The sequence below is a fragment of the Schistocerca cancellata genome, chromosome 1 (genome assembly GCF_023864275.1).
Source record: "Schistocerca cancellata isolate TAMUIC-IGC-003103 chromosome 1, iqSchCanc2.1, whole genome shotgun sequence".
Lineage (NCBI taxonomy): Eukaryota > Metazoa > Arthropoda > Insecta > Orthoptera > Acrididae > Schistocerca > Schistocerca cancellata.
The window spans coordinates 654,259,068-654,403,246 of record NC_064626.1 but is presented as its reverse complement, the minus strand read 5'-3'; the positions used below and the strand labels follow the sequence as shown (position 1 = coordinate 654,403,246).

Sequence of the window (144,179 nt, the reverse complement as noted above, 5' to 3'; positions counted from 1 at the left end):
TAAGGAAAACCCATTCTGAAAAGTGAATCCTTTGCTCATTGTGAAAAGATCTCTGTGTACAGTCTAAAATTAACATATCGTTTCACTGAGTATGCTGTTCTTGGGGTTGTGCTTCATATTGCTGCAGAGTAATGTTACATTGGATATGAATGGCACCAGAAAGTACTGTTCAGACAATTAAATACTTCTAATCCTGTATAAAAGTAACAGTGAGGGTATTTGTGTAATATAAGCTATGTTCATTATTGAAGACTCTGCTGTCAACTTTCTCGTCGTAGTGTAAAATATCACATAATAAATCAGTTTCTCTGCCGTAAAATGTCCAAAACCTGATATTTCTTTAAGCTATAGGCTGGCAGTCTGCTCATAGGCCTGGATTTTCTGTTGCAGAAAGTAATGACTGCGTAGTTTCTATTAGTTTTTCCTAATTCTTGATAAGTTCTGCCACATGTTTTTTCCCAATTATTATATGATTTGTTTTCCTTTTGTTTCTTGTTCTTGCAACATAAAAAGAATGGCTAGAAATAAAGTAAGTATTTTGAAAACTTGTGGCAGTTCAACAGCACATGTTTTGAATGGCAAACATGTTAAAAAAGACACCAAGCATTGGACCACTGGTTTTACAGCTACAAATGAGTATTCACTGTCATATTTGATATCATGAGAGCTGATGGTGAATCCACTTATATTCAGTCAGATGTGATTGAAAGTATTTTTGATTACTGAGTTCTGAAACAGACATAAGTTTCATGTACAGCTACCTCACCTGTCTTTCAAAATCATCTTTGCCTCTGTACTTCCGCCTCGACTGACATCTCTGCCCAAACTCTTTGTCTTTACAAATGTCTGCTTGTGTCTGTGCATATGCGGATGGATATGTGTGTGTGTGTGTGTGTGCGCGAGTGTATACCTGTCCTTTTTTCCCCCTAAGGTAAGTTTTTCCGCTCCCGGGATTGGAATGATTCCTTACCCTCTCCCTTAAAACCCACATCCTTTCGTCTTTCCCTCTCCTTCCCTCTTTCCTGACGAAGCAACCGTTTGTTGCAAAAGCTTGAATTTCATGTGTATGTTTGTGTTTGTTTGTGTGTCTATCGACCTGCCAGCGCTTTTGTTTGGTAAGTCTCATCATCTTTCTTTTTAGATATATTTTTTCCACATGGAATATTTCCCTTTATTATATTCAAATATTAATAATTGTGTAGGCTATGAAGATACCAATGGTGGAACATTCTGGGAAGGAGACTTGTGGCAGCAGAATCCATTGTTAGATCTTTATTGAAGTAGCCAATGCAACAAATGACGGCTGAAAAAATTGACAAATACCTCTACTGAATGTCTCATTAACATGATCAGAGTGGTTTTTCAAGCAAAAAATGATAAATTTTTTGGGTCAGCTTCAAAGGCAGAGCATGAGATAGGGCTGAAATACGTCATCATTTCATCGTAACTGCTCGTAGTGCATTCTAATTCAAAGTACAATATCTTTTTCATCTGAAAATTTTAAATGTTTCTAGTGCCAGCTCCAAAGTGTTTAATTTGTAATGCCTGACATGAAAACTCATATAGCATTTACAATTATTATATGAATATTATTTCTGCTAATAAGTGTTTATCTTACTCAGTGGTTCATTCATTTACTTTTCTCCACTGTCCTTGGATGGAAACCTCACATTTTGAATTTTTTTTTCTGTGAGATTCTCTTTTGTTGCTTTCAATTTGTCTGCAAGTGTTTCAGTTGCCTTTTCCCTGGCATCATTATTACAATAAACATGAGACCGATTGTACAAGCATGGGAAGTCTTCAGAGTTTTCTAAGAAGTGTGTAACCACATCACACCCTACTACAACAATTACCATTATTAAGTGCTTGTGAATTTCATGCAGCAAGGTTGACAGATGACTGATAAGCTATCTATCCTCACAGAAGTACAGATGGTACTACACCTGACTGAACCAGATATCTGTTCTGTCATTGTATCTTACCCGACAAAATTAGATTATCTGAAGCACCCTTTACAATGTGAGGATTCAGAAATGAATAACTAAAAAGTTGAAACAAGGCCATTTCACCATGTTACCAGCTCCCTTAAAAGAAAATATTAGGGAAAAGGGCGATTGTAGTGTGATTACACAACTCTCTTAATTTTAGGACTGGCATTGTAATACGTTAAGATCTGTTGCAAATCTCAATATCAGAACTCTAGGAAGAGTGGAAGGAGTGGGTGTTTCCAAAACGTATCCAACAATATGAAAAGAAGAAACAAAGGTGTCATTCTTACCTTTGGCACTCCAAATTGGCTGATTACATTAAAAGTGGGTTGTATCTGTCAAGGTGCAATTGTAAGTGTTGCTGTATTTGTTTGGAGTTTGAACACATTATGATTTAATGTAAAGGCAAAGCAATCTGTACCAGCTGAACATGAAGCAGAGATACCATGTTCCATCTTCTCTTGTTGGCATCAATTACTCGTGACACTTGGAGTGGAATAAGAGCAATCTTTTATTTATTTCAAAGTTGGAAAAACGAGTTGGTCACTAAACAAAAATATCGTGGTGAGGCAAGGAAGGAATTTAAAGCAATACAGATCCCAGTTTTTTTCCTCAACCCGGAAAACCTGTCACAGAAGTACTTGGCACATCCCAAAGCATAACTGCTGCAAATACCTTCTACACAAGCAAATATTCCTGAAAAGATTACTTTTCAGGAATATTTCGAAGACCACCACTGCTCAGTTCAAAGGCAGTTAAAAGAACATCTGTCCAGGAGTATGCATCAAATGGAAGCAGAGTGTCTTCACTTCAACCCACTCTCTCTCATCCAAGAAAAGACAGGAGCATAGACACAACAAAAACCTCAGTAAGGACAATGCTCCAGAACATCAGGTAGACAAAAAACAACTACTGTAATCCTGTAGGATATTCATGCAGGACTCATGAAATAAATGAAGCTCTTAGTGCAGGGATGACTTTTGTACCATTCAGAAGGAATTTTTCACTCTGCAGTGGAGAGTGTGCTGATATGAAACTTACTGGCATATTAAAGTTCTGTCAGACTGTGACTCTAACCCAGGACCATTGCTCTTCCTTGGCAAGTGCTCTACTGACAGCTACCCAAGCATGAGCATGACCCTTTCTCACAGCTTTACTGGGTTTGAGTCCTGGTCCAGGACACAGTTTTAATCTGCTAGGAAGTTTCACTTTTATACCTCGTCCCCAGGATGCTCATTTTTAAGGAAAGTATGCACATGTGTTAAGGAGTAAACACCTCCTCTATATGGTGAGTAGCAATCTAGTCTAAAATTCACACTGTTATATACAGGGTAGATCAAAAAATGTATACACATTTTCAAACTGGCTATACAAGCCACACTCTTTGAAATCACAGTGGATGTGTGTTAAATGGGTAGTATAATGGTTGAGCAACAGATAGCAGCAGTGTTGTGATGTGTTGATGTCAGTGTTCAAAGTGAGGACATGGCACAAACATGACTGATATTCAAGCAGCAAAAAGGATTGTCAAATAGTAATGGAGGTTTAAGAACATCAGTGAAATGCAACAACATAGGAGGCAGGAGTACAGAAGTGAACCACTAATGTACATAGGCATTGCTCACCTTCAAGATCAGTTCGCAACAGCTGGAACAGTTATGGATATGCGTAAGGGAAGATCAGTCCGGCTATGCACAGCAACAGGTGAAGAGTTTTCTGCTCAAGTGTTAGCTGTATTCTTATGCTCACCACAGAAATCAATACAATGATTTGCACATGAAACAGGTGTAAGCAGGACAAGCTTAAGTTGTATTTTGCACAGAGTAAAATGGAAAGTTCAGGTTCTGAAATTGTTATACACATTGAATAAGGATGAGTAAGACAGAAGAAGGCAGTTTGTACGGTGTAAATTAAATGGTACAGTAAACAGGCATAACTGTGTCTGCTGGGCCCTGTGTAATCCATATTTTTATCTCAAGCAAATGATCAATGACTCAAAAGAGAATAAGCAAATGATGACAGAAAAGGCTATCAGAGATTTGTGCATCTGTGAAAAGATCTATGCACGAGACATGCAAGAGTTATGCCTTAGCAGATCTGACTGAAAACCCGGCAAAATTCTGGTCCTATTTAAAATCACTAAGAGGGTTCTAAGGCTTCTATCCAGTCACCCACTGACTAGTTTGGTGAGGCAACTGAAGATACCAAAAGAAAAGACAAAGTTTTGAATTTCACATTTAAGAAATCATTTGTTCAGAAGAATCTTACAAACATACCATTGTTTGGCCATCAAACAAACTACCATATGGAAAACATATTAGTAAGCATCCCTTGCATAGAGAAACAAGTGAAAGAGTTGAAAATAAAAAAAAATCGCCAGGTCCGAAAGGAATCCCAGGTTATTTTTACAGAGAGTACTCTACAGCATTGACCCCTTACTTAGCTTACATTTATCGCATATCTCTCACTCATAGCAAAGTCCCCAAGTGACTGGAAAAAAGTGGAGTGACTCCTGTGTATAAGAAGGGTAAAAGAATGGATCTGCGAAATTACATATCAACATCTGTAACATTGGTTTGCTGTAGAATCCTGGAACATATATATTCTCAGTTTGAGTATAATAAATTTTCTTGAAACCAAGAAGCTTATTCCATGAATCAGCAAGGTTTTAGAAAGCAGCACTCGTTCAAAACTCACCTTGTCTTTTCCCCACATGATATGCTGTGAATTATGGATGAAGGGCAACGGGTAGATTCCATATTTCTAGATTTCTGGAAAGCATTTGACATAGTGCCCCACTGAAAACTGTTAATGAAGGTACAAGCATATGGAATAGGTTCCTAGATGTGCGAGTAACTCAGAGACTTCCTAAGTCCTTCAACTGTGTTTGTTGTCCTTAAAGGTAAGTGTTCATCAGAGACAAGGGTATCATAAGGAGTGCCCTAGGGATGTGTGATAGGACCGCTGGGGCTTATCCACATGGCAGAAAATTCACAAAGTAATTAAAGACAATTGGACAAAAAGAATCATACCCCGTGACTGGAAACAAGCATTGATCCACCCTCTACATAAAAAAGGAGATGAAACAGACACCAACAACTACAGGGGCATATCCTTGTTACCAGTGACATACAATATACTTTCTAAAGCACTTTTAAATAGAATAGAGGAACAAGCAGGACCTAATATAAGAGATTATCAAGTAGGATTTAGAAAAGGTAGAACACGTGCAGAACAGAGTCTTAATTTAAAAACAATTTTGAGAGTGAAAGCTATACAAAATAAAAATACAGTACTTACTTTCATAGACTTCAAGAAGGCCTATGACTCAGTTGACAGACGAACACTATTCCAGATACTTAATGAATCGGGGATAGATGAAAACAACAGAAGACTTGCTGAACAAACTCTCACATATACAACATCAAGAATTAAGTTTCAAGGCGAAATTTCTGAACCATTCAAAATCAAAACAGGAGTTCGACAAGGAGACGGACCGTCCCCAATTCTCTTAAACTTGGTTTTAGAGAAAATAGTAAAAACATGGGCAAGAACATTAAAAAACAGAGGCACAAATGGTATAAGCATGGGCCAAAGAAAGAACAAATTTGAAGTGAAATGTTTAGCCTTTGTGGGTGATATGGCATTGATAACTGAAAACCAAACAGACGCAACAGTTATGCTTGATCTCTTACACGAGATTGCTGAAAAGACTGGACTAAAACGATCCTATGAAAAAACCGAGTATATAGGACACAAACAGAATACAGAAAAGTTTATGAAAACAAAGTATGGAAAAATTAAAAGAGTTGATAGATTCAAATGACTGGGGGAGTGGATCCAAGCCAATAGACTGAATAACACAGCAAATAAAGAGAAAATAAAAAAGTTAGAATTTGCATATAAATTAACAAAAAACTACTACAATAAGAAATTAATATCCATACATGTGAAGATTAAACATTATAATTCAGCTATTAGGACACAAGCAACGTATGGATCAGAGTGCCGAACATTGAATAAGAAAGACGTATTAAGAGAACTAGAAAAAAGAGAGAGAGAAATACTAAGAAAAATTCTAGGTCCTGAGAAAAACAAGGAAAATAGATGGATTAAAAGGAGAAATAAAGACCTATACAAAAATACAGAAAAGATCGCAGATACAATGAGGAAGAGATGGCTAAAATTTTATGGACATTTAAAAAGAATGGAAGAAACACGGATTACAAAGAAAATTTTTAATTACGTTAGTAAGCTGAAAAAAACTGTAGGATGGATAGAAGCAGTAAAGAAAGATGCCAACAAAATAGGTGTTGCAGAAGAAATAATACATCACAGGAATCACTTTAGGCTACTTATAGAAAACACAAACTATGAAGAAGATGAGCCAAAACCTTGAGCCAAGAGGGTGTGGACAGATGAGCAGTTGGCGAGAAAATGAAGTAGTACTGGGAAGAATGGAAGAAAAAGACACATCAAAAGTCTTAAGTTGTATGCGGTCTATAGCTGGCCGATTTCATAATTTAAATATCTGGGCATAATGTTGCAAAGCGATATGAAATGGAAAGAGCATATGAGGATCGTGGTAGAGAAAGGGAATAGTTGACTTTGGTTTATTGGAAGAATTTTGAGAAAGTGTGGTTCATCTGTAAAAGAGACTATGTGTAGGATGTTAGTGTGGCCTATTCCTAAGTTCTTTGGACAGGCTGGTTTAAAGGAAGACATTGAAACAATTCAGCGGGAGGCTGCTAGATTTGTTATTGGTAGATTCGAACCACACACAAGTGTTACAGAACTGCTTCGGGAACTCAAGCAGGAGTCCCTGGAGGGAAGGTGATATTTTTTTTAAGGAACACTACTGAGAAAATTTAGACAACCGGCATCTGAAGCTGACTGCAGAACAATTCTTTTGCTGTCAACAAACATTCTGCGTAAGGACCACAAAGATAGGATACGAGAAAATAGGGCTCATACAGTGGCTCACAGACAGCAAATTTTCCATCACTCTATTTGCGAGTGGAACAGGAAAGGAAATTACAGAAATGGCACAGGGTACCCTCCACCATGCACCGTATGATGGCATGCATAGTATGTGTGGAAATGTAGATTTAACATCTGGTTCAGCCTATCGTCTAGGGTATTGACTGGATCTTTATTTTTTGAAAGTATGATTACTGGCAGGAGTTACCTGAAGATGCTGGAATCATTGATTTTACCAGCCATGTGTGCTTTGTTAAGTGATGTACTTTTTTCTTTCGACATGATGGCACACCAGCCCGGTTTCATAGGGTTACAATACACCGGATCGTTGGATTGGATGAAGGGGTACCACAGAGTACCCTGCATGCTCTCCTAATTTGACCTCACGGCATCATGCTCAGAAGTGTTTTGAGGTGGGTAGTTAGCAGTCTGAACACTTATTGTAATTGTTTCTCATTAAGTCACTATAAATAATGATGATGATATATAAGCTTAGCTTTACTAATTCCCCCCCCCCCCCCCCCCCCCCCCGGACCCCTGTTGTATGCAGGTGTTCATCACCAATTCCAAGTCCTGTGGATGTTCCCAAGAAGACATAAGCATTTCTCCACGCCTTGCAAAAAATATAAAAACACTCTTCCCTTTTAACCTGAACATGAAACCGGTACAAACACTTGTGTACTTTTGGTACTTGATTACAGCAATTTTATCCGGCATGATCTTTCTCAGAACATGCTGGATAAAATCACTGTAATCAAGTACTGAAAGTACACAAGTGTTTGTACCGGTTTCATGTTCAGGTTAAAAGGGAAGAGTGTTTTTTATATGTTTTGCAAAGTGTGGAGAAATGCTTATGTCTTCTTGAACATTTAAACTATACACTAAGCCCTGTTTACACCTATTATTACTCTTAGACTCTATGCTGAGGAAGAGAAATTTATAATTGTCTTATTTAATATTAAATATGGTAGGGAATCCCAATAGTTGGCTCTAAAGAGACTGGAACCACCAACCAGGACACTTTCATTTTGGATGGACTGAGCTTTAACCCTATATTCTGTGTCCATTTTGATAAAACACAAAGGTCAGCATTGACATTCTTGATAGCTGTTTCCAAATTGATTGGTTTTGCACTTGCATGTAACTGGAGATCAACAACAAACATATGGTGTTTACAGTGGAACAGAACTAATGATGTATCAATGATGTACAATGAGAGAAGCAGTGGACTTAATAAACTGGGGGACATTTGATAGTACATGTCTCCATTGTGACATTGTGTTTTCAGTTATGACACATTGTTAGCAAGACATATGATACAAGCAAAACCATTGCACTGCCAGTCGAGAGAAATTTTGGCTGCTTAGTTTGACAAGTAAAGTACAACAGTTGACAGTGTCAGAGGATTTGCTAAAATCCCTTGTCTGTAAATGGCTAACTTCAGGTCATCTGTTACCTTTATTAAAGCAGATGTGTGTGTAAACCTTATTAGAATTAATCTAGGAGGTTGTTTGTAGTTAAGTAGTTGGTTAGGTGGTCATGGTCTACTTATTTTAAGGCTTTGAACAGTGTTGGAAATATATAAATGGGGCAGCACTTTGACTGCATCCTTGTTGGGAGAGCAGCTTGTAAGGTCCTTGTTTCTAGGCTACAGAGAAAGTGCTTGCAATCAAGAAATGAATGAATATATCTTTTGTGGGTACTAGTTGATCAGTTACAATCTTGATCATTTGGACTGTGATGCTGTCATGACCAGTATATGTTGATATGATGTGCACAACCGATTTTTGCACGGTATTGGCAGTATAATGCTTCAGACAGAATTTTAAGTGGTTACCATCAGTATCCTTGTGAAATAATCAGTAAGTCTTTTTTTGTTTGCAATTAAATTGTGTGAAGTTCCATTTTTTGTATCTGACCAGGACAGTGTCATGAAAATAGGCTCAGCTGCAGCTTTTTCTTTGACTATACCAAAACCATGCAGGTTTTTCCATAGAATAGCTGGTCTGTGTCTGTAGTCAGTTAATGTATGGTACGTTTTTGTTTAGCATTACCCACAAATCAGCTGCTGTTCCACTCTGCTTACATTATTTTCAGAGGGGGGATATAGTTTGTGCACCTAATGTGCAGCATCTCTGAGAGTCATAAGCTTTTTTTTTTTATTTGATCTATTATCCAAGGAGCTCACTTTTCCAATCTTTGGGGTCCATATTTGCCACATAGTCAAGTATGTTTAATAATAATAATGTAAATGGATGGATAATATTATACTTGTTAGCAAACCCATTAAGTTTGTCATATATGTCCAGGAACGGAATGGAATTCATCTCCCTATCTCTTATGCCACAGTTATACTTTCAGATACAATGATGACTTTAAAGTCCATGTATGTAGTCAGTTCCTGTTTCTTTTGTGGACTTTCTACTGAAAACACCATCAAAATTATGTCAGGGACAGGTGTATAAGATGCAGATGTTTGAGTGGTACAAATTACTCTTTTTGGGTATTCTGTTACAAATATATCTATGAGAGCAAGCTGCAGTAGTATCACATATGAAGAAGGAAGCATATGTGTGAATTTAACCGTGGAGGGACAGTTGTACAGAAAATTATGTGCTTGTATTTGAAATGTATGACGATCATCGATATTTACAAAATATCGATGCCTTAGATTTAAACATTGATGTTTCACTGTCAATACTGAAGTCTTTAAAAGATCATAATGTTGATGTTTAAGACAAAATATTAATCTCTGTGGCTGGCAAAAAAAAGTCCAAACTACTTCTTACCACTGTAGGGCAGACATGCTTAGAATGGGGCACTAAACTCCAAGGCATTAGCAGATGCTGTACATTCCCTTGCACAGCAGAGGGTTATGCTAAGTCTTATGTGAAGAGCCTCATACAAGACAGATTGGTCCAAGATGTGTTTATCATCAATTTATCAGGTCCTACCTCAGAAGAAGTCTTAGCCATCACATGGTCAATTGAAATAACAGAGGTAGCGTAGTGTCCAACATCAAATGTGGCAGACTTCATCTTCACAGCTTCACTCAACAGCTGGCCTCATATAAATAATAGTCAATTTTAGCAGAGGTATTTCTCTGCTAAAATTGATGGTTATTTATACAGGTTAGAAGCTCATTTGTTGTGCTGATGCACTGCTTCCAGCCTTATGAAGTCCATGGTTCAGTGGTATAGAAACTGCTCAACCTGTCCTGCTGCATTGTCAGGACTGAGATGCTCAGCCAGGCCTGCCTTGAAATGCATAAATAACCCTGTTGCTGCAGCTGGCAAGTTGACACCTTTGTGTTTGCTGACTGCCTATGACTTCTTCAGTTACAGTGGCTGAGGTGCTTTTTTCCACAGGGGAAAAAAAGGAAAAAAAAGGGTGACTGCATTTCATTACTATTAGTGGTTTTATTTTTCTGTGCATATTATTCCAGAAAATGCAAATAAATTGAAAATTCTGATTGTAGCTGTATTTTGGTGCAGTAAACTTAGACAATCTCATTGTTCTTTTTCTTTCCAGCAATTTATTTAAAGTGTATCTCCTTATTATTTAGGGACACCCCATTGTGGCCGGTTACTGTGCCCCCACTGAGAGAATCTCTGCTCTCATAGACCAACACCTTCAACCTATTACCTGGAACCTATCCTCCTATATAAAAGATACCAACCATTTCCTTGACCGACTCTCCACAGTTCCTCTCCCTTTACCACACGGTGCCCTGTTCGTCACTATTGATGCCACCTCCCTGTACACAAACATTCCTAATGCCCATGGCCTTACTGCTATCGAACACTACTTTTCCAGATGCCCTATGGATTCCAAACCAACAACCTCCTTCCTAGTCTCCATGACCAACTATAACCTCACCCACAATTACTTCTTTGAAGGCTTTACCTACAAACAAATCCACAGTACGGCTATAGGCACCCGCATGGCACCATCCTATGCTCCTATGCTAACCTATTCATGGACCATCTAGAGGAATCCTTCCTAAAAACACAGAATCCTAAACCCGTCACCTGGTTCAGATTTATTGACGACATCTTTGCTATCTGGATTGAAGGTGAGGACACCTTATTCACATTCCTCCATAACCTCAACAACTTCTCCCCCATTTGCTTCACCTGGTCCTACTCAACCCAACAAGCCACCTTCCTAGAAGTTGACCCCCACCTCAGAAATGGCTACATCAGTACCTCCGTCCAGATCAAACCTACTAACCACCAGCAATACCTCCACTTCGACAGCTGCCACCCGTTTCATATCAAGAAGTCCTTTCTGTACAGCCTAGCTACGCATGGTCATCGCATCTGCAGTGATGAGCAGTCCCTCTCTAAATATACTGAGGATCTCACTGAAGCCTTCACTGACCGTAATTATCCTCCCATCCTTGTACAAAAACAAATCTCCCATGCCTTATCTTTCCAGTCTCCCACCACCCCCCAAAGTCCCACAGTCCAGCCACAGAGGAGCATTCCCCTTGTAACTCGGTACCATCCGGCACTGGAGCAACTGAATTACATTCTCCGTCAGGGTTTCGACTACCTCTCGTTGTGCCCTGAAATGAGAAGTGTCCTACCCACTATCCTTCCCACCCTTCCTACCGTGGTATTCCGCCGTCCACCAAACCTACAAAATATACTCGTCCATCCTTACACAACCCCTGCTCCCAATCCCTTACCTCATGGGTCATACCCCTGCAATAGACCTAGATGCAAGACCTGTCCCATACATCCTCCTACCAGCACCTAATCCAGTCCAGTCACTAACATTACCTATCACATCAAAGGTAGGGCTACCTGTGAAACCAGTCATGTGATCTACAAGCTAAGTTGCAACCACTGTGCTGCATTCTATGTAGGCATGACAACCAACAAGCTGTCTGTCCACATGAATGGCCACCGACAAACTGTGGCCAAGAAACAAGTGGACCACCCTGTAGTTGAACACGCTGCCAAACATGATACCCCTCTTCTAATAATTTCCGGGTATGCAGCCGGATCCCGTCGACATTCTGCCACGATTCGACGGGATCCGGCTGCATACCCGGAAATTATTAGAAGAAGAAATACGCCGGGAAAATTTCAGAAGTCACATGATACCCCTCATCTCAATGACTGCTTCACAGCCTGTGCCATATGGATCCTTCCCACCAACACCAGCTTTTCTGAATTGCGTAGTTGGGAACTTTCCCTGCAATACATCCTACATTCCCATAACCTTCCTGGCCTCAACCTTCATTAGTCACTGTCCTCACCCATCCAGCCCCCTCCCTGTTCCCATTCCAACACTACACAGCTGTCATTTCACCACCACACCCAGTCTTTTAATTTCTTTTATTTTTATTTCTCTCCTTTCCGCTACTTATCCCCTCCCCCCTCTGCACCTTGTTTCCTACCCTCCGTCTAAACTGCAACACTTCACTGTCCCCCACTCCCACCATACTATCCCTCCCCCTCCCCGCCCCAGCCACCTCCTTACCCCCATCCAGTCACCACTCCCATCATGCAGTGGTGCTGCTGATCGCAGCGTAGTTTCAGCTCTCTAAGACTGCAGATGTGTGTGCAAGTTGCGCTTGCGTGAGAGTGTGTGTGTGTGTGCATATGTGTATGTTTGTCTACTGCTGACAAAGGCCTTAATGGCCAAAAGCTATGATTGTGTGAATCTTTTTATTGTGCCTATCGCGGATCAGCATCTCCGCTATATGGTGAGTAGCAACTTTCCTTCTCTCATATTGTTACATTCCATCACAGATGGGAATTACCTTTACAAGATATTCTCTGCTCACTAAATTATCCTGGCCTCAACCTACGGTAACCTATTTTCCCCACATCCACCACCAACAATTTCTGCCCCCTGTGACCTGTCACCTACTCTTTTTTCAAGGCCTCTCACCCTCATTGTGTGCTGCCCTCTGCCAATATGCCCACCCATGCTTTACCCTTCCCTGCTCCTCTCTATTTCCACTCCTCATTTTTGTCCCCCACACCCCACCTCCTGAAGCTGCACATGGCACACTCGTCAGGGTATCATCTAGCCCCTGCACAACCTGCCAGACAGTGTTCTTCTCTTCCCCATCCCCCCCCCCCTCCTCCACTGTAACCTATTATTCCTCCTCTTTCCCACCCACCCCAAATTGTTGTTCACATGACAGTCACATTTTGATTGGAGCTGCCGGTGGTAACAGTTCTATGCATGGGGTGTGCTTCCTTGTGTGAAGGTGTGTGTGGGTTTTCTTTGCTGAAGAAGGCATTGCCCAAAAGCTGTAATGTGTAACATTCTTCTTGTGTTTTTTTGCAAATTGTTGATGCAGCATCTCATGCTCTAATAATAATATTTATAATTATTCCTATTGATCATATTTCCTCCCTCATTTCCAGAGTTCTATTTTTCACACCTGCCCACGCCACGTGAATTCCCATACCTCATCTGTTCCTTTTTTCCCATGTTTTTTATGGTTTTTACATATTTGTGCATGTTTCTATGTTTTTTCACCTCTTTGTGCGTATTTATGTGTTTTTTTGGGCCTGTGGATACTCTTATGCATCTTTTTCTGTTCTCCGGCTCTCCTCACAACCACCCAAGACCTTCATTTGCCCATTTCCTACTTTATTTCGCATTTCCCAACACCATCCCTGCCACAACAGACACCTGCTCCATTTAATGCACCAGTTCAAAAAACTATCCGTTTCCCTGGCTAAACCCCAGCCTCACATAGTGTTCCTTAAATGCTGCCTAACCATGAAACCCCTCCCCACCCCCTCCCCCAATGTCATAGCCATAAAATTCTTATATCTAGATCCCACTCCTCCTTTCATAATGTCCTTCACCTTCTCAGATTGCACCAGTCCCTGCCCCTCACCTACTTGATACTGCCTGACACAGGCATCACAGTACCACTCCCACTCCCTCTGTAAGATACTACCACGGTGCAATCCCTACTACGTATGACACTCATCACTCAAATTGAATCCTGTGCTCTCCAGCACCTGGAAGAGCATTACAGACACCACCACTGGAAGATATCCAACCTGCAGACATCCTACTTCCACTCTGGGGCACCATTATCTAATCCTTATCCTACCCACAGTGTTCCTCCTTGTCAACCACTCATAACAACCAGATCCTGCCTAGTGGACCTTCTCAACTTACTACACCCCCCAAAACTCCCTACCAACATTCCAAATCCAAACCCAGAGCCTACACAATCCCAGAACACTGTTGCTAACTTTTCCACCAAAACCCTCAGCTCTACAGAAGTTTCAGTTCTATCCAAATACCTCACCTTTAGCCCTACACCAAAATTTAACCATTTTGGAATTGTCAAAGGCATACTCTCCTTCTCCTGAGCCCTGGAATGGAAACACTTCTTTGCCACCAATCCCTTCAACCAATTTAATCCCAACGCTGAACCCTTCCTCTTCCGGTTCATACCACCATCCAACTGTGATGTTGCCCCCCCCTCCCCCCCCCCCTCCCTCCTATCTAACCAACCCCTGGTCACCTTCCAGGAATTCCTTACTTCCAGCTTTGCCTCACCATCCTTCCCCAGGTCACTTCTTAAGAACGACACACTTTCAACAAAGAAAAGGACAACCACACACAGTCTCAAAACAGATCCTAATCTAATCATCTTCTCTGCAGAGAAAGACTCCACTACTGTTGTGATGAGTCGCAGTGACTACCTGGCAGAAGGCCTCTGCCAGTTGCTTGACTTGTTCACCTGTAAAATCTGCCGGCATTATCCAACCCAGGAGCCCAGCATAACCTCCCCTTTGTGCCTAAAGTCTTGGGCCCTTCTCAGAACCTCCATTATTGTCGTCATCACTGTGACAACCCACACACCCACCTTCTACATGCTCATTAAAATTCACTAATTCAACAATCCTGGATGCCCCATTGTAGCTGGTTATTGTGCCCCCACTGAAAGGATTGTGGCCTTCATTGACCAATGTCTCCAATCAGTTGCCCATAATCTGGCCTCCCATGTCAAAGATAAGAACTGCTTCCTCCATCATCTCTCCAACACCTCCACCCCTTTACCTCCTAGTCACGTTAGTGCATCTTCCCTATACACCAGCATCCCTCCTGCCTGTGGTCTTGCTTCATCGAACACTATCTTCCCAACATCCTTCATACTCCAAACCCACTAACTCATTCCTCATTCACCTAACTAACTGTATCCCATTTCTCATTTGAATTGAAGGTATAAGAACAAATCCATGGCACAGACATGGGCACCCACATGGGACCCTCCTATGCTAACTTGTTTATGGGCCACCTAGAGGAAATCTTCCTAGCCTCCTCAAGCCCCTGGTGTGGTTCAGGTTCATTGACAATATCTTCATAATCTGGACTCATGGCCAAGACACCCTATGATCATTCCTTCACAACCTCAGCAACTTCTTTCCCGTCCATTTGCGATGGTCTTCCTCAACCCAGCATACTGCCTTCCTTGATGTTGACCTCCTCCTCTCTGATGGCTCCATTCACATTCCTGTCTATATGAAACCCATCAACCACCAACTGTACCTGCATTTTGACAGCTACTATACGTCCCACACCAAAAACTCTCTCCAATACAGCCTGGCTACCCTTGGACGCTGTATCTGCAATGACAGTATGCTGAAAGTCTCACCAAAGTCTCCACCGACAGGCACCATCCTCTGGATCTAGCCTTCAAACAGATTTTCCCTACCATTTCCCCACAAACCCCCAAACTTGCCACCACCCCCAACTGCCAGCTACAAAGGAATGCCCCCTTTGTCACTGAATATCATCCCATATGGGAACAACTTAACTACATCCTTTGTCAGGGCTTTGATTATCCATCATCATGCCCTGAAATGAGGGAGATCCTACCCAAGATCCTTGGCACCCCTCTTATATTGGTGTTCCATTGCCTAAGCAACCTACACAACATCCTAAGTCTATCCACATTCCACTCCCAATCCCAACCTCTTGCCACAAGGATCAGTCCCTGTGGAAGACCCAGATGGAAGATCTGTCTAATCCAACCACACAGCACTTCCTATTCAGTCTTTTCACGGGTTTATCTTACCCCATAAAGGCCATGCCACCCATGAAAGCACCCATGTCATATACCAGCTCTGTTGCAACCATTGCACAACTTTTTATATTGGTATGACTACCAATCAGGTGCCCACCAGGATGAGCAGCCACTGTGGGCAAGAGCAGTATGCAGCTGACCATAACATGCTTGATCTCAAAGGCTGCTTCAAAATGCAGGCCATCTGGATCCTCCCTCCCCCCCCCCCCCCCCTCCATCATCGCCACTAGCTTTTCTGACTTGCACAGATGCGAGTTATCCTTACAGCACATTTTCTACTCCCAAAATTATCCCAGCCACAACCTATGGTAACATGCTGTCTCCACATCCACCACCCAACAGTTTCCACTCCATCTGTTCTATCAGCTCCTCCCTTTTCATGGCCCCTCACCCTCATTGAGTGGTGCCCTCTGCCAATGCACACACCCATCCCTTCCCCTTCCATGGTCCTATTTCCGCTCCCTATATTTTCTACCACACTCTGCCTCCCAATGCTGTGCCTGCCAGTCTCATCAGGCTGTCATCTAATTCCTGCATGAGCCAACAGACAGCACTCTTGTCTCCCCTACCCATATCCTGCTGTCCCTCCCCCTTCCCCACTCACTCCAGATTGCTATTCACATGGCGGTCACATTCTGGTTGAAGCTGCCAGTGGTAGCAGTTCTGAGCATGAGGTGTGCTTCCTTGTGTGAATGTGTGTGTGTTTTCTTTGCTGAAGAAGGAATTGGCTGAAAGCTGTAATGAGTAACATTCCTGTTGTTGTGCCTGTTTGCTACTCAGTGGGTCAGTTCTACAGTGAATAGCAATCTATCCTTTTCCCATTAATTTTATATTCCAATCAGAAGTTTCAACTGTTTGATTTAGCTTAATGCCTTTTCTTCCATCCATGTCTGTGCATTGTTTTCCTTTGTTACTATTCTCTAAAGCATTATTATCCTCAGTGCCCCTTCCTTATCTTCCGTTCTGTGTTTTTTCATCAGCTGCTGAACTGCACATGGTCTGATTTCTGAGCAGCACTTTATCAACAATCTGTGCACAATACACAGTTATGTGACCACACAAATTGTTGGTGCAGCATCTCATGCTCCAAATTGTTCCCACTGAGCTAATATAACAACGAAAACAAACAATTATTGATAAAATTATTTAACTGGATGATAAAAAATCTACTCACCGAGGGATAAAAGAACGCATACACATAAAAGACTGTTGTGTCTGGCAAGCTTTCAGAGCCAGTGGTTCCTTCTTTAGGTATAAGGGCTGAAGGGGAAGGAAGAAGGGTGAAGGAAAGGGACTGGAGAGGTCTAGGAAAAGGGGTAGATTTTGGGAAAGTCACCCAGGACTGTGGGTCAGGGGAGACTTACCATACGGAATGAGCTCAGGTTTCCAAATCTTATCCAATGCAGTGCCCAACAGTCAATCTTTCCTTCTCATCATGTATGGTAAGCCTCCCCTGACCCAAAGTTCTGGGTGACTTTCCTTTTCCTTCACCCTTCTTCCTTCTCCTTCTGCCATTCTGCCTGAAGAAGGAACCACTGGCTCCAAAAGCTCACCAATCACAACAGTCTTTTTATTTTTTGAAAGGTTTCTTGAAGCCTTCAGCTGCCATTTTCTTTATTTTGGTCTTAGGTCATGTTCAAGTATCTAAAACGGAAGTATCATACATTGGATACATTAGTGGCACTTGTGATTTGGATGTAGGAACAAGTTATATCTGAGGATATACTAGGTGCATTATAACTTGTTCCTACATCTAGATCACAAGTGTCACTAAATTATCCAATGTATTATACTTCCATTTTAGATACTTGATAATGGCCTAAGGCTGAAATTGTACAATTGCACAAGAAATAAAGAGAGTGGCAACTCAAGGCTTCAAGAAATACTTCAAAAAATTCCTCCCCCCCCCCCCCCCCCACAGCTGCGGACCCTATCATAATGAAAATTATACAGTCTTTTATGTGTGTGTTCTGCTGCTGCTGCTTGGTGAGTAGATTTTTTATCTATCCAATTATATAAATTGTTCCCTCTGATATTTATAATTATTCCTATTGACTCCATTTCCTCTCTCATCCTCACGTGTATTTCCTCTCTCATCCTCACGTGTTTTGACATTCTGTTTTTCACACATTGCCTGCAGCAAACAAACTCCCATACCTCATCTGTTCCTTTTTTCTCACATTTTTGTATGGTTTTTACATGTTTGTACTTGTTTTCACATCTTTATGCGTATTTTCACATATTTATGTGTGTTTTTGTATAAAACACACATAAACACTCATAAATGTGTCTTTTTTCTGTTATCTAGCTCTCCTCACAAACACATAATACCTTTTCCTACTTTTGTTTGGGTTTCCCAACACCATCCCTGCCACAACGGACACCTGCTCCATTTTTTGAACCAGTTCAAAAAACTGTCCCTTTACCTGGCTAAAACCCAGCCTTACATTGTGTTCCTTAAATGCTGCCTAAACCACAAAATCCTTAACCCCCTCCCCCCGAACATCATGGCCACAAAATTCTTTTATCTGGATCCCACTCCTCATTGCTATTCACATGACAGCCACATTCTGGTTGGAGCTGCTGGTATAAATATATTAAAAAAGATGCTATGACTTACCAAACGGGAAAGTGCTGGTAGATAGGCACAATAAAAACCACACAAACACACACACACACACACACAAATATCAAGCTTTTGCAACCCATGGTTGCTTCATCAGGAAAGAGGGAAGGAGAGGGAAAGACGAAAGGATGTAGGTTTTAAGGGAGAGGGTAAGGAGTCATTCCAATCCCGGGAACGGAAAGACTTACCTTAGGGGGAAAAAGGGACAGGTATACACTCGCACACACACACATATCCATCCGCACATATACAGACACAAGCAGTCATATGTAAAGGCCTGTGTGTGTGTGTGTGTGTGTGTGTGTGTGTGTGTGTTTGTTTTCTTTGCTGAAGAAGGCAGTGGCCAAAAGCTGTAATGTGTAACATTCTTCTTATTGTGTGTGTTCGCAACTTTACGGTGAGTGGGGATCTATCCTTTTCCTAACAAAGTAAATTCCAATGTTGATTAAGTAAATTCCAGTCTAGCATCTGAAATTAGGAATGTACAAACTCACATCCCTACATAAATTTTTAAATTGAAATCCAAGTTGAAGCAAGACAATGAAAAACAGTTTGCCCTATACAGAGTACATTTGGAGGACCATTTTGATTCATAGCTGATAACAACTACTTAAAAGGTCCCCGTGAAATGCAGTACTGTCCACAAAAGCTTTGAAACACGCAGAAGAATCTGAACTACAGGTAACGAAAAGGTTAGAAGCAAATGAAAACATCTATGGACTTTCATTGAACAGATAGAGTTACTGCAAGCTATAGATGAGGAGGCTGTGTGTAAAGAATTATCTAATATAAGTGATACTATAATGCTTGATCACCATAATTTTAGTAATTATGTAACAGAGACGTACCGCACACTGGATGTGAAGTGAAAATCACATCAGTCATTTCAACAGGGACTATTGCAGTATAATAACATTGTTGACGAGAAATTTTTCACAACTGAGCAAGCAGTTTTAAAGTTGTCTTAAAGTGTTACACAGCATTTGCCTGTTATTTCAACAGAAGCAGCCTTTATTAAATATATCAAGTTTAATTGTTTTGATTCACAAACACCCAAAATTTTTCATCCAAGAGTATATGGATGTGCTGCTGGTATCTTGATCAGTCAGGAACAGATTTCTTTTATGGGAGGACATCTAGAAGGGGATGCAGTTTTCTGAGCAAATTAAACTGCAAATACTTGTTCAAGTTTAAAAAAGTTTTGTAATGAATTTCTGAAGGAATATTGGTCATCAGAAAATTGGAGGAAGTGGTTGTTGTGAGTACTGGCAGAAATGTATTAAGTATATCAGTGTGGGAATGGCTCCAGAGTTGTTTACTGTGGGTATTGAGCACAAGTTGCCATTCTGTAGTTGTAGAGAGTTGACTGCAGCACTGACAGACCATTATAACAATTACATAACGTTCCTGGTAAGGGTGTGATGTTTACAAGGCCATAAGGTAGATATAAGAATGTACAGCTGAGACAAGAAGGCAGTAGGCTGGTAGGTATGATGTGAGGACACTGCGAGTGACCAAACTCATGAAATGCACAACACATTGGGAGCCACTGCAAAGTGGTGGAATATAGCAATCAACATTTTCCCCGTGACATATTAAACTACATAGTGTCTTGGTGTGGGATTTGCTAGAGACAATGAGGTTGAGGTCTCAATACTTGTGGTAAATTTATAATTACAAAACACAGGGGTGCCAGGAGACAAATAATCTGCCAGCTGCCCAGGTAGATGGGACAGCCAGGTAGATGGGACATTATAATGACACTGGTCTTGTGAGTGATGCATTTGACCTTGACAAATATAGGTGGGGGATGAGTGTGATGAAAGACTTGGGCACAGTGTCAAGTTGATTCCATTTTGGCAGTTAGATAACCCTATCATTTTAGACGAGCTTTGAATGGATGACACATCCTGTATTGCAAGGTTATATAATGACCAAGAACATAATGCAGTAGGAAAAGAAGGAATTAAAAAACTATGTGGTTGGCAAGTATGGGATTTTTGGACTCCAAAACAGAACTAGAGAGTATGCAAGGTTGTGAATCTTTCCAAAGTGCAAACCATGGAATTTGATAAAGCACAATAATTACAAACTGTGTAAGTACCCTTGGAAGAAAATGATATTGTCTACAGTTTGTATCTGACTGAAAATCCAGATACAAACTGTCCTTCAGTGCTTATAATAATGTCATTGTTTTTTATATGCAAGTAGAATGGTGCAAAGTACAATGCTTATGTGACCTGTCACTACATGACAGGATGCTGGAAGAGTTCCTACATTTGCATTTCTGGAGAGCACAACCTGTAATTTCACTGGTTAAGCCAGTTTTGAGAAAACAAAAGAAAAGAAAAAGTGGTATTCAAGATTTATTACATGACAAGGAGTCACTGAAAACTAGAGATAACATTAGTCCTGTTTTAGTTGTAGTAGTATGTGGGATTAGAGTTGGTGCTACTCATAGACAGTGGTTCTGAAATTTCTGGATTTTACTAGAGTATTGTTCTCTTGGTTATTTTTGTGAATATCATCTTTTACTTTTACATTGATTGCCTTTAAATATTCTTTGTTTAAAGGGTGAATATTTTTTTGTTTAGGTTGCTTAAGTATTTTAATTAAAAATGTTGTTTTGTGGAATCAATGATATGAATCTTTTTCATCTTAGGCCGTGAATTTATTTTCTATTTGTTCTTTGAGTTTTTTTTTTTCTTTATTTTTTTCTAGAACTATAATTTTTATTTTGGGTATTTATTATTTAATAATTGATTATAGAGTTTTTGTTGAATGAGAACTTTTTAATTTAAATAGTTCTATGGTTGTTATGACTTTAATTTTTGATTGAATGTCTCTTTTTTTTATGTCTTTTGTTATATATATTTCTTCTTTGGTTATTTATTATATCAGGAGAAAAGACTATAAATCGTTTTATTATTATTGTTTTAATATTTATTCTTTCTATAGGGTTTTTAATTATTAGCCCTAATTTGATTAGAATTTTATTAGGATGAGATGGTTTGGGTTTAGTTTCTTATTGTTTAGTTATTTATTACCAAAATGTGAAATCTTATAGTGCAGGTATGTTAACTGCACTTTCTAATCGTATTGGTGATGTTGCTATTTTAATTTCTATTGCTTGAATATTAAATTTTGGTGGTTGAAATTATATTTATTATTATGATTTTATTTCTAATTCTTTTGAAATAAAGCTTATTACTATATATATTGTTTTAGCGGCAATAACAGACATGGTAGTTAAGCCATTGTTTAAGTGTCAAGATTTTCAGCAACAGGGAAATTGTTTAAAGCTATTAGGTAAAATGCCACACTGTTTTTGCACATTCAGAATGTTGTCACAGCACATATATTTTTAATTATTCTGCAGCTTAGTGTAAATATGATTATAGGTATTGATTTTCTATATACTTATTGTTGTAAGCTGCATTTTGTGAAGTCAATTGACACTGCTGGTAGAAGAAAATACTGTAGCAGATCATTTTATAAAACAACAGGAGAAATGTGTTTACCTTAGAAGCTAAGTAAGCAGAAGAATTGGATGGAAAGCAAGGAGTGAAATTATGACTAGTTATTGTACAAGGACTTAGAGTTGAGGGAAAGGGAGATTTTGATGAAAAGAGCAACCCTATGGTCGAGGAGCTAAAACAGGGATGAAACAGATGTGAGAATCAAAGATGTAATGCCAGTCAGCATGGACTTTGAATCAAAGACGCCATACCAACCAGCATGGATTTCAAAAACATTGATCAAGTGAAATCCAGCTTGCACTTTTCTCATGTGAAAAACTGCAAGCTTTGGATCAAGGCAGTCAGGTAGATGCTGTATTTCTTGATTTCTGGTTAGCATTTGACTCCAAGCCACTCCTACACTTATTGTCAAAAGTACAATCATACTGGGTATCAAGTAATATTTGTGAGTGGATTGAGCACTTTTTGTTACGGAGAATGCAGCACATTATCTTGGATGGAGAGTCATCATCATATGTAGAAGTAACTTCAGGCATGACCCAGGGAAGTGTGTTGGAACCCTTGCTGTTCATGTTGTGTGTTAATGACCATGCAGACAATATTAAGAATAAAATCTTTTTGTAGGTGATGCTGTTATCTGTAATGAAGTACTATCTGAGAGAAGCTGCATAAATATTCAGTCAGATCTTGATAAGATTTCAAAGTGGAACAGAGATTAGCAACTTGCTTTAAATGTCCAGAAATATAAGATTTTGTACTTCACAAAACAGAAAATGTAGAATCCTATGACTAGAATATCAAAGAGTCAGTGTTGGAATTGGCCAACTCACAAACACATGGCTGTAACACTTTGTAGGGATTTGAAATAGGTTCAGCCATGGGTAAAGCAGGTGGTAGAAACCAGTTTATTGGTAGAATACTGAGAAAGTGCAATTAAGCCACAAAGGAGATTGCTTACAAATCATTTGCGCAATCAGTTCTAGAATATTGCTCTAGTGTGTGGGACCCGTACCAGACAGGACTAATGGATGATATCGAATGTATACAGAGAAGGGCAACATGAATGGTCATGGGTTTGTTTAATCTGTGAGAGAGTGTTGCAGAGATACTGAAGAAACTGAGCTGGAAGCCCCTTGAAGATAGACATAAACTATCCCAAGAAAGTCTGTTAACAAAGTTATAAGAACCAGCTTTATATGATTACCCCCTTATGTATAGTTAACATATAATTTCTGCATGCAGGATGCACCCTGTGCCATGTACCTCCATGTGGTTTGCAGAGTATAGATGTAGGTACCCCGCCATGAACCATGGACCTTGCCATTAGTGGGGAGGCTTGCATGCCTCAACGACACAGATAGCCGTACCGTAGGTGCAACCACAATGGAGGGGTATCTGTTGAGAGTCCAGACAAACGTGTGATTCCTGAAGAGGGGCAGCAGCCTTTTCAGTAGTTGCAGTGGCAACAGTCTGGATGATTGACTGATCTGGCCCTGTAACACTAACCAAAATGGCCTTGCTGTTGTGGTACTGCAAACGGCTGAAAGCAAGGGGAAACTACAGCCGTAATTTTTCCCGAGGGCATGTAGCTTTACGGTATGATTAAATGATGATGATGTCCTCTTGGGTAAAATATTCTGGAGGTAAAATAGTCCCCCATTTGGATCTCTGGGCAGGGACTACTCAGGAGGACATTGTTATCAGGAGAAAGAAAACTGGCGTTCTACAGATCGGAGCGTGGAATGTCAGATCCCTTAATCGGGCAGGTAGGTTGGAAAATTTAAAAAGGGAAATGGATAGGTTAAAGTTAGATATAGTGGGAATTAGTGAAGTTTGATGGCAGGAGGAACAAGACTTTTGATCAGGTGGATACAGGTTTATAAATACAAAATCAAATAGGGGTAAAGCAGAAGTAGGTTTAATAATGAATACAAAAATAGGAGTGCGAGTAAGCTACTAGAAACAGCATAGTGAACGTATTACTGTGGCCAAGATAGACACGAAGCCCACGCCTACTACAGTAGTACAGGTTTATATGCCAACTAGCTCTGCAGATGATGAAGAAATTGAAGAAATGTATGATGAGATAAAAGAAATTATTCAGGTAGTGAAGGGAGACAAAAATTTAATAGTCATGGGTGACTGGAATTCGACAGTAGGAAAAGGGAGAGAAGGAAACGTAGTAGGTGAATATGGATTGGGGCTAAGAAATGAAAGAGGAAGCCTCCTGGTAGAATTTTGCACAGAGCATAACTTAATCATAGCTAACCCTTAGTTCAAGAATCATGAAAGAAGGTTGAATACATGGAAAAACCCTGGAGATACTAGAAGGTTTCAGATAGATTATATAATGGTAAGACAGAGATTTAGGAACCAGGTTCTAAATTGTAAGACATTTCCAGGGGCAGATGTGTACTCTGACCACAATCTATTGGTTATGAACTGTAGATTAAAACTGAAGAAACTGCAAAAAGGTGGGAATTTAAGGAGATGGGACCTGGATAAACTGAAAGAACCAGAGGTTGTACAGAGTTTCAGAGGGAGCATAAGGGAACAATTGACAGGAATGGGGGAAAGAAATACAGTAGAAGAAGAATGGGTAGCCTTAAGGAATGAAATAGTGAAGGTAGCAGAGGATCAAGTTGGTAAAAAGATGAGGGCCAGTAGAAATCCATGGGTAACAGAAGAGATACTGAATTTAATTGATGAAAGGAGAAAATACAAAAATGCAGTAAGTGAAGCAGGCAAAAAGGAATACAAACGTCTCAAAAATGAGATCGACAGGAAGTGCAAAATGGCTAAGCAGGGATGGCTAGAGGACAAATGTAAGGATGTAGAGGCTTATATCACTAGGGGTAAGATAGATACTGTCTACAGGAAAATTAAAGGGACCTTTGGACAAAAGAGAACCACTTGCATGAATATCAAGAGCTCAGATGGAAAACCAGTTCTAAGCAAAGAAGGGAAAGCAGGAAGGTGGAAGGAGTATATAGAGGGTCTATACAGGGGCAATGTTCTTGAGAACAATATTATGGAAATGGAAGAGGACTCTAGTAACAAAATTAATTGTAGTAGGTACCTAATTTTAATTGCTAATACTATGTATTATTGTATCTTATCTTTGACCTGTCCAATATCAATTGTACAGTTTGTGCTATATGATAAAACTGGACCAATAAAAAATCAAATCAAATCAAACCAAAGGGAAGCAGAGGTTGGGAAGGGAGTGAGACAGGGTTTTAGCCTCTCCCCGATGCCATTCAATCTGTATATTGAGCAAGCAGTAAAGGAAACATAAGAAAAGTTTGGAATGAGTATTAAAATCCATGGAGAAGAAATAAAAACTTTGAGGTTTGCCATTGACATTGTAATTCTGTCAGAGACAGCAAAGGACTTGGAAGAGCAGTTGAACAGAATGGACAGTGTCTTGAAAGGAGGGTATAAGATGAACATCAACAAAAGCAAAAAGAGGATAATGGAATGTAGTCGAATTAAGTCGGGTGATGCTGAGGGAATTAGATTAGGAAATTAGACACTTAAAGTAGTAAAGGAGTTTTGCTATTTGGGGAGCAAAATAATTGATGATGGTTGAAGTAGAGAGGATATAAAATGTAGACTGGTAATGGCAAGGAAAGCGTTTCTGAAGAAGAGAAATTTGTTAACATCGAGTATTGATTTAAGTGTCAGGAAGTCGCTTCTGAAAGTATTTGTATGGTGTGTAACCATGTATGGAAGTGAAACATGGACAATAAATAGTTTAGACAAGAAGAGAATAGAAGCTTTCAAAATGTGATGCTACAAAAGAATGCTGAAGATTAGATGGGTAGATCACATAACTAATGAGGAGGTACTGAACAGAACTGGAGAGAAGAAGAGTTTGTGGCACAACTTGACAAAAAGAAGGGATGTTCTGAGGCATCAAGGGATCACCAATTTAGTACTGGAGTGCAGCGTGGAGGGTAAAAATCATAGAGGGAGACCATGAGATGAATACACTAAGCAGATTCAGAAGGATGTAGGCTGCAGTAGGTACTGGGAGATGAAGAAGCTTGCACAGGATAGAGTAGCATGGAGAGCTGCATCAAACCAGTCTCAGGACTGAAGACCACAACAACAACAACAGATGTAGGTGTAGATGTAACAATATTAAAATGTTACCAGGGACACAATTTTAAACTTTAAAGATAGTCTTGTTGAGGAACAGTATTGTACTCGCTGATTTCACAGGAGGTGTGAAATATTTTGAGTGTACATTAACTATAAAGCCACCTGACAAATATAAATAAAGACCTACCACAGAAACACTGTTTCAAAAAGATGTGGAGGCATGTAAAAAAGATAATTACAATTTGTGAACTGTGCAAAAAGAGAAGACAGCTTCTATATTGATTCAAATGCTTAGACAGAATACACAATTTGAGGTGCCAAGAAATTAGTGTCATGGATTCATTTGGTCTGTTGCCAGTGTCCAGAGATGGGTGGACCTACATTTTCATCATATGAAACTTTTCTCCAAACACATGGGTTATGTCCAGTTGCTGAGCAAATGCTAAAGTAGTGGTGGAGAAAATGGAAAACAAATAAATTTCAAAAACTTCTGGAAAGAAATAACATTAGATATATCAAAATTTCACTGTATTTTCCACAAGGCAACATGAATGAGCAAGTGATGAGAGAGTTGAATCGGTTATGGTGTTCCTTTTTTCCTTGGAGAAGTGTGACCTGGGCAAACTTTATTCTGTGATTTGAAGCCATCATAAACGATCTTTGACATAAGGCCATTGGTTTTGCACGATGTGAATTAATGTTTGGCAGAAAGTGAAGAAGTTACTTTTGTTGTGAGACAACTAAGGTTGAAATAGAGGAACTGGCAAAGGAGCAATTGTTGGAGAAAGCAAAGTGGAGAAAGAAAAGGCGTGATGAGAGGGCAAAGCCTACTTTATTTAAACTTGATTATTTGGTGCTAGTAAAAACAAGAGAGTAACAAGCAAGGCACCACAGGAAATTTAGAAGTTTTTGCTAGTTGAACATGATCTGTTCCTAATCAAGAATCCGCCACCTACCATTGCCCATCATGTAGTATATCCCAGATCAAAAAGTGTTTTCGGATTAAGAAATGTGTTAGACTTAAAGAGGTATATTCAGTAAATGCAGAAAGAAGCATAGCCAGGTTCCTTGTCTTTGGAGACCAAGGTTGAGCGACTGTGCGCACTCGAGATGTGTAGAACAATTCTTCCTTTCCTTGTTCTTCTGTCTCCCTTAGAATAATCTTTTTCTTTTTATTTATTCAATGCGCAGTTGTTATTTTTTGTGTTTTGATGTTACAGGTACAAGGGGAGGCAAGATCATTTTGAGGTTTAAGTCATGTTTTTAGAATGTAGTTGTGGGCATATAAGATGAAACATAAAAGTCATAAATCTGAATTGGTTGTTAGCTTTGATTTTAATATATGAGTGGAAAAGACAACTTAAGGATAATTAGAGAGAGCACTGACGATTCTAGGATGACAGCAAATTGGCAAGAGATCACTGGTGTTAACAATGATGGAAATTTACTGGATGGAAAGCTGTGGAAAAATTTTAGTTGGAAATGATATAAGGCAGGAAACTGAGGCAACAGACAGACTGTTAGATGTGTCAATACATATAGTCTTCAATAGCGTAAAGCTATCATTAATGAGCAACTTTATAAATGATAAATATCACTATGGACTCTACGAAAAGAGACTAAGCAGCCTTGGACACTAGAAATATAGGTACAGTAGAGTTTAATCTTATGTATGTTAGAAAATGGACAAAGCAGTCATAATGCTAGTTTTTTGTGTTGTTGTGAAATTAAATGATCTGAGTGAACACGAGCACCAGTGTAGGATAGTGAAGTTCTGATTTACTTACATTTAAGGACTAAAGTAAGATGGATGTAAGAATCTAGAAAGTGTAAGCTGTTCCGCCCTAATGTCAAGTGCCGGCACATTGACCTGAAATGGAACAGCAGAGAGGGCTGTGAGACGACATCAGCCAGTAGTATGCTGACAGGCTCTTCTCTAGGATGACACCAGGACAGGACCGGCCTCTACACAAAGAGAATATAAGCGCCGCGCCACCTAGCCGCAGCCCAAGTTGAAGATGAGCCATCCTTCAACCCTACAGCAGTGACTTATGAACTGTATTGTTTTGCTTGTATTGGAATTGTATATACTGAAGGACATTGATTATTTGCATGTCGCCAGTTGCTTGCAACACACCTTTTTACTGTAATAAACTTCATTAATATGATTTGGTGAATTGTTGTCTAGCGATCTGGGAAAACAGCTTTCCTAGTCACCCTATATGAGACGAGTGGGCAGAATACAAATTGATAACAAGGATTCAAAAGAAAAAGAACCCTGCACCTCGCTGCCACAGGATTTTCTTTTGTGTTTTGCTGGCTCCTTAATTCTCTTGTCTTTTCTTTGCAGGGGTGTTTACTTTCTTTAACAGTCTTTTATCATGTTTTTCTGGTCAGTGTTTTCAGGTGGGCGTTGCAGGATTTTTTTTTTATTTTTTTTTTATTTATTTATTTATTTATTTATTTATTTATTTTTTTGCTTGCATTGTCTGTTTATTGCATTTGTCTCTTTCCACATGCCCACCCCACCTATCCCACCCCCTGCTCAGCCACCACAGCTGCAAGCATTAGATGCAACACAGCTAATGCAGATGTTTCAGTTTCAGAGCCAGCAAATATCCTTGCTGCTAAACACGTTACAGCAGCTCCTGGCGAACCAGACTACTAATGCAGCACAAGCAACACCTACAGCAGCTGCAAGTGCTGTACTGCCTTTTCGCCAGTTTCATGAACAAGAAGAGGAATGGCTCAAGTGGTTGCAACAGTTTGAAGCCTGTGTACTTGCTCACAATGTTCAAGGTACGGTGAAATTGTTTTATTTATTGACCACGGTAGGAAATGCAGTGTTCTACCTCATTCAAAAACATTTTCCTAATGCCACTCTGAGTGAACTTTTGTATGATTAGGCTGCGGATCCGCTAACTAACTATTATGACTAACAAATGAATGTGGTAGTAACTAGGTACCAATTCTTTAATTGCAAGAAACAGTCAGAACAAACTTATCATGAGTGAGTAACAGATTTGAGGGATATGATGAGGAAATGCAAATTCAAATGTACTTGTGGCACTTTATATTCATATATTATGTTGCATGAGGTGATGGTGTGCAATGTTATTGATGTCAAACTCAGGGAACAGATTTTGAAACAGTCCAATCCATCATTTCAGCAAGTAGTGGAAATACTCAATCAGTACGATTTAGGTGCTCTGTCGGATGACAAAATTGAGCAGCCATTTGTCGGGTAGAGTCGTACCTGGCTAGTGACTGGCCCATTAAGCAACAGCTTGTGCATGCCACACCGCATAAACAGTTTTCCATGCCACGTAAGCAGCTCGCTAAACAGGCAGCTACACAAGTGAACAGATTTAAGCCATGCCCTCCGAGTTATTCACAGCACAAACAACAAGACTGCCCTTCCCGATAAGCACAGTGTTACACTTGTGGCAAGAAAGGACCTGTACAATCCGTATGTTTCAGTGGAACAACCATAAGACTTCTGCCTGCTCACAATAATCTAGGCACAAGGCTCATGTAATTAATGCCATGTAGTCAACGCCTGCAACAGATATTAGCAAAACTAGGAAGCGAGCAGTTTCTTCAGAGCTTTGCCAGTCCAACAAACTTTTTGTTCATTTACTTCTTTAAGGAAAATGTGTGAAATTTCAGTTGGACATGGGTACCTCTGTTACATTGCTAAATCGTCACACATATGAACCGTTAGGCTCCCTGTGCCTGTATAAAACTAGCATGCACCTGATGGCTTATGATGGACAAGACATTCACGTTCTCTGAAAATGTACTTTGCCTGCCATGTATTGCTCGCATATGTGAATGGTACTACAATCATGCGATTGTGAGAACATATTTGGCCTTGATTCATTTGAGTTGTTTGGCTTTAACATTCAGGTCAATGTGTTGTCAGTGTCTGCATTCCATGCAAAAGACAGTGTAGTTAGCTTGCTGAAAGAATTCCCTGAAATCTTTTATGAAGGTTTAGGCAAGGCTAATGTTTTTTTTTCTGGCACATATTACCATGAAAGGCAACGCTCAGCTGAAATTTTGCTGGGCCAGAACTGTTTCCATTGGATTATGGGGCACCCACTTGCAGGTCCAGGGGTTAGAATAGGTCCGAAGTATTCCTGCCTGTCGTAAGAGGTGACTAAAAGGGGTCTCACACATTTCGGCATATATGTGATGGTCCCCTGTCGGGTGTGACCTTTATCTTACTAAATTTTCCCAAAAAACGAGCCAATTGGGGAAGGGCACCTTACATGGTGCATTGTGTCCATCATGCATTGAGATCTTTAGCCCACTTTCTCGTCATCGCATTGCAGTCCTGCTCATTCTCCATCTCTTGGGCGAGGACACCTTCCTGGGTGCATTTTCCACCATCCACTATGCAGTGTCGCTTTCTGCGCTGATGATGACCATGGATTTCTTAGCACTTCATATCCAGCATGGTAGCCAGTCTGTTGTGGCGGGGCCACCATGTACCCCGTTGTTTGTAGCCACCTGACAACACAGGGATTGTTCTGCTGATGCCTGCGCCGTTGACTCTCCACGTATGCCATGGAGTAGATGCCCATCTCCCTGGGGCATCAGGACTCCTGGCAATGGCCATCCTGCCAGGTGGCCCTTGCTGACGCTGGACGGCGCCCATGGGGAGGGCCCCTGGTCGGAGTGGGTGGCATCAGGGTGGATGACACGTCATTAAGTGTAGTACATCATCGCTTGCTGGTGGTCTGCCACCAGCAGTCTCTAAGCGAGCAAAGTCTAACTTCAGTGCTAAGAAATATGAACCCAAATTGTTCCCCTCCATGGCCACACCATGGGAGGAACGCCAGGCTAAGGATGGCAGTGAAGCTTATTCATCCCGGTACCTCATATGTATGAGAGTTGATGGGGAATCTTTCATGTCCATGAAGCCTCAGTTTTTCATGCAGCATTTGGAGAACAGGTTTAGGGAGGTGGAGGGCTTGTCCAAAATGCACTCTGGGTCAGTCCTGATAAAAACAACATCCTCTGCCCAGTCACGGGCGTTATTCACTTGTGACAAGTTGGGAGATGTTTCTGTTACCATCATGCCCCATATGAGCTTAAATATGGTCCAGGGTATTATATTCCACAGGGACCTGACAACAAGCTGCATGCCATATTAGAGTGGTGAGGTGTTTATTTCATCCAGCACGTCCATCAGGGTCTGAGGGATAATGAGGTTGCCACCGGTGCCTTCATCTTGGGCTTCGAGGGTGACACGTTGCCCAAGAAGATCAAGATGATGGTCTACCGCTGTGCCATTAAGCCATATATCCCTCCTGCGATGTGGTGCTTTAAGTGCTGGAAGTTCAGCCATATGTCTTCCCGCTGTACTTCCAGCGTCACATGTCAAGATTGTGGATGTCCATCACATCCCAATACTCCATGTCCCCTGCCTCCCATCTATGTCAACTTCAGAGAGCATCATTCACCTTGCTCGCCAGACTGCCAGATTTTACAGAAAGAGAGGAAAATCATGGAATCTAAGACCCTGGAATGACTGACCTACACTGAGGCTAAGAAGAAATTTGAGCACCTCCATCCTGTGGCTATGACCTCCTCTTACACTGCCGCTATGAGAACAGTTGTCACCCCATCAGTTCCTCACATTCCTGTCACCTCTCAGAACCAAAAGACTACACCTGCCCCCTTAAAGGTGGGGCGGGGGGGGGGGGTGCACTTCCCTCCCTGTTGCTCCCGCACCACCTACTTCGGGAGCAACACCCACCCCAACCACTGGGGATATCAGTCCCTACTTCTGAGTCGGAGAAGCGACTCCCCTAGCGAGGAAGGGGTCCTTTGGATCAACTCCCTTCCCAGGTTCCTGCCAGTGGGAAAGATGGCACCCACCAGTGACTGAAGAGCCCAAAAGCAACTGGTTGTAGGGCTTTACGCTCATCCTCAGTCCCAGAGACTGAATCAGTGAAGTCCTCCCAGCTGAGGAAACCCAAGGAGCAGCAAGAGAAATCCACAAAGAAGGTTCCCAAGACCAAGGGAATTGCAGTGGCACCCACACCACCGCTACCTACAAGCAGTGCATCTGTGGATGAGGTGGAGATTCTGGCATCCGCTGAGGACATATATCTTGCTGGACTCTCAGATACAATGGATATAAACTGCTCAGGCAAAAAGTCGGTGGCAGCAGGTGGCCTCATTGAATGTTGCATGCCTTCCCAGTCTCATGATGACGTCATCCTCCAGTGGAATTGAAGTGTTTTTTTCCACCGCCTGGCTGAGCTACTGCAACTGTTAAGCTTTACACTTACTTTCTGCATTGCCCTCCAGGAATCCTGGTTCCCGGCAAAATGGACCCCTGCCCTCTGTGGCTATAAGGGATACTACAGGAACCATAGTGACTACAATCAAGTGTCAGGTGGAGTTTGAGTTTGTGTCCTAAATGCAGTCTGTAGTGAACATGTGCCCCTTCAAACCCCTTTTGAAGCTGTGGCTGTCAGAATAAGAACAACACAGGAAATAACTGTCTGCAATGTATATCTTCCTCCAGATGGTGCAGTATTCCTGAATATATTAACTGCACTGATTGACCAACTCCCTAAACCTTTCCTACTTTTTGGAGACTTAACGCCCATAACCCCTTGTGGGGTGGCACCATGCTTACTGGCTGAGACAGAGATATCGAAACTTTACTGTCTCAGTTCAACCTTTGCCTCTTAAATACTGGGGGTGCCACACATTTCAGTGTGGCTCAACATAATTACTCGGCCATTGATTTATCAATTTTCAGTCCAGGACTTCTCCCATCTATCCACTGGAGAGCACATGACGACCTGCGTGGTAGTGATCATCTTCCCGTCACTGCCCCGGCATCAGACCCACAGACGCCTGCCCAAACGGGCTTTAAACAATGCAGACTGGGAAACTTTCACCTCTGCTGTCACTGCTGAATCTCCCCCACATGGTAACATTGATGTGATGGTTGAGGAGGTGACTACAACAATCATTTCTGTGGCAGAAAACACGATTCCTCACTCTTAAGGGTGCCCCCGGCGAAAGGGAGTCCTTTGGTGGTCGTCGGAAGTCACTGAGGCAATTAAGGAGAGTCGGTGAGCTCTACAGTGGCATAAGTGGCACCCTTCCCTGGAGCACCTCGTAGCCTTTAAATGGCTCCATGCCTGTGTTCACTAACTTATCAAATGATGGAAGCAGGAGTGTTGGGTGCCATATCTCACTGTCCCAAGTCTGGACAAAGATCAAACGTGTCACCTTCAACTGGATCTGATGTGATGATGTTTTTCCATTGCAGGGAGAGCACCATCATTCCAGACCCCAACAGGTGTTCCCGGTGTTAACATAAATGGCGTGTTATCTACCAATGCAAACGCAATTGCCGAGCACTTTGCTGAGCACTATGCTCGAGCTTCTTCACTGGAGAATTAACCCCCCCCCTCCTGTCTTTCGCACTCTCAAATGGCGGCTTGAAGGGAAAGTCCTCTCATTCACTACGTGCCACAGTGAATCCTATAACGCCCCATTTACAGAGTGGGAGCTCCTCAGTGCCCTTTCACATTGCCCCAACACAGCTCCTGGGCCAGATCCACAGTCAGATGATTAAACATCTCTCATCTGACTACAAGTGACATCTCCTCATCGTCTTCAACCGGATATGGTGCAATGGCATTTTTCCATCGCAGTGGAGGGAGAGCACCATCATTCCAGTGCTCAAACCCGGAAAAAACCCACTTGATGTGGATAGCTATCAGCTGATCAGCCTCACCAACGTTCTCTGTAAGCAGCTGGAACGTATGGTGTGTTGGCAGTTGGGTTGGGTCCTGGAGTCATGTCTCCTACTGGCTCCATGTCAGGACGGCTTCTGCCAGGGTTGCTCTACACTTATAATCTTGTGTCCCTTGAGTCTGCCATCCAAACAGCCTTTTCCAGAAGCCAACACCTGGTTGTCGTCTTTTTTGATTTATGAAAAGCATATGACACGACCTGGCAGCATCATATCCTTGCCACATTATACGAGTGGGGTCTCTGAGGCCTGCTCCCGATTTTTACCCAAAATTTCCTGTCTCTTCGTACTTTCCATCTCCAAGTTGCTGCCTCCCATAGTTCCCCCTATATCCAGGAGAGTGGGGTCCCACAGGACTCTGTATTGTCTCTGGATTTTTAGTGGCCATTAATGGTCTAGCAGCAGCTGTAGGGCCGTCTGTCTCATCTTCTCTGTATGTAGATGAACTCTGCATTTCTTACTGCTCCACCAGTACTGGTGTTGCTGAGCAGCGCCTATAGGGAGCCATCCACAAGGCACAGTCATGGGATCTAGCCCACGGTTTCCAGTCTTCAGCCACAAAGTCGTGTGTTATGCACTTCTGTTGGCATTATACCATTCATCTAGAACCAGAACGTTACCTTAGTGACAATCTGCTCACTGTAGTGGAGACATATCGATTCTTAGGACTGGTTTTCAATGCCTGATTGACTTGGTTTCCTCACCTTCATCAGCTGAAGTGGAAGTGCTGGCAGCACCTCAATGCCCTCCGCTGCCTAAGCAACACCAACTGGGGTGCAAATCGCTCTACACTGCTGCTGCTCTACAGAGCCCTTGTTCAATCCTGCCTCTACTATGGGCGTCTGTTTTATGGTTCGGCGGCACCCTCAGCGTTGTGTTTATGGGACCCAGTCTACCACCGTGGCATTCGCCTAGCAACGGAGCTTTTAGGACGAGTCTGGTGACAAGTGTCCGTGTGGAGGTCGAAGTCCCTCCATTGGAGGTTAGGCATTCACAACTGCTGGCCGGTTACGATGCACATGTTTGTAGTTCTCCTGTGCATCTGAATCACCGTCTTCTTTTCCCACCCATGGCAATTCATCTCCCACATCGGTGGCCCAGGTCAGGGCTTCCAATTGCAGTTCATGTCCAATCCCTTTTTTCCTAACTCGAGTCCTTGCCTTTACCACCTATACTTGAGGTCCATTCACGTACACCTCCATGGAGTACACCTAGTGTGTGGCTTCGCCTGGACCGTTCACGTGGCCCTAAGGACTCAGTTAACGCTGCTGCTCTCCACTGCCACTTCCTTTCGATTCTTGACATTTACCAAGGCCATGAAATGGTTTACACCAATGGCTTGATGGCTTCGCGTATGTCCATGGAGGAGATATTGAACAGCATTCCTTGCCCGATGGTTGCAGTGTTTTCACTGTCGAGCTGGTGGCTATATCTCGTGCTCTTGAGCATGTCCATTCATGCCCTGGGGCATCATTTCTTCTGTGTACTGACTCATTGAGCAGCCTAGAAACTATCGACCAGAGCTACCCTCATCATCCTTTGGTAGCGACAATCCAGGAGTCCATCTATGCCTTGGAACGTTCCAGTCATTCAGTTGTGTTTGTCTGGACCCCAGGTTGTGTCAGAATCCCAGGCAATGAACTTTCTGACAGGCTGGCCAAACAGGCTAGGCAGAAACCACTTATGGAGCTTCTCTGCAAGTGACCTGCATTCAGTACTATGCTGCAAGGTTTTGCGACTTTGGCATAACCTCAGCATGCCCAACAAACTGTGTGCCATTAAGGAGACTACAACTGTGTGGCAGTCCTCCATGTGGGCCTCTCACAAGGACTCTGTGGTTTTCTGCTGGCTCTGCATTGGCCACACTTGGGTGACACATGGCTACCTCCTGCACCGTGATGACCCACCTCAGTGTCGGTGCGGCACTCGGCTGACAGTGGCCCATATCGTGGTAGCGTCCTTCTTCGTCTGCCCTGTGATGGACTCTTCAGTTACCGGACTGATTGGCATTAATTTTAGCTGACAACGCCTCATAGGCCAATTTAGTTTTACATTTTATATGTGATGGTGTGTTTTATCATTCTATATAAGTTTTAGTGCCTGTCCTTTGTCCCATGTGTTCTCCGCTCTAATGCTTTTAGGGTGGATGTTTTAATGTGTAGCAGAGTGGCTGGCTTTTCCTTTTTATTCTCATGGTCGGCCAGCCACAATCATCTGCTCTCTTGTTTTTACCCCTTCTACCTGTTTCTTGCTTCTCTCCGTGGTTTTTTTCCATTTTGTCCACAGTAGTGTTGGTTGTCCTTCTGTCGTTCTTCTGGTTCTTCCTTTCTCCTGTTATTGTCCTGTACATCTCCTTTCTTTTCTTCTTTTCCTTGTGTACTTATTTTACCAGGAACAAGGGTCCGATAACCTCACTGTTTGTCCCTCTCCCCTTCCCCCTCCTCTTTTAAACAAACCAACCAACCAACCATTATTGGACAAAGTCACTGCTGGTCTTAAGGGATTGCAAGATAGCAGAGCTATTGCGCCCATACAAACTAGTCAATGGGCAAGTCCACTGGTTTTGCTCCCCATACCTTCAGGTCGCATTCACCTCTTTGTTGACTTTAAGTTTATGGTCAACCCACAAACTGTGACTGATACCTACCCATTGCCACACTCAGAGGATCTCATGGGCAGATTAGGCGCTGGTAGCAACTTTTCAAAAATTGATTTGCATGATGCCTATCTTTAAATACTGCTTGATGATGAATCTCAAAAAGTGTATGTAGTAGTACTCATTTGGGCTTATTTAAATATTTGTGTTTGCCTTCTGGCAGTGCTTCTGCACCTGCCAGTTTTCAACGGTATTTGGAACAGTTGACTGCTCAAGTGCCAAACTGTTCAAACTATTTGGATGATATTGTTGTAGCAGGTCGTACACCTGAAGATCACATTGCCAATTTGGAAGCTTTGTTTTGTGTGTTATCTACTGCAGGACTGAAGTGTAGATTGGACAAGTGTGATTTTTGAAACATGAGTTGCAGTATTTTGGTCATGTCATAAACAGTCAAGGTGTGCATCCTCTTCAGTCGCACTTGTTAGTCATACAAGATTTGCCAGTTCCTCACAATGTCACAGAATTGGAAAATGAACTATTATATTCAGTTCATACCAAATGCTGCACAAATTGCAGCTCCTTTGCCTCACTTGCATCGCAAGAATGACCCCTTTGTTTGGACAGATGAGTGCCAAGCAGCTTTCCAAAAACTTAAAGATGAATTGCTCAATAATCAGTGTTTGATTCACTTTGATCCTGACAAACCAGTTGTGTTGCAAGTTGATGCTACCTATTATGGAATTGGTGCAGTGATTTCGCACATAATTTGTGATAAAAACAGGCCTATTGCTTTTGCATCAAAAGTGTTGTCCAAATCTCAGTGTAATTATTCACAAATGGAGAAAGAGGCACTGACTATTGTGGATAGAGTCACCAAATTCCACCACTATTTTTATGGCAGAAAATTCTTCTTAGGAGCAGATCACAAGCCACTGCAATCCTTGTTTCACCTGACGAAGCTGATTCCCATATGAACTGCCCAAAAATTGCAACAATCAGCTTTGTTGTTGTCTCAATACCAGTACAAGATTGTGTATCATCTGACAGCTCAACATGGTAATGCGGACGCACTTTCACATCTTTCAATTGGCCCTGATACAGACTTTGATGCTTCGGCTGCATCTTGTTGTCACATTGATGCTCAGAATTCTTCATTGCTGCAGTCTTTTCCACTGAACTATAGGAAAATTGCACAAGCCACAGAAGCTGAATCAGATTTGAACATTTTGCTAAAATACATTCACACATCTTAGCCTCATTCCTTGCATAACATAAAGAACTCTGTGGAGCACCAATACTTTGCATCTCAGCATAGCTTTGCTATACAGCACAGAGTGATTCTTGTTGGACAGTAACATGTGTTGATCCCCAAAGCTTTGCAAAAAGAAGTGTTGTATTTACTTCACCATGGCCATTGGGTGATTGTTTATACGAAACAGTTAGCGCGTCGGCACTGTACTCGGCAGGGAATGGACACCCAAATAGAACAGATGATGTCACAGTGTCACACATGTGCAGAAAATCAGTCTGTTCCACCACAAACATTCTCTGCTTGGCCTAGTTTGCAATCATCATGGCGATATGTGCACATAGACTTTGCAGGACCTTTCTGGAACACTTGTTGGTTGATTGTGGTTGACTCGTAGAGCAAGTTTCCTTTTGCTGTGCCAATGAACTTGACAACGTCACATAGCACAATTCAGGTGTTGTACTCTATTTCTTGCCTCACAGGTTAACTGAAGTCATAGTATTGGACAGTGGGCCTCATTTCACGTCAAGTGAATTTGAAACATTCTGTGAACCCAATGGCATACACCATCTGACTAAGCACCATTCCATCCACATTCAAACGGCAAAGCGGAATGTTTTGTCAGTACCTTCAAGCAGCATATGGCCAAACTTCACTCTGCACACAGCAGGGATCAAACATTGTAACTGTTTCTCACCTCCTATCGTTCGCATCCACGAGATGGACCATTGCCAGCAGAATTGCTTCACGGCCACTGCCATCAGACACTGCTCCACCCTCCTCAGCATCTGGTGCTGAAGGAAGGCCACAAGTATCATTTTGCGCCACTTATATTGAGTTTTACAGGGATTATAGTGGCAGCAGACTGAGGGCGTGAGGCGAGATCGTCCGTTGACTTGGCACTTGCATGTATCTCATTTCAGGTCCTATGGATTGCAGTGCCGACATCACAATCATCTTCACCACCGTCATGTGCACAGTGATCCTTCTGTGTCACTTCCCCCAGATTCATGGATCCTGAGGTCAGCATGGACACAGCAGCTGCCAGAGGATGTCATCACGACATCATGGACGACACCATGGAGATGGAGCCTTTGCCTCCTCCGCCTCCTCTTGTCCTACCGATGGAGCTGGATCCGGCCACGCTGCAGCAGCCAACACCTTCAACTTCTTGCTATTGACCTCAGGAGATGGACACATACTCTTCTGGTCATTTTCAATAGTATGCTGACAGACCCCTCTCTAGGAAGACACTGAGACCGGAGCAGGCTCTACACAAAGCGAATATAAGCATCGTGCCACCTAGCAGCGGTGCAAGTTGAAGACGAGCCATCCTTCGAACACTACAGCAGTGACTTATGAACTGTATTGTTTTGTTTGAATTGGAATTGTATGTACAGAAGGACACTGATTATTTACATGTCACCAGTTGCTTGCAACACACCTTTGTAAATATACAAAGTTAAGTATTGTCATTTATTTTACTGTAATAAACTTCATTAATACAATTTGCTTGAATTGTTGTCTAGCGATCTGAGAAAGCAGCTTTCCTAGGCACCCTGTATTAGACGAGTGGGCAGAACACAACATAAGCTTCATTACTTAAAAATGTTTCATTCCAAAGGTTTGAAGGACTAGTTTTAAAGGGATTATATTTATTGCCATTTTTGTTAGATGCCTGGAAAGAATTGGGAAAGGCTTACAGTGTTTTAACAGTTGAAGTGAACAGAAATGAGATGATATCATGGCAAAGGAGCAAGAGATAGTAAACTGGGTATAGGCCACAACATATCATTGGCACACATATCAGCAATTGGTGGCATTAAGGTACCACTGCAATTCCAAGTTCTCAGGTTTGTGAACCTACCTCACAGTTAGAAAAAGCTAATGGAGAGTCACAGACATCATATGTTACAAGGAAGGATGTGACATCGTCACATCTTTGTAATCAGAAGAATAAACCTCCCTTGCCCCGTATCTCTTAAGTAGGCCACACTACTGAAGGAAGCAGTATGGATGGAGACCAAGAGTCCCTCCACAACCATAGCTACAGTAAATGCAACGACCATTGTCATAGCCTCGAGAGCAAGTGCTGTGAGTATTTGTTGTAAGTGTGAGAGAGTAGTAAAATGTGGAGACAAGGAGAACTGTAAGTGGTATAAAAAGTGTTTAGTGTTAGGAAGTTGTAAACTGTAATTTATTTATTTATTTATTTATTTATTTTTTGCACCTAGCAGTTGTTGTGGTTTTTTTTTTTTTCAGTTAAGTCTTTGCAGATTCTTTGTGTTATGGCAGCCTGTTACAGTAACTTTTTATAGCCAAAAAGGTCTGGAATAAATGGCAAGCTAGAAAAAAGAAAAAATATCAAGACATTACATGCTGAAAAATTGTAAAGTATAAGTTGTGATGGAGAGTTGTGTTCCAAGTGTTGATTTTCAAAATTTCCGTAGTTTTAAAATGACTGGAGGGGTATGAGACATGGCAGTGATCTGCTGTCTCACTGGCCACCCTCATTTCCTAACACTAATGTTATGGAATCGAGTCAGTAGAGTAAGAGAAGAAATGATAGTGGAACATTTCCTCAGTATATGCTCTGTTTAATTTTTAGATCAGTAGATATTTTAATTTTAATTGAGTGCAAACATCATAATAGTGTGTAACAGCTGCATCCAACCACTGGTGCAGTGAAGTTTGCCGAGACCCAGTAGAAATGAAAGTCACACAAGGCAGGGTCAAAGTGAAGTATTAGGAGAGTTTTGTAGTCATAAATAAGGCACAGTTTGCAGATACCCCCAAGCAGCAGGCGGTTGTGCTGTTCTCAAGCCGGACGGGTGGGAGAAGCATCCAGAAAAATATGTTTTTGAGGAGATAACACAAACATAAAGTTATTTCAACCAGTGTTACTAGAAAGCCCGATACTGTAGGAACCAGTGTGTAGCATTGTCATATCAAAATTGAATGTATTAGGGAAAGTGATGTTTCTGGTGTCACAAGCAGCTAAACCATGATAAATAGGGGTCGCAGGCTCTTGATTGAGATAGCACGTGATGGGAATTGTCTGGGAATGGCCTTGTAGCTGATGGCAGTTCCACTTCAGTCCGCAGTTCATGGCCTCGCGGTCGCATTCTTGCTTCCTGAGCACGGGGCCTGGGTTTGATTCCCGGCGGGGTCAGGGATTTTCACCTACTTCGAGAAGACTGGGTGTTTGTGCTGTCCTCATCATTTCATCATCATTCACGGCAGTGGTGAGATTGGGCTGAGCAAAGGTTGGGAATTTGTACGGGTGCTGATAACTGCCTAGTTGAGTGCCCCACAAACCAAACATTATTATCATCACTTCAGTGGCACAAAAAGCTGTTTGACTGTTCATCTTATGTTGGCAAAGTCAAAATATGGACAGACATGTAGGAAGTGATTTTAATTGCCATTTTGCAATTATATTTTTCAATGTGATGATATCTGCAGCCCTTAATCATAGGTAGCTTAGATGAACAAAGTTCATGTCACATCATTATTTCATCTCTAAGTTTGTTGATGGTAAGTAGGAAAATGTTTATCATCTTGTTGTCAATATTCTCATGTTAAATAGTCACTGATGACATTTTTATGGTTACTGTTGATGTCAATTTTTCTTATCTTGTAAAATACTTTGGGTTTCGTTGCCAAGTAGATTCAGAACTAAGCTACCATTTCTTTTTCAAAGTTCCACATGGAAAGAGTATTGTTGTTACACCAGATGGGAGTTTCTAGCGGGTTAAATTTAAGCGTTTCTTGCCAATCAGATTTAGGGACTATTGTACAGGCTCCAGGAATTCTGGTTCATGGCAGCTGTATCTTTGCATTTGTCCTGTCATTTTCTGCACCAAACCAATAAGTGGACGTAGGGCCTCAATAATATAGTCGATTTTTTATCAACGTACTGTGTTATTTATTATTTGTATTTTGTTAATGCAAAGATTAACTATGCCAAACCAGTGGGAGTGCAACATATGAACAACTGCAAACCAGGTAAGGGTAGGTAGGTCTTATCAGGTAGAGGATATGTGTATGTACTTCTAGCATACAGAACCAGAAGGTAAGTCTCTGTTATTAGTCGATCATGCACCCCTGTTATTATTCCACTTGTGGCAGCAGACAGTTCATTCTAACATACTTTGTTAGCTTGTTTTAGACATATTGCTCCTATACATTCTACATCAGTGCACTAATTATTCATGGTTATATGACCTGAGACGTTTCAAAGTTGTGAAATACTAAATCAGTCCACTAAATAATAATGGGTAAGGAAGTTTGACATTGCTAACTACTCAAAATTTATATTCTTTCAGGAGAGGGATCTATATACCGGGTCAGAACTGACTTCACAAGTTTCTTCTTCACTCCGAAGATTTCAAAACTATTTGTTTATGATTATGGGTCCAAGTTCCATAGCTCCTGGCATCCTATGTCCTACACTATGACTTTTGACAATGTCATACAGTGTCATCTGTCTCAGGCAAGATTCATCACCAATTCATCTGTACTTCGTCTGCTGTTCTCTAGAATCCTGAACAGTCTTGAGATTATTGTGCCTTTTATATTATTCAAGTGTGTCAGATTTTTTGATCAGCTTCTGTTTGAAAAAACTTGCTCTACCTGTGGATTCTCTTAATGATTTGTTCAGGGCACAGACATTACTCACATTCATCTTCAGCATTCTCTGTACTTGTCTTTAACACTGCTGCACTAACAGTATCAGAGTGGGTCTAGAAAATGGATACAATGTTGTGTTGCACTGAAATGTGGCACTTATCTCAAACTAAACAATCTTGATGATGTCAGTGATGACAGGTGATATCACTGCATTTCCCAGTCCTGGTACTGGCTCAAACCAGTCTGGTCTCTAGTGTTGCTGCATGTTGTTTGAGGCTTTTCCATTTTGAACTGCTGTTTCAGAGTGCAGATGCTCAAGGGTGAATGCTGATGTGGCACTAGACGTGATTTCCAAACATACAGAACAGACTTACTGCTTAATAACATACCTCCAAATTCTAGCTGTAACATTAGCTGGGGTTAAATTTACATTCCACAATGCATCTAATAGTGTTGCTGTGCCTCCTTAGCAATATTTCAGTGCATCACATGCTCTCCACCCTCAAACAATGATGTGGACTGCTGGTGGAGGACATTAGGAGAGCATTAATTGTTTTGGCAAAACATGTACACGAGTCTCAACCAAATGTCTTTAACCTTGACACACACTCTTGAGAAGCTTTGAAAATAAGTCAGTGGGTGGGCTGCAAATAAAATAATTTTGATTTTACACTTTAGATAGGTTTGATTCCTTTTTGTGTCTGACAGAAGACTGTATAAACAAGTAACTGGGTAATCAGTTAGTAGTATGGTTGTGGTATTGATAGCAGTGATGCCACGGCATAGGTAAAAATTCTTAGGTTGGCACTACGACACTGACATCGAAGACAGCGCCCTCTAGCCGGCACTGTGCAGCTCTACGAGCACTGCTCCAGATTCTGCCCATTTGAGCCCAAGTAGACGACCAAGCAACATTGTTTCTATTTCATAGTGGGTGAGCAACAACAGATTTGCCTTCATAAGTTCGAGTAGCTGTTAGCTTTTGATATATGAACGGCTTAGCACCTATGTACTGATCTGTACACAAAGTTAAGTAATAATTATCAGTTGTGTATGTTCATACACCAGTAAAAGAGCTTTATCCTATATGCAGTACCGAAGCATGTCACCTTTTCCTGCTCCTGCTTGCATCCTTCACTCTCGGCCTATTTAGCAGAAGCACTTCACAGGAGCAGATCCATGTGCCACCTATCCAGGTGGGATACAAAAGCCGGTGATGAGGATGGGATTAAAAATTTTTTTTCCTCTCCTCTTATCTTTTGTTTTTTGCTCGGTACTGCTTTCTTTTCATGCTAGCCCAGTGTGACTGCTTCCACCCTTCACTCTAAGACTTTCATTTGTTGCAACCATGGCTTCGCCACAAGAACAGGCTTTGCTGTCCAATCTTGTACATTTTCAGGCTCAGCAAATGACACAGCTGCTTGCTGCTAGAAATGGACTCTTTACACTACAAACTGCAGCTACTTCGGCGCCTCCGACATCTCTGCGTGTACCACCGCCAACAATGCCTCCGGCTCCACCATTTCATGCCTTCAATCCAGACGTTCAATGCTGGCCAGAATACATCGCACAGCTCAAGGCACACTTCGCGGCATACAACATACCAGGTACAGAGCGGCTTGTCTTTTTCGTTGCCAACACGGGTGTTGCGTTATACCGTGTGCTCGTAAAACTATTTCCCACCATTCGCCCAGAAACTAAAACCTACAACAAAGTGGTTGACGCTTTGAATTCCCACTTCCATGACAGTGTAAATGTGGTAGCTGCACGCTACAAATTCTTTCATCTCAGGCGTGGCCCTACTCAGTCAAATAAATCATGGTTAGTGGACCTTCAGGGACTAACTTCTGATTGTGACTTTAATTGCTCATGTAGACGCTCATATGCCGATATAATGATTAGAGATGCTATTGCGCAGAATGTGGCGGATCACCACATCTGCGAGCAAATCCTCAAATTTAAAAACCCGTCTTTGCAGAAAGTAGTGGACTTGCTAGACAGACAAGATACATTAGATATGGCTACTTCCACATTTGATGTGACCCTGGGTGTGTGTACTGTTAGCGCAGCACAACATGTGCCCTCCCGCCCAGCCCCAGCACAGCTCGCCGCACCTGAAACTGAAATCATGTCCGAACTGTTTTCGTGCCCATCCATGGGACAGTTGCCCATCCCGTCAAGCACAGTGTTATTTGTGTAATAAGAAACAACATGTGCAAGATGTGTGTAATAAGAAAAACTCTAATTCACAACTTGTCTCCCGTTCGTGTAACTCGCGTGGGCATCACCACAACGGAAACTGCCGTGATCATGATTCACATCAGCCTATGGACATTAATGCCATGTATACAATGTCTTCTGCTTCACATGCCTCTACAGTTCATCGTGTGAATAAACAAGTTTTGCCAGACACTTTCTCTCGCATTAAGCATGATGCGAGGAAGCTTTTTGTGACTTTGAACATTTGTGGACGTTCTGTTCACACGTAGCTGGACACTGGTGCATCAGTTTCTTTACTGAACAGATCAACATATGACTTATTTGGTTTGCCCCCACTTTGTTGTTCGCATTCCATGCTGACTGCATTTACTGGACAGGAAATCTCAGTGCTCAGAGTGTGTGGTTTGCAAGCCACATATGGTGGAATGACCCGCACAGTGTCTTTCCACGTTCTCTGCTCTAGTGATGCTACAAACATTTTTGGCTTGGATGCATTTGGACTTTTTTGCCTCGCAATTCAGGAAAATGTACTTTGCATCAACGCTAGTGACCATGCAGACAGTGTTTGCCACACTGTGCAATGATTTTGCTGAACTCTTTTCTCATGGCGTTGGTTGTGCCACTGACTTTGCAGCGCATGTTGTAATTAAAGACATACCTGGAGACGACCATTTGGTTTCTTCACACACACTATAGGTGAAGCTGAAACAGGTTCAATGATACCGTAGCTGCTGAACTTAAGCATTTGCAAGACAGAGGTGTCATTGAACCTGTTTCAGCTTCACCTATAGAGAGTGTGAAGAAACTAAATGGTCGTCTCCATATTTGTGCTGACTTTGTCTTCAGTATATCCCCAGACAGTGGTTGCTACATTTCCCTTACCGCGTCCTGAAGACATTTTTGATAAGCTTGGTGCGGGAAAATTCTTTTCCATGATTGACTTGCGGGACACATACTTTCTAATTCCGCTCGATGAACAGTCGCAGTGCTACTTTGTGATCAACACCACCTTGGTTTGTTCAAGTTTTGTCACCTTCTGTTCGGTTGTGCTTCGGCTCCTGCTATTTTTCAGTCTTACTTGAAGCAGTTGTGTGCCACTGTGCCTGGTTGCTCAAATTAACTGGACGATATAGTTTTATCAGGTTGCACCACTGATGAACATTTGCAGAATTTGTGTGCCTTATTTACTGTACTTTTGTAGGCAGGACTGAAGTGTAACAGAGACAAGAGCAATTTTTTTCAAACTGAGATTCAATATTTGGGACATACAACTAACGGACAGGGTATCCAGCACTCCCCATCACATCTCCGTGCGATTAGAGACTTGCCAGCACCCAGGAACTTGAAAGAACTTCAGTCTGTGTTGGGCAAAATTACATATTATATTCGGTTTATACCAAATGCAGCGCAGATTGCAGCGCCTTTGCATCACCTTCGGCAGAAGAATGTTCCTTTTGTTTGGTCTTCGGGATGTGACGCTGCTTTCCACAAGTTCAAATCTGCTTTGTTGAGTGATCGCTGTTTCATTCCTTTCAATCCCTCAAAACCAGTTGTTTTGGCTGTTGATGCATCTTCTCACAGCATCAGAGCAGTTCTGTTGCACCGCATTAATTCTGTCGATCGCCCAAACGCTTTTGCGTCTAAGTTGCTCAATTCTGCCCAGCAAAACTATTCTCAAATCGAGAAAGAAGCTTTAGCTATTGTATACGGAGTGACAAAGTTTCATGATTTTTTGTATGGTTGCAAGTTCTATTTGGTCACCGTCCATAAGCCTTTGACATCATTGTTTCACCCGTCAAAGCAGAGTTCTGGCCTGTACTGCACAAAAGTTGCAACATTGGTCTTTGTTTTTGTCTAACTATTACGAAATTTTGTTTCGGCCTATGGCCCAGCATGGCAATGCTGATGCTTTGTCTCATCTGCCTATCGGTCCTGATACAATGTTTGATTCTTCCAAATTGTCTTGCATGTTTATTGATTCGCAAGATAAGGAATTAGCTGATGGTTTTCTGGTGGATTTTCATAGCATTGCTTCTGCGACAGCCGCCGATGCTTCTTTGCAGATTCTTTTGCAGCATATTCGTACTCAATGGCCTCCATCTGCTACGCAGATTCATGATCCACTTGTTCGACGTTACTTTGCTCAACGGCACCACTTGCCTGTACACCATGGTGTTATCTTGTTACGAACTGGTATTGATCAGTCTCGTGTGGTTGTACCTCATTCGTTGCAGTCAGAAATCCTCTGCTTACTGCACACTGGTCATTGGGGTATAGTGCGGACGAAGCAATTAGCGCGTCATCACTGCACTTGGGTCGGCATTGATAATTTGCTTGCTAATTGTCGCTCTTGCGCGTAGCATCAATCTGCTGCCTGTCAGCGCTTCTTTGCAGGGCTGACTCTTACTGCACCTTGGCAGCGCGTTCATGTGGATTTTACGGGTCCTTTCTGGGACACCCACTGGTTGATAGCTATTGATGCGTACAGCAACTTTCCTTTTGCTGTACCTATGTCTTCTACTAGATCTTCCAGTGCTGTTCAGGCTTTGACATCTATTTTTTGTACTGAGGACCTTCCTGAAGTTATTGTCTCCGACAATGGCCCCCAATTTGTGTCCTCCGAGTTTGAAGCATTCTGTGCTGCCAATGACATTCGCCATCTGACCTCAGTCCCATTCCACACCCAGTCGAACGGTGAGGCTGAACGCTTTGTGTGTATGTGTAAGTCACAGATGAGCAAGGTGCACGCCACGCACTCTCGCGAGTGCGCACTCTGGACTTTCCTTGCTTCATATTGCTCCCAGCTACGCAGTACCCGTTCCCCAGCAGAATTGCTACATGGCCGCGCCCATCGATCGCTCCTGCAGCTATTGCACCCGCCGCTGCGGGTTCCCACTGCTTCACCCCATTCTGACTTGGCACTGCATGATTTGGTGACCTATCGCATTTTCTCTGGCAGGCAGTGCTGGGAGCAGGGGCGCATTCTTTGCCAGCTTGGCTGCACCTTATTTGTCATTTCTGGTCCCTCCGGCATTGTCAAGCGACACCAGAACCAGATCCATTTGTGCCGTCCTCGGTTTTCTGCCGCTGGCTGTTTTCTGGCAGAATTGGAGGCTTCGCAGCTTCTGCCGCCTCAGCCAACGACTACACCAATGGCACCTCCACCATTCGTGCCTCCGTCGCCCATCTGGTCTCATGCACCTGGCGGGTGCCTCTCGACGCCGCCACGACCCCACCTCTGGCCGCTGCCGTGTTGCTCCGCAGTGCCGGAACTGATGGACGCTGAGGCTGCCATCACACCGTTGCCCATGGAGGTTGTTGCTCTGCCTCCTCATCCAAGTGTATCCAGTGGCGGTGCGTAGCCTGGGCAGGTTTTCCACGGGGTGTTTCCCTCGCCCCTCACAAGCAATTCAGGGTCACAGGTGGGCAGCATGCCCCAGCAGTTTCGCTATCCGCTCCCTCAGCTGCGCCGCCCCTTGGTCCCTCCACCTGCTGTTGGAAGCCCTACTCAATGACAGTGTGCCGTTTCAGGGGGGAGGAATGTGGTATCGATAGCTACGGTGCCACGGCGTAGGTAAAAGTTCTTAGGTTGGCACTATGACACTGACATCAACAACAGTGCCTCTAGCCAGCACTGTGCAGCTCTACGAGCGCCGCTTCATATTCTGCCCATTTGAGCCCGAGTAGACGACCAAGCAACATTGTTTCTATTTCATAGTGGGCGAGCCAAAACAGATTTGCCTTCGTAACTTCGATTAGCTGTTAGCTTTGATATATGAACGGCTTCGCACCTATGTGCTGATCTGTACATGAAGCTAAGTAATATTATCAGTTGTATATGTTCATACACCAGTAAAGGAGCTTTAACCTATACACAGTACCGAAGCATTTCACCTTTTCCTGCACCTACTCGCGTCCTTCACTCTCGGCCTATTTTGCAGAAGCAGTTCACAGGAGCAGATCCATGTGCCGCCTATCCAGGCAGGATACAAAAATGGTATTAGACGGTGTCCATCTGGATATATCCATTCAGTTTCAGTGGTTTCCAAATGACATTCAGATAAATACAATACATTTGCCAGTATTCTACTTGTAGTTTGATTTTGCTGTATTGGTACTGTAAGTTTACTGTATCTATTTGTGTGGCTTCTTATATTTTGAGGAAAGATGCTAAATGAGTGTTCTTTCAGATCCCTCAATTTGCCTAAGTCAGACTGTTATTCTTTTCAAAGTAGCCATTTCAGCTGTAATTATATACTCCACAGCGCAGTCTTTCATTACCATTAACCTCTAAGAAACATCTAACAAAATCACTGGAAATCAGTGGAGTAAAACAGATACTGCTTTGGTTAGATTGGAAGTTGCATGCTGCCTCCCGCCCCCTGCTCTTCTGTGTGACTCTTCAAGCACATCTACATCTACATGATAACTCTACAATTCACAATTACATGCCTGGCAGAGGGTCAGAGGGTTCATCGAACCACCTTTAAGCTACTTCTCTACTTTTCCTCTGTTAAAACACGCATGAGAAAAATGAAACCTTAAATCTTCCAGTGCAGACTCTCACTTCTCTTATTTTATTACGATAATCATTTTTCCCTGTGTAAGTGTGCACCAATAATATATTTTTACACTCTGGAGAGAAAGATGGTGATTGAAATTTTATGAGAAGGTCCTGATGCAGCAAAAAATGCCTTTATTTAAATGACTGCCACTTCAATTCGTGTATCATATCCATGGCATACGCTCCCTAATTTCATGATAATACAATACATGTGCTGCCCTTCTGTGGAACTTTCTCAATGTCCACCTCCAATCATATCTGATATGGAGCCAACACCACACAGCAACACTCCAGAAAATGGCAGACAACTGTAGTGTACGCATCTCAAAAAGTAAACATGTTTCATTTATACATGTTATGCCAAAAAATCACAGTCTTTGATTTTCTTCCCACACAACCTTATCTCTGTGATTGTTCCAACTTAAGTTATTCATGAATGTAGTCCCCAAGAATTTAGTTGAGTTTACAGCCTTTAGATTTGTGTGATTTATCTTGTACGTGAAATTTAGCGGATTATTTCTAGTGCTCATGTGGATGACTTCACACTTTTTATGATTTACAGTCAGTTGCCACTTTTTGCACATACAGATATTTTGCCTCAATCACTCTTCAATTCATTTTTATCATCTGATACATTACATGATGGTAAATGACAGCATAATCTGAAAACAATCTAAGAGGACTGCTCAGATAGTCTCCTAAATCATTTATGTAGATCAGGAACAACAGATGGCCTATAACACTTCCATGTGGAAAGCCAGCTATTACTTCTGTTTTAGTCAATGTCTTTCTATCAGTTATTAAGAACTGTGACCTTTCAGACAGGAAATCATGAATCCACTAACACAACAGAGATGATAGTCCATAGGTACACAATTTAATTAGAAGTCACTTGTGAAGAATGGCATCAAAAGCCTTCTGGAAATCTGAAAATATAGAATCAATTTGACACCCCTGCCGATAGTAGTCATTACCTCATGAGAATAAAGAGCTAATTGTGTTTCACAAGAATGATATTTGCTGAATCTGTATTGGCTATTTGTCAATAAATAATTTTCTTCAAGATGGTTCATAGTGTACATGCAAAGTTTATATTCCAAAACCCTACTGCATATTGACATTAGTGATACAGGTCTGTAATCCAGTGGATTACTCCTATGTCCTTTCTTGGGTATTGGTGTGACTTGTGCAAGTTTCCAGTCTCTGGGTACGGATCTTTCTGCGAGCAAGCGGTCATATGTGATTGCTAAGTATGGAGCTACTGTATCGACATTCTCTGGAAGGAACCTGACTGGATCATAAGCCTTTCCTTTCTTAACTGTTTTAAGCTGCTGTACTACACGAAGGATATTTATTTTCCAGTTACTCTTGCTGGCAGTTGTTCTTCATTTGAATTCTGGAATATTTACTTTGTCTTCCTTTGTGAAGGAATTTCAGAAAGCTGTATTGAGTGACTCTGCGTTAGTGGCGCTGTCATTATTAACAACATTTTTACAGTGCAGTGAAGGTACCGATTGCATCCTGCTGCTGGTGTACTTTACATACGACCAGAATCTCTTTGGGTTTTTTGCCAGATTTCGAGACAGGGTTTCAGTGTGGAAACTATTAAAGGGATCTCGTATTGAAGTTCACCCTGAATTTCAAGCTTCTGTAAAACACTGCCAATCTTGGGGATTTTCCATTCTTTTAAATATGGCATGCTTTTTCCTTCTGCAGTTGTGTCCTGTGCTGTTTTATGTACCATGGAGGGTAAGTACCATCCCATCAACACTGTATTTATTTATCATAAGGCATACATTAAGAGTTTTTGAATCACAAGAGTAGTTATACATTTACAAAGATTACTAAAGTAAAGCATCCCAACACTTGAACACGGCTGCCCAGCATAACATAGTACAAATAACAATAGTTATAAGCAAATAACAAGGTCTTTTATATAAGGCCTGAGTTTCTCCCAGCATGTGCAATGTTCAAATAACACAGAAATGCAGGCAGGTGCCATCATCAAAAACCACCGACATTTCAATGCGTGACTACCCTGTCATTTTCAAGGCAAAAGTGGAGCAAGACAGCGCTGTACAAGGGAATTTAAAACTTAGGTTTGCAGAGCATCAGTGGTTGTCGATGATGACCTCATGCAGCTGCATTATTGTAAGTTAAAGTCTTTTATGTATTTTATCAAACTACTGGATAGTGTCTGCCCATCTTCTATGGCCCATTCAGATGTGATTCAGAGTAGTCCAAACTGGCTGAGGTTTGTCAAATCCATGGGAGTTTCTCCTCGATTCAGGACAGTAGCAGGCACTGTGCAGTACAGTTTTGCTGCCATCAGATTTCTGCTCATCCGTGGCTCTTAATCCCTTTTCAGCTGTGGTAAGAGTGAGATATCTTTCTTGCTACATGATTCAGTATTGGAGGGTCAGCGTTATAAACAGTATTCCAATATTCACATAATAATAGTGGACTCTTTCATCTGCTATCAGGAGATGGAATGTGACTCAACATGGATAACCAGTATGTAGAAGTAAATTTATTCACCCACTAACAATACACAGATTCATCAAGCAGTACTTCTATCATTTTCACATATGGAATATTTAGCCAAACAGACCCACAGCATTCTGCTGTTGAGGGCACCAGTTCATGTGCTGGTACTCAAATAGTATCTAATGGCAAGCTCTATCTAGTGCCACAGAGCTTAAGAAGGAGTTATTTCTGCTTTTGAGCTTAGCAAATATTCGCATCAAGTGCTCCTTAAAAGAAAGTGTGGAGTCTAAAGTGATCCCATGGTATTTTGGTTGCATATTATGATGAAGTTTTTTTACCTCAAAAGTGACATCCAGTGCTGTGTGGACCATTCTATTGGACAGATGAAGACATCCAAATTCTGTATGAATTTGACTGTAACTTCCATTTATAGAAGTATTGGCATAAAATGTCTGTATCAAAAGTTAAGATTTCTTCAGTTGTTAAAAGATTTTGTGTCAGGGAGCTATTGCCCAGTCACCTGCATACCCAGACATTCTGTTTGGGAGGAATATCAGATATATTTAAATTAAGCATGAGGGGACTGAGGGCAGATACCTGTGGTAAGCCCTTATTCAATACTTTTGGGCACCTAGTATCTTTTCCTAGTGGCAGTAAATGTCTTTGAACTATAACGTTCTCAGTTAGTATTGTTGAACATCTGCACAGAATAACTTTTAATAATTTATAAGGCAGCCCCTGCTTCAAAATACTATCATTTGCTGCTCTTAGCTCAACAAAAGCAATTTATGTTTTCTGCTTCATTTGATTTCCTCCTCCTGTGAATGATCTTAGTGGTAAGACTTGATCAGCACAGCTCCATTCTGGTTGGCATCCAGCTCAACAAAAGGTTCTGAAAGGTCACTGGACTAATCTAACTGTATAGTATTATTCCAAGGAACTTTTAGGTAAGTGCTCAATAGTCGAATTGGCTGATAGTTCTTTGGCTCATAAGATGACTTGCCAGGTTTGAGTATTGCTCTGTTTTTTTTAATTGCTTCATTTTCTATGGGACTGACCAAGTATAATAATGCAGGAGATATTCGGGATGGTTACCATCACTTCCTAGTGCCTTTACAGCTTTGAGTTTTAAAGAGCAACAAAAATTTCAGGTACAGAGAAAGTTCTTGAGAATTCAGATTGCTCATTAGTGTTCTTTTTGAGTGATATAAGTATGCACCTGATGGATCATGTATGAGCTTTATCCCTTGGGGCTCTGGATGTTGAGAATAAATGTGACGCAATTCTATTAACTGATATATGAATGTTGCCCCTTATTATTATTTCATTTCCACCAAACTTCCTTAGCAATGACCATGCTTCTCTACTTGATGTTTGGAGAGTGACTGGACTGAACAGTCTCTATTCATCTTCTATATACAGTTATATTGAAGTTACTAAGTAGGTTATCTGCTATTCCTGGATTACCACTTTTTATAAATGCACCATACTGTTTCTCGTTAGTTTCACTTCACTGCTTGTGGTAGAATTTAGAGATTGCTTTGTCTGCTGTAGTTATCATAGCTCCAACAACCTCCTTTTGGGGGAAACCAAATGAGTCATTTGTCCAGATGTTTAGCACATAAATTCCACTTTGCTTTTCTAATGTTCTATCTAAGTTGTGGAAAGGATGATAGGAGTTTAATACCTGCCCCAGTTTCAATTAAAATTGGACTGAGTTGGCTGTGTGGGAAGTCTCGTAACACAAGATGGGAAGAGATAGTTTGCATCTGAACTTGTTGAGTTGCTGGACTCTAGAAGTCTGGAGGTTCAATCCCTAATCTGGTCCCGGGTTTTATTCTATCATTTATCATTTTTGCAGCCTTTGTTATGATACATAAGCATAAAAAATGCCAAGTGGCACCCTGGCTAAATTGTATAATTCCCCCTACGGCTGTCTGGGTAAATCAGTCCAACAGGGCATACCACCAGGAATAGGGCCATGCTTCATAAAGCACTGCTGTGTCAAACAAACCTTGAGGTTGAGGATTGAGAACAGCTTCACTTAGTCTAGAAAGTAAAACAACTGCGTGTTTAAATACAATCATTTTATTTAAGCACAAGTTATTTGTAATATCAAATATTGTCATTTGAGGAGGGAATACATACTGTGAGCAAAGATATCAAATACTGTTAACCATTTGAAAATGCAATAACATTTAAATGCATTTATATTACTAACAAGTATAGTATGGAATAAATATTTATGTGTATAAAATATAAGTACAACGTATAAAATGAGATGATTAGATAGCTATCAAAATCATCAGACAATTGAACAGTGAGCAAAGAGCATATTTGCAATATATGCAAGAAGAACAGCACACAATTAGTTCAGTGGGATACAGTGAGCAAACTTGCAAATACTGTTGTTTAAAATTTTCATATATGTGTAAGATTACTGGTGAAAGCAAAAAAGCTTTGTAGTCTTATGGTGCATCTGACTCCGATGTCTCTCCAAGAGCTTCTAAGCTTGGACGGCTTCCTGAGGATATCTATAAACACAGAATAAAGCAAATTGATACGTAATAAACAGAAATTACTTGCCAATTAATTAATTTATTTATTTATTCTTTAGTTAATTCTTCAAGCTGGTAATTATTGTGTTAGTGCATTTTGTCACTGGCTGTAATTTAGACAACAATCTGGTATACAAATGCACAGTACCATCATTTTCATTGCTACTTGGCAATCATTTCTTCCACATAGTTTGTCTAAATGTCATCGCCACTATCTAATGACTATAGCTCTTACATATTCTAATACCTATGTCATTAAGTTAAATCAGTATCGCAATAATCTGTTCGAATGACTGCTGCATGAAATACTGCTCTACATGACATTCGGACTGCAATATAACACTTTTTCCCCCTTGTGACTCTGTATACTCCTAATACAAATTTTCTTTGTGAATTAGGAAAGAAAAGATCTTTCTGCTGTAAAGTGGAAATTCCAAATGTCAACAGACAGGAGGCCAACACAATTTTATTGGTGAGTTTATCCACTGTGTAGCATTCACATGTTACATTCAGTTGGCATCTTAGAGGTTTAATACTATGGCTACTATGATGCTGAGGCTAAATCATATTAAATTAGAACTTTATGATTTAATGCAATGTCTCATTGTTACAAATGAAGAGCAATGGTGAGGATCTTGGACAATGTAAATCAATGTGTGAGCAGAGAGATTACTTTAAAATGTTCACAAGGAAAGTTGGGAGGCACACATCACAGGCTACGACGCTGATATATGTGTGGGAAGCAGGCTGTGGCTTGCAATATCCTGAAACACTTAAACCAATATTAAACACACTAAGGTGATATTGAGGTAACATCTGGGGATGGTACGAACAGATTTAGCTTTTTCAACACCAATGGACAGATGAAGAAGCTGTGAGGTAAAGGAGGGAATAGTGAGATTTTCTGAAACAGACTGACAGACTAATGATGCATAAATTTGGAACATAAACTTCTCCATTTTCCTCAATGCTCCCAACAACGCTATGCCACCAACCTGTTCTAGTCCTCTCCTTTTCTTTGAATATTATCCTCCGTTCCTTTCAGCCGCTAATTACGTGATCTTCTTCGGGGCCTTTTTGCATTGGAGCCTCAGTCCATGAATCTTCCTTCGTATTCTAGCAAATGTCTATACCACCTAAGACTTGCTGATTTTGTATGTTCCTGTAAGATTACTTCCTTTACCATCTCCCTCATTACTCCAACTCTGCTCTGAAATTTCATTTCATATGCCTGTAATTGCTTAAATCACTTTGCTTCATTGTCCAACATCAGTCATGATAGGCAAATAGCAGGATCAATATATAATTTTGTTAATCTTCTATGGTACAGCTTTATTTAACAGAAGGCTCCTGACAGTTCAGAAATGCTTTTGCTTGCTCTAGCTCTCCCTTGTCTTCCTCATCATTTGTTCCACTTGTATCCACTGTGCATCCACCATATTTGAAATGTCACCTGTTTTCAGCTGTTCTCCTGACAGATTGTCAGATTTCAATTTTAAAACTTTCTCCAGAAACAGGAAAAGACTACTTTTATTCATCAAATCAATGCCAGCTGCAGAAGACAACCTTTCCATCTGGGGGGGGGGGGGGGGGGGGGGAACACACACACACACACACACACACACACACACACACACACACAGAGAGAGAGAGAGAGAGAGAGAGAGAGAGAGAGAGAGAGAGAGAGAGAATATATCAACCTACATAATAAGTAAACAAAATCTATTAGAAAATTTTTAACATGAAGCCTCCATAAATATTTGAAGCTATCATCACTGAGGAACAAATACATTCTAGGAAGGGAGCTCCTATGCTAATAATGTCTCATTCACGGTTTATGTAATCTCCAGCATACTGATAAAGTATCACACCCCACTTTTTTAAGGACCTAACCAACTTTGATGTTAGACTGTGGAAACAACAGCCAGAACATTTTAACATCGCAGAGGATGTGGAGGGATCAAAATTCACAAGATGCCTTACAAATACTGATGGCCAACAATTAATATTTTTTACAATTGGCAACCTTTGAAGTCCATAAGATTAGAAAAAGGTGATGGCTCTTATGGGAAAACAGACTGTTAGATAAAAAGTTACAATAGAAGAAAAATTGTTAAACGAGTGTCTAATTTCACTTATAGGAGTGCTGCAAGTCATATCCAAATGATGTAGAGACTGAATAAAGTGTGCAAACCAAATGGGAGAATCCTTCAAAATAAAGCCTGGAGGGACTTATACACCTGCCAAAAAAAGAAAGAAATTGAATCTCACAAAAGTGGAGAAGGAAATGAAATAAAACTTCACAGAATGAGAGAGACTGTGATGTTATTTCTGTTGTTACAAAATTGAGTCAAATTTCAAAGACCTTAGCATTATGAGCCCAACTATCAGTATGAGACTGCATCTTCTCTGGTCTACTGTATGCAATGATTCTGTTGGAAATTATGTCGTAAGGCCATTCTATCCTCTCCTGAGGCAAACTCAACCCCAACTGTTGTAGCTTATCCTAGATACTATAGGTACTGACAGAGAAACAGAATTGACGTCCGAGTTGCCCCCTCCCTGGACACACACTATTGGGGCCTGATTGGGGGATCCTGCTGGCCATGAGAGCATAAGAGTGCCTCAACATCGTGAGACAGTTTATAGACACGCGTGCCATGTGTGGATGAGCACTGTCACGTTGAAAAATAGCAAGACACTACTGTAACACAAGAAGTTACACACGAGAATGCAGACTGTCAGTGACTGTAGTAACACTGTTCACGTTACGTCGCACTTCACTTAGCGTAGACCGGGACTGTGTCCTAGGCATGCCCGATGTTGACTGACTGCGCACGGCCTGTCCTGCCGGAGTTGTTGTTGTTGTTCTTGTTGTTACGCCGGCAGAGGTCGCGTCCGAATTCTCGCGTGCCCTCTGGTGGACGGGACTCTACTGGCGGCAACTACCGTCCGTGACGCGCCGTGCCAATGTGCGCCTCCCGCGATCTTTCTGGTGGCTACTACACTCCTCCTCCTTCGGGGGGTGAAGCCACTGTGATCCACTGCGTCGGAAGGTGGAGCGTCAGGCAGGAGCGATGACCTCCACATCCATTGGATGGCCGGAGTCGAGGGGATCTGCCAACCCTCGAGCTGGAACCTTCGAATACGGCTGGAAGTGACCCACACGAAGAGGCCCCCGTCGTCCCACAACCGGAGCCCGGGACAGCACGGGCGACAAGCTGTCGAAGTCTGGATCCTGTTCCACATCAGGAGGGGCAAGACCCAGTGGCGGGGACGAAGAGGAAGGGACGACCACAGGGGAACTAGCCCCCTGCGAAACCGGGCCGGCTAGGGGGGCCGGCTCTCGCTGGGGCATCGCGAATGACGGCGATGCCGGTGCTGGAGCCACTGGAGGCTGCCAAGGCTGAGAACCATCGCAGTGTGGCAGAGTCACAGCGGGGAGAGGAGGTAACGTCCCCTGTGAAACCAATACAGGTGCCGGCAATGGGGAAGCCGGTGTCCGAGAGGTCGGAGGGTGGGTGCCCGAACGTGGACGGAGCTGATTTTGGTGACGACGTACCACCCGGTTCCCCGCCTGCAAGGTATAGAGCCTGCGGCCATGGCGGTGCAGGACCACCGCTGGTATCCAATGTGGATTGCGACCAAACCCACGGGCCCAGACTGACATACCCAGTGGAAAGCCAGGTACTCCGTTTTGTGAAGACTGGTGAGGACCAGGCTGGAGGAGGTGCAGCAGAGTCCTAGGTTGACGCCCATGGAGGAGCTCTGTGGGGCTGCGGTCTCCCATTGTTGTGGTCCGGTATGCCGTCAAGAAAAACGTCAATGCTTCCTCGGCAGGAAATTCGTGCACATACTTTTTCATCTGCGTCTTAAAGGTGCGCACCATGCGCTCAGCTTCCCCATTCGATTGTGGATGGAACGGGGGAGAGCAAACGTGCCGAATACCGAAGCGCCTACAAAAATCCTGGAAGTCTGCGAAAGAAACTGCGGTCCATTGTCCGAGACCAGGGTGATTGGCAGACCTTCCACAGAAAAGATTTTTGCTAGTGCCTGGATTGCAACTTCTGAAGTGGTTGAGGAGCAGCGAACCACATATGGGAATCGGGAATAAGCATCAATGACAATGAGCCAAAAGCCATTGAGAAACGGGCCCGCAAAATCGATGTGAACACGTTCCCACGCCAGGGTTGCCGGCGGCCATGAAGAGAACGCTGCCCTGGGAGATGCTTGTTGGCTCGCACACTGGGAACAAGCGGCCACCAAGTGCTCAATTTCTCTGTCAATACCGGGCCAGTACGCATGTCTGCGAGCCAAGGTTTTAGTACGGGAAACATCCCAGTGCCCCGCATGTAATAACTTGAGGACCTCCCTTCGTAAACTTGCAGGAACAACCACGCGAGGAGCTGTATCATCGGTAGCCAGAAGGAGAACTCCTTCCAAGACCAAGAGACGGTCTCGTAGAAGAAAATAATTACGAAGAGGGTCCGAGGCCCAGCCCGGAGGGCGGGACGACCACCCCTGCTGAATGAGGCGAACTACTTGCCGGAGAACCGGGTCAGCCGCCGTTTCCCTGGCGACTCGAGAACTAGTGATCGGGAAGCCATCAACCGCTTGGCAGGACGCCACATCCAAATGAAAACACATAATCTCCTCTCGATCAAATGTAGGGTCCGGGCCCACCGGAAGACGGGAAAGAGCGTCGGCGTTGGCATGCTGGCCTGTAGGGCGAAAACGAATGTCATAATGGTACTTAGAGAGGAACAAGGCCCAGCGCTGTAGTCTGTGGGCCGCCCTATCCGGAATCTGAGAGGCGGGGCCAAATAACGATATTAACGGCTTATGGTCAGTGATTAACTGAAACTTCGTGCCATACAAGAAAGGGTGTAACTTGGTATCAGCGTAGACAATGGCCAAAGCCTCTTTTTCCATCTGGGAGTAATGGGCCTGCGCGGGACTAAGCATTTTCGACGCAAACGCCAGTGGTTGCTCGGAACCATCTGCGTTGCGATGGGCCAGGACCGCCCCCACCCCATACTGCGAAGCATCCGTAGCCAGGACCAACGGCTTATGGGGATCAAAAGTAGCCAAACAAGGGGCTGACGTGAGGAGGCCCTTCAACGAGGTGAACGCTCGCTCGCATGCAGGCGACCAATCAAAAGGAACACCCTTGTGCAGAAGGCAGTACAGGGGGTGGGCTATAGTGGAAGCCCTGGGTATGAACCGGTGGTAATAGGCTATCTTGCCTAAAAATGCTTGTAACTCCTTCAGCGAAGTGGGCCGAGGAAGGTTGACGATACCGTGGACCAAACTTCCTAGTGGCTGGATGCCGTGCCGAGATATGGTGTAGCCCACATACTCAATGGACGGTTGGAAGAAGGTTGACTTATGCAGGTTGCAACACAAGCCCACAGACCTGAATTTGAGAAAGAGGGTGCGAAGGTTGTGCAAGTGGTCCGTCATGCTGCGGCCCGTGACAATGATGTCATCCAGGTAATTAATACAATGAGGGATTGTCGACGTGACATGCTCAAGATAACGCTGGAATATCGCCGGGGCACTGGATATCCCAAAAGCCAACCGCTGGTATTGGTAAAGGCCAAACGGGGTGTTGACGACTGCCAGCCGTTTGGAGTCCTCATCAAGTGGTATCTGATGATAAGCCTCTGACAGATCGATTTTCGAAAAATAGTGGCCTCCCGCCACGGCGGAGAACAAAGCACGAGGCAAAGGATAGGTGTCCACCACCAATTGGGAATTAATGGTGGCCTTAAAATCGCCACAAAGACGTAATTTTCCTGAGGGCTTCTTGACAATAACGAGGGGTGAAGCCCACTCACTGGAAGAAATGGGAAGAACGATCCCTAGGGCTGTCAGCCGGTCGAGCTCTTCCTTTACCTGAGGGCGGAGAGCCAAGGGGATCTGCCTCACGCATAGAAAACGCGGGCGAGCAGACGCCTTCAACGTTAAGTGAGCTTCAAAATCTGAAACATGCCCCAGGCCCTCCTCAAAAATATCTGGAAAGTCTGAGATCAAAGATTCCAATGAGTGATAGGGAACGTCTTCGGAGACCAACTGTATGGGGAAAACCGAAAGCTTGAAAGGCATCCAGGCCAAAAAGGTTAGCGGAGCTCGCATCACTGACAACAATAAAAGTAATAGGCCGAGTGACTGATTTGTAAGTCACGTCGGTAGTGAATTGACCCAGGAGGGGAATGAACTGTTTACCATAACCGCGTAGACGCCGGTAAACTGGCGCCAACGGGGGCGATCCAAGGTCGGAATACGTTTGTGCATTCAACAACGAAACTGCCGCGCCCGTATCTACCTGCAGGTGTAACCGGCACGACCAAACAGACACCTCGATAAAAAGTTTGCGTGCCGATGCGTCGGGAGCCTGGCCCGATGAAACTTCCTGAATGTCAACATCCATGTCCTCTGTACTTGCTTCCTTCGATTCCTTTGAGGCTGAGCGGCAAACTTTAGCAATGTGACCGTTTTTATGACATTTGCAACAAACGGCCCAACGCTGGGGGCACTTTGACCGATCGTGATGTATATAGCACGACGCACAGGACGGCAACAGGGGCCGGCAGCCGGAATTCTGTTTACGCGCCGCGCGGGAGCGGCCGGATTGTACCGCTCGCACGTCGTCCACCCCGGACACAGTGGACGCGGCCGCGCCGCCCTGAACCTCCGCGACGTCGCACCACGCCTCCAGCTGTTGACCTGCTGCGTGAGAGACTTCATACGATTGAGCAATGGACAGGACTTCTTTGAGGGAAGGGTCTTCTAACTGCAGGGCCCGTTGCCGGACCTCCCGATCAGGGGCCGAACGAACAATGACGTCGCGGACCATAACATGGGCATACGACTCCCGCGACTGCTCCGTGACAAAATGACACTTGCGACTAAGACCGTGCAGGGTAGCGGCCCACGCCTGGTAAGACTGATGGGGCTGTTTCTTGCATTGATAGAACTCGACCCTAGCCGCCACAACATGCGTGCGGCGGCGATAATATGAAGACAGCAATGAACACAATGCGTCAAACGACAAGGACGAGGGTTCCTGCAACGGCGCTAGCTGCCGCAAAACTTGATACAGCGAGGGAGATATCCAAGACAAGAAGAGAGCACGACATACCTCCGCATCGGCAACATGAAACGCCTGGAAATGCTGCCGAAGGCGATGTTCATATGCGTCCCAATCCTCTGCCGTCTCGTCATACGGGGGAAAGGGAGGAGGGAACTGCGCCGGAGCAGACGGCGTGGAGAGCAACGCCGGAAGCACTTGTTTCATGGTGGCCATGAGCTCCGTCTGCTGCGCAACCAAAACCCGCACCAAATCCTCCATGCCGTGGAGAAACTGCGAACCGGAACAACGACGCAACACGCGAAAGAACGACCCTACTCGTCGCCAATTGTGTAGTAACACTGTTCACGTTACGTCGCACTTCACTTAGCGTAGACCAGGACTGTGTCCTAGGCATGCCCGATGTTGACTGACTGCGCACGGCCTGTCCTGCCGGAGTTGTTGTTGTTGTTCTTGTTGTTACGCCGGCAGAGGTCGCGTCCGAATTCTCGCGTGCCCTCTGGTGGACGGGACTCTACTGGCGGCAACTACCGTCCGTGACGCGCCGTGCCAATGTGCGCCTCCCGCGATCTTTCTGGTGGCTACTACAGTGACATATCACTGTTCTATCATAGTTCCCTCAATCACTATCAACCATGTCTCAAGTTATACCCTATGGTTCTCCAAGCCATGATGCCAATAGTAACACTGCTGAGTCTCTCCAAAATATTGGAAGAATGTGAACTCGCCCCAGGTCACTGTCATAATCAGCAAAAATGGCCATCCATAATAGTGTAGAACCCCATTTCACACTGAAAACAACGTGAAGCCATTCTTCAGCACTCTGTGCTTCCTGGTTACTGCACCATGCTGAATCCAGCCATTTGTGTTGTGGTGTTAATGGAAACCTACACATGGGATGGTAATTCCTTATTCTGGCTGCTTCTAGTTTCCAACCAATAAAATTCAATGACACAGAATGTGGCAGGGAGTTCATGGAATTCAAAGAAGGTGTTATGCTTGGTGGACAACATGGTGATCCTCCTATGTGGTGTTATTTTGGAGAGGCTCAGCAGTGTTACTATTGGCGTCACGGCATGGAGAGCCATCGGGTGTGACTTCAGGTCATGGTTGATAGTGGTTGAGGGAACTCTGATAGAACAGTGGTATGTCACTGACAATCTGCATGCTCATGTGTAACTTCTCACTCTACAGTATTGTCTTGCTATTTTTAACATGACAGAGCTCATCAACACATGGCATGTGTCTCTATAAACTGTCTGCTTGATGTTGAGGCGCTCTCATGGCTAGCAGGATCCCCAGGTCAGGCCCCAATAGAGTGTGTCGGGGGAGGGGGCAACTCGGATGTCAATTCTGTTCCTCTGACAGTATCTAGGATAAGCTACAACAGTTGGGGTCAAGATTGCCTCGGAAGAGGATACAATGGCTTTATGACATTGTTTCCAACAGAATTACTGCATACATTAGACCAGAGAGGATGCAGTGTCATACTGATAAATGGGCTCATAATACTAATTTCTTTGAAATTTGACTCAAATTTATAATAACTGAAATAACATCACATTCTCTCTCATTCTGTGAAGTATTATTCTATTTCTTCCTCCACTTTTAAGAGATTCAATTTCTTTCTTTTTTTGTCAGGTAGTGTATAAGTCACCCCAGGATTTATTAAATTGACAATTTTGTGACTAATCTCTATTTCATTTGGATATGACTTGCAGCAGTCTGAGACTGGAACCCTGGCAAGTATGCCTGTCCTCACTTTCCCATGTATTCCAACAACAGTCTTCAGTCACATCTGAATGGCCCACAAATCCGGATATCACATAATTCTACCAGGTAATCAGTTAGAGGCCTGCAATGAGGCCACTTTCAAACTCTATCTGCTGCTGATAATGGTGCCTCACTTGACAAAGCAGTATCTCCGTGTCCTTCACAGCAACAATCCAACATCTGAAGCTGTTCATGGCCCCTCACCCCTGCATAACTACTGCAACCTGCAGCCACTGGAACCTGCTTGCTGTAATCAAGCCTTCACCTCCCACTACAATTTTTACCCCTCACCTTTCATCCATGGTCAAATCGAAGATCTGTTGATTCCTCAAGATATGTCCTAAAAACAATTCCTTCTTTTAGTGAAGCTATGTGATAAATTCCTTTTTTCCCCAGATCAATTCAGTATGCCCTCATTGGTTATCCAATGTACCCATCTAATCTTCAGCATTCCTCTGTAGCACCATGTATCAAAAGCTTCTATGCTCTTCCTGGTTGAACTGCTTACTGTCAAAGTTTCACTTCCATATAAGGTGACACTACACGTATCATCAGAAAAGACTTCATAACATTTAAATTTATATTTCACATTTACAAACTTCTCTTTCTCAGAAATGCTTTTCTTGGTACTGTCAGTCTATATTTTATATCCTCTCTACTTCAACTATTGTCACTTATTTTACTACCCAAATAACACAATTCATCTGCTACTTTTAGTGTTTCATTTTCTAATCTAGCTATCTCAGTGTCATCTGATTTATTTTGACTACATTCTGTTACTCTCGTTTTATGTTTGTTGATGCTAATTTCATAATATCTTTTCAAGATACTATCCACTTTGTTTGACTGCTCATCCAAATCCTTCAGCTTTTCGCCATCAAACATCAAAGCTTTTATACCTTTTCCCTCAACTTGAATTCTCTTTCCGAAATTTTTCTTGGTTTCCTTTACTACTTGCTCAATATACAGACTGAACAACATCAGTGATACGCTACAACTCTGTCTCATACTCTTTGCTCTTCTTGTCGACTGCTTCCTTTTCATGTCCTTCAACTACAATAATTGCTCTCTGGTTTGCGAATAAGTTGTAGATAACCTTCTCCTTCAAATATTTTGTATCTACTTTCAGAATTTCAAGCTGTGTATTCCAATAAACACTGTCAAAAGCTTTTCCTAAATGTACAAATACTATAAACGTGGACTTGTCTATCTTTAGCCCACCTTACAAGACATCATAGGGGCAGAATTGCCTCATATGTTCCTACATTTCTCTAGAACCCAAACTGATCATTTACAAGGTTGACTTTACCAATTTTTCCATTCTTCTGATACTAGACATCAGTATTCTGCAAGCATGACTTATTATATTGATGATTTAGTAACAGTCACATCTGTCAGCACCTGCTCTCTTTGCAATTGGAATTGGAGTTATAACATTCTCCTTGAAGACTGAGGGTATTTCGACTGTCTCACATATCTTGCCTGCTTGGTGGAATAGTTTTGTCATGGGTGGCTCTCTCAAGGATGGCCTGGGATATTTCATACATTAGCTGGGTACTGGAACAGCAATTTGATAGGGTTTGGAAGGATTGTGGAAAGTATGTTCCTCATTTCTGGGCACAATGATAAGTGCTGAATAACTGGTGAAGGATATGATTGTTCCAGCCCACGGTCATAATGGGTGATGAGGGGGTTTTTCCTTTGCATTTATTTCATGGGGGTGGTCTGAGGGTTACAGGGAATGTGTGGACATCTCATGGGAAATCTGTCTGTGACCTAGGTGTGAGGGGTTATACTGCCTGCAGGATTAGAAAAGCTTCTAGCATAGCATAGCATAGCATACTGATCAACTTAAATGGCTACTTCAAAACTCATGCCATCTGAATCTTTCCTGAATTACATAGATGAGAATTCTCCTTGCAACACACCCTTCTATCACCTAATACTCCTCCTGTCAATCTCTGCTAGTCCCCGTCCAACACTGACCTCCACCCCTGCGACCACAACCACCTGTTTCATTCATCCTGTTCTCATACCCTCCTCTCTGCAGTCCTGTCTTTCTTGGTTCTATCTCCCCCTCCCAATCCACTCCTCCATGTCACTGTGTGCTGCGCACTGCAGGCGCAAAAACAACTGAGGTCACAAGCGCCCTTGTCATAACCTTGTTGTTGTTGTTGTTGTGGTCTTCAGTCCTGGGACTGGTTTGATGCAGCTCTCCATGCTACTCTATCCTGTGCAAGCTTCTTCACCTCCCAATACGTACTGCAGCCTACATCCTTCTGAATCTGTTTAGTGTATTCATCTCTTGGTCTCCCTCTACGATTTCTACCCTCCACGCTGCCCTCCAATGCTAAATTGGTGGTCCCTTGATGCCTCAGAACATGTCCTACCAACCAATCCCTTCTTCTTGTCAAGTTGTGCCACAAACTCCTCTTCTCCCCAATCCTATTCAATACTTCCTCATTAGTTACGTGATGTACCCATCTAATCTTCAGCATTCTTCTGTAGCACCACATTTCAAAAGCTTCTATTCTCTTCTTGTCTAAACTATTTATCGTCCATGTTTCACTTCCATACATGGCTACACTCCATACAAATACTTTGAGAAACGACTTCCTGACACTTAAATCTATACTCGATGTTAACAAATTTCTCTTCTTCAGAAATGCTTTTCTTCCCATTGACAGTCTACATTTTATATCCTCTTTACTTCGACCATCATCAGTTACTTTGCTCCCCAAATAGCAAAACTCCTTTACTACTTTAAGTGTCTCATTACATAATCTAATTCCCTCAGCATCGCCCAACTTAAATCGACTACATTCCATTATCCTCTTTTTGCTTTTGTTGATGTTCATCTTATACCCTCCTTTCAAGACACTGTCCATTCTGCTCAACTGCTCTTCCAAGTCCTTTGCTGTCTCTGACAGAATTACAATATCATCGACGAACCTTAAAGTTTTTATTTCTTCTCCATGGATTTTAATACCTACACCGAATTTTTACTTTGTTTCCTTTATTGCTTGCTCAATATACAGATTGAATAGCATCGGGGTGAGGCTACAACCCTGCCTCACTCCCTTCCCAACTACTGCGTCCCTTTCGTGTGCCTCGACTCTTATAACTGCCATCTGGTTTCTGTACAAATTGTAAATAGCCTTTCGCTCCCTGTATTTTACCCCTGCCACCTTCAGAATTTGAAAGAGAGTATTCCAGTCAACATTGTCAAAAGCTTTCTCCAAGTCTACAAATGCTAGCTTCTACGATAAGTCGTAGGGTCAGTATTGCCTCACGTGTTCCCATATTTTTATGGAATCCACACTGATCTTCCCCAAAGTCGGCTTCTACCAGTTTTTCCATTCGTCTGAACAGAATTCGCGTTAGTACTTTGCAGCCATGACTTATTAAACTGATAGTTCGGTAATTTTCACATCTGTCAACGCCTGCTTCCTTTGGGATTGGAATTATTATATTCTTCTTGAAGTCTGAGGGTATTTCGCCTGTCTCATACATCTTGCTCACCAGATGGTAGAGTTTTGTCAGGACTGGCTCTCCCAAGGCTGTCAGTAGTTCTAATGGAATGTCATCTACTCCCGGGGCCTTGTTTCGACTCAGGTCCTAAATGTCTGTCTTAGAACACTAATAAGTAAAAGACTTAAAAGTGACATGTTAAGCCCAATCATAGGAAGGAAAGAGAGCTGAAAACAATGACTTCCCCTTGGAGAAGGTCCACAAAATATGCTGTAGAGACAGAGGTGGTCACAACCCAAAGGTTAAATGCCCTTTGCCATATTGTTACGAAGAATAAAAACTAAAATGCATTTGACACCCTGCACATCATTCACTAAAACTGCCGAAAACTCAGACGGCAAACACATTGATTTTTTTTTTTTTTTTTAAAAAAAAAAGAGGCATTTGGTCAGGAAAATGCAAACCATCAAAGGCTGATGACAATGAGCACAAAGTGGTGGGGAATCATCACTTAACAAATGATGATGGCTAAAATGACAGTGCCCAATATGCAACCTCTTTTATTATTTTTATTATTTTTTTATTGTAGCATACTTCCTGCCTGTTGGTCCAATGGACATTTTGATGCCTAGATACATGTCATGGCAATCTTTGTCTTGGCACATCTGAACAGATTTTCAGAGGCTGGTCCAATATTATCTATTTGCACAATATGAGAAACTCATAGCAGATCTGCTTTCAAGGCCTTGTAATCAGCTATTGCTCTTTAGGAATTATTCACAGCCTGTAAATGAGCATTATGTTTCTTGTCTCTATATGGGCGCAATTCACTTTCACATTCAGTAAACCAGTCGCTCTGAGTCCTACACTGCCTCTCAAATGTTCTAATAGTTGTTCGCATAATATTTTATTTAGCTAGACACCCCTTTTCTTCAGTGCTCAGTATGCAGTTTCGTCTCAATATCTTCTCCAAACTTTTTATACAACGCATCATCTTGGAAGCCTTTGGTGTTGATCTTCATTCTTCGACAAATGCTCTCAGCTGAATGACTCTTCTTGGGTGTGAACCATGATTTGGTCATAACTCAAGAGTGGTCAGTATCACAGTCAGCACTGTGATATGTATAGGAGTTAAGGACATGATGTAGGTCACATCTTCTGGTCATGATGAAGTCAGCCTGATGCCAATGGCCTGAATATGGGTGTTTCCATGTTAGTAAGTGTTGGTGATGCAGAGAGAAAGAGAGGTGCCAAGTTACCTCAGTCGCTGACCATTCTCGTTCATATTTCCAGTGTCATGTGGGCCAATGCATGTATTCCAGTCCTGGCATTGAAGTCTCCCAGTAACAAGAGCTTATCTGTTCTATGAACATTCTCCAGGCATTTCCACAGATCTCCGTGAAATTTGTCTTTGACTTCAGGTGGTGCTTTCACAGTGGGAACATATGCTGAGATTAATGTGATGGGCCCTGATGATGTCTTTAATCTCAAAGTAGTTAATAATTCAGAAATAGATTTTCGTTGTTTGCAGCAGCTAAGAAGATGTTTCGTACTCCAAAGCCAAATCCATGCTCACACCGTAGTGTTTAGAGAATTTCTGCGTAAATTCTAGAACCACTCAGCCTTCTAACATCTCAAACACATGATATTTTAGAAGTGAGTGTGGGATGATAGAATCCAGCCTACTGCACATCACATGTTTGTGTTTGCAGGTTTGAAATTCAGTCTCGAGAATGTAGATGCGATGGTCGAATGGCAACAACAAGTACTTGTCGGGCGATCCATGGAAATTTTAGTGAAAGTGTACTGAAGAACTATGGAGCTTCTATGTTATTCTGTGCTAATTGTGTCAGTAACCATTGTTATAACAACAAGAACAGTTGAGAAGGTACTCTTGAGAAAAACTCTTGTCTTAGCCTTGTTGAAGGGAAGACGTGTATTATGGTTCATGTTGAGAATGGACATGGTGTTTAAGCCAACTTTCTCTTATATGTAAATTAGTTTGTTTCTAACGTTTGGAGACATGTCAGTCTTACAAAGCAGTATATATTTATATGAAGAGTGAGATTTGTAATATGTCTGAAGTTCAAATATACATCATTAGTTAAAGCAAATGAAATTGGTATGTCTACTTATTTTTATAAGTAGAGAGAGTCTTAAGAAATTCCTGTACCTCGCAGCATACTTCGGAGAAGAAAGTGAAAGAGAGTTTGCAGCAGCAGGCTAACCAGCAAGTCGGCCGAGCATGTCAAGTAAGCCATCTCGTAAAAGAAGTGGAGCTAGTATATTTACTTCACACTTAATTGTCATCCAAAGCCATTAGAAAATGGCAACCAGTGAGAAAGAACTGAAAAAACAGGAATTCTAAGACAAAAAAAACAAGGAAAGAAGCTGTTGTATTTTGCCATAGCAACTAAACCAAATACGACAAAGAATTTACTCCAAGACAACAGAACATGCTCAAGTATTAAAGAAGCAAAATTTTTAGCTGAGAATTAGAGAAGAAGATTCCAGTGTGTTTCTCTAAGAAGACATACCTAGAACACTTTGATTAAGAAGATCCGGTGTGGGGAGTGTAGAGCTCTCATATACGTTACAGAGTTGCCGACGTGGAAACCAACATCCGACGCAACCGGCACCAGTTGCTGTTCACTGGTGCTGACCTGTCTCCGCATCCGCACACTGACGCTTTGCAAATTCTCCACCGGGTGAGTGTAAAACAGAACTTTAATCTTTTAGTACAAAGTGGTACAAACTGTTCAGTGAACTTTATTAGGGTAGTTACTATACTTAAAGTTAGGGTCAATCCATACCAAATGATCCAGCACTGGTTGCTTGACCATCTCAGAAAAATTTTATATTTGCTGGGCGAATTCCTCAATGTTTAGTGGTCACAAAAATACTTTCCTCCAGCGTCTCACTCAAGTACCTGAGGAGTAGGTATCCTGGGGAAGGAGGGTGGGAAGGGTTTACTGTCTTTGGGGCTATCTTCTTTCTCTTCTTAGATCTTAGCAACCATATCTATTTTTTTCCCCTTTCTTACTTCTCATTTGAGGACCTATCTATGTTTTCCCTCTTTCCATATTCACAAACTTCTATCGCTGAAGTCCTTCCTTGTTTCTGTGGTTTCTAATAACCTACATCTCTTCTTTAGATAAGAAGGACGAAGAATCAGACTACACGAACACACGTCTGCATACACACAAAAATACATTTAGACACAAACATTGAAATTACAGACTAAAAAGCCTGTCACAATATGAGAATTGCCAGGTATTGTAGGGGAAAGAATATGTGGATACACACACACGAATAGTGGCAATGTACTCATGCGCAAAGAGGGAGACAAAAGCACGTGAGTTGTGGGATAACTATAAAGCAGTAATGAGCACGAGATAGAAAGGAAGAGAAGTGAGCAAAGAAAGAAAAAGAAAGCAGGAGTGGCACTAGTCATGCTGATCATTAGGAAATGTCAGTTTAATAAATACTCTGACAAACTGTAGGATAGTGGGACTTGAATAGTTTATATTGACATAGTAGATACTAAGAGTATAGAAGTTGAGAAGTAGAGGAGGACTCTAGGGAGTAAATGAAGCAGTAAAAAGTGAATGCTAAGTTTAAAATAGATTTTTATTTTTACCAGAGAATACTTAATTATAGTGTACATAGGAATGTATACTAGGGTAATGAACCATGAGGCCTACTCAGAAAAGATAAGTGGGGGTGTACCTGGCACTTGCTAAGTATATAGGACAGGCGTACCTACATGGAGATAGGACGACCTGTGGCCTAAAAAATACGAATGTTTTATAAATGGGTGTACCTATAAGAATGGAAAGAGGAATTTCTCTCACAAGGTCAACCCACAAGCAAGGTATAGGTACTAATCCTAGAAGGGGACAGTATTGTGACAAAAGTCACAAATTTTATAGGGATTATTCTGGAAAGTCTGAATTCTATGCACACCTAGCATTGTTACATTTCATGTAAGTTTACGAGTGTCAAAAAGAGCACTTTCATTTTGCCCAGAGTTCCTCCAAACTACAAAAAATAGTATATACTAAGGAAATGTAGTACAAGAGAGAGAAAGAGAGAGAGAGAGAATAACGGAAAGTAGATTACTCATGTGTCATGAACAACTGAAGTTTACTACTGAAAATAAGGAAAGAGTCCTTACAATTCCTAAATACTAGGGAAGCTGATTGAACCATGAATAAATGCTCACGTCTGGATATCAAAATAAAGTAAGAACAGAATAAAGAAATGTTCAGCTAAAGATTGTTCTAGGGGAAAAAAAAAAAAGATTGTTGTTGAAGTGAAAGATGTATGTATAAACATGTATAAGAAAAGTATATTGTTACGATATGAAATGTTGTTATGAGTGATATTATTTACACAATGACTGTTCATAAAATATCGCTTCTATGTTATTCTGTACTAATTGTGTCAGTGACCATAATAACAAGAACAGTTGAGAAAGTACTCTTGAGAAAAACTCTTGTCTTAGCCTTGTTGAAGGGAAGATATGTATTATGGTTCATGTTGAGACTGGACATGGTGTTTAAGCCACCTTTCTCCTATATTTAAGTTAGTTTGTTTCTAATGTTTGGAGACATGAGAGGCTTACGAAGCAGTTTATATTTACATGAAGAGTGAGATTTGTAATATGTCTGAAGTTCAAATATACATCGTTAGTTAAAGCAAATGAAATTGGTATGTCTACTTATTTTTATAAGTACAGAGAGTCTTACAAAATTCCTATACCTAGCAGCATACTTCAAAGAAGAAAGTGAAAGAGAGTTTGCAGCAGCAGACAAACCAGCAAGTAAAGTCGGCCAAGCGTGTCAAGTAAGTCATCTCGTAAAAGAAGTGGAAGTTAGTATATTTACTTTGCACTTAATTGTCGTCCAAAGTCGTTAGAACATCTTTCTTCGATTTATCTCTTTTTCCAGAACAAGGTGTAATTATCTTCACACATGCTGCATTCCCCTGAGAGATTAGTGTCCTGAAATGCAGCCACATTAGTGCAAAGACAGCAGTTCTCTGTCAATTATGGCTGTTTTTCTGACTACAGGGGCACCAACTGTAGAAGTGCCATGTCCGGCTAACAGTTCTGACATTCCAGGTGGCAAATCGTGTTATTGAATTGTTGGTTTTGTTCATATGAGCTACTTTATTGTTGTTTTTCCATGTGCCTCAGTAACCTACCTATTATCAAGCACTGCAGGATGCTTGCTGCTCCATACACCCATAGAAGTGCAAGGTGGGGGACAGACTAATACCTTACTGACTGGGGGGCTGCCCAGCTTGAGGCGGTTGATAACCAGTCAATTAGCCACGATGGACTATACCACTGATGTGTCATCCCTTGCCCCTCAACACATCCCTCAGCACAAGGCTTAAAACCAGTAACTGTGACTGCTGGTGTTGTTATCTGCACCTTTGCTGGCAGGCGGAATGTCCTCTCCACAGGCACTGCATCACCTGAGACGTATTTAAGCTTTCTCTCGACTCAAACAACTGTTTCCACAGGAGTGATGGGTCACTACATGTGGAGTTGAGTGGGTTGCAGGAATAAAAGATGTTAATGGTGACCCAATCAATGATAAAAACCAGTAGCTAGATAGTTGGGTGCAGCACTATACTAACCTATACTCAAAGGAGGTCAACATTTCTTCAGAAGCTTTGGGTACTTTACCAACTTACCCTGTTATGTCTAAGCTTGATGATTAAAACTCACACTTAAATGTCTAAATCTAGGCAAGAGTACAGGTTGTGATAACCTACCGACTGAAATCATTAAACGTGACTGTGTTTCCCCGATATTGTATCAAATCCTATTGCAGTGCTGGTAAGAAGGCACAATACCCCAAGATATGCGAGATGCAAATGTAGTAACAGTCTACAAGGGAAAAGGCAACAGAGGCGATTGTAACAACTATAGAGAAATATCTCTGTTGAGCACTGCTGGAAAGATGTATGCAAGGATAATCCTGAAAAGACTGGAAACTTTGGCTGCTCGGATGTACCCTGAGTCACAGTGCGGATTTCGAGCTGGCAGATCCACAAGTGACATGATATTCACCTTGCACCAGCTGCAAGAAAAGTGCTGTGAACATAGAGAGCCATTATAAGTGGCTTTTGTTGGTCTCAGCAAAGCCTTTGACGCCGTCAGTAGAGAGGGACTCTACAGAAAATTGGAAAAAAATTGGATGTCCACCAACTTTGTTGTCCTTAATAAGATCTTCTCATGACAATATGAATGGCTCTGTAATCTTCAATGGCACTACATCTAAACCCTTCAATATGAACTGTGGCGTAAGACAAGGCTGTGCGCTGACACCTACACTTTTCGGAATTTTCTTCTCAGCTCTGCCCCAATTGACTTTTGAGAATTGCAATGTTGGAGTACACTTGCATATTAGGAAAGACTGAATGCTTTTCAAAGTCAGTCTTCTAATGAGTAAGACAAAGCACTATGAGATAATCGCTCATGAACTCCTATATGTTGATGATGCTGCAATTGTTGCAAACTCTGCAGAAGAGCTGCAAGAGCTAGTATCAAGATTTAGTCATGCATGCCACCTATTCTCGGTGAGCGTAAACTGCAGTAAGACTAGAATTATGGTTCGGGGTGCTAATACACAGCCGAATATCACATTAGATGGAACTACTCTGCAAGTCGTGGATAACTTCTGCCCGTTGGATCCACTATGGAATCAAACATGTCTGTTGACAGGGAGATTGATGCTCGCATTGGAAGAGCTGCGACAACTTTTAGCAAGTTCTTTGCACGTGTTTGGAAAAACAACAAACTCTATGACCACCAAAATTCTTGTATATCAAACTTGCGTCCTCAGTAGTCTTTTGTATGCATCAGAAACATGGACTACTATGCCAAACAATAATGTCACCTTAAAGCTTTCCACATGCGGTGCCCGAGATCCATCCTTGGAGTGACCAACGAAGCAGTGCTATGTAAAACTAACTGCAACAGCATTTCAGCTATCTTGAAGCAGAGGCGACTCTGCTGGCTGGGACATGTCTACTATTTGGATCATGAGAGATTAGCATGTGAAGCTTGTAGAGATTTCTACAATGAAAAGACCCATAGGAAGTCCTGTATTGAGATTCAAGGACTCCTGTAAATGAGATATGGAGAGCTTTGGCGTCAACACCAACAGGTGGGAGGCACGGATTAGCCTGAGACCAGAGTGGTGTAATGATATATCATCTGGAATATTGAAGCATGATGAAGGCTTGTTAGACTGATTAAGGCAGAAAAAGCTTCACAATGCTCCTGCTGCTCCTGCCTCAGCACCTAGATATACTTGTGACAAATCTAGCAAGAGATCTCGTGCTGCCATTGGCTTGATAAGCCACACAAAATGTAACCCATAACCACACAGACACTGTAACAATCACCTACCAAGATGTGGCCAATATGCTGATGTAATTTGCAACCTAACTCAAATGATCTCCTCGCAATGAGAGGGCTGACAGGAGGTTGGCCAAGCTGTTGGGAGAGGTTTAATTCCCTGGAGCTTGTTATCTTTAAAAGAGGACAAGTGGTGATATGAGAGTTACACCATCTGCCACCAGATGGCAACACAGAAATCATCTGACGGAATGGAAGAGCTAGCAGGCCAGAGAAGGAGGACTGCAGCCTTGGCAGCAGCAACATGACCAGGAACCCACATGAACATCACAGTGGCCCCCTCAACAGCGAGGAAGTGGAAGCTATCTTGGATCTGTTGCGCTGTTTCTTTGGCTGCACCAAAGTGAGGAAAATTGTGCCTCATAGCTATACTGGGTTCCTGCTGCCTCTCCATTCCAGCTGCAACCACACTACTCTGCAATCCTACCTCTCACCCTCCCCCTTTTCCCCTGTTGTTCAATCCACCTGACACAATACCCCCCTCAGTCAAACTGTGTACCACCACAATGTAGTCAGCTGACGCTCTGTACGTGCACACGCATGCTGTTAGCTCTGAAGAAGGATTTATCTGAAAGCTTAGCAACATTCTCATCTTGTTTATGTGCCTATCAACAACTCATCACCTCAACTATGTGGTGAGTCATTATGTTTACTCCTTCCACCATTTACAACCTTATCTTTTTAATATTCTATTTGATATATTCCTCTTGAAACGCTGGTATTCCCATTGCCTTTTCCAACTCATCAAGTGGGGTTTTCTTAGATGCTTTCCTTTGGAGAGAGGACTTTTCATGTTCCACAAGCTCTCCCGTTCTACATCAGAAGTAAGAAACTTGATCACTCTATTCGTCATTCCAGTGAGTCAGTTAACAACAAACAAATAATTGAAATGCAAGAACGGAACAAAGACAGACAACCAAAGCGCTCTGCTAAACAGATGGTATTCAAAACCTGTCCAGTGGGTGCACACAGTGGTAAGTGATTGGAAAAGGAAGCTACTTGGCTGGCTACTATCAAACTCATTTGATCAGGTCCACAAGATCATTTTAATAAACTACTTGAATAAGAACAGTTGTTCACCCACATTTAGTTACTTAAGCACTCACCACTTGACTAAATTACTGGCCTAGTATGAACCAGTCTTAATATTGTGAGATGAATGACTTCATGTAAGCATCTGGAGTCTCTGTACTCATAGAACTCTAAGCAATTTCAAATGCCACCGTCACAGCCTGAATGAGAATTGAATGACACACTAACCAATGTGGCCACAAATGGCTTTAAAAAAGGCCAAGCTGGTTGTTTCCTACTTACCTTTCTCTTTTAACTATTAAGAAGTTGTGTGCAATACAGAATATTTTATTTTATTTTAGTCACCAGTCTTCTGACTGGTCTGATGGAAACCCCACAAATTTCTCTCTCGTGCCAACCTCTTCATCTCAGAGTAGCATTTGCACCCTATGTCCTTAATTATTTGTTATAAGTATTCCAACCTCTGTCTTTCCCTACATTTTTTACACTGTACAGCTCCTTCTAGTACCACAGAAGCTATTCTTTAGTGTCTTAACACATGTCATAATGTGTTAACACATGTCCTATCACCTTTTAACTTTTTCTTGACAGTATTTTCCATATGTTTCTCTCTCTTCGACACTCCTGCGGAGAATCTTCTCTGTTCTTATCAATCCACCTAATTTTCAACATCCTACCCATAATGAAGTTAATAGAACAGATCTCCTTAATTAGCTGTGAATTTGTACTTTGAAAATAGAAAAGAAAGACTATTATTAAAAAACAGCAGGAACAATTTGCTGCATATATACACTTCACTTTTTCCTGTATTTTGCATTAAAATGGCCAAAAAGAAGAAAGAATACACTGTTGCCAAAATTACTAGCAAATATACACAAAATGGGCCAACTGAAAGAGCTTTTTTGAAAAGTATGGCATCGACAAACCAGTACATAAATTTCCACAGAAAATGTTGTTCATTCACTACCATTCCTGCAAACCAATGCTGAACTTTATATCACTTACGTATTCAGAGCAGATGAACATGTATTAATGAACTCCAGTATTAAAGCCAGGAGGAAACAATCAAAAGAATAAAGCTAGGAGCAAATGAAGAAAACAATATAATGAATCACTCACATCCAACTTCCTAAGAAAATAATAATAAAAAATGTTGGAGACAAAGGCACAGAACACTTTTAGTTGAAAATAGTTCCAAATAAATTCAACAAAATTTTTCTATAGATGAGTGTGGTGGTCAGTACTCAATAGCATTGTTATCAGTGTCATTGCTGAATGTAAATCTCTAGCTCCCCCAGCTCATAATCCAACATAGCCAGTTCTATCAATACCTCATGTTTGGGGCATTTCACAGCATTCCCCCTTCCATCACTGGGAAAATCATTATGAACAGCCATTTGGCAGCCTGTGCTACATAAACTTTTCCATGCATCACCTCTTCATTTACAAACAAAAATGTTCCTCCTGTATATCATTGAGCAATGTACCACGGGTCATCATCTAGGTCTTTCCTCATCCCTTGAAATTCAGCCAAGAACTTCTTCTGCTCCCCTCTCATCAATTAGCCTGGTTACAAGCCTTGACCAATTCCACCACATTGTCAATACAGTTGTAATTACATCTTGCATTCAAGATTCCAGTCTGTTTACTGATCCATTTGTTTGTCTTAATTTTTCCCCAGGAAGTTTTCTGTACCTTCATTTAGCAATTCTCAGTTTTTACACTGCAGCTTTAAAGTTCATGACTCACAGCCACAAAGTCACAACTCTTAACACATACTGATTGCAAACTTCTTTTTCTAGGTACACTGGATGCTTAGTTTCTAAAACTCCATTTTATAAATGCACTTCATGCCATTTCTTCTCTTGTTTTTTTCTTTTGCAGTTCATCTAGACATTACCTACAACTGCCCCAAATACAGACACTTGTCCAGAGATTCTTTGCCATCATTGTTTATTTGTACAATTTTTTTGTGTGTTCACTGTACATTATTTTAGTTTTATTATAACTGACATACTGTCTCACTTTCAAACTCTTTCAAGTAAGTTACTCCAATGATTACTGAAGTTCAAAGTTATTGCAACAGTTACTGAAGGTGTGGCTTTGTATCTCAGTTGTAAAATGCCAGACTATGGATCCAAAAGTCTCAGGTTTGATATCTTGTCAATCCTAGAATTTTTACCTGTCACTTCTCACTTCTTTCACCTTTGGTAACATACGTTACAGTGAAAAATGCCGAATTGCACCATGGTTCAGAATCCACGTTAAACTGTGGGTTCCCCTGTAATTGGATGGGTCAGTTAGTTCCGAGGAAGGCAACAGTATACTACCACCAGTAAGCTGTGCCAAGTAAAGTTCTGTGGTGTTCAAATCAATCTTGAAGTTGATAACAGCCATGCTTTACTTATCTGAACAAGAAGTAAACTGAACACTCACCAGCAGACTACTGCATTTTCTGTTGACTCATATCCCCTCTTTGTTTTCCGTGTTTCACAATTTGAAAACTTGTTCTGAGACTGCTAAGAATAGTTTTAATGATACAGAACCTTATATGACTCCTCTTTCAATTCTGGGTTTCTCACTGTCCTGATAAAGCCTAACAGGAGCTGCAGCATTTATGTAAATATAGCCACTGCCTCAGACACACTCTTTCCATTATTTATACTTCAATATACTAATAAAAGTTGAATCAACATCTTTTTTTTTCAAAGATTGTTGGTACACATGCTACTGAAAGTGAATCAAGAGCTTTTTCAAAATCTATGAATCTCTGTCAGACTGGTAACTCATTCTCATTGCTCTATTGTGTAATATCAGTCATGATGTACAAATGACCCATTGTCTTATCTCCACTTTTTTACACTACCCTTTTCCTTTTCCCAATTCAAATCCAATGTTTATGCTGTGGTGATAATTTTGCTGGATGTTTGTACACTGCTGAGTGCAGGCTGATAGGTGTCTAGTTTGTTTGTTTGCTTACTTATTTATTTTTGTTTTACCCCGTCCTTATTTGTCAGTTTTGTTGTGAAGTACAATAATTAAAATATTGTTCCAGTTATGGGGAATCATCTTACTCTGCCAAAATTATGCAAGTTCCTTTTGTATCACTTTGCTTTCAACTTTAACTTCTTTATGTTCTCCAAGAGCCTTACCTCATTTCATACATCGAATTGCTGTAAACACTGCTCTTTGGTATCACTTACTGAATTTCATTATTAAGTATCAGTCTTTCTGATTTAACTGTATACACTCTCTTGTATCCTGGCCTCAGTCAGACTTTGACATCAGTAGAATGTGATTGACTTTGCAATTATCCACAGCAGTGGATGCTGCAACTGTAGTGTTGTGTGTGCTAAATTCATGTATAATAAACAGCCAGTACTCTGCTAAATTCATGTCATAATTAACAGCTAGTAGTTTAACAATCTGAAGTTAACTTATTCACAATATAGCTTTTGTTTTACTATGTTGCACTATGTTTTCAGATCCTTATGAACCTATGTGATAACAGTGCATTTACGTACACACATTAGTTATAAAGCTGGTGCAATTTGTGGATTATTACATTCTTGTTAAGATGCAGTTATTTTTTAAACCACAAACATCAGATTCAAATTACAAAGAAAGATAAAAAACTGAACAAAGACTTATGAGAAAAGATGCAAAAAGAAATGCTATCATTTGTTACATTTTTCATGACTTTAAATAATAACCTTTTACTACCAGGACTGCACAAATCCAAGAAATTCAGTCACTCAAAAGGTGCCACTATAGATGTAAATAGACTTTTAACACCTGAAAATGTATTCATTGGAGCACAGTGTGACAATCCATTGTGTTCAATTCTGTAACTGAATGCAGTTTTTGTGCATGCTTCCTGTTTACTTTACACAGTCACTGCTAAGTCTTAATAAATGAACTGAGCTGAAGGACTGTTTAGATCATAAATTCTGCCTGGTAATTTATAATAGATGTTTTTCCACTGACAAAAATGCACCCAACAAATAAAATAACAAATGATGTACACTGATGTGATTTATTACCGAGATCCTTGTGGGTTCATATGTTGAAACAGTAATTTCAACAAGCTCAAAATCAGCAATGCAGAAACATCGTAAGAGAAGCAGGCATGTTCCCAGTAACCAACATACTGTATTAATCCAAGCAGATACCTGAAACATGATACATAATGTCTATGTTTCATCAAACTTCCACAATATTCTATTTGGTCATTTTGCAGTGGTATCCTATTTTCTAAATCTGCCAAATTATTGGAGTTATTAATGAAACCTCTATGCATTGATTATAGATTTATAGGCATTTCCTTTGATAGTTTACTGAGACACCCTGAAAGACAAAACTATCACCAGAAACTGTGAAGAAGCATACCTGTTTTATTCTGAAGTAATGGTTTCAAAAATAGAACATACCTTCTGAACACTTTTAATGATAGACAATAGAAGAAAGACATCCCAATAAGCTACTTTCAAGTCATTTGGTGGCTACAAAAATCTAACATGATTCAGATAAACAGAAAATCTGAATTTCATTTCCTAATTGGCAACTCATGTCATAGCCCCCACCCCTCCCCGATACACACCACACACACAATCTTCTTTTTCAGTAAGATTATAGAACAGAGTTTGCCATTACTAACATGATTTGTAAAGCAATGAAGGCAGCACTCACTGTGAGGTGTAATGGGAATGCAAGGGGATTTATCAATGATTGGATTTAAGCACCAATGAGAGGGAGTAGAGACATAGAACGTATTTTATAGAAATGAGTTGAAGTAATTGTGCTACATCTTGACATAACCACACAAAAAGCATGTATTCAGAAAAAGAGAGATCTTAATCCTGAAAATTTGTAATATATTTGCCAGAACAATAAAAACAATTTATTGGCACCTAACATACAGAAAAAAAATCAATTATTTAAACTATCTAGTAACTGGAGCAAAGCTATTTCTCACAACATTAGTAACTCTTGCTGAACTTTTACCACATCAATGAATTCATTGTCTTTGTCAACTTACGTCCAAACTATCATCTTCCAGCCTAATCCAAACATCAGCCAACACCACAGATCAATGTTTATCACCTCTATTATCACTTTTAGTTGACACTATCCTCCCATTCTTAATGAAAAAAAATATATATGAATTATGCACTGCAGAGGAAAATCACTGTCCAGTTACAGACTTTAGTCCACAATAAATAATCTGATATATGGATCGTTTTTTTGTATTGATAACAGTGAATGCTCTCAGTAGATAGATTGTCTTCCTGGTGATGTTCAGTGATCATTTCCTATTGGTTGTACTTGTCTCTGTACTTAGCATTTATAAGGCATCAGGTTCACTTCAGTTTCATTATGTGGCAGGAAATATGGGTGACAGACTTATAGGACTCTAAATAAACTAGGCAATGAAAGGTGCTGTTTATCACAAATTTCCATATGACAAATTATACACATCATTGGGGAACAATACCCTTGATGGAAGAGATCAGACATGATTATCCACAACATGGCACCACACCATTTTCTATGCACCTCCTTTGAGTGTGCATAACAAAAATTTTTGATGAGCAATGAGTTAGACAAGGAGGTCCCATTGCATGTCCTCCCCATTCACCAGAACTTAATCACTTATGTTTTCGTTACAGCATTTGAGCATTTGAAGCGAAGCTGTATTTGAAACCCAACGACAATATGTACACGTTCGAGGAGCATACACCCCATACATGAGTTCAAATCTGAGCATACCCATGTATGTTCAAATAGGTGCTTGATTCTTTGAGGAGAGCTGAAAAATGTGTAAAAATGAGTGGTAGCCATATTGAGCACAACCTGTAGTGCTTACAAACCAGGGGCTGTCATAGTACACAACAGTCCATGTCTCAGTAAGTATTCTCAACAAGTATTTGTTTCCAGACATGTTTATAGAATTTTTTCTCCTTATTTTTGTACACTGCTATCTCCTGTACAACAATGGGAGACTTTTAAATATCCCGTCTATTGACACTAAAATTTTATTAAAAGTAAAAATTCTCTTGAGAAAACAATGAAATATGAGACAGAATGGTTGACCAGTTTGTACTTTCAGGGCACATATCAATGCTGCCAATAAGCACGTATAAGAGTATGTACACTATCATGGCTTCCAGAATTAATATTTTATTTATTTACTTATTTATCTATCCATGAAATCATATTCATAATATGGGATATAAGTTACAGCAATACAGTGAAACTTCGATTTTACGTTCTACGATTTTATGTTTTTCACGATTCTTCACCATAAATTCGTAGCCCCTGTGAAAAATCCACAAGATCAATGCTAGAAATTCCTGGATTTTACATTTTTTCCCCGTAAAGGGAATATTTTAGGCCACTGCAGAGAGGGGAGATGTGAGAGCGGAAATGCTGATGTAATCTACGATCAGCACTGCCAACAGAACATGCAACGTTTAGCTTTACCACACATTTATGATACAACTAACGCTAGGTTGTGGCAGCAATGGAAAAACATAACAGTCAATGCGAAATGTTCCAGACCGAGCCAATACATGGTGATGACGCCCAGCTGTTATCTTTTCTTGTGCCCCTTATAACTCAGTCTCATCTTTTTGCTTGTATTTCTTATGTATAGTACTCAGCAACAATATCAACTGTCAACCTTTTAAATTCAAACACTGAGCCTCGAAGAAAATGGAAACGTCGTGCATTTCTGGCTAGTGAACTCTCATTGGCTGGCGACTTGTTACGTCACCCAACAGCCAGCACAGCCACCACACCACACAAACATATGTAACATGATCTTGCCACTTTGTTTAGCTCACTACATAATAACTATACAGACTTCAGCAATTTCATTCTTCTCCTCCCAGGTACCTATTGTACCAACATTCATAACATTAACTGACATAACCAAATTGCAAATTCTTAAACAAACAAGAAAGAAATTTCAAAATTTTACATTATATATTAGACCTATTAGGGAAAAAATGGGTTTTGCCACTAGTAATACTGTAGGGCATATAATTGAAAAGATTGTCACTTTTGATAATGCTGTACGAGGTAATTGAACCATTTCCCAACACACTATTGCCACAAATTATACCTTAAAACACACAGTTTTGAGGGTTGTTCTATTTTATGTACACTTAAAAAACAGCAAAAATTTATAGCTCACATGGTGAAATAAACTGAAGATTGGAAAATACACTGAAAACTGCCGAATTGTAACATCTCGGATGTTTGTTTTCTACCTGCAGCCAATTATAGTAGAGCATGATAATGTCAAACAAATGCAGTGGCTTCTAGCATACATAGTGATAAACAGCAAGCTTACTTGGCGGCTTGTTCCAAAGTATGGCTGATGTGACCAGTGTATAGTGAACTGGTCGTAGGTTGTGTTCCAAAAATGAACAGCATAGAGACAAAAGTGATGAAACTTTCTGCAGGACCTGATCATCATTTTGCAGGACACTTCTCAAGCACACACAGTGCAAGCTGTTACTGATTTGTTTGACTGATGGGGCTGCTAAGTGCCATACTGCCTACTGCGCTCCCCTGACTGAAGCCTTCGTGAGTTCAACTCGATTTCTAAACTGAAGGAAACACTTCACAGCATTCACTTCATAACTGTTACAAATTCGCAACTGCTTGAACTGTCAACACAACTGGCACTGCTAAGAGTATCCTACGACTTACACATCACTGGAAATGGGTTACACACAATGCCGGTGACTAAACTGAAGGTCAGTAAACTTTGAAACATGTATCTATTTTGTACGAACTGTAAATAAATAGTTGCCACTATTAAAGTTCCAACCCTCATATTATAGAGTATGCTCCCTATGTATATCACACTGTTATGACATTTAATCTGTCTCTGGCTCATCAGATAAACGTCATCACTAGCAATAGTGTAGTGAACATGTACATCACCATGTTTTTCAAAGAGACAGAGACTGTTATTTGCAAATGAAACAGTCTCTAGGATATATATTGCATGGGACAGATCACATGCTCAGCTCTTTGAAGGTTGGATTGGTAGGGGCACATGGTGGCACCATCATGATCTTGACAATTTGTTTTTGCGTAGCCCCAGAAATTAAAACCATAAAAATGAACATGGCAATCGGTGCAAAGTACTCAGCTCTAATGGTAGGAAAGGCTGCTTGTGTTGTACAACAGCTTTTCTCAAACAGTTTGTTGTACAGCCACTGGGTCATATGTCAAAGATCTCCTTCAAACTACCCTGCTACCCCTCCTTCCTCGTGCATCTTTCCCTAGCTCCTCCCCACCTCGATCTATGCAGCAACTGCTTTCAGTAACTGATATTCAATAACCAGTCTCGCTGCTACCATGGATCTGTATGTTTGTATGTCTGCGTGGGAGAACAAGTGTACTCTTACTAGGAAAAGAACAAGAGCTCAAAGGCTAAGGTTGACTGTTTTCTATTATGTGTTTCTGCACATCATGCATCAATCCACTATAGGGAAATGGTTGCCTTTCCCATATTTTACGTATTTTTCCATCTAGGAATTTACAATATTGTTAAGTAAGAGGTTATTATCATATAGCCAGTACAGAAGACTTTCATTGCTATCAACCGAATCAGCTCTCCTTTGTCATGGAGAAACATTATAAAAGAGGTTTTGTATCATTAGCAAGTAACACATGTACTGTTGAAGGTGGTCTTTCTGGAAAGTCATTAATAAATAAAAGGAAGAGAACCCCATGAAACTCCTGAGGTGACATAATTGAATGAGTTGTTCTTCCACCATGTGTTGTTATTTCCACCAGTTACCCACTATTTGACAGATATGACTGAAACCACTCATTACAGATTGCTTTTTTACCATTAGCATCCATTATGAGTAAAGCAGAATGTGAATGACGAAGATCAAATGCATTTGTAAGATCAATTAAAAAGTCAAACTGCTGTGCTGTTAGTAGCGAGTTACTTTCAAGAAATGGCTCTGGCTCTGAGCACTATGGGACTCAACTGCTGAGGTCATTAGTCCCCTCTTTCAAGAAATAACTGTACTTGAGTATATATAATTTTTCCTATTATTCTGGAAAAAAATTCAGGAGGCGGGAGAGAGGTCAATAGTTGCTGGTCTCATGCTTGTCCCCTTTATTGTGTAATGGAACTGTCTAGGTGGTTTCGAATGGTTGAAGGATAATGCCAGTACTCATTGAGAAGTTTATATTGTGTAGCAGTTATATTGTTTCATTGCCAACCTGTCTTATTACATAGCTAGGAAAACCACCAAGGCCATATGACAAGGAATTGTTCGTATTCCTGAAATTAGGTGAACCTCCTTGAAAGTTGCAGGCATTATAAAAGTGATGGATGGCATCTGGTGAGCAGGGACTGAACTTTTTAAGCACACTAAAAATATTTCTTCTTGCAGTTACTCTTCCATCAATTAAAAAAAAATGTATAATCAGTTGTAAAAGGGCACTATTAAACATCTTCAAAAATGAATTATGGTAGTTTGTATTAAGAACAGAAATAACAACCTCTATACACTGCACTCACAATAAACTAGATTGGAAACTGACTCATTCATCATATAGATATAAAGATAACGAAAAGATGAAAAAGGCATTTTTCAAAACCTAATCATTAAAAATGGAAACCACTTGTATAGAATCAAAATAATTTATGTAACAGGTACTTCCATTTCATTATGTATATTTCTGAACCAGTATGCAGTAATTCATAAAAACCTGTCATCTTCACATTAAGGGGGGTAGGACGTCAAACGAGCCAACTTGGAGCAGGAGAGGCACCACAGGACATTTTCATTTCCACTGTCTATACTTTTACAAGTAAATTCATAAAACTTTGTCAGCGTGACCAGGAAGGATTCAGGATTCACACACGTAGCAGCAGAAGTTCAAAAACATAACAAAATATTTTTTTTACATGTGAAATTTCATCATTTTTTTCACTTACTGTTGGCTGCATTTGTTGCTATAGGTACACTTTTCTTCATAAGTAAAAGAGCCTGTTCAATGAATTTTGCACAGCATACAAACCATACTTACAGGTGTCTGAAACTATAGAATCTATTTAATTTATGAAAAAATGAATGAGCTGTTACGTTTTAAACTTTATGTTTAGAGAAAAATCAAATTTTGTAGTTAATTATCTCAATTTTTACCACAGTTTTGAATAGATTTGGAAAATTCTACAGTTTCATACACCTGTAAGTATGGTTTGTATGGTGTGCAAAATTCATCAAAGAATCTCTCTTACTTGTGAAGAAAAATGTACCTATAACAACAAATGCAGCCAACAGTAAGTGAAAAAATGATGTAATTTCATATCTAAAAATATTTATTTCGTTATGTGTTTGCACTTCCACTGCTATGAGTGTGAATCCTGAATCCTTCCTGGTCATGCTGACAAAGTTTTATGAATTTATTTGTAAATGTATAGACAGTAGAAAATAAAATGTCCTGTGGTGCCTCTCCGGCTCCAAGTCGGCCCATTTGACGTCCTACACCCCTTAAATACCTAATCCCAAACTTGTGTCTATCACTTCAATTCCAGTTATTCTGATTACTGGCAAAGAGGCATTCCTATCTCAGCTGGTGTTATGCAATGTATATTCCAGTCAATAGTATCACATTATCACCCTTGGAAAGTTGGATGCACCTCACTGCAGACAGATAACTGAGAACATACTACTTCTGGCGGAGTTTCACTAACATATGAAACTGACAACAGAGATTTTCAAGGTTAACCTAAGAGTATATCAAAAGGACAGACTAATGGGCAATTGAAGCAGTGCATTCATCTTAGTACATATGACATATAAACCCAACAAGATAGAAAATGAAGCTGCATGCAAGACTGTCTGGGCAAAACTTGGTACCAAAGGTGGGCATAAACTTATAACTGGAGCCTGTGTCAACCACCAGACTTACACCCAACTGTAACTGAAAAACTCAGAGAAAGGCTCATCCTTGCTAGCACATATTATGTTCCCCAAACATACTGTCTTATTTTGAGGAGGCTTCAATAACTCAACAACCAATTGGGATGATTACAATTTTGTATACAGTGGGTGTGACAATACATCCTGCAAAACACTATCAAATGCCTTCTCTGAAGAGTAAACAACAATAAGAAAATGTTAGATTGTTACTCACCACATAAAGGAGACAGTGAGTTCCAGACAGGCACAATGAAAATGACTGCTAAACATTTAAGGTTTCAGACAGAAGATACTTCAGAAAACATACACATAATCTCACAAGCGCAGCTTACACACACATGGGCACAGTCTCTGACAGCGGGGGCCCAACTGTGGATTGTGATTCCATCTGATGTGAGCAGCAGCCTGCTGGGGTGGGTGGTAGGGGTAGGGAGATGGGTGGAGGTGGAGTGGGGTGGGGAAGGGATAGCAGAGTAGGGATGGGAAAAGATGCTGTGCTGCCTGTGGGAGGGTACAGGGACATGGTGGGGACAGGATGGGCTCCTGTGCCAGAGAGGGGCTGATGGGCAAAGAGAGACGGGAGAGGTGAGAAGTAAAGAAGAGGAAAAGACTAGTAGGTGTGTTGGTGAGATTGAAAGTGTGTGTAGTGCTTGACTGGGAGCTGGGAAGGGAGTACGTAGGTGAAGGATAGGGACTAGTGAAGATTAAGGCCGGAGGGGGGGGGGGGGGGGGGGGATACCTGAACGAAAGATATATTGTAGTGTGAGTTCCCACCCGCACAATTCAGAAAAACATGTGTTGGTAGGAAGAATCCAGATGGCAAAGGCTGTAAAGCAGTCAATGAAGTGAAGCAGATCATGTTGCTTTCACAATAACCTGCCTTCAGTGAGGTATGTGATGCCTGTGACAGGACTGGAGGGTGAGCGGCAAGATACTTCTGTAGGAGAGGTGAGGAGGATAGAGGGGTGTTGCAGTCTGTTGGGGTGGGTGGTAGCGATAAGTAGATTGCACGAGGTGGGGTGTGGCGTGGTGAGAGATAGCAGGATAGGGGTGGGGAAGATGCCGTGCTGCCTGTGAGAGGGTGCAGGGATGTGGTGGAGACATGATGGGCTGCTAAGTGCAGAGTCAGGAGGCTGCATTTGAGGGAGGGTGACGGGGGGAGAGAAGAAGAAAAGAGGTAAAGACTAGTAGGTATGTTGCTGGGATTGAGGACGTTTAGTGATGGAGTGAGAGCAGGAAAGGTGATAGACACGGCATGTAGAGGACAGGGACTAGTAAAGGTTGGGGCCAGTGGCGTTATGTGAATGAAAGACATGTTGCAGGGAGAGTTCCAACCTATGCAATTCAGAAAAGTTGGTGCTGAGTGGAAGAATCCAAATGGCACAGGCTGTAAAGCAGTCACTTAAGTGAAGCACATCATGCTGGGCAGTACACTCAGCAATCAATTGGCTGTTATTCCAATCTGGACTTTCCATGGTTTGATTTTTGCTTACAGGCTTTCCTTCTATCCCAATCTAGCACTGTTTTCCTTTGTTACTATTCCCTTACACATTACTTTACCCTATGTCCATCCATCTCTATCTTATTTCCTGTGTTTCATTGTTGCCTTCTGACCTGCAGATACTCTGACTTCCAAAACACCCTGTATCAACAGTCTCGTCTGTGCACAACACAGGGCTACATGACTGTGTGGATTGTTCATGTAGCATCTCTTGTCCTACATTCTTCCTGCTGATGTAATTATTCCTATACCTTCAAATTGATCACCCATCCTCCCACATCCTTGCATATTTTCGCATGTGCTTTTCTATATGTTCCTGTTAACAAATACTTCGCTGAACTCTGTACATAACAACCTCCCTGCTACTCTCTCTCCCCTTATTCCAGAATGCACATACTGACCTCCCCCAATCCATTTTCACCTGCTACCCCCTCTTTTCACATGTATCCACACACTGTCCTACACCACACTATTATTATCTTTTTATTTATTTTTCTCTTTTACCTCATTGTGTTTTTATGTTAATTTTGATTCATTATCATCTTTCACTATGGGTCCAATGTCCTCAGGATTGCCCTTTTTTTCCCTATACTTCATCTATTTTGGGTTTCTGCAATTTTTTGCATTTTATTAGGCATTTTTATTCACCACTGTTGATCCTTGCCCCTTCCACCTGCATCAATAAAGAAAAGTTTCCCCATCCTTAGCCAGAATTCAGTTCCACATACTGTTCCTGCACTGTTGCTTGGCCCATGGAATCCCCCCAAATAGCCTGACCATCAAATTACCCATCTGCACCTGCAACCCCTCCTTCTGCAATGACCTTTATCTGTTCAAATTCCATCAGTCCATAACTCTTATGAAACTAGCCCCAAAAATCTTATAAATCAGGCCCAAACCTCATTCCAACACCTCCTCTCTCCATCCATAACATTCTCCTGCTTTGCAATCCCACATTCGTGCATCTCACCTTCCAGGTTGACACTCTTGCCCTCCAGGAACTAGAGCAGCATGCACAATGCCTCCGAAAAAGACTCTCCAACCTATTCACCACCTTCTCCAGCCTTGAACTACCACTATCCATGACCTCTAAAAGAGCCTGCACCAAACCTCCCCCATAGCCGACAAACCCTGCATGACACACCTACTATGTTTACTACACACTCGGAAGCTCCATCCTACCACAGAATCCTGAACCTAAACAGACCTGAAATACTGTCATGAACATTTCACCCAAAAGCCTCAGTTCCACAGAAATACCAGTCCTTTCTAAAGGCGTACCTTTCACCCCACTCTCAAATTCATCATGCTGGGCTTGTTAAAGACCTTCTCTCCTTATTCTGATCCCTACAGTGGAAATACTTTTTTTGCCACCAACCCTACCAATCAGACACAACCCAAAACCAACAGTGAACCTTGCCCGACTCAGTTCACTCCTCCATCCAACCATGATCCACTCCCACTGCTCCACATCATCCCCTGTTAACGTTCCAATATTTTATAGTCTCAAATACTGCCTCCCCATCAATCCCCAAATCCTTCAACAAGGAAACCAAACTTTCATCCACAGTAAGAACCGATATCTACCACCTAAAAGCTGATCCTGACCTTACAATCCGACTTGCCAACAAAGGCTCCACACCTGTGGTTATGAACTGCAGGGATTACCTGGAGGAGAGCCTCTGACAATTGTGAGATATGTCCACCTACAAATCCTGCCACAGTGACTCCATTCCTGAAATACAACAGGATCTCCAGTCCTTCTACAAATCATTATGTCCACCTCAGAATCTCTCCCATGAGTCCTTATTCTCTCCTCACCCCCACGACTCCCTGCACTCCTACCTCTTATATCAGGGATGTTGGAACTTGCAGGCTGCATGTGGCCTAAAGAAAGAATCAACATAACCCAAGAAGTGAGCAGGTAAAAAAAGTCCATAATATTCAGTTTATGTAAAGTTACAGTAAATTTCAATTTGAAACTCACACCACACAATGCTATTCTCTCATTGGTCCATACTGTTTTATTCTTCTTTTCTTTTCTTTCTTCTCCTCAGTGGTTAATGTTAAGCAGGCCATGCGCAGTCCAAAAATACTCGTCTTCCTCCAATGTGGCTCAGTTAAGCTGATCTACATGCTTCCTGAAATCCATAAACTCAACCAACCAGGTCGCACCATTGTGGCCAGTTACTGTGCCCCAACAGAGGGGATCTCTGCTGTCATGGACTAACAGCTTCAGCCTATTACCCGTAATCTACACTCCTGTGAAAAAGACACCAACCATTTCTTCCACCCACTATCCACAGTTCCTGTTCCTTTACCACCTGGTGCTCTGCTTGTCACTGTTGATTCCATCTCCCTCTACACTAACACCCAAACCCTCATGGCCTTACCACAATTGAATACTACCTCTCCCAATGCCCAAATAACTCCAAAACTATAAACTCCTTTCTTGGTCACCATGACCAATTACATCCTCACTCAAAATTACTTCTTCTTGTAAAGCATCAACTATAAACAAATGCATGGTACAGCAATGGGCACCCGCATGGCGCCATCCTATACCACTCTATAAATGTGCGATCCAGAAGAATCCGTCTTAACTGCCCAGAATCATAAACCCCTCAGCTGGTTCACATTCATTAGTGACATCTTTGCAATCTCGTCTGAGGACTTCAGCACCTCTACCCACATCAAACCTAACAACCACCAACAATACCTACACTTGAACGGCTGCCATCCATTCCTGAAAAGTAGTCCCTTCCTCATGTAGTCGCATCTTTAGTGATGAGCATTCCCTCTCCAAATATGCCAAGGGTCTCACTGAGGCTTTCCTGGACCAAACTTACCCTTCCAACCTTGTTCAGAAACAGATCTCTCATGCCTTGTCTCTCCAGTCAGCTAACACCTTCTGCATACACTGTCTGACCACAAAGGAGCAATCCTCTATTGACTAAATGGTATCACATTCTCCACCAGGGTCTCGACTATCTCACGATGTGCCCTGAAATGAGGAATATTTTCTCCACTATCCTCTTCACTCCAACTACAGTGGTATTCCGCTGCCCACCAAACATACGCAATATTCTTGCCCATCCCTACTTCAACCCTGACCCCAACCCCTTGCCTCACAGCTCATATCCCTGCAACAGACTGAGATGCAAGACCTGCCCCATACAGCCTAAAACCACCACCTATTCCAGTTCTACTACAGGCATCAAAGGCAGTGCTAACTATGAAATCACCCATAAGATCTAAAAACTAGATTGCAACCACTGTGCCGCTTTGTACACGGGCATGACAACTAACAAGCTGTCTGTCCAAATGAATGGCCACTGCCAAAGTATGGCCAAGAGGCAGGTGCACCACCCAGTTGCTGAACATGCTGTCCCACACGATGTGCTTCACTGCAATGACTGCTTCACAGCCTGCACCATCTGGATTCTGACTACTTACACCAGATTTTCTGAACTGTGCAGGTGGGAACTCTCCCTGTAATGTATCATTCATCACATAACTTATATGGCTTCACCCTCCATTTGTCCTCCACATACCTATCCCCTTCCCTGTTCCCACTTCAGCACTACATGTGCTTTCTAACCTACCAATGCCCCTACTAGTATTCTCCCTCTGCCTACTTCTCTACCCTCTCTTCTTCTCCCTACCCCACCCCCCTTTCCCTCAACTCCCCAACCTTCCAACTCTGCACCCAGTAGCCCATCCTGTTCCCACAACATCCCTGCATGCTCCCAATGGCAGCACAACATCTTCCCCCACCCCTACCTTGCTATCCTGTCCCCCACCCCCATATTACACCTCCTCTTTACCCCCACCACTCATTCCAGCAGACTGCAGAGTGAGCAGCCTTGGTGTCATTTGAAAAAGATGAGGAAGGTGACAAAATATTTGAAAAAGTGATTAAAATGTGATAAGATATTTTAAAAACCGACAAATTATTTCAATAAAGAGATATGACATAAATGAATTGTTTTCATTTTTGATAATCCTGTATATGTCATGATCCTATATGGGGTATGGCCATTTTTTCCTTCATACATATTTATTTATAAATGCAGGTACATCAATAATTCGATATTGGTACTTGTAACGAAATTCTACACTTCAATACTGGAAAAAGATCAAAAAAATATATTTTTGGATTACTGTTTATTAAGAATCTTATTAAAAAATGAAGTTATCATACTAGATTTTCTTTTCTCCTCCTTTCGCTCTTTCTTCTAGTTTCACGATTTGTGCACCCTCAAACATACCCTGCGCCAATTTTGCTGCCTTTACTCTTTTTTCTAGTGCTTTCTTCAGCTTAGCTGAAGCTTGAGAGAGAAAACATTAAAAACAGTCATAGGTTGAACAATATTTTTTATTAACTCAATAATTGAGTTAATAAAGAACACTGTACAACTTACGACTGTTCTTAATATAGCCATAATAAGTTGGTTGTATCACAAAAGAGCTATCTTCTAGTCAGTTGATTTTTCATGTTGTTATTGGGTTTTTAATCCTCCTCCTCAAGATGTCTTTTATTTAACTGCTTTTTTTTATCTTCTAATATATGCTTCAAATTGAAGTATCTTCTCTCTCTGTCTGTCTAAATTCCATGGCACAATGTAAGAGAAGCCTTAACAAGTTCTGAAACATCTGGATACTTTATGGATGATGAGTCTCTTTTTGAGGTGTGCTGCTACCAGTAACTGTCAATACCTTTGTATCTAAAGCTAGGTCATCTTTTTCTAACTGTAGACCCTTGTACTCATCTAATTATTTATCTTACTGGTCATAGAATGACAACTTTTTTAAAACCTTTAACATAACGTTTAAGCTCCTACTCTTTATTCTTTCTTTGCGGTCTAACAACCTATAACTTTTCAGTGGCGAACTTGATATACATGTCTTTTCCATCACAGGTTTGTAAGCTGCAATGTAATGTTTTTGGCCATTATTAGCTGCAATGTAATGTTTTTGGCCATTATTTAGAAACCAGAAATTGTCAGCAGGTCCAGTGGGAATGCAGTGGCTGTATAGAGTACTATCAAACGTGTGGAGAAATAGTAAAATACCTGGCGACTGGAGAAAGGCAATAAAAGACTTTGTAAAAACTACAGAGGAATAACCCTCATGAGTCATACAGCCAAGATTTTTGAAAGAATTTTACTAAAACGAATAAGTGAAAAGATAGAAAAAGAGCTGAGTGAAGAACAGCATGGGTTTAGGAAAGGAAGGAGCACAACCGACCTGATATTTTCTATCCGTCAACTGATGGAAAAAAGTTGGGAGTATAACAAAAGGGTGCTAATGGTTTTTATAGGCATAGAAAAGGCATATGACTCAGTTGACAGGGAAAGACTCTGGGAAGAACTGAAGAAGATAGATATAGAAGATGGATACATTAATGTTATAAAGACAATGTACAGAGGCCACAATTGTAGAATTAGAACACCATTGGGGAACTCTGAATACTTCGAAATACAACAAGGACTTAAGCAAGGAAGTATTCTATCTCCTGCGCTTTTTAATGTTGTGATGGAGGGAATGAATAGGGCAGTTAAAGATATAGTAAAAGAAAAAGACAAAAATATGATTTTTGCAGATGATATGGTAATATGGGGTGATAAAGAGGTAGATATACAGTTACAGCTTGATGCGTGGAAGGAAATAATGAAAAGGTATGGATTAAAAATAAATAAAGATAAGAGTGAAGTAATGGTATTTGGAAGAGAGAAAGGAATCAATGGAAATATTACCTTGAATGGAGAACCCCTCAAAGTGGTAGAAAGTTTCACTTATTTAGGGAGTGAAATATCTAGGGATGGAAGAATAACTAACGAAATTAATAGGAGGTTACAGAAGGGAGGCAATTTCTACCAAACAATAAAACATCTGATTTGGAATAATGAAGTTTCAGAAAGAGCAAAACTCCTGATGTATAAGAATTATTACTTCCCTATTGTCACCTATGGTGGAGAAACATGGACAATGAAAGAAAGGGACTGGAGCAGACTGCAAGCAGGGGAAATGAAATTTCTCAGAGCAGTTAAGGGAAAAACAAGAATGGACAGAGTAACGAATGTAGAGATTAGAAAGGACCTCAAACAAGAAAGTATGAGAGAAGAAATTGAAAGACAGAGATTAAGATGGTATGGGCATGTTAAGAGGATGCATGGGCAGAGACTCCCCAAAATTATGGAAGAACTAAAGATGGATGGGAAAAAACCTAGAGGGCGCCCAAGAACACGGTGGAGGAAGAAAAGTGGTGGGAGGACCGAGCCAAATGGAGAGGACTCGTCAGCACCCAGACCCGGCAGTAGCTGGAGCGGGATTCGGATATAGATAGAAATTGTCATGTTCTCCCAGTTTACCTCTTCAGTTACTTGTCCACCAACAACTATGCGTCCATGAGGAATTAGATTATACAAAGTAAAGAGTTCATTATGAAGAACTTTAGAAGCTCTCCAAAATCTTTAAAACACAAGCCAAAAAGGTTTGAAGTATGTTTTCTATTTCTCTACTCAAACTGTGAGTCAAAGGTGCTTGGTGAATTTATTGAATAGTTGTGTAAATATAATCATGAAATGAAGCTCTGTTTTCATTGACTATTTTTATAGTATTTACAATGAAACTGTAAGTTTTTTTTTCTTTTTTTCAGGTATATACTATGAAAGTAATACGGAATACCATCTAATTCTTCCAAAATACTGTTGGCCTAAGGTCCTAAAATAAACCACCTTGTGGTTGTATGCCTAAAAAACTTATGATGTGGAATATTAAATTTAGACTTAATTTCTTCAAATTCTTCCCAGTGAACAGGTCAACCGTCAAAATAGTGGTAAATATTGGTCAGGAATTCAGATGCTTCTACACCTAAACATGCCAAATTCTTTACTTAGGCATTATGCATTGCACGAATGTTAGAAGTTCCAATGTTTGTAAGTTGTCTGCCTCGAGTCTCCTGGACAACACTATCTAAAAGCCTAAGAACCTTTTTTTTTTTTTTTTTTTTTTTTTTTGAGAAAATTCTTCACCATCTGCTTTGCTGATAAAGAAAGCTCTTAGGTGATGCGCTGTTATGCAACATTTACTCCATCACCAAAATATAATGATTCTCTGTAGTTCTTCTTCATCTCTAATACTGGTAGTATCACTGAAACTCGATGTGGAATATGATGAACACGCATGTGTTCCTGGAAATATGACACCAGTCCATTAGTTATTAGGTACCTCATTTTCTTACAAGAAAGTGAAAAATATTCAGGAACACTATCAGGGAACATCATCTTGAAACGTGACAAGCATAATGTGATTAATCCACAGAGTAACTGGAAATCACTGATTTCATTTTCCAAATCAGTTTAGCAGTGGTGAAACTATTCTCAGTACTTAACACCTGTAATATTGGCACAAGTACCAAACTTGAAGCTTGTGTCTGATCTAGAAGTTCCAAATGTAACTATTGTGGTCCTCATTTAATTTCAAAGTTACACTTATGTTTTGCTGAAAGTGAGTGGTTAAAATTTGCCTGAAAGCCTTTTGTCTCAAAATTAATAGCATGAGAACCCACACTGCAAAATAGTTCACTTTTGATAACTCCCACAGTTGTTGCAACATTTATTTCAGACATGCTGATTGAGGTTTAGGAAGAACTCACCTACTGCCTCGATGGGTGCCGTGTGACGACTGATGTTCAGTTTGAACACATGTATGAAAAACTGTTGGAGTTGTTCTTTAATTTGATGTATTATTTATAATTTTAAGCTGAATACAATAAATGCTATTATAGCTTAAAATCCCAATATTCATTTTAAACACCTGGTACAAGGGGCAATGAAACAAGTAGAAAGACTTTTTTAGCTCTGGCAGGAGCATGTAGAGGAACTTTAGCTCAAGCTCAGAAGAACAGTGGGTCAGTCAGGCAGTTCATGATAGGCAGGTCCTTCAATGGTATACAGTCTCCATAAAGAAACTGCTACAGAACCAGTGGCTACAACACAATAGGAATAACATGAATCATAGATACCCAGATGCTAAATGAAACACTTTTGACTGTCAAAAGGGCAACCAACATATGAAGCCTTTACAACTACCATAAAAATCTGCTCATATGTAAAGGCTGACAGTGACATCAACATTATTTTCCAGACATTCATTGACGACACAGGAAGTGAAATTGAGGGTAGAAAGCCAAAGCATAATTGTTGAACTTAGTACTCAAATCTTTCTTTACAATGGAAAATCCACAAATACCACCCAAGTTTAATTCTCACACCATTCCAAAGATGAGTGATATAGACGTTAATGTCAGCAGTGTTCAGAAGCAGCAGATATTGCTAAAATTCAACAAAGTTCCAGGCCCTGATGGAATCTCTATCACATTCTATACAGAATTTGCAACCTTATTTTAATCATAATTTAATATAGATCCCTTGAATTATGATCTGTACGGGAGTGATCCATAAAACAACCACCAAATTTTCCTGGTATCCATCTGTTGTAGAATCTGAGAGACAGTGTGAAACGTAATGACATATCTCACACAGAATGACCACCTCTATTCCATCCAGCATTGATTGTCATATGAGAGCAAATTTATACCATTCTCACATGACATCCTGAAAGCCATGGATAAAGCAATAAGGTAGATCTAGTATTTCCTGACTTTCGAAAATCAACTGACTCCAGACTACACTAACAGTTAGCAAAAGTATGATCATATAGGTTATCAAACAAAATATGTGTATGGATAAAGAATTGTTTGGTAGGGAGGACACAGCAGGTTATCATGGATGGAAAGTCATCAAAAGATGGAGAAGTAGCTCTAGGCATGCACCAACCAAATTCACTGGAACTCTTGTCGTTCATGTTGTATATTAATGATCTGAAAGACAATTTTAATTATAACCTCACAGTTTTTGGAGATGATATAGTCATCTATAATGAAGTACTATCTCAAAAACAGTGCATAAATACTCAATAATACCTTGATAAGTTTTTCAAAGTGATGTGTAGTCCATAACTTGCTTAAATGTAAAACTGTGCACTTCACATACTGAACATAATATCCTCTGACTACAATGTCAGTGAGTCACAACTCGAACCAGTCAACCAATACAAATAACTGGGTGCACCAATTTGGGGGTTGGCACATAAAATGAAATGGCGACCTTGGGTTCTTTCAGGTTACTTACTGTCAGGGTGATTAAGGACATGAGAAGCAGCAATGGCAGCATGCTAGCAGCTTGAAATGTTGCAGATAACTTGCAGCTCAGTAAAGGAGCAACTATCACTTTGAGAAGTCTTGTGGGAAGGCAGTATGGTGATGTGGCTCTGATCAAAGAAGCTGGTTTATATAAGGGGGGTCATATCAGATCTTGGAGGAACTGGCACAACTCGTGGTCTAGTGGCTAGCATTGCTACCTCTTGATCACGGGGTCTCGGGTTCGATTCCCAGCCAGGTTGGGGATTTTCTCTGCCCGGAGACTGGGTGTTTGTGCTGTCCTCATCATTTCATCATGCTCGTCATCATTCACGTAACGGGATGGCGACAGGAAGGGCATCCGGCCGCCCCTTAAATTAACCCTGCCAAATCTGACCATAGCCATGCCGACCCTGTGACACTGTTGGACAAAGGCACCAGGAAAAGAAGATGATGATGATGATGAAACAGCATGTGGAAGGGAACATGAAAAAAATTATACTGGCCTCGGCTCACCTTCCTTACAAGGACAGTGTTCCTCCTTTCTGGAGGTGGCTACCTACTCGAATACCTATTGTAGAGCAACCTAAGAGATCTTTAAGAGAGGTAAGGAACCACCCTTCAGGAATATGAGGGAAGAAGTATCTGACATAAACTTTGGGCCCATCTTAATAGGTAGTTTTGTCAAACAATGGCATAAGGCAGTGGAGCCATCCTTACACAAGAATATTAACTCTTTCATGATGATGCCGCGATTGTTGTGTCATACGCTGTGGATGAGTGCCAGTCCCGCCGGCAGTGTCCGCTGTACGGCGCATTTTTCGTGCTCACCGTGGCGCTACTCTCTCCTACTCTCACACTCTTAGTATTATCGCAATTATTGGACTTTATATTATATATTTATTCAGGAAAATATTTATACAAAACACACACGTTTTTGATATTGTATGTCGGTCTGTGCGCAAGTCCAAGTCTGGGGATGTCAATGGAACAGCTGGAGTAGCCCGTGTACCTGATGTAGAAGCACTACAATAAGTGTTTCATGTTCATCGTCAGATTCGGATGATGATTTGCTTTCATCTTCAAAGTCACTACCCAGTATAAGAGAAAGAGCTTCCACCACAGTATATCACTTATCTGCCGTATCATTTCTAGTAGAAACTAACTGAGGTTAGCAACACGACACTTCAGATTAGAAACAAGGCAGGAAATAAGCAGCACAACTCTAGCGAAACCAATGCTTCGAAACAGTATGCAACTGCCATCTAGTGACTCTGGTGTTAACTACAGACTTTGAACAAAGCCGCTAGATGGTTCATAGGTCAAACTTCCACAGAAGTTGAGCGTAGTGATGATGTGAGGTGGAACTGCTACAGCAGTCCACCGGCTGGGTGACACTGGACTGCTGCAGCAGTCCACCGGCTGAGTGGCATGTTCACTCCCAACTTCTACAGAAGTTCACCATAGCAAAAGGTGTTAAGTTTGGGGCTGAAATGGGTGTTAAAGAAACTGTATCTCATAGGAATTCTAGAAAAACAGACAGGGACTTATATTTGGAAAGACCTAAACTCACATTTATCTGAAGTTAGACCTCCAATAGCAAATCCATTAGATTCAGAGGAAATAGCAAATGAAATGACATCTACCATCGCGATTCCATATTTAGAAAATCGCCCAGTCACCAAGAAGAGCTAAAAGAGGAATGTACCTTTGTGGAAAAATAATACTGAATTGGAAAGGAAGCAGGTAATAAGACTGTTAAACTTTGCAAGAAGGAAAGGAAAATGAGCAAAATATTGGGAGGCCATTGTCGAATACTATCTTGCTATTAAGCAAGTGCAGCAATCATCCTGGAAGATATTCTGTGAGAAGATGCAAGGTACAACTGTAAGGGACAAATTTCACAAAAAGCTCACAAGAATAACAGCAAATCCCGAAATCACACTAGAGAAGGAAGACAATGAGTATATAAGAATAGCCCACAAGACTCATGTCCCTCAATGCACTCTGGCAGAAGATACAAATCGAGATCCAGTCTCTAAACCGATGAGAGAAATGGGAATCTGCCCGAGTGTTGATTTCAAGAAAATCCAGTGGGTGTTGGGAATGTTTCAAGCATTCAAGCCATCAAGTCCAAACAGTAACTTTCTGGCTCTGCTGCTATTTGCAGGAGACAGATTAATCAGACTACTACACAGATTGTATAGAGCCAGTCTAGCAACAGGAGTCATTCCTGATGCCTGGAGGACAGTGAAGATTGTTTTCATTCCAAAGTCATGGATAATTGATCATATCAATGCTTAGGATAAACAATCAATTAGTCTGTCCTCCTTTCTTTAAAGATATTAGAAAAAAATGGTTGGTGTGCACATTAGGGAATGGAGCTTAGTTGTGGTTTCTCTACATGAAAACTGACACCCACCCACCCACACCCACACACACACCCACACGGACGGACACACACCCACACCCACCCACACACACACACACACACACACACACACACACACACACACACACACACACACACACACACACAGTCAGGCACATCAAACAAAACAGCATTCAACCAACTTGCTGGGAAGGTAAAAAAAAAAAAAAAAAAAAAAAAAAAAAAAAAAAAAAAAAAAAAAGGGAGAGGTATACACTTCGGGGGAATTGCTCTCTGCATCTTCCTGGATATTGAGGAAATGTTTGGCAAAACGAGCTTTGAATCCAGAGTTACAATGCGGAAGAGCATTGGATTAAGACTGTTGTATGTAAGAGGATTAAGACCATGTTGGGTACATTATAGGCAGAAGCCACCACAATGGATGTGAAAATGGCAATCAAGGTAGGGTTTGGTCCCCAATTACTGTGGAATGTAGTAGTGAATGAACTCATTAAAGAATGAAATGACAGAGGTTACTTTTGCCAAGGATACTTAGTTCATTTAGTCACAGTAATACTTGGCAAATCTCCAAGTAGCATTAGAACAATGGCATGACACAAGCTGAACATTGTGCATAACTGGTGTAGGAAACAGGATCTAAGTGTTAGTCCCAGGAAAACTCTTGTAGAACCATTCACAAAGAAGCAAAACCAGGACACATGTTGGAATCTTAAGCTCTACAATGAAATTCTACCAGTAGAGAGGATAGTGTACATAACAGTAATCCTTAACGCAAAACTAACATGGCCACCTCACATACAGAATGTAAGTTTCAAGGAAAAAGGTGCTCTCATGTGCACTTGGAAGTGCCTACGGTAAAAACTGGGGGTCTAAGTTCCAGGATCATTTACTGGATACACAAGGATCAGCCAGAAGATTATGACCACTGACATACATCAATATAAACCTGTTCAGGTGATACCAGCATCACATGGCAAGGAACGACTGCTAGTCAGAGACGCGCATGGTGCATATAGTATCAGTGAGAGTGCTGTCTGTGGAATGGAGAAGTACACAATCTATTAGAGTCTGAGCAAGGCTCGTCACGAGGTTTTCAGTAATTGCTCGACTTGTCGGGTGTTCCAGGAATGCTATGCCGAGTGTCTTCAACATATGGGGAAACCACGTCTAGGCGTCATGGGGTTAGGCGACTACCCCTCATTACAGATGTCGAATGTCGTAGGCTGGACAGACTGGTAAAACAGGACGGGCAATGAACTGTGGCAGAACTAACATCAGACTTTCACGCTGGGCAGAGTACAAGTGTGTCTGAACACACACAGGGTGTATACGTGGACAAGGAAAAAAAATTCCCGGATTTCCAGGTTAAAAATACACTTTCTCCCGGGTGGAACATAGTTTTTCCCTGTTAATTGACAGTATATTTTTTCTCGGAACTGTATAACTTATCAATCCTTTGAGTGGTTATGGTTTTATACATGGGTGTAGAATTCCCCGGCGCTTTAGAAAATGAAACTCAGGGGAAAAAACACCTTTTGGAAAGATGTTTGATGTGCAGTAACATGTACACTGCATATTTTCATATTACGAAAGTATAAATTTGAATTCCACCAAACACCGCATGTTATTTTCTGAAGCATTGAAATCGAGATTTCGATGCGTATTTGTAAGCCAGTCATAGCTCATGTCATGTGATCTCGCTAGCCGATGACAGCGGATATTCAGAGTTTCGGACACGTGATGTAGTCAGCCAATAGAAACATCATGTTAAGTAGCGCAAACACACGAACAGGAAAAGTTAATGGTTTAAATTCATATATATAATGTTGCTGCAAGAAAAACATAGCTTTCACATATAATATTGGTCTCTCAGGCCAATACACTGAAAGAGAAGCTAAGCTTTCACATATAATATTGGTCTTTTATTCATGTATTACATTTTAAGATATATCACACAAATGTGCCATAAATTTTTTAATAACGACACAAAAGTGTGATCTTCTGGGCGATAAGTTCTTCTACATGGCTTGTCATCAAAGAGCTGATTTTTAAATGAGTCCCAGATTCCCAGTGAAGTAGGCATCGACCTGATATTAAGCTTTTCAGTGTGGTTTCGGGATGTAAATTTCCTTGGGTACCAGTACTTTGTTATCTCATGTCTGGTTCTTTGTTGTGGCATAATGCCATACGTGCTAGAAGATGAAAAAGTACACTTGAAATGCACCAAACAGTTGAAACTAGCCAATAGTTTGAAATTAAACCCTTTGTTGCAAATATATTGACTGCCTTGGTGAAAAACATTAATAAAAGAAAATTTCTTCAGCAGACCGATAAAAATAACTTCATTGTTCTGCATGGCAATTAATGCTTGACTATCAGAAAGGTGGAAATCAAATTAAATCTGAAACCAATAACGTATTTTAGCCTTCCGTAATTATGTAAATGTATTTTAATTCACATGATAGCTCCCGTCCAAAAAAATCAATTTTGTTTTCATTTGACGTAAGTGCAGTAGACAAAGAGGAAACAACAAAATCACTAAATGTAAACACATGTCACGTTGAGACTACCCACTTCCCTATTATAACATAGACTCCTCTGCGCATCACACCCGCATCTACGATATTTCCGAGCCGGGGCAATAGTATAGCGTTTGAGATAGAATGACAAAAATTTTAAAAAAATCGAATTTTCAAAAATATGTTCATTTTGTAGCGCACATCTTTCTGAAGAGTCTGATACATAAAACATACGTGTCCGAGGAATTGTAAGACATGTTATCTGATTTTAAGTGTGCCAAAGGGCAGCGCCACACCTCTTCACACAGCATTCTTCTATCGCACGTCACTGTATTTCGGTCTGTGGAATTGAAACGTGTATATTTTGTACTGGATGCCACCAAACTATATTCAGGAAAGTGGAAATTAAAATGTCATATGGTGCCTCTCCTGCTACTAGTCGGCTGGTCTGACATCCTGCCCTCTTTATTTATTTATTTTTAAATCAGAAAATTTGCACACTCTATTCCCTATTAGCTAACAACTTGCTGCTTTGTGTGACATAAAATTAAGTATAGGATACATAGAACCAGTAAAGAGAAGAGACAAGCAAGACAGTACACATTTCTTCAATCCTTAGCTCCTATAATTTTTTCTCTCTAATCTTGCCACAGCTTTACATGGCGTGCTTTCCTTTCTGCGAAAGGATCTGTTACCTCATCAAAGTTCGTCAAACGTTTTGCTACACGAAAAATTGAAATGTTGCTGTCTAATACTGAAAAAGCTGTAATTACAAATAGACCCAAGACTGGTGTGGTTTCTCGACCTGATTACCTATATTTTGTCACTGTCTGCGAGATAAAACAAAATAGGCCTTTATAAAATTGCAGCAATTGTAACATATGCCGAATAAACGAGACTGTTTTGGCAGAAATTGTCATTTTTATAACATGGCAAAATATAATTCACAAAGTACCAATATCAAATGCCTATTAGGCCTCCAACAAGCAAAAAAGCTTTACACTTCATTCATATGCTCCAGTTTCTCAAGCATGAGATCGAAAAGTAGTAGTGCGAAATTTTTTTATAAATTTGAAATCGTCATATTCTTGCATAATTTAAGTGATGTCACGGTTTCTTCTCCTCCCTCGTTCTAACAAACAATGTTGTCATCACTAATTCTGTATCTATTCCTGCCAGTGTCAAAGCTTATTTGCCGGTTAACTTGACTAACTCTGCCAGAATCACCAGTTTAGTTATCCCGCAATTATTCTCAGGTTGGGCGTTATTACGTGATCGTACAACTCGTTTTCCGCGCTACTTCCAGAATAGACCTTAAAGCGGCTGCTAGCCGGAGACTGTACAACTGGCCCTTGCTAGTATATCGATCTGGCCAAAAATTTTCTGTCAAAATTTCATTTTCTTGGGCACACCGTGAAGATAATACATAATCTTTCTTACCTGTTATTCCTGTTAGTAGTTTATTCGCACTCTGGTAGTCTGAATCTATGGATTTCTCTGGTAATCATAACAATGCTCATCGTTCACAAACCCAATCAACCACATAATCAGACAGTGGTTGGCTTTCTTTCGTTCGACTATGCTCTGCTCAGCTCGTATAGCCCCTTTTGTCTGCAGGAAAGTTTATTTCTAGATACGATGAGGATTACACTGACAGAGACATTACGTACACTATGCATGCATTCACAAATCTACTTATGATTCATTCAGAAATCAACTTAGAATGTGTTCAACAATGTTCAAAAACCGACAGGGGCACGTTTCAAAGTCATACGAATAATCGATAGACCAACATGCGCTGGATGCTAGGCGCTTTGTGAAACAAGGTTTTTTCCTCAAGAATATGAATTTGCCCCGCTCCCCCCCCCCCCCCCCCCCCACTCCTAGATCCATGGCTGCTGCACAATCTGGCAGCTTGGGTGCACCACTAAAATTTTTTCTGGTAGCACCTAGCTGCCTTTTTGTTTTGCTGCGATTGCTTACACAGCCAACAGCCATGTTTCTGTAGCCACAAGCGGAAGAAGGTACTACGCGACTGCGCATGATCCCACTCATAACTGCTAAAACAAATCTAATGTTAACAGTTGTGACGTCATGCTCGTCGGAGGAAATTTGTTGTTACGAAGCATTCCATAGTCTTCCTAAAGCCTTTGACAAATTTTGCTGTTGGCAGACGCTTATATGAGCAATCTGTTTAGTTGCTGTATATGGCGCATTTCCTTTGCAATTTAAGTTTTATTTCAGTTTTTTCTCTCATTCATGCTTTATTGCTGCAGTATTATCCTGCTGTAGCAGGATACAGTAATATCCTTTGTTAGAGTATTGGTTCTTACCAGTCAAAATTACAAAAATTTAACTGAGAACAAAAACAATGAAAAGTTCCCAGAATTCAAAAAAATTCCCGGGTTTTTCCCGGATCATAGACACCCTGACACAGTGCTCCAAACACTCCTAACAATGGGCCTCCACAGCCGATGATCCATGCTTGTAACAATGTTAACATCACGACATCAGCAACTACAAATGAAATGGGCACGTGACCATTGGCACTGGACATTGGCACAGTGGCAGAGTGTTGTATGGCCTGATGAATCCCGATACCTTCTTCATCATGCCGATGGGAGAGCAAGAATTGTCCAGGAGAACAGCTCCTTAACACCTGTACTGCAGTTTGGAGACAAGCTGGTGGTGGCTTCATTACGCTCTTGGGAACATTCATGTGGGTATCCATGACTCCAGTGGAGATCATGCAAGGCACCATGACAGCCAAAAAGTATTGTACACTGGCTGCAGACCATGTACATCCCTTTATAATGATCATGTTTCTCTACAGCAGTGGCATTTTTCAACAAGATAAGGGGCAAATTCCAATTGATATGCTGGCCCCCCAACTCACCAGATCTGAACCCACTCATACACATCTGGGATGTGACAATGTGATGCCAGAGCTCATCACCTCCCTTCCCTGAATTCACGGGAATTAGGTGACTTGTGTGTGCAGATGTGGTGCCAACTCCTCCAGCGACCTAACATGGCCTAATTGCTTCCATGCAATGATGCGTCGTCACTGTTATCCATGCCAGAGGTGGACATATTGGCAATTAGGTAGGTGGTCATAATGTTCCGGCTGATCAGTGTACACCCCTATAATATGACCTATGATGATAATATAGGGCTGCACAGTGGTGAAATAAAGCAGAACAAAAGGTGGGTTCTAAGGAGCTTGGGAAGGCAGCATATCCACTGCTGGTATGGAGACCACACTGGTCATGCCTACATTACGTCTTTAGGTTACACTGGAGGCAGCGGCAGGAGTATAAAGGTTAAAAAAACTGGAAACATTTAGAATAATCTGAACCACAAGCTAATATCATGAATGTGGTAAATATAAGAATTGTCAAGTACGTACCAGCTGACTATACAATAGTTTCCAGCATGGGAGCTTCCTACCTAATCATGGTAGGACTAACCATTGGAGATGGAAACTTTAGAAATACCTACACATGATGTATATTTAGAGAGAAAAGCCCCCACGTGCAAACTATGTGGTGTGGAGGATGAAACAGAACCACATTTAAATTCCCTGTGCAAACCACTGGGAGCCAAAGACACAGAATATTAGTGCATTCATTCCTAAAGACCTAGAAAATTGTCTCCTACCACTCTTCTGGAGCTTTTTTATTAGATTGAGAGGGAGAGAAACTGCACAATATACTTAGTTTCGATGTAAGCAATTTTGGGGGAGGGGGGCTAAGACCATTGTTATTTTGTGTCTCTGATTAAATCAAATCAATCAGCCAAAACTAGAATGATCACAAAACCCAGGGAAGTGGTAGACCTTAGAGCATTGTTAACCTGCTGGGGTAAATGCCCTCGGTGTAGAAAGGAGATAGCTTACAAAACACTCTTGCAACCCACTCGAATATATTGCACAAAACAGGACTTGCAAGTGATACTGACTGTATGCATTGAAGCACTATACATTTGGTCACAGGTTTGTTTGATACCTGGGAAGCGATATGGAGATGCTGAAAAACGTTTCGTGAAAAATGCTTGAAAACTGGTGCCACCTATCCTGTGAAATCCTATTTACACAGTTTCAGGAACAAGTATTAAGGGATGAATCTAGGGATAAATAAACCCCCCCTAGGCATTGCACCCCCACAGAGACCTCGAAGACAAGATTAAATAAATTACAGCATGCACAGAAGCATTTAAACAGTCATTTTTGCTGTGCCATATATGAGAATGGGATAGGAAGAAACCCTCTGCTATACACTTCACAATGGTTTACACAGAACAGATGTAGACAGATAACACACACATGATGTAATTTAGGATATGTTATTTTGTCTTACGTGTACCAAGATGCAGCGCCACGTTTCTTCATTCAGAGCTCTCCCATCAAATATCACAATATTTCTCCCCCTTAAATTTGGAGATAAAGGATATTTTCCTCAGAAGGTGGCCTGCATGGAATAAAGGACTTTCAATATCACTACTGTTTTCCACTGTTATGGCGATAAATTATTTTGCATTCATTCTCTGTTCTCAAAGCTTGGCAATGTGGTTTTCTGTATTTAACTTCACTGCATTGTTTTATGCACATCTGTGATATATTACCACACAATAAGCCAAGAATGCACTGCTTCAGCCATAAACAATGTTATCAGGGCAGCAAATGCATGGCAAAGTATGCTTCAACAACTGTCACACCAGAGGTAAAAGTCTGCAACCTTTCAAGAATGAAATTACTACCAAATGCTCTAAGAAGGGAATTTGTTTTTACCAATAAAATCAATACAGGCATCCTTTATCAATAGCAGTAATCAAAGGCATTGTGCCAATATTCGGCAACCTTTCAAATGAAAATAATATTGATGAATAGACCTGAGCTCTTTGACGACCTCCACGTCGAAACTGGTATCAGTGACCATAACTTGGTTGTGGCAACAATGACTACCAAAGTGCAAAGGACAATAAAAATAAGCAGAAAGATAGACATGTTCAGTAAACAAGATAAAAAATCAGTGGTGCCATATCTCAATGAGGAACTTGAAACTTTCAGCATAGGGCAGGTGCATGTAGAGGAACTATGGCTCAAGTTTAAAAGAATAGTTGAACAACCACTGGATAGGTATGTACCCAATAGAACAGTCCCTAATGGGAGGGAACCTCCATGGTATACAGTAACTGTAAAGAAACTTCTAAAGAAACAGAGACTCCTGCATAACAAATGTAACACAAAGCGTAGTCCCACAGATAGAGAGATGCTGAATGAAACAAATTGGGCTGTCACAAGAGCAATGTGGGTCAATGGCTACCATAGCTGAATATTGTCAAATGATTTTTCACAGAACCCGAAGAAATTCTGATCATATGTAAAGGCTGTTAGTGGCACTGAAGTTAGTGTTCAGTCCCTAGTGGATGAGATAGGAACTGAAATTGAGGTTAGCAAAGCAAAAGCTGAAATGCTTAACTCCATTTTCAAATGTTCCTTTACAAAGGAAAACCCAGGAGAATCGCCCCAATTCGATCATCATACCACTTGAAAGAGAAAAAGCTGAAATTGTTAAAACTGAAGAAAGCTCCAGGACCCGATGGAATCCCTATCAGAGCCTATACTGAGTTTCCAGCTGTCTTAGTCCCTCTTCTAACTATATCATAGATGCCTCAAACAAAATACCATGCCCAGTTCTTGGAAAAAGGCACAGGTCACACCTGTCTACCAGAAGGGTCGTAGAAGTGATCAACAACACGAACATCCAATATCTTTGACGTGAAACCCAGCTCACACTTTTCTCACATAACATATTGAAAGCTTTGGATCATGGCTTTCAAAGAGATGCTGCATTTTTTGATTTCCGAGAAGCATTTGACTCAGTACCACACCTGTGCTTACTGTCAAAAGTACGATCATATGGGGTATTGAGTGAAATCTATGACTAGGTTGAGGACATTTTGGTAGGGGGGACACAGCATGTTATCTTTGATGGAGAGTCATTGTCAGATGTAGAAGTAACTTCGGGTGTGTCCCAGGGAAGTGTGTTGGGGCCATTGCCATTCGTGTTGTATATTAGTGATCTTGCTGGCAATATTAATAATAACAACAGGCTTTTTGTAGATGGTGCAGTTATCTAAATGAAATACTATATGAAAGAAGCTGCATTAATCTTGACCTTGATAATATTTTGAAGTGGTGCAAAGATTGGCAACTTGCTTTAAATGTTCAGAGATGTCTAAAACTGTGCACTTCACAAAATGACAAAAAGTAGTACCCTATGACCAAGCATCAGTGTGCCACTGTTGGAATCAGCAAACTCATACAAATACCTGAGAGTAACGATCATATAGGTTCAGTTGTGGGTAAAGCAGGTGGTAGACTTTGGTTTATTGGTCAAATACTGGGGAAATACAATCAGTCTGCAAAGTAGAAGGCTTACAAATTACTTGTGTCACCCCTTCCAGAATATTGCTCAAATGTGTGGGACCCGTACCAATCAGGACTAAGTGGGGATATTGAATGTATACACAGAAGGACAGCATGGATAGCCACAGGTTAGTTTAACCCATGGGAGAATGTTACAGAGATAATGAAGAAACAGAACTGGAAGAGTCTTGAAAATAGATGTAAACTATCCCTAAAAAGTCTTGTAACAAAGTTTCAAGAATTGGCTTTACATGATGGCTCTAGGAATACACTACAATCCCCTATGTATTACTCACACAGGAACCATGAGGATAAGATTAGAATAACTATTTAACGCACATATGCTTTCAAACAATTATTCTTCCCGGGCTCCATACATGAAACAGGAAGAAACCCTGATAACTGGTACAATGGGACACGCCTTCTGCCATGCACCTCATGGTGGCTTGCAGAGTATAGATGTAGAAAAATGTCTTCATGTTGGAACTCATTGTGAGTTTTAAAAACTGTGTAGCGGAAAGGTTGCTGACAACCATCTTGGTAAAAGAAATGTATTTGCTAATAGTGTTTATGCTACCGTTTCATTTTTTAGTGATGGCATCCAAAGCAAGAAAAACATTTTAGAGGAAATAGCATTTCAGTCTACTGTGAACTACATAAAAGCTGTGTACTGAATAGAAAGGGAGCTTGTTGTCAAAGAGTTAAATTATTGGAGGTGGCAAAATCAAGAAGAGGGCACCAAAAAAGTGCGGAAAAAATGAAAACTAGTGTATAAAGTAAAAATGAAACTGTTTATGGTGCTTGACAATTTTAAAATAATGCAAAATACCAGCCAGGCATATGAAACTCTAATAGTCATGGAGGACTGCAATGCAGTTGTAGGGAAAGGAGAAGAAGGAAAGATTACAGGAGAATATGGGCTTCGAACAAGGAAAGAGAGAGGAGAAAGACTAACTGAATTCTGTAGTACATTTCAGCTGGTAATAGCGAATACTCTGATCAAGAATTGCAACAGGAGAAGATATACTTGGAAAAGGCTGGATGATACAGGAAGATTTCAGTTAGATTATGTCATGGTCAGACACAGATTCTGAAATCAGATACTGGATTGCACGGCATACCCACAAGCAGATACAGTCTCGGATCACAATGTAGTAGTGATGAAGAGTAGGCTGAAGTTTAAGAGACTAGTCAGGAAGAATCAATAAGCAATGGCGAGCAAGATACACTTGAAGATACAGCAATAAAGAATAGCTCAGTAGGCAGTACAGTTGAACAGGAATGGACATCTCTAACAAGGGCAATCACAGAAGTTGGAAAGAAAAACATAGGTACAAAGAAAATAACTGCGAAGAAACCATGGGAAGTAGGGGTAAGCTATAGAGAGAGAGAAGTGTAGATTGATGTTGGACGAGGATGGGCTGTCAGGATGTGCCATATTAAACTCGTCCGTGTTTACCAACTGGTTTATTTTTTCCAGCTACAGTGCCCACATTCCTCCCAGTCTGTTGGGAGCCAACAAGACTGCCCCCAGTAGCGAGCCATGGCGTGGCCCACCACTGGCAGGCTACAGACCCCGTGTTGGCCTCAGAGGGTCGAACCAGCAAGCTGCCGTGGACTGGAACGCTGGCGCCCCAACTGCTGCTGCATGTAGCTGGTGGGCTGACACACCCCGCCATCCAGGAGAGCTGTCACACTTGAATGCCTTGTTAGTGAACCAGCGCCTATTTATACATGTCTATGCACCTCTTTTTTGCTAACACGCTGCTCTGAGTCATGTACTCATAACATCCGGGTTGGGCCAGTGGGCCCCTTCTGCCCGTAACTTGTGTCATGCAAACCACTATGTTTATTCCTTTCAGCGCGTGTACGGTCCTGTGGCCTCCATTCTACTTTGCAACCGCCGGTAGTGTAACTTACTGTCAACAGCCTTGCTGTAATTTGTGTCCACCAAAGCTAACCTTTTCCTACCTTATACAGTGGCGCTACATTAAATGGTGGTGCCACTACATTATTCCCCCTTCAAAAAGACGCAGTCCCTGGTTCAACCTCTAACTACTCTTAAACTTGTTTGGGTCGGCACATACTTAGAACATATTTACTGCTACTATTAGAAAACTTCGATGTGGTCTAGTCCTCTTAAACACATGACATGAGACAAAACGTAAAAATTCCTTACTGGATGACCATTCCACTTAATACTAGATCAACCCCTTACCTACCCGTATTACGCCCTCGGTATCCAATCCACTGAGATTTGGACTACCATCAGTTCCCTCTTGGAATTGGATCTCCACCTGATCGGAATGAAAACAACACACAACAAAGTTAAGGCTGCAATGGCACTTGGCACAGAGGTGCTCAAAATGATCATTACTTGTCGTTGCCTTTCCCTACATTGAGCGACATGCTGCACGAGCTGTTTGGATGATGTATGCCCCTCTTGCTCTGAAATGAACTGGTTTACGTATCTCAACAGACCTGACTCCAGAGTTTGATTTAACAAGGTCAGATTCTATCTTGGCAAAAACTCTAAAGTTGCTTCTGGTCAGTACAGTGTGGCTGTGTAACATTCAATTATGTGACTCCTGAAATTGATGCTGGCAGATGGAAGGTTGGTCCTATTATGTTACACGCAGTTCCATTGATTAAAATTTTGCTCCCCTTGAGCTCTATATGTTTCGCTTCAGCAAATACTCCCTGCTCAAAACAACTTGCTACTACTATTAATTTTTCGTAGGTGGAGAAGATCCAATGCATCCCGACCCGTTGCAAGCTCGATTTTGGCTCCATGATGTCCCTTGGACAGTCTATTTCTTCCCTCCTGGCTAAAAATAACTGCACCATGCACATGTCCAGATTGGTGCTTATCACCCTGGCTGGACATACCATTACCTTCCCTCTATGGCAGCTCTGTAATTCCTCCCTTGTCATCTCGGCGTACTGGTTGTTAACTGCCGAGATCAGCAATACTTCCTCAGTTTTTACTTCTACAAACTTGCTCAGTGCTCCCCCACTTCGCTGGCATGAGGACAGGGATCACCATCAGCCTTCCTCCCTCTTCAAAAAGACTGCAGTCCCTAGCAGGCTACAATACTCGAAAACACATACAACATAGGAAAATACAATGCCTAATTAATCTACCTAAACCCAATGACACATAACAAGAAAACAAAAAAAACTAAAAATACTCTACTACTTCCTGGATCACAAAGCATACGGTGCGTCATGGTGTACTCTATCTACCTGGTTTTCCCTGCACTTAACACCTCTCCCCACTCACTCTTTCTTCCTCTTCCCTTCCTGTGACATGCCTGGAATCACATCGGGAGAACCCTTAAATGGCTGCAACCGCCGAATGTGTACTATCGTTGCTCTAGTTGGCAGCTGAAGCTCAACATTAACAGTGGATGTGGTTTCCACTACTTGGTATGGGCCTCGATACTTCGTGACGAACTTTTTTGTTTTCCCTTTTGGCGTATACGGTCTGGATAGCATTACCCATTGCCCTACTCTATACCATGTTAAACATCCTTTCCGCTTCACTGCATCTTCATGCTTTTCCAAAGCCCTTGTATTCACATTTTGTACCCGTTTCCAAACATCCAAAATTGTTCTCACGAATTGATGTAGAGATTCACCGGTCCTTCCTTTCTGTGGCTTCACTAACTCAAACGGTGATGGCATTTTTCGCCTGTACACTACCTCATATGGAGACAAACAGGTATTGGTATGGACTGTTGCATTGTATGCGCATAAAATATGCTTCAAATACTCGTCCTACTGACAGTGATGAGAATCCACATAAAAACTCAGCATTTTCCAGATTGTTCTATGTACCTGTTCTGTCCTTCCGTTCACCTGTGGATGCAATGCGCTCATCCTCAACTTCTTTACGTTCAACAACTTACACAGTTCCTCCATTAAATCCGACATGAAGTTGGTCCCTTGGTCAGTAATAATTGTCTCCGGTATACCAAACTTTAAAATCCATTTATTTACAAACGCTTGCGCGACATTGCTGCCTGTTAATTTGGCATAGCCACCACCTCCACCTTGAAAAATGGTCTATTATTGTCAGAACGAATCTGTTCCCCAATGGTGTTCAACTGAAAGGTCCTAAGACATCAATTCCCAAGAAAGAAAATGGACATGTCGCTTTCAGCAATCGTTGTAGATGTACCTGTTTCTGACTCAAATCTGCTCTCTGTGCACATGGTATACAATTTTTGATATACTGATCCACATCCACTTTCCTACCTCTCCACCAAACCCCTCCGCCACCCTCCTATTCATCACTCTACATCAACACCGACTCAAAAGGAAGGCCTCGGCGCTTGTTCGTTACATCACGTCAGCTAGGCACGGTGAACGCCAGGTCTGTTGCAGGCATACTCATAATGGTGGTGTCTCCCTCCCTGACACAGGAAAATGTGAAACTATTGACGGTAGTTGACCAACACACATTGTTCTGAGAGATTTCTGCAATCAAGTAATTGTGCAATTCATTACACTTCTTAACAAATAGTGTACTCCTGAACTTAAATTTCCACCTGTTTTAAGGATTGACATACAAAAACAACTTCATGATCCAGGAGCAACAGAATTCGTGCTTCTTTACCTTACTTGTAAATATGAGGAAGTTACGTTTGTACTGGGTTGCTTTTACAAGAAACTGTGAACATATTGGTGCTCTTCTTTAGGTACCTTGGTTGACTATGGGGTGAGGAGCACTGAATGTTAATGAAATATCTTGCAATTGTACACGTTGGGGGAGGGGGCGGGGGACAGAAGAAGAGGCAAAAGAGAGATACCTGTTTTATCAAATAAATTTTTTTATCTTATAAAGTTTCTCCTTTCAGTTGCAAGAGGGGAATATTTATATTTTCTAATGTGCACGTTTAAAAAAGTTTAAGCTCAGCAGTATTTTCGATGTATGAAGCTATTTTGTTTCCTGTTTAGAGTTGATTTTGTTGAAAATGACTGTAATCTAATGACTGGCAACAGTTGGACATTTACACATGTAAATTAGTTCATATTTCCAGCGATGATGTCAAACGAAAATAAATAAATAAAAGAAACGATTTCATTGTAAGGGGGTTGGGTTAAGTTTTGATAACAAAATGGATCAAGTAAATATAGTTACTTGAATGTAAAATTTCTGAAGCTTGCAATGGGGCAAAGCGTCTTCTCATATTGATCTACGTTTGTTTTGACAGGATTCAGTAATACAGAACTATGATCTTCATTTGTAGCTTTGCGATAGTAAGAAAATCTTTCAACTAAATGAAACTGCAGAATCCAAAACAATACCAAACATTTTGTGCAAAAATAAGAGATTTATAGCGATACGCATGCCTCGGCATTTTTGCCTACAACAGACCTGGCGTTCGCCGTGCCTAGCTGACGTGACGTCACCAACAAGCGCCGAGGCCTTCCTTTGAGTCGGTGTTGTCTACACCCACCATGACCAGATAACATGCGCTCATGTGCTTCCTTTAAAACCTCATCTCTCAGTTTCGCTGGCACTACTACCCTTGGCCCTAACTTTGTTTCCCTGCACAGAAGACTGTCGTACATATTAAATTGTGGCTGTGTCCAATACAATTTACAATCATTGTCAGCGTCCTGTAATTCTTGCCAGACTGCTAGGTCACAACCTATGACTTCTACTTTTGCCACCTTTCTACTCCGTGCATCCGCATTACTGTGGTTCTTCCCAGGCTTGTGCACCACCTTGTAGTCAAATTCACTAAGCCTCACAGCCCACATAGCGAGTCTAGCGGACGGAACCTTCAACCCCAACAACCACTTCAAAGCAGCATGATCTGTCACTACCCGAAATCTTCTCCCATATAAATATCATTTAAAATATGTGATTCCACAGATTACGCTAAGCATCTTCTGCTCTGTTGTTTAGTAATTCCTCTCTGCTGCATTCAACTGCCTAGACACATTTAGACACATAGGCTGCAGGACGTTCTTTCCCATCAATTTCCTGACTAAGAACACACCCTAATGTTTGATTCGATGCATCGCATGCTGGAATAAATTCCTTTTCAGAATCTGAAAACACAAGAACCGGACTTGATGTTAACACTTCTTTCAGTTTGTCAAACACTTTCTGACACTCTTCTCTCCATTCAAATTTCACACGCTTCTGTAACAATTGCGTCAAAACCCTTCACGATCTTTCGATAGAAATTGCAAATTCCGACTAATGATTGCACTTCCTTAACTGTTTTTGGCTCCCGAAAATCCCTTACAGCCTGCACCAACCTTGCATCTGTTAGCACTCTGTCCTTACTGATGATATGACCTAAATATCTCACTTCTTCTAATGCAAATTAACACTTCTCCAGGCTCAATGTCAACTGAGCTGCTCTTAACCTCATAAAAACTTCCCTTACCTGCTGTCTATGTTGCTCCATACTACTTGAAAACACTGTAACGTCATCCAAATAGACAAGACACTGCCGTGGTTTCAAATTCCTTAATACACTGTCTAGCAGCCTCTGAAACATTGCTGGAGGGTTTTTCAAACCGAATGGCATTCTGATGTACTGCAGTAGAGGAAGTCGTTTTAGGAGGATTCTCTGGAGCCGCCTAAAACTGATCATAATCACTTGTCAAATCCATCATAGAAAAGTACTGACACTGTCCTAAGTCATCCAAATTCTCTGATACGTTTGGAATGGGGTATGCGTCTGTTACTGTCTTATTAATGAAGTATCAGTAGTCACAACAGAACCCGTATTTCTTAGTTCCATCCACAGGCACAACGACAATGTCTGCTCCCCAGCAACTATTACCATGCTCTATAATACCGTCCGCAAGCCGTTGATCAATGAAATATTCCGCAATCTGCTGTAATTACCTCAGTATTCTGTATGGTTTATGGTAAACAGGTGCTTTGTTGCCTCTTGGTATCCTATGTAGAACCAATGGAGTTGTAGGTAACGACCCTCACGGAAAAAACAAATCCTTAAATTCCAACAACAATTCTTCCATGTGCTCTTTTTCTTCTCCTTTCAAATGCTTAACTTTGTTATGCAATACAGTTCTATCAGCAGTTAGTGGTTGATCGCTACGCCTACCTCTTGAACATCAGTCTTCATCATCTGGTACATCCAAATTCGCTACTGAAACTCCTGTTCTCAAATTCGCATCTACAGCACTAAAATTATCCACGTCCATGAAGACTACTCACCCATCGTTTCCCTCTTGTATGCGTACAATACTATGTTTCACAAAACAACCTAATGGATCCAAAAATTCATTATCCTCCAATGGTTCAATAACACATACCGTACCCACAGGTAGATTTGACTCTACACTTACCCAAAGCGACTTCCAGGTGCCATTAGACACACTCTCATGTGAATTAAGCCTTAATGCTAATGTACCGGTTCCACTGGTTTGTTCATTATGTTGAATGCCCCTCGCGATAGCTCTACATCAACAACAATTTCCCCTAGCTGAAATAACATTCTACCAAGTTCCACAGTTTGTTGTCAAAAGTCAATTTTGACATGTTGATGCAAGAAATCTGGCCACGCTGCTGATTTCCACCCCTTCCTCTATTCCTTGGTGACTGGGTACACTGCCTCTGCATGTGTCCCATACAACCACACTTATAACATTTTATTCCCGCTGTAAACAATTCTTGTCTATCACATACCCCCTTTGCCACGTCTATTTCCTAACACTCGATTGCCAGCCGAATACAAATCTTTCGGTGTCCCTTCACACACTTTCAGCAGTAACCCCCTCAAAAATACATCAAGTTCCCTTTGCTCGGCCTCCTGCAACAGAACACAATTTGCTTCAATGTTCCAACCCAACTATTAAGTATACCCATTAAATTCTCTTATCCTGTCCACAAATTTCTCTACTGTCTCCCCCTGCCGCTTCGTCATTGTACTTAACCTCTCCCTGAAATACCAAGCGCTATTCTGTCCTGAAATACCAAGTGCTATTCTGTTTCTTGTACCTCTGTAAAAGCCCCTCCTTCAACTGCTTAGGCTGTCCCGCCTTCCTTAAGGCCTCAGAACACCTTATTTATGTCTTCGCTTCACCCGTTAATCTAATCTTGGCTACATGTAACAAGTGTTCATCAGAGTAACCATTCATCACAGCTGAAGTTTCCAAGTTTTCCACAAATGAACGCACATCCTCAGATGCCTTGCTGGAAAACGGAATAATCAAACTTGTGGCGATTGGACCAATCCCCTGCTGAGGCAAAGCAAAAACGCCTGATCAGATGCGGTTTCCCGCTCACTCCTAGATGTTAATTCACTTCTCAACTGCATATTGTCTGCTGTCAATTGTGCCTCTTTTTCCAACAAAATCCGTACCGCTTCTGGTTCCGACAAACCTCGCGTCCCTGACTCTACCATTGTGTACTTTTGTTCCCAGTTAGTCCCATTTCAACCTATATAATCCCACAGAAACCAAACATTTAACTACAAAAATAAACTGACTTCCTACAGCTCAGTATCTCATCTTATGTTTTAGGCAATGATGTAAAAGGAGGAGATATACAAAACATCATACTCAACCGAATACAAAAGTAATCAAATGCCATAAAAACATCATCTCAATGCCCCAAACACGCTAACACTTATTCTGGAAGAAAAAAAAAAAAAGGGTCAACACTCACGACATTTTGCGACTGTAATGCAGGGGGTGGGCTGAAGGTTGTACTGTACGGCCAACGCTCGCTATTCTGACACCAAATGTAGAGCGTATGTTGGACGAGGATGGGGTGTCAGGATGAGCCATATGAAAACTTGTCCCAGTTTCCCAAGTGATTTATTCTTTCCAGTTACAGTGCCCCTGTTCCTCTCGGTCTGAGTCACTGGGTCACGCAATGCTGAGGACCTCATTTCGCTGTCTGTGAAATGGCTTGGCCTGGAATGGCTGTTTTAGAGACCCGAGAAGTGCACTGCTGTGTGTCGGCCTTGTACAGCCACAGAGTTGTGACAACATCAGGTTGCGCCAGCAGCTGACTCAGCGGCCTCCGTCCCCATTGTCTCAGTGCCGCTCACAGGAAACTGTAAGGCGACCCGCAGCATGCTTCCTCGCCGGTGTGGCTAAGAAAGCGGTGACAACAAACACCCGCAATCTGACGTCCGAATCTGCGGCCCTCGCCTCGGGATGCTCTGGCATGTGTTGGGAGCCAACAAGACTGCCCGTAGTAACAAGCCTTGGCCCACCACTGGCTGTCTGCGGACCCCGTGTTGGCCTCAGAGGGTCGAACCTGCAACCTGCTGTGGATTGGAACACTGGTGCCCCATCTGTTGCTGTGCATAGCTGGTGGTGTCAAACGCCCCGCCATACAGGAGAGCTATCACACTTGAATACCTTGACAGTGAACCAGCACCTATTTATATGTGGCTGCACGCCTCTGTTTTGCTAACGCACCATTTCGAGTTGTGTACTCATAACATCCGGGATGGGCCAGTGGGCCCCTTCTGACCATAACTTGCACCATGCAAATCACTGCGTTTACACTTTTCAGTGGGTCTACAGCCCTGTGGCCTCCATTCTACTATGCAACTGCTGGAAGCGTAACTTACTGTCAACAGGCCTGCATCTGGCTGTAACTTGTATGCTCTGAAATACTGCGCCGAAGCTAACCTTTTCCTATCTTAAATGCCAGTGCCGCTACAGAAGTGTAATATCGAGTACAACAGCGAAGAGGAATTACTAAGTGTGGAAGACCAAGAACGAAGTGCTCAGATTAAAAAGGGTGTAAGGCAGGGATGTAGTCTTTCACCTCTTCTGTTCAATCTGTGCATCGAAGAAGCAATGCTGGAAATACAAAAAAAGGTTCACGAGTGGAATTAAAATTCAGGGAGAAAGGATATTAATGATACGATTTGCTGATGACATTGCTATCCTGTGTGAAAGTTAAGATGAACTACATGATCTGCTGAATGGAATGAACAACCTAATGAGTACAGAATACGGATTGGGAGTAAATCAAAGAAAAACAAAAGTAATGAGAAGTTACAGAAATGAGAAGAGAGAGAAACTTAGCATCAGGAGTGATGGTCACGAAGTAGATGAAGGCAGCAAAATAACCAATGATGGACGGAGCAAGGAGGGCATCAAAAGCACACTAGCACTGGCAAAAAGGGCATTCCTGGACAAGAGAAGTCAACTAGCATCAAACATAGGCCTTAATTTGCAGAAGAAATTTCTGAGAATGAACTGTGGAAAAACCGGAACAGAATCGAAGCACTTGAGATGTGGTGCTGCAGATGAATGTTGAAAATTAGGTGGACTGCTAAGTAAGGAATGAGGAGGTTCTGTGCAGAATCAGAGAGAAAAGGAATATGTGGAAAATACTGACAAGCAGACGGGACAAGGTGATAGAACATTTGTTGAGACATCAGGGAATGACTTCCATGATACTAGAGGGAGCTGTAGACGGCAAAAACTGTAGAGGAACACAGAGATTGGAACACATCCAGCAAATAATTGAAGACATAGGTTTGCAAGTGCTACTCTGAGATGATGAGGTTGGCACTGAAGATTACTTAAAAAATGACATCTTTGAGCATGTTGATACATATAATGCCCAAATTATGAGTAATTTTCCTTTCAAACCTGATAAACTTATAATACAAATGCAAAATTATAGAATTCGTAAACCACTTCCAAAAATGTGACAGAAATTGAGATACATAACAACAATCTTTGAATTTTGTCTAAACACAATGTTTGAAATTAACTGCTCATTCAGTTTTTCATCAGTTACATTAGATAAATTCTACAGAAAAGATGTTTCAAAGGGAAATATGCAGATTTCAATCCAAGCATGCTAAGTTAGTTGAACAATATGAATACAGGATTCCAGGGAGGAAACAAAAAAAAAAATCAGTGTTTGCAGTTTATACTACTATGACACTAAATTGTGAATCCATTCTGATCTTGCTGACGAAGCTTTAAAAATTTAGTTTATTTGGAAAAATGTTGGTAGCACATCCTAAAAATTCCTATGGAGTGTCTCCTGTTCCCAATATGTGATTTTGATGGTCACTTAATCAGAGATATGGATAAACATTATTAAATGGTAACAATTAAAGTGTTCTTTATAGCCATTATAAGAATTTATCACCAAAATGGTGCAGGTAAAAAACTGTTATCCTACAGTTCCTTTAAAATAAAACACAGTTCTCAATATTTAATAAGATGCACCTAGATTTCGACAGTAATTTTATTTAATTTTACCTTTGAGAACACCATCAAGTCATATGTCAGCTGTCCTGATCTACCAGCCAAGTCTATTTTTGTCAGAACACTGCAACTGAAATTACAGAAAACAGACAGCAATGAAAGCAGTCAACACTGCATATTGTTATCTGCTGCTGAACACCTAACTCAGTAACACACAAAAAAATCTACTGTTTGTGAGCAAAATGTATTTCACAATTGCTGAGTGATTTGAGTAAATGCAATACAGTTCAAAGCACTTTTCGTTCATTCTCATTGGAAAGGCGGCTTAAAGTACCATTACAATAGGTTCTAATAACTTATTCCATCTTATTGTCATTATTGCAAAAATACGTACTGTGCCACGCCGTTATTCTCTATAAAATTGAGGCAGAAAGTATCAATTCCATTAACGAGATGTATTGTGGCGACAAGAGAAATAACGAAGTATATCACGTTGAAGACAAATGCAGGGAATACTATCCGCCAAGGCTGTGGGAGCCTAAAAATTGTAAAACTTGATTAAATACAAACTTAGATAAAAAATAATATTCATCCTCCAAGTGTTACTGCTTACCCTGATACTGCTTTCCCGCCTTTACCACACATCATAAACAAAGTGGCCCACACCAATGAAAATATAACTGCTGCAACAGGTACATACTGACAGAATTCGCAAGTAGAATCTTTACCCCATAAAGTCTTTTCAGCATCAATTGGTAAATGCAACTTTCTAGACTCATTTTGTGTGTTCCCATTATGCAGAAAAGTAACGTTGCTAAATAGGAAACAGTTGCCTGCAAAACTTTCTGTTATACCACTGACACAATAACTTGTTGCAATTCCAGAGAAGAATATAACTGTATAAAATATAATCTGGAAAGCTTTCCACGCGCTCAAAACAAGCTTTGAATCTTTCTCTAAAAGACGAACATAGTTCTCTAGAACTGCCATTTTAATTTCAGAACATCATACTTTCTCTTTTACAACTCCATTTTATTTATTATTATTTTTCTGATTGTTTGTGGTTCTCGTGTCACCTACAGTAAAGCAGGGATTTCAACTTTTGTAAACATAAACAGACAATCTCCGAAAGCCACGCCCTTCATCCAAACATCATTTACAAACCAAAGATGAAAAGGATCAAATATGGAGTCTGATAATTTAGAAGATACTATACTCGCGTGCCTTTCTGGCATGACAGTTGTGAAAGCTACTTTGCACGAGCGGCTTACTTGTCTCAGTCGAGTATTCGTAGCTTGTGCATCTATTGAAGCGCAACTAGCACCTTATTATTTTCTCCGACTGGCTTCTCATTGGTAGTCGTTTGTGTTTACAAAACGGCGGTATGCCTTCTGAGTGTGCCTACTTTGGTATTCTGGGCTTCTGTCCGCCCCCGTGTGTGGTTTCATAACCTACTCTGCACAATCCGGAGCCTCCAGTATGAAAACGCAGTACAGCTGTTAAACAGACACCAGGCCTCGCAGAATGGACGTCTCAGTGCACATGAAGAACAAAGCTGTTTTACTCTCTGATAGAAGTAATTGTTCTTTTAACACATGCACACAAGAACGAATCAATGATATCTTCCTATTTAAATATCTATAAATATAATTTTGACAGGTGTCCAATATTATAAATCACGAAAACGGATCATTTTGAAAATGCAGATATCAAGTACCATACCATATATGACAGAACTTGTCGTAGGGCCATACATAAATGCAACAATGTGATTAGCACATATGCATAAGAACAGATCAGTAATACTATTTCTCCTTTAAATAAACAACAATTGACAGTCAATAAACAACGAAAATCACGATAGGGTAAAGGGAGATACATTCGAGATAAATTTGTTTTGTTAATTACTTCTGATGTTTATGAAATTATTATTTTATGAATACTTGCCTGTCAGGAATCGGACGTAATACAACGGTTTTAGACTGTATTTCTTATTTAAATAGTGCTACTGAATAAATACTGCCGCATCTAAACGATAAGAAGTATGCAATTTCGTGGCACAGCTAGGTAATTTTGCGATAGTAGTAATCTAATTTCGTGATAAATTATAATTACGGTAATTTCACAACAAATTTATTGCATGACTTCTTTTTTTACACACTAACAATACAAATGATCATGAAAGTGAAAATCGTCTTCATTATTGTTATAACACACTGCTAGGCATTGTTGCTTACGATGCCTGAATCCTCGAACAGTTGTCGCATGACGCACATATAAACGTCCCCCTCTGCGCCGGAATGCTAGCCAAGGACATGGTATGGTGTTAAGCAAAACGAGCAATGGATCCATTTAGCTCCATTTTTTTTTCTTTCATGACTTGAGCAAGATTTATGGCATGTACCACAAACCCAATCATCTTCTGTCTTGTCTTTTTTGCGAGCTGTTTTTGTGATCTCTGATTTCGATGTAGATACTTTTAGTTGCAGTTTTTTATTGAGACTCTTCGCTCCCTAATCTTTTTTTACTCTTTTCTGATTCACAGTAGGCCTATTGGATTTTATCGCTGCTGTTAGCAGAGTCAACAGATCTTTTTCCTTGTCTTGTGCCACGGGCCTACTTTGTGTAGGTTGAACAGGCTTATTTGTTAACTGTGAAGGAGCAGCAGCTTCTCCAGAAATTGCATTTCTGTTGAATGGGAAAATTCCATCTTTTCTGAAGGCGTTTTGGATATTCGCACAAAAACTCCGAATAAATTCTGGATTTAAAACTATATGAAAGTTGCTTCTGTTCGGCTTATCAGCGGAATTCTTTTTTTCATGTACTGGTCCAGGTTTTATACACACCCACATCAAGTGGCTGCAGCAAATGCGATGTGTGGGCGGGAAATGTCAACAACAAAATTTGATTGACAATAGACAATGCTATGACATCAGGGTTAATATGCGATACTTGAGAATCTATCAGGAGGATGACAAGACGATCGGGGGGGGGGGGGGTGACATCCCCCCCAAAAATTGAACCATTCTACAGACAAATCACTATTAATCCAGTCTTTCAGAGAGAGTTTTACTAATGAATGTTGAAGATTTTCATGCTTTAGCACATTGCTCCACCGAACTCCCTTGATTATAATCATAGGTGGAAAGGAAGATTGTACGTCGTCTTGCAGCTCAACCACCACCATTAACTGGCACTTCCTTTTTCGGAGTTAAGAAATTTCCACTGATATTGTCTAGGAATTTAAAGATTAGAATATACAAAACTACACTCCTGGAAATGGAAAAAAGAACACATTGACACCGGTGTGTCAGACCCACCATACTTGCTCCGGACACTGCGAGAGGGCTGTACAAGCAATGACCACACGCACGGCACAGCGGACACACCAGGAACCGCGGTGTTGGCCGTCGAATGGCGCTAGCTGCGCAGCATTTGTGCACCGCCGCTGTCAGTGTCCGCCAGTTTGCCGTGGCATACGGAGCTCCATCGCAGTCTTTAACACTGGTAGCATGCCGCGACAGCGTGGACGTGAACCGTATGTGCAGTTGACGGACTTTGAGCGAGGGCGTATAGTGGGCATGCGGGAGGCCGGGTGGACGTACCGCCGAATTGCTCAACACGTGGGGCGTGAGGTCTCCACAGTACATCGCTGTTGTCGCCAGTGGTCGGCGGAAGGTGCACGTGCCCGTCGACCTGGGACCGGACCGCAGCGACGCACGGATGCACGCCAAGACCGTAGGATCCTACGCAGTGCCGTAGGGGACCGCACCGCCACTTCCCAGCAAATTAGGGACACTGTTGCTCCTGGGGTATCGGCGAGGACCATTCGCAACCGTCTCCATGAAGCTGGGCTACGGTCCCGCACACCGTTAGGCCGTCTTCCGCTCACGCCCCAACATCGTGCAGCCCGCCTCCAGTGGTGTCGCGACAGGCGTGAATGGAGGGACGAATGGAGACGTGTCGTCTTCAGCGATGAGAGTCGCTTCTGCCTTGGTGCCAATGATGGTCGTATGCGTGTTTGGCGCCGTGCAGGTGAGCGCCACAATCAGGACTGCATACGACCGAGGCACACAGGGCCAACACCCGGCATCATGGTGTGGGGAGCGATCTCCTACATTGGCCGTACACCACTGGTGATCGTCGAGGGGACACTGAATAGTGCACGGTACATCCAAACCGTCATCGAACCCATCGTTCTACCATTCCTAGACCGGCAAGGGAACTTGCTGTTCCAACAGGACAATGCACGTCCGCATGTATCCCGTGCCACCCAACGTGCTCTAGAAGGTGTAAGTCAACTACCCTGGCCAGCAAGATCTCCGGATCTGTCCCCCATTGAGCATGTTTGGGACTGGATGAAGCGTCGTCTCACGCGGTCTGCACGTCCAGCACGAACGCTGGTGCAGCTGAGGCGCCAGGTGGAAATGGCATGGCAAGCCGTTCCACAGGACTACATCCAGCATCTCTACGATCGTCTCCATGGGAGAATAGCAGCCTGCATTGCTGCGAAAGGTGGATATACACTGTACTAGTGCCGACATTGTGCATGCTCTGTTGCCTGTGTCTATGTGCCTGTGGTTCTGTCAGTGTGATCATGTGATGTATCGGACCCCAGGAATGTGTCAATAAAGTTTCCCCTTCCTGGGACAATGAATTCACGGTGTTCTTATTTCAATTTCCAGGAGTGTATTATTCTGCCAGTTATGCTGTATGGATGTGAGAGTTCGTCTCTCACTTTGCAAAATGAAAAGTCATTTCGAGCATGGGCATACCCAGCGAGGGGCAGGAGGGGGGGGGCAGCTGCCCCTCGCCCTAGAAGATATTCGCAGTTTTTCACTAGCTTACTGTTTTATTTAATAAAAAAATGCTGCATGTTTTCTCGGATTGCACAAGCCCATTCTTGTATTTAAAATGTTTATTAAAGGCATTTTTCACTGGTTTACTGTTTTATTTAATAAAAAGTGCTGTATTTTGTCTCGAGTCCTTGTTTCCTGAGACTAGTATGACCTGCCCCCCCCTCCCCTAGTTCATATACTGGGTACGCCCTTGATTTCGAGTATTTGAAAACAAAATTTTGAGGAAAATTTTCGGAGCAAAAAGGGATGACATTAGCGGAGAGTGGCGAACACTGCATAACGAAGAGGTTCACGAACTCTATTCAAGCCCTGACATAATCAGTATTATTAAATTATGTAGGCTGCGATTGGCGGGTCACATATCTTGAATGGATGAGGGCAGGGCAGGGCAGCGTGCAGAGTACTGGTAGGGCACTTAGAAGGAAAACATCCTGTGGGGAGACCGAGGTGTGGATGGGGGGACAATGTGAAGGCTGATTTGAGGAGCCTAGGTATTGAAGGTGAATCGAAGGAAATAGCCCAAGACAGGGACAGATGGCGAAAATACGTTGCTGCGGCAAAGGACTCTCGAGTCTGGTAAGACCAGTGAGTGTGTGTATGTGTTTGTGTGTGTGTGTGTGTGTGTGTGTGAGAGAGAGAGAGAGAGAGAGAGAGAGAGAGAGAGAGAGAGAACTCGTTTTGCTAATTCGTATGCCGCTTTTATCACCATCATAACTGTCAACCCTTAACCCAGTTCTTGCATCTTTATAGTGTGGTTGTATATTTCTGTCTCAAGACATGCCGTTAGAACAAATGGTCTTCCTAATTTAGGAGGACCTCGACTGTCTTTCACATTTCTGTAGAGGTAAACTTTTAATGTGCTTCACGGAACATCCATTTGCTTTGAAGGATTGTATATAGACACATTATTAACTTTCGCTAATTCAGCAGCGGCTAGAAGTTGCTGAATAGTATACTTGCGGTATTTTGAACGCTCCCTTGGCATCTTGTATGTGGCCTGCACTAAATATAGTTAGGTAATCTCGTCAAAACATAAGTTAAGAAGTACAGACGTGTAGAAAACACTATTAGCAATAACTTTGCTTTAGTACAGTAAGCTATCACGTTTACAATTCATAAAATTACGCAAAATAAGAGCGCATGCAAAGACACCATTGTGTGCAGTGGAATTTACTAAGAAATTCACTGTCCCCTTAAGCTTGTATTGTTGACTTTAAGCGTGGTGGAACAGAAACAGGCATATGGTGCCCTCTGGCAGGAAGCACGGAAATACCACAACAAGGTCCAACCTTCTCCTTGCATAGGGATGTATGCTGCACACAAACAAAAAATTATCACGAAATTACTTATACCACGAAAATATCTCCATTTACCCTACACAAAAACTAAACATTGTGCTGGTGTCAAGTATAACGCAGAATGTTTGGCACGCAAATATCTTGTAAAAAAACAGTTTTACCACAGCACAAACTGTAAAAGATAATGATAAATTACTTTCATGTATTGCATGCAAGACGCATCAAGTCATTTATAATATTGTTATACGAACATTTCATTCAAGAAATTTAATTACCTATATCCTCGGTGTAAACAGCGAGATGTTCGGTTTGACAAACAACACTCTTCTGATGTGCTGTTTTGGTGTACCGGTATTTGTCCAAAAGCAATTACTCGAAAGGGAAATGTAAAAAAAAAATTGAGGAAATGATGCACAGTGTGGACACAACTACCATTTGAGTAACTATTTGATAAGTTTTTTGGCAGATTAAGGTTTCATGTGGTGTTTGAAATTGGTTTATACTTCAGTTTACTCTGTGTTATCGCCACAGGTTCTTCAATATCAGAAAAACCAGCAGGTGAAAATCCTCTGTAGGATAGTTACTCAAGATCCGTACTAGAGTCTCTTATAATCTCATTCCCTTGGTACACTTCTCAACCAGGGTTATGGGTATCAGCAGTACTGCTATTGATAATATTTTCGTAGATACTACCACACTAGCAAATCATAGTATAAATCATATACTTAATAGCCTTTCAGATACTGATGCCCAGATGCTTATATTTAATATAGTGGGCTCTGATTCAACTAATAAAAGAAATGAAGTGTCAGCAGAATTGCCAACACTGTTTTTAGAGGAGGCCGAAATGCACGCTATAAGCTCACGCAGGCTGGCGTGAGGTCTGAAACAGGATACGTAATGAATGCTATAAAGAAAAGTACGTAGCTTCTGGAATACTTAACTTTAATCCACATTTGTAGAACATTGCTCTTGATGGTACAGAAGTATTATAGCAATTGAATACGGCGCCTTGCTAGGTCGTAGCAAATGTAGCTGAAAGCTATGCTAACTATCGTCTCGGCAAATGAGAGCGTAATTCTCAGTGAACCATGGCTAGCAACGTCGGCTGTACAACTGGGGCGAGAGCTAGTACGTCCCTCTAGACCTACCGTGTGGTGGCGCTCGGTCCGCAATTACTGACAGTGGCGACACGCGGGTCCGTCGTATACTAGCGGACCACGGCCGATTTAAAAGCTACCACCTAGCAAGTGTGGTGTCTGGCGGTGACACCACATTCCTCCCCCGCAAATCGGCGAACGGTTGTGTTATAAGGCTTCCGCCCGCCGTGGGGAGGATCCCATGTTGACGTATGCGACGAGGTGGGGAGCCTAACAATGGGCGAGGCTGTGCCACCCGCACCCGGCCATTCGGTCCGAGGGGAGCTAGGAAACGCCTGAAAACCTAGTCCAGGGTGCACGCCAACATGAGGGGTATGCGCCCGTAGATAGTCAGGAGGGGCCGAAGGGTCGACCTCCATTGAGTCGGAGCACCCGACTGGCGAAGACGACAGATGGTCCGGAGCGGGCAAGAGTTCCATAGCGTAGGACATCTGGTCACGGGAAGCGATCGGCGGCGCGTGACCCCGGGAAGCGCCCGGCGGTTGCAGCGACGCGTCCACTGCGGGCGGCGCCGGCGGCGGCTGCGGCAGCGGCGCGACGCCATGGGGCGAAATGGAAGGCATCGTCGGTAACACCTGGGGATGAGGCGAGCCAGTAGATGGGTCCCCAGGGCGCTGACCGGACGGCACCGTCGCTGAAAGCAGACGGGGAGCGGCAGAACCCAGGCGACGACAGAGGCGCAGCTGATGGAGATGCCGACACACCTCACCAGCGGCCCCCAAAACCAGATACATAGCGCGGCCGAGGCAGCAAAGAATGCGCCCTGCGAGCCAACGCCGTGAACCGCGATAGTTGCGATAATATACAACGTCGCCAGAAGCAAAAGCAGGCGTCTGCCGCTGTACAGGAACCTGATACGGCGGATGTAGCAAAGACATCAAGGTTCGATGAGGACGACCATGGAGCAACTCAGCTGGCGAGCGACCATCGCGGGGCTGAGAGCGATACGAAGACAAAAAGAGCAACAACGCGTCCTCCTGAGAATGCGACTCTTTCAATTTCAACATCTGGGACTTGAAAGTCCGGACCAATCTTTCAGCGGCACCGTTTGACTGAGGCGAAAACGGCGCGCATGTCAGATGTTGAATACCATTGGCCTTGCAGAATGACTGAAATTCGGCGGACATGAATTGTGGGCCATTGTCGGAAACAATTGTCTGTGGTAGACCTTCAATGCAAAAGATAGCGGACAACTCTTGGATGGTGGCAGAAGATGTCGTGGAAGACATCCGGACAACAAAAGAGAAATTACTGAATGAATCGACAACAACCAACCATCGAGCATTCCAGAAGGGACCAGCAAAATCGATGTGTAAGCGTTGCCAAGGGGAAGTGGCTTTTGGCCATGCAAAGAATTTCCGCGGTGGCGCGGATTGTTGTTCGGCACACGCCATGCAAGAAGAGCACATATTCGTAATCGCAGCATCGATTCCGAACCAAGTACAGTGCTGACGAGCAAGTTGTTTCGTGCGCACTATACCCCAATGCCCTTGGTGGAGAAGCTTTAAGACAGAGGACTGTAACGAACGTGGGACCACGACCCTGGACTGATCATTATCAGAACGCAACAGCAAAACACCACGTCGTACAAAAAGTCTCTCCTTGTGAGCAAAAAATCTGCAAACAAACGGATCCTCGATCCGTGACTTTGACAAAGGCCATTGCGTAGCAACAAAACGCAAAACGGCAGCAAGCACAGAGTCAGCTGCTGTGTCTGCAGCTACACGACGAAAATCAATTGGAAACGATTCTACCACGTCATCGGTTTCCGAATCAATGAACATGCAAGCAAGTTCGGAAGAATCGAATGCTCTATCCTCAGCAACAGGTAAACGGGACAACGCATCGGCGTTTCCGTGCTGAGCAGTGGACCGATACAAGATATCGTAGCGGTACTGCGAGAGGAAAATAGACCAGCGAATGAATTTCTGCGCTGTACGTGGAGATACAGGCTTGGACCGATGAAAAAGCGATGTCAAAGGTTTGTGGTCTGTGATGATGGTAAAGTGACGACCATACAAGAAATCGTGAAACTTTGTAACACCAAACACGAGAGCCAAAGCTTCTTTCTCGATCTGTGAATAATTTCTGTGCGCTGACGAGAGCAATTTGGACGCAAAGGCAATAGGGCGATCATGCGAACCATCTTTGTGCGCAAGCACAGCTCCGATCCCGAAATCCGATGCATCTACCATCAACAAAAGGGGTTTCTGTGCATCGAATGGCGTAAGGCAAGTATTAGAAAGCAACGCCGATTTCAGCTGGCGAAAGGCGCGTTCGCATTCCGTCGACCAGACGAACGGAACACCTTTACGGCCTAAGCGATGAAGCAGAGCTGAAATGGAAGAGGCATGGGGGATATACCGATGGTAATAATTTATCTTACCCAGTACACTCTGTAGCTGCTTCAAATTCTGCGGCGAAGGCAAGTCTTGTATGGCACGAAGGTGCTCTGGACTGGGATGTATACCTTGGGCATTGAGTACATGTCTCAGATATGGCAAATCACGAGCAAAAAACACACATTTGTCCTTCCACAAGCCAAGACCATTTTGTCGCAAGACCTGAAATAATGTTCGGAGATTGTCTAAATGTTCGTCCACCGTCTTTCCGGAGATCACAATATCGTCCAGATAGTTTGCAGCAGTAGGGACTGACGCACAAACAGTTTGTAAATATTGCTGAATCAATACAGGGGCGGATGCACACCCGAATGGTAGTCTTTTGAACCGATACAAACCAAGATGCGTGTTAACCACCAATACGCGCTGGGATTCTTCGTCCACCGGTATTTGCAAGTACGCTTCTGCTAGGTCCAACTTTGAAAAATATGTACCCGGGCACAGTTTGTCAAAAAGATCTTCCGGGTGGGGCAAAGGAAAAGTCGCAGTCACTAGTTGTGGATTCACTGTTGCCTTGAAGTCCACACAAAGTCTCAATTTTCCGGAAGGCTTTTGCAAAATGACTAAGGGTGAAGCCCAGAGAGAAGCCTGCATACGTTCAATTACACCTTGTGATTCTAAATCGTTTAATGTTCTTGCGACCTCATCACGCAATGCATGGGGAACATTGCGCGCTCTGAAAAATTTCGGTTGTGCGTTGACTTTCAGTTCCAAATGTGCTGCATAGTTCTTAGCGCAACCAAGGCCCGGTGGAAAAATGTCTGCAAATTCTTCACATAGACGAGAAACACTGGCTGAAGGCACAGTCTGGTTCACTGATAGGACCTGATTGACTATAGACAAGTTAAACAACTGAAATAAATCTAAACCAAACAAGTGCACTGCAGAAGAAGAACGAAGGACGTAAAATGACACAAGTTTTGTTTGTCCCTTGTATGTTGCAAGAAGGCTGCACTGTCCAAACACAGGGATACGCTGTCCTGAGTAAGTAGTTAGCTTAACATTTGCGGCACGCAACGGAGGTGCGCCCAGTTGTTTGTACATGTCTGTATTGATCAATGAAACTGCAGCTCCAGTATCGAGCTGGAATGGTATCACTTGTCCATCAAAGTCCAAATCTACAAAAAGTTTATTTTCCTGCTGACGACAAGAGCGACTGTCTCGTGCAGCGTGAACTGTTTCTGGTACAGAAGCACTTGCGACTTGGCGGGATTTCCGTCGACGTCGACGCACACTTTTTGTGGGACGAACACAGTCACTGTTAGAGAGAGAAGCACTGGGCGGAGTGGCATTAACTACATGAATTTCCATGGGCGAAGGTTCACGAGCCCGAGTATTCTTGGTTCGATTCCGCCGCGAAGCAAAGGGCCTGGAATGTTTGTGAGTGTCCGATCGGAGCTTTTTCTGGCAAACACTTTCAACATGTCCTTTCTTATTACAGAAAAAGCAAATAGCTTGGCGTGACGGGCAATTCTCACGCGAATGTCTAGTTGCACACCGCGGGCATGATTTCAGCACTGCATTTGCTTGCTTATGCGGCACACGGGGCTGCGCGGAAGGGCGAGAGGACTGTTTACAGTTCCGTGCAGCTCGCCCGGCGGGCCGGTTAATGTGACACACAGCTGGCGAAGTTTCAACTGATTCCTGAGCAAAGTCAAGTGTGTCTTGCCTATCCAATATGTCTATCACTTGTTGAAGGGAGGGATTGACTAGTTTCAAAATCTGTCCCCTTATGCGAACATCAGAAACGTTCTGTGCAATTGCATCACGCACCATAGTATCTGAATAAGGGAGTCCACATTCACACTCAAAAGCACAATCCCGTGTAAGGCCTTGCAAAGTGGCAACCCACTCCCGATTAGTCTGACCGGCCGTACGTTTGGTACGAAAGAAAGTATACCTTTTTGCAACTACATTGACTGTTTCTTTGAAATAGGCATCTAAAGCAGACAAAAGTTCTTCGTAGGACAGAGTTGCTACGTTGTGTCGGGGAAACAATTTCACTATCACACGGTAGGTCTGGACGCCGACACACGATAATAAATGAGGCTGCCGCTCGTTACCTTGAATTCTGTAGGCGGCGAGATGGAATCCAAATTGGCGTGACCACTCCGTCCAGGTTTCCATAGCTGAACCAAAAGGCCGAAAAGTTGGTGCAACTGCGTGTTGTGGCTGCGGTAGCGATGAAGCGGCGGCGACGGCCGCATCGTTTTGCACTGCACGTTGACCCTGGACGAGCTGTCCAAGGGGATCCAATAAGGTCTGCGTCTGCTGATTCTGCAAGTGATAAAATTCGGACAGTACATCTGGAGAATGTGGCGAAGCCATGACAAGTCAATTAGTGCAGCAAGTAGAAAGAACAAGATCCTTTTTGGGACTCGGCGCCAATATGAAGTGTCGGCAGAATTGCCAACACTGTTTTTAGAGGAGGCCGAAATGCACGCTATAAGCTCACGCAGGCTGCCGTGAGGTCTGAAACAGGATACGTAATGAATGCTATAAAGGAAAGTACGTAGCTTCTGGAATACTTAACTTTAATCCACATTTGTAGAACATTGCTCTTGATGATACAGAAGTATTATAGCAATTGAATAGCCGGCCGGAGTGCCAAGCAGTTAAAGGCGCTACAGTCTGGAACCGCACGACCGCTACGGTCGCAGGTTCGAATCCTGCCTCGGGCATGGATGTGTGTGATGTCCTTAGGTTAGTTAGGTTTAAGTAGTTCTAAGTTCTAGGGGACTTATGACCACAGCAGTTGAGTCCCATAGTGCTCAGAGCCATTTGAACCATAGCAATTGAATACGGCGCCTTGCTAGGTCATAGCAAATGTAGCTGAAGGCTATGCTAACTATCGTCTCGGCAAATGAGAGCGTAATTCTCAGTGAACTATGGCTAGCAACGTCGGCTGTACAACTGGGGCGAGAGCTAGTACGTCTCTCTAGACCTGCCGTGTGGTGGCGCTCGGTCTGCAATTACTGACAGTGGCGACACGCGGGTCCGTCGTATACTAGCGGACCGCAGCCGATTTAAAAGCTACCACCTAGCAAGTGTGGTGTCTGGCGGTGACACCACAAGAAACTATACAAATAATAAATGAAACAGGAATTGACAGTATGAAAAACTGTTTGAGGAATACAGACTGGAAAGATGTATACAATTCATCTGGGATAAATGAAAATATAACTGTTTCTCTAATGGTCATAGTTCACATTAAAAACTGCTACCCTAAGAAAGTAATCAAAGCAAATAGATTAAATGTTTCAAAACCTTGGATAAAAAGTGGAATAAAAGTATCTTGAAAAACAAAAAGAAGACTGTACTTAATGTCAAGGGAAAACTATGACTACAGAGCTAAATCACATTACAAATTATATTGGAAAACTCTAAACAAAGTAATCAGAACCTCAAAATGTATTTATTTTCAAGAAAAAATAAATGCCTCTAATAACAAGATAAAAAATGGAACATAAATGAAACAGGAAAAGCTAATCAGGCAAATGAGGAAATTACGTTAAATGTAAATAATGAGTTGATTAGAGATACCTCCAAAATTGCAGACACTTTCAACGAATTTTTCCTTTCAGTAGCAGACAACTTATGTTTGCATAGTTCATTAGAAGACAGCTTAAAATGGTTTCTGTCTCGGGTTCTTCGGCTGAAGAACCCGAGACAGAAGCCAATAGGCAGTTTGTCAACAATTGGCCACGAAAGCCTTAACTATTTTGTACAGCTTAAAATATTTAAAAATGCATTTCCGCAAAAGTTTGACAAAATTCAACTATATCCTACCTCACCGAAAGAGATTTCTAATATTATTAGCTCTGTTTAAAAAAAAATGTTCCAGTGGTTATGATGAAACCAGCACTACCATAATTAAATGTTGCTCCTCAGAACTTTGTGTCATAGTGAGTTACTTATGCAATGAATCCCTCCACACTGGTACTTTTTCAGAGAGTCTTAAATATTATATTGTCAAACCATTACATAAAAAGGAGACAAATCATCAGTTGAAAAGTTCTGCCCCATTTCATTATTGGCAATATTTTCAAAAGTGTCGGAAGTTATTACCACTTGGTACATTCTGTGATCTGGCTAAAGCTATTTATCTGTGTTAAGCATGATATCTTTTTAATAGAAAACGGTGTGTCTCTGTATCAGACTTACAACATAACAATAGTCATTCAAAATATGAAACTATCAGACAATAGGTGCCCAGGGCTCCATTTTAGGTCCCTTGTTGTTCCTATTACATATTAATGACCTTCCATATGCAGTGTCACAAAATGAAAATTTTGTCTTATTTACAGATGATACAAGTATTGGTATAAAAAACAGTACCTGTGATCTCACTGAGCAATCAGCTAGTGAAATATTTGTACGTATCAATGGGTGGTTCACAGCAAATGGATTGTCACTGAATTTTGACAAGACCCAGTACATACAGTTTAGTACCTCACAAAGAATATCTGACCCTCTAAGTATAATGTATTCAAAGAATGAAATTAAAGCTGTAGACAGTGTCAAATTTTTAGGCCTACAAATTGACCACAACCTAAATTGGAAAACTCACACTCTAGACTTAATGAAACACCTTAGTTCGGCTACATTTGCAGTAAGCATGATAGCAGAAAGAGGCGATTTAAAAATGAAGAAGTTAGTTTATTCGGCCTACTTCCATTCACTAATGAGTTACGGAATCATCTTTTGAGGAAACTCCTCTCACAAAGAGAACATTTTCAAAATTCAGAAATGAGTCGTTAGAATTATATCTCATGTCAGTCCTGGATCATCATGCAGAGACCTCTTTAAGAAACTTGGTATTCTAACTACTAATTCTCAGTACATGTACTCATTCATGTCCTTTGTCATTTCCAACACACAAAATAGTGCAAAACATGATTATAATACCAGAACCTAAAACAATCTGTATAAGGACTATAAAACCTTAACATTAGTACAAAGAGGAGTCAAATACATGGGTACTCATATATTCAATAACTTACCTGAGCATATCAAAGGTCTTCTAAGTGATAAAGATCGGTTTCAGAGTGAATTAAAGAACTTCCTGTTGGCCAACTCCTTCTACTCCATCGATGAATATTTTAAAACCTTTGACTCTTTCCACATCTCAGAGACTCCTCTCCAAGCGATCCATGGAAAACGATAAATGTAATGTGTGAGAATAAGGCATGAAATTACATTAATATAGGTTTATTCGACTTATTTCTTGCAGAATTGTGTAAGAAAGTATTATTTTTACAGCTATTAATCTTTACATATGCTTGATAGGTTCCCAGGAATTACGCCGGACAATATTGTAAAAACCACACAATATTTCAGCGAGACAACTGCCCGCCATCTTCAGCTGCTCATATGTATGTTACAGTTATACAAAAAATTGAAATATTATATACATAATATGACAGTCCATTGCATCCGTCGACGAGGTAAGTACTCGCTTGAACAACTATAGTTCACTTTCTAATGTATCAAGTGTTGTGAGCCACGAAACTTCAGAAATTATTTCGTTACACAAGCATGTTAATGTCACCACATTTTCCATCCACTGGTTGACAGACACATATAGCCGTCCAAAACATTGTATAAATTGCTTGACTTGAAAGTGCATTTCTTCACATGGAGTTTGGTTTCCAAAGTAAATTCATACAACTATTGAGTTACAACAATATACACAGCATGACAGTTTTTACCTATGGTAACCATTCCACCCATCGCTTATACTATGAACACATATTTCTCAAGTTTTAAAACGTTATTAAATTTTCATTAACTGGCTTCTGTTACTACAGTTTGTTTGTTAGTTTTAACTTAGCCGCGTTCACATCACATATACTTACTTACATAACACATTAATATGATACAATACCAGCAAATGATACGTTTATACTTCATTTTATAAATAGGTTTTTCTCAGATATGGGAGCTCATTTCTTCCTTAGGTAGAGGAGGGAGAAAACAATGGAAATAGAACTAAAACATTACGCATTGCTGGCCTAACTACACTTGGCGCTGCCTCCTTTGTTTGGGAGGGAAGAAAGGATATACTTATCTACTGGTTCATGGATTTATGAGGAAATGTTACTCATACAGTCACGGATTAGTTGCCAAGGAACTTTTGTTTCATGGAAACAACGTGTATTGGCTAATTATTCACGTAGTATCATGTTGTTTCTTCATGAGCTTGTGTTGTTTACTTCAATGCACGTGTAGCTTAGTGTGAAATATGAAGTTTTAACCACCGTAGACTTATATTTCTTGAATACCTGGAAATGTCATTATTCAAGCTTTCATGTGACATGATAAAAATTAATGCATTTTTGTAAAATTATGTGCTTAAATGTTTATGTGTACTCTGCAGCGAATAGGTACTGATAAATGTCATGGAGATATACTGTGATGATGCATATTTTTATTTTTCATTGTCTTATGACCTTTGTATAAATGTTCTTATAACTAAACCATTTACTCGAGGTGCGGTCGATTTCTTCATTTGGTATCTGCTACTCTCGACATAATTCTCTTCTTCTGTGGTGTGACAACGCTGAAAGAAAAACCATAAAACTAATTTAAAACTAATTGCATTACATAGCTCGGCGGCCACTGATACATTTGGTCATTACATCCATCCACAGATATTTCCAAACTTTGTTTAAATTGATAGACATTCGTTTTTCTGTTACACTATATGATTACTTACCCTGCAAAGAAAATTATTTAACATTTCTTATGTTATTTTGTCGTTCCTCCTTAGCTTACACTTCTCATACAATTTTTCATAATGCTTCTTTTTGCTTGTAAATATGATGTATATAGCTTATTATTTAATTAAATCTCTGTGTACATATATCAATAGGATCCTTAGTCATTAGACAGTAGACGTAATTGCTCAGTATTTCCGTTTACTTTGTATTTAAGTTAAGTACTTGTGCATATCACATTATTATTTGGTTGCGCCTTCTGCCAGTCTGTTGTGCATGCACATAGGTCAATGCCTCCTCTCCTACTAGTGATGTCAGAACATATTGTTGAGTGTGGACAGCTGAACCATAAGCTAATTTTGTTTATACCTTCGTTTCGCATGATGCAGTGTATTACTCCTTATTGCTGTAAATTTTATGCCTACGTGTACAAATCAAAAGAATTACTTATGCCTATACACATTACTTTATCTTAAAATACACTCCAAAAGAAAAATTACACTTAGAGGTATGTACACTATGTACAATTATCTTGTGATAGAAAAAAATGCTACCTAGCTTCATCATTCTATAAAGGTTTTTATATCATTGTAAGGGTGGAGACACTTGTCTGTCCCTGTTTTCTCATAGACAAATCTGTTTGTCCCACAGTATGGTATTTTGGAAATTCCATATGGTCCTGAATAGCATAATTGCCACCTCTTATTCAGTTTGCCATATTTTGTCGATTTATGGTATGCTCTTAAGAGGACTCGTTGCCCTTCAAATAATTGTGTAACACGTTTCAGTTTCTTATTGTAAATTTTATTTTTATATTCGGCAATGTTTTCTAGTGTAACCATGGCTCGTTTGATTTTATCTTGTCATTTCTGTAGTGGATTCATTTGGTATGGGTGACTCCCACTTATTCGTTTGTTTTGTACAGAACATCAATCCGTTAGGGGTGAAATCTGTTGAAGTATGTGGAAGATTATTGACAACTTGCATGAACGGAGTTACATATTCTATCCATCAGGTGTGTTTGTGAGGGGTGTATGTCCTAATTAACCGGTTAAATTCTTTAAAGACTCGTTCTACTAGACTTACTAATAAATATGTCATGACTGTGAGGTCATGACTGTGAGGTCATAAATTGTTTCCTCTTTTGTCCAACTATGAAGCATTATCAGTTAGTAGTACCTTTAGTTTACCTATTCTTCTCGAATAGTCTCCCTCACTTGTTTTTTTTTATATTTGTGGCTGTTGCATTTTTAAAGGTATACATTTTGATATGTTTCGAGAAAATATCATACAGTGATATTACATATCTTACTCCTCCTTTACTTCTTGGATATGGACCAGACATGTCCAGGGATACTATATCTAGGGTTTTTTTTGCGAGTATTGGGTGTAGCTCAATATTTTTTGACACATTGGACTGTTTTGATTTTTGACATATTGCACACTTTCTTGTTACCTGTAGGACTCGCCTTCTCAGATTTCGAAAATGGCAATTTCTTCAGTACATTTGCCTGCTCTATAATTTCCCCATACTTCATATGTGTGCCTTATAAATTCGTCAATATAATCTTCAGGAATACGTGCACACCATTGGTCAGATTTTTCATGTTTCCTGTGAAACAAAACGCCCTTCTACTGGTCATACCATTTACTTACCTTACCACCTTCATCCTGCATAAGGTTTTGCATGACTTTACTCCATTTGCGATCTTGTTGTTGTATAATTTTCATTTGATTACAAAACGTATGGTAATCAGACTGTTGCATTGTACCTTGCATTAATAACATTTTTTTTCTGCTTCTTGCTCTGGTAATTCACCAAATTCCTCTAAACCATGTGGTAACCTAGCAAGGCAACTGCAATAACATTCTGACTTCCTTTAGTATAAATGGTCTCAAAATTGTATTCTTGTAAATATAGACACCACGAAGCTAGTCTGAAGTACAATAGTTTACATATTAAAAGAAATGACAGTGACTTATGGTCACAGTGAACTTTGGTATTCTTGCCCCACAAAAAAATATTCAAACTTATTAAATGCCCATATTACAGCTAAACTTTCCAGTTCTGACGCAGAGTAAGATCTTTCTGATTCTAATAATGTGCAACTAGCAAAACTGATGACCTTGGGTACTTCTTTGCCTTCTTCTTCTCGCATCTGGAATGGACATGCCCCCAGCCCTTGAATGAGGCATCTGTGCATACACAAAAATCCCTGGACCTATCAGGGTGGCTAAGAATGTTTGCGTTCACTAATGCCTGCTTAATATCATTAAAGTCCTCCTGACACTTATCATCCCATAACCAAAGCCTATTTTTTCGTTATGAATTGAGCAATGCATCGCTGTTCATCACTTGTTGTGGTACGAATTTACGAAAAATGGATGCAAGTCCTAAAAAGGCTTTTAGTTTTTTTAATTCCTTTGAGCTGGACAGTTGCATATGTCATCAAGTTTTTTTCAGATCAGGTACTATACATTGTTATGACACCACATGTCCTAAAAATTTGACTTGCTCCCCACCAAAGCTAGACTTTTTTTTAAACTGGCTGTTACTCAGTAATCTACAAATCATTGAAGCACCTGTTCAATGAGCTTGATATGTTCTAACCAAGTGGGTGTGGCTATTAGCATGTCGTTTATATAAACAGTGACTCTGCTAAGCAATTCTGGTCCTAAAAACTTGTCCAAAGCACATGTAAACACGCCTGCGCTAATGTACAGACCAAAACGTAGAACGAGGAATTCATAGCTTCTGCCACCACAAACAAATGCTATATATTTTCGACTTTCTTAGTGGAGCTTAATATGCCAGTAGGACATCTTGGATCGAATATACTGAAATATTTTGAACTGTAGAACTTTAGAAACTGTTCGTCCAAGTTGTTTGGTCTTATATGTACTTATCTTATTGATAAGTCTAGCATCGAGAACTAATCTTACAGAACCGCCTGGTTTACTTATTGGTAATATAGAACTACAAAATAGGGTGAAAATGAAGGTTGTATAATTCCCCGTTTGCCAACAGCCTTGCCGCAGTGGTAGCATTGGTTCCCATCACGTTACCCAAGTTAAACACTGTCGGGCTTGCACTTGGATGGGTGACCATCCGGTATGCTGAGTGCTGTTGACAAGTGGGGTGCACTCAGCCCTTGTGAGGCAAACTGAGGACCTACTTGACTCAGAAGTAGCAGCTCCGGCCTTGGAAACTGACATACGGGCAGGAGAGCGGTGTGCTGACCACATGCCCCTCCATATCCGCATCCCATGACGCCTATGAGCTGAGGATGACACGGCGGCTGGTCAGTTCTGTTGGGCCTTCATAGCCTGTTAGGGAGGAGATTATAATTCCCCATTTAATCATATGACTGATATCTTCCCCTACTGTCTCTTGTTTTGCCCATGGAATAAGGTATGACATTAAACAAAATGTTTCATGTGGATAAACTTCAAATTTATATTCATAGTTTTTGAGTACTCCTGGCTCCTTACTAAAAACTTCTGCATACTTAAACAACAAGCTAGAAAGTTCTTGTCGTTGCATATGATGTAGTATATGTGTCCGCCTCCATATCGTAGCGGTAGTATTTCCGCTTATCATGCATTGGGCCCGCATTCGATTCCCAGCAGGGGACTGGATGTTGTGTGTCCTTCATCATCATTTTCATCATCATTGACGCGCAAGTCGCCGAAGTGGCGTCAACTAAAAAGAACCTGCAATATGGCGGCTGCGGTATAGGGCAGGCCCCCACAACCGCACGAGTGGTCGACTGTGAAGAGTGGACAAATTGAATAGCTGGGCGGCGGCCATTAGAGTGGTAAACTGACGCGCGGAGTTCGAATGTTTATACATCGCTTTTCGTTATAAAATGCCTTCCCTTGAGTTAGGTCACAAACATAATGCCTCATTTAAATACGTTACTACAATATACTTTCTAATTTATGAACGAACAGCAAATAGTCACTGTTTATGAATTTATCTTACGTACTACATGGAATCTGCCGTAGCTAAAAGTTATGTACTGGACCCCTAGCATTTTTCATAGTTCATTTACGATAGATGTACGCAAAATGCATTAAAATACTCGAAGATTTGCCCACTATATTAATACATATTTTCTGACTCTACCTTGTTTTAGATTTTATGACGAGAAGTGCGTTATATATGGCAAAATTATCAAGTGTCAACCTAACTTAGACCATGAAAACACTACCGATCAGCCAACTTTCTTCAAAATGACCAGAACATATAAAATGGTTTTCTGTCGGTCGGAAATGTTGCCTACTAACAGCGTGTAACCATTTTTGTAACAGCTGTGGTTTTGAGAAAGGAAACCTGCAAATAGATGCACAGACATTATGCTAATACCGTGTTACTAAAACATTTATTAAGCAAGTGCACTGACATACAAAACAACTTAAAATATTCACTTACCTGTGAAATGTAATATTCGTTCCTTTCTCGAATTTATTTGTACAATTAATCGTTGCACTACTCTTCACGTTGTACTTCTTTTGATTGGAACGTACAGACAGTAGAATTGCGAGTAACAAATACTGTATGTACGTCCCAACAAATATACAACGTTGAATCAGGGTCTTCATAAACAACAGTACTACACAACACATCAGACTACAACCACTATAATGGCGTCCAGCCGAAGGTTCAAATTATCCCGCGACTGCAGCGCCATCAGTAAGTCTAGTTATTTTTTACGAGGTCTTTGGTATAGGGTAAGGTATGGAATTGTCGCGCGTCGGCCAATGATGCGGCCATGGAGGTAAGAATAGAGGGAGACGCCGTGACGTCACAGCTGTGAAGTTATGTGAAGCCGAGGGTAGCCATCTCAATCCGACCAAAACATTGCTGCTGTAAACTTGTGTGCATACGCTTGTCGCTCGCTTTTGGAAGGATTTTGCGCTATTATGGTGACTTGTGTGAAGTTTGGATGTACGAATCATTCTGATTGTGATGCGAAATCGAAGGGAATAACATTTCATGTGTAAGTTGTCTCGTTAAGTGTGATTTTACAACTTCATTGTGAATGAATGTGTGCTACATCGGTACTTGTACTATAGCGTGTTTTTCTCCTGTATGATTTTAGATTTCCTAAAAATGAAAGTCGGAAAGCTCTGTGGGAGAATGCCGTGAGGAGGAAGAATTGGCGTGCGTCTAAATGGAGCACTATATGTTCTCAGCATTTCCGAGAAGAGGACATAGACCGAACTTCCATTTCAACACTAAGGCTCCGAGAAAATGCTGTACCATCAGTTTTCCCTACACACCCAAAACATTTGCAAAAGTTATGTTAATTCAAGGAATTAAATTCTTAGTTTCCAAGTTCACGTTTCAGTATAATACGTACGTATCGTCGATAATCGAAGTGTTGAGTAACTCACTTTGTCTTCATCATGTACCAAATTAAAAGCTAACACTACATTAACTGGCGTAAAGTATAGGCCTAAACAGGACACTGTGTAGATTTGCCATTCTATGTACCGTATTTCAGTAAATATTGGTGGTAATGAACAGTGTTTCCCAGCAGTGTAACGTAACTGAAATGTCCCAGTACGTATTACAAACAAGATGTATTTATGGGGCTTTGGAGGGAGGGTATAGCTAACTTAGTTTTCAGTTTCTATTATTTAGTTTGTGATACACGTTTATTACTGAATTAACAAAATTGTATCGTTTACATTGAAGGCTAGATATTTGTAATATTACATTAAAAACTATTTTTAATCAGAAGAAACGCGGAATCTCGCCTTTACGATATTTTATTTTAAACAAAAACTTTGAAATAACCAATCTGATGACGTTACATGCGTATATGGTGCAATTAGCGACTGTAATACACACAGCGCTATAGCACATTGGCAATGTTTTGGTCAGAGTGTCATGGCAGCGAGCCACGCCCCCAAGGCTTCAAAACGTAGTACGGCTGGGATACGTAGCGCCATCTCCCCTTATTCTTACCTCCATGGATGCGGCTGACTGTTTCTGTTCATCTTTGGTATAGGACCTTGTGATGGTGGACTGTAATTCACTCGTGCATTGAAATTGTTTTGAAAATTTCTTTTAAATCGTTTGTTTTTTCCGTTCCCGTTACAGTACTCGTTACCTCTGGGTATGTAACATTGCTGTTGTGTGTAGCATCCTTGCTGTGTATTTAGATCACGTTTTACTGACTGATTTACATAACTATGTGCCTGATGTTCTGTTGCTCTGTTGGGTACAGGTCTTACATCATAGATTAGGTCGATAGAATCAAGTACTGATAGAAAATATTCAGTGTTATGCTATGGCATTGTGGCTAATTTTTCTCTAATGTGCGATGGTAAACGACTTTTCAAAAATTTTAACACCCATACCTGGGATATTGTGTTCGTGCAGTAGCGTGTCTTGTACAGGTATTTTTCAAAGTATCCACGTAGACTACTGCATTTGTCATTAAATGATGCAGGGTTGAAAACCTCACGTCTGAGTATTTCTTGCACTGCCTCAGACCAGTATTTGACGAGGAATGCTCGTTCATATTGGATATAAGTTCTGCAAATTTCATTCACTTCAGTTGCCCATAAAAGAACGTCAAATTGCTCATATCCCACGACAAATCTGATTTTCTCTTATTCCGTCCAGTTGCGTGGAAATACATGACGAAAAGCACTGATAAGTACTATCTGATTCATGCTTTAACCTTCGGTAGTGAATGTAGGAAACTGTCGATGTCAAAGAAAAATTTCTTCTGCAAAAATAGTTGATAGACGCTTGGCATTTTCAGTTGTATTTAAGTGGTTATTGTAGTTACCTGTAATTCTGATTGGTAATTGTTTTACCCTTATCTAACGTACCTGCTTCAGCTTGATTAATGATATCGCTCAGATTTTCATTGATCTTCTCTCTCTCCTTCTTAGCATATGCTGAGTCAACTTCTAATGTTTCTACCCTTAAAGTAAGCTCTTCTACAGTTAGTGGTACACCTTCATAGTCTTTATTTAGTTTGGTAACGACAGTGGCTACTATTTTTACTGTCAAAACCAACTGGTTTTGAATGGCTTCAATATTTGTGTTTGGGGTTGTGATTTGGCTTATCTGTTCCTCTACTAGATCACGATGGTCGTTAAAAGAATCTACCTTCCATTTTAGCTCCGTAACGTTACTTCATGCTTTACTTGTTTTTTCATATCACTCAATTTTTTGTTGACTTCAGTGCGAATATTTTTGGCTAAGTCATAGAACTTCTGTGATACCGTGTCTCGCAAATCCTTGAATACTCGTTTTGTTCTTGTTTCACTGTATTTAGATCTTGTGTAACAGTGTTTTGTTACTGTTTTACCATGGTCATATATTGTTTCATATCACTGAAATTTGTATTGATACTATCAAATTTCGTGTTTATATTAGATAATAACTGCCATAGAAGTGCATTAGTTTTACTACTGTGGTTGCTGTTAGATGTACTTCCCGAGTTAATGTTTGTGTTGTGACAAAGTGGTGTTCGTAACGAGTTATCAAAATTCATATTGGAATCGCTCTCCAATGTTTCATTCATAAACGGTACGTCGCTGTGGGAGATGCATGACATTGTCTTGTCAATTGTAAACATTGTGTCGTCAAGGCTAGTCTGCTGTGGAGCGTCACTATCATTTGTCACACCTGCGACACTCATCTCTGACCTAATTAAACCTTCTGCAATAGGCATGCATGGTGCCTGAACTTCAATTGTTCGATCTCGCAATTTTACGCCATCTTGGCTGATCGCGTTTTCGATATTGCTATCAATAATGGACATATATTTTTTGCCATGCTTTATGAATTTGCAAAAATAAAAATTTCACAAAATGTTAAAATTTCATATATTAATTATTACACTTGACAATTGTAATTTACGTGATGTCAAAGCCTGTTTTGTGTATATTATGATGCACAAACTGTTGTATTGCAGTTCTTTATGTTCTACTGACAATGCACATCACACTGAAAAATTCCAGTAAATTACTCACCAAAAAAAATCCAGGGAAGCAAATAATGAAGAAAAAGATTCTGTCTACATCAAAAGAGTCGCTACCAAGCGTAAGCATGCAAGCAATTTGCGTAGCCGTCCTACCTTTGCTGTGGGAAGAAAACAGCTTACTATAGAAAATTTTACGTGACCTGTGTGCAATTGTTATTGTTTTCCAGAAATTTCTCTTCAATTTTTGCCTTTTTGCTTGATATGCTCCCTGTTATGATTCATAGAAACAGAAAATACCGACAATTGGTTTTTATAACCAATAATAATATCATAAAAATTTCCAACTATACCAATAGCTAACAAACCCTACTCACTGGCGGTGCCCTGAAGTCCTGGCACATAGGTCGCCAGTTGT

At 41.4% G+C, this 144,179-nt stretch overlaps 1 protein-coding gene across 2 annotated transcripts; it reads right to left on the bottom strand.

The window, feature by feature from the left end:
• Positions 1-53,908: 53,908 nt before the first annotated feature.
• LOC126183589 (uncharacterized) lies at positions 53,909-120,789 on the bottom strand. Of its 2 annotated transcripts, XM_049925690.1 has the most exons (5): positions 119,985-120,667; positions 119,766-119,909; positions 119,426-119,501; positions 79,214-79,342; positions 53,910-54,339 (listed from the first exon to the last, which is right to left on the bottom strand). In XM_049925690.1, the coding sequence occupies exons 1-5, from the start codon at positions 120,359-120,361 to the stop codon at positions 54,274-54,276; spliced, it is 792 nt and encodes a 263-aa protein (XP_049781647.1). In that variant the 5' UTR covers positions 120,362-120,667; the 3' UTR covers positions 53,910-54,273. The 2 variants fall into 2 exon arrangements, with proteins under 2 accessions (XP_049781655.1, XP_049781647.1); XM_049925698.1 differs by lacking the exon at positions 79,214-79,342 and having other exon boundaries at positions 53,909-54,339; positions 119,985-120,789.
• Positions 120,790-144,179: the final 23,390 nt, after the last annotated feature.

Excerpts from the sequence above, each read along its gene's own strand:
- LOC126183589 (XM_049925690.1), bottom strand. The coding sequence starts at position 120,361 with ATGGCAGTTCTAGAGAACTATGTTCGTCTTTTAGAGAAAGATTCAAAG. Across the intron at positions 119,502-119,765 it reads GAGAATAACGGCGTGGCACA|TTGCAGTGTTCTGACAAAAA; the intron begins GTACGTATTTTT and ends CTGTAATTTCAG. Across the intron at positions 54,340-79,213 it reads ATGAACCCACAAGGATCTCG|ATATCCTCAGGAAGCCGTCC; the intron begins GTAATAAATCAC and ends CTGTGTTTATAG.